The sequence below is a fragment of the Macaca nemestrina genome, chromosome 2 (genome assembly GCF_043159975.1).
Source record: "Macaca nemestrina isolate mMacNem1 chromosome 2, mMacNem.hap1, whole genome shotgun sequence".
NCBI lineage: Eukaryota > Metazoa > Chordata > Mammalia > Primates > Cercopithecidae > Macaca > Macaca nemestrina.
In genome coordinates this window covers 40,041,365-40,185,543 of record NC_092126.1, presented here as the reverse complement: position 1 = coordinate 40,185,543, position 144,179 = coordinate 40,041,365, and the positions used below count along the sequence as shown (strand labels likewise).

General features: G+C 37.9%; 1 long non-coding RNA gene and 1 pseudogene across 3 annotated transcripts; both read left to right on the top strand.

Annotated features, from left to right (window-relative positions):
• Positions 1 to 30,529: 30,529 nt before the first annotated feature.
• On the top strand, positions 30,530 to 117,451 carry LOC105469927 (uncharacterized). Of its 3 annotated transcripts, none has more exons than XR_011619342.1 (8): positions 30,530 to 30,577; positions 66,955 to 66,995; positions 108,129 to 108,325; positions 109,117 to 109,286; positions 110,123 to 110,343; positions 114,006 to 114,268; positions 115,410 to 115,489; positions 117,235 to 117,451. It is a non-coding gene; the product is annotated as an uncharacterized lncRNA (long non-coding RNA). The 3 variants fall into 3 exon arrangements; XR_011619341.1 differs by having other exon boundaries at positions 109,929 to 110,343; positions 114,002 to 114,268; XR_980141.2 differs by lacking the exons at positions 30,530 to 30,577; positions 66,955 to 66,995; positions 108,129 to 108,325; positions 109,117 to 109,286 and adding an exon at positions 109,329 to 109,578 and having other exon boundaries at positions 109,929 to 110,343.
• On the top strand, positions 105,858 to 107,097 carry LOC105470154 (mitochondrial carrier homolog 2 pseudogene; annotated as a pseudogene).
• Positions 117,452 to 144,179: the final 26,728 nt, after the last annotated feature.

The window sequence follows — 144,179 nt, the reverse complement described above, 5'->3', positions numbered from 1 at the left end:
AATTTATTCCAATTGCTACAAAACACAGAAAACTGTTCTTACGTTCAGTCTCTACTGACAGTGTACTTCTGATTACTGAAAAGAAGTTGGATTTTGAACACAATGAATTTGATAGCAAAGCCAAAAAAATTAGTTTTCCTTTTTATTATTAAAAAATTCAGCACTTTGGGAGGCTGAGACAGGTGGATCACGAGGTCAGGAGATCGAGACCATCCTGGCTAACACGGTGAAACCCTGTCTCTACTAAATATACAAAATAATAATAATAATAATAATAATAATAATAATAATTAGCCGGGCGTGGTGGTGGGTGCCTGTACTCCCAGCTACTCGGGAGGCTGAGGCAGGAAAATGGCGTGAACCCGGGAGGCGGAGCTTGCAGTGAGCGGAGATCACGCCACTGCACTACAGCCTGGGCGAGAAAGCAAGACTCCATCTCCAAAAAAAAAAAAAAAATCAGATAAAAACAAGAGAGTTGTGTTTGTTGTTTTCTGCTATTCTTTTATTCTTTCTTATGAACTGGGCAACATATTTTAAAAGTATTTCCGAATTACATAGCTTTTTTTTTTATATATACTTTCCTCAAATCAAGTACAATTAAATATATGGTGAAGAAACCATTAAGATGGAAATTTTACTAATTAGAAATATGTTCAGTTGCAAGTATGCAAAATCCAATTACAATGGCTAAAACAAAAGTAACTTTAATTTTCTCATTTAACAAAATCTGGATGTGGGTAGCTGTTGGCACTGGTTGTCTTGCTAAATAATTCTGTTGGTTACATATTCCAATCTTCCTATCTGTAGAGTTGACTTTTATCTTCATGCATGTTACTTCATGGTAGCAAGATAGTTGCTGAAAATCCAGAGAACTGGTTTGTCTTCAAGGCAGGAAGAAAAGGGGAGGCCAAAGAATAGCACCAGCTGCATCTGACGTCCCCTTCTCTGTTTTTAAAAATCAGGATATAAAAACTTTTCAGAAAATCTGCAGAAAGTGTCACTGTCATTGACCAGAACTGTGTCACTTGGCCACTTGCGCGTACAGTGGGGATTCAGAAAGTGAGTATCTCACATGGGACTGGAAACATGGCTACCTCAAACCAAGCTGAACTTTGTTAGCAAGGAATAGCAGGAAATAAGTATTGAGAAAGCAAATAACAGTGTCTAGCTCAAGCATTCTATTTAGTTTAAGTACGTTTTTAAACTTTTCTTCTACTTCTCTGACCAGTTCTTCTTGGTCTCTAAATTATCATTCTGTACCAGATTTTTAAAGGTTAGGATTTCTTAAATCTTGTCCTAGTCCCTCTTATTTTTTTAATTTCATATTCTACTTAGAATTTACTCCCAAAACCTTCACTCTATAAAACTTGATGACTCCCAAATTTATGTCCTCACCCAAGAACTCTCTTGTAAGCTCCAAAATTTAAAAATAGATATTATCAAAAATTAAACCTGGGAGGCGGAGGTTGCAGTGAGCCGAGATTGTGCCGCCACTGCACTCTAGCCTGGGTGACAGAGGGAGACTCTGTCTCAAAAAGAAAAAAAAAATTAATTGAAAAATTACGAGCAAACTTGTTTTATTAAACTTTGCAGATACTGTGCTTTTTACAAAGCGAAGGTTTGTGACAACCCTGCATCAAGCAAGGCACCATTTTTCTATCACATGTGCTTATTTCATGTCTCTTTACCACATTTTGGTAATTCTCAAAGTATTTCAAGATTTCATTATTACTATATTTTTTATGGTGATCTATGATCAGTGATCATTGATGTTATTATTATAATTATTTTGGGGCACCATGAGCCATGCTCTTAAAAGACAGTGAACTTAATTGATAAATGTGGTAGGTGTTCTTAGCTCCACTGACCAACTGTTTTCTTCTCTCTCTCTCTCTCTCTCTCTCTCTCTCTGTCCTTAAGCCTGCCTATTCCCTAGACACAACAATATTGAAATTAGGCCAGTTAATAACACTACCATGACCTCTAAGTGTTCAAGTAAGAGGAAGAGTCACACTTATTTCACTTTAAAGCAAAAGCTAGAAATGACTAAGCTTAGTGAAGAAGGCCTGTGGAAAGCTAAGACAGACCAAAAGTTAGGCCTCTTGTGTCAGTTAGTCAAGCTGTGAGTTCAAAGGAAAAGTTCTTGAAGGAAATTAAATGTCCTACTCCAGAGAACACATAATGATAAGAAAGCAAAACATCCTTACTGCTGATATGAAGAAAGTTTGAGTGGTCCGGATAGGAGATCAAACCAGCCAAACATTCCCTTAAGCCAAAACCTAATTCGAAACAAGGCCTTAACTCTCTTTACACTTATAAAGGAGGAGAGAGGTAGGGAAGCTGCAAATATAAAGTTGGAAGCTGGCAGAAGTTAGTTCATGAAGTTTAAGGAAGAAGCCATCACATAACACAAAAGTGCAAGGTGAAGCAGCAAGTGCCAATATAGAAGCTGCAGCAAGTTATCCAGAAAATCTTGCTAAGATATCTGATGATAGTGGCTATACTAAACAATAGATTTTCAATGTAGATGAAACAGCCTTATATTGGAAGAAAATAACATCAAGAATTTTCATAGCTAGAGAACAGTTAACACCTGGCTTCAAAGTTTCAAAAAACAGACTGACTTTCTTGTTAGGGTCTCACGCCACTGGTAATTTTAAGTTGAAGCTAATGCTCATTGACCATTACAAAAATCCTGGAACCCTTAATCATACTAAATCTACTATGCCTGAGCTTTATAAATGGAACAACAAAGCCTGGAGGACAGCACATCTGTTTACAGCATGGTTTACTGAATATTTTAAGCCACTGTTGAGACCTACTGCTCAGAAAAAAATTTCCTTTCAAAATATTACTGCTCATCCAAAACCTACCTGCTCACCTAAGAGCTCCAGTGCAGATGTACAAGGAGATTCCTGCTGTTTTCCTGCCTGCTAACATAACATCCATTCTGCAGCCCATGGATCAGGAGTAATTTCAACTTTCAAGTCTTATTATTTAAGAAATACATTTAGTAAGACAGTAACTGTCACAGATAGTTATTCCTCTGATAAATCTGGGCAAAGCAAATTGGAAAACTTCTGGAAAGGATTCACCATTCTAGGTTCCATTAAGAACCTTTGTGATTCATGGGAGGAGGTCAAAATGTTAACATTAATTGGAGTTTGGAAGAAGTTGATTCCAAGCCTCATAGATGACTTTAAGGGATTTAGAACTTTACGGGAGGAAGTAACTGCAGATGTGATGGAAATAGCAAGGGTAAAATTAGAAATATGGCCTGAAGATATGACTGAATTGCTGCAATCTCATGATCAAACTTGAGCATATGAGACATTGCTTCTAATGGGTGAGCAAAGAAAGTGGTTTCTTAAGATAGATAATACTCCTGTTGAAGATGCTGTGAAAGTTGTTGAACTGACAACAAAGGACTTAGAACATTACATAAACTTAGTTGATACAATAGCAGGAGAGTTTGAGAGGATTGACTCCAATTATAAAGCAGTTCTACTTTGGATAAAATGCTCTCAAAGAGCATTGCATGCTACAGATAATCTTTTGTGTGAAAGGAAAAGTCAAACTTCATTCTTGTCTTATTTTAAGAAATCACCATAGCCACCCTAACTGTCAGCAACCACCACCGCGAGCAGTCAGCAGCCATCAACATTGAGTCAAGGCCCTTCACGGTCAAAATGATTATAACTTGCCAAAGACTTGGATGATTGTTAGCATTTTTTAGGAATGAAGTATTGTAAATTAAGGTATATACATTTTTTGGACATAATGCTATTGCACACTTAGTAGACTACAATGTAGCATAAATGTGATTTTTATATGCACTGGGAAACCAAAAATTTGGTGCGACTTGTTTTATTATGATATTCACTTGATTGAAATGGCCTAGAGCTGAACCCACCCTCAAAATCTTTGAGGTATGCCTGTACTTAATTAATGTCTATATTTTCTAATGAAAGTTCTGGTACCATGTGTCTTTTAATCACTGTTCTATTCTAATGTGTAACCCTGTAACTTCTACATCATGAGTGCTCATAAAACATTTATAAATGAATGAGAACATTTTCTAAGCTACTAACCATGAAACACATCCTCAGCCACCAGTTGGTATAGATAGCATGATGAGCAACGCCAATAGATTTCTACAGAAGCCATTAGAATCCTGAGTACTGCAGTCATGCCATTTATAGAAGAGGAGAACATTCATGAGTCTTTGGCTGACCACTCCACACCACATGAAAAGGAGACTCTGAGAGAAGTAGTTCTCTCTATGCTTCATACTTCTCAAGGCCAACTATTCATTCAGTTATCATGATAAAACTCTAGAAAATAAATGTGTTCACAGTGTCTGAAACTAAAATAATAGAAACATGTTCCTTTAAATCTGGGACAGAGCTCATTTGCATTCATGATGCTGGACAAACATAAACCTTTCTCAATCAAAATAAGCAAACAAAACATCACTAGAGTTATGAAAAGACCTAGAATCTCAGAGGAAGAGGACCAAAGAAGAAGTACCTGATTAATTGACCACGATATAGAAGTAAATATAAGAAAATATTCATTTTAAATGCAATGAGATTAAAGAGTACATTATGTTTATAAAAAAGGTTTGAAGTCTTTCCCGTAATTGAAATTAAAAAGCTCAGATGAAAATTTTAAATTTTAAGAATAAAAATTTAACCTCTAAGTAGAGAGTCAGAAACAAATCCATAAAAAGGAAAACAAAATTTTGTTATCATTGAGCTTTTCATCTGAAATACTAAATACCAGGAAATGATAGAGCAATGTCTAAAATTTTTGAGAGGAACGCTTTAAGATCCAAGGGATTTCTGTATCTTTCAAATAAGAAGGCAAAGGGAAAAGATTTATAGACTTACAAGGAATCTCAAACCAGACATTTACATAGTGTCTGGAAAGAAGTGTTGAAATACACAGAAAAGAATTGCACCATAGAATAGGAAGTGATTCAAAATCAGGATCTTAAATATGGGTAAAACATTTGTAACATAAATTGAATAATGATTTAACTTTATTCCTTTCTCCTTCATCCAACTCCCAACTCCTATGGATTCATAATATAGTCATGTGTACCTTAATAATGGGGACATATTCTGAAAAATGTGTCATTAGGTGATTTCATCATTTTGGGAACATCAGGGAGTGTAAAAATCTAGATGGTATAGCCTACTGCACACATAGGCTATATGCTATAGCTTATTGTTCCTAGCCACAAACCTGTTCCACATGTTACTGTACTGAATACTGTAGGCAATTGTAACACAATAATAGGTATTTTTATATGTAAATGTAGAAAAGGTACAATAATAATACTGTATTATAATCTTATGGGACCACTGCTATTTATGCAGTTCACTGATGACCCAAACATAATTATGCAGCACATAACTGTATTTAAATAGGAATCCATAATGTTTTAACTTTATTGCCTTAGAATTTTTCAAGCATTTCTAATTGCTTTAAGTAAGTTTTGTTTACTCAAAAATTTACAATCTATTCAAAAATTAGCAATCATGAAACCATTACAAATAAAAACCTATGGAATATGGCCAAACTTGAATTTAAGGTGAGTTTGCAGGCCTAAATATAACTAGAAATGCTGTAGAACATGAAAAAGTTTGAAAGTAATGTCAATTTTTAATTCTAAAAATTAGATTAAAAGTGGAAAAATTGCTTCAAAAATAAAGAGAAAAAAATGAAGAAATTAGTACAAATTTTAAAAAATGCAATTATTAAGAATAGAAAAACAAGCAAAAAATTTATTTTCTTCAAAATATTAGTTTAACCAAACTCAATCAGTTATACAAATTCCGACAGGTATACAAACCTGTGATAAATGTGACAGAGAAAAAAGAGAGTACACACAAATACACAGTGTTAGGAAATATCACCATGTAAAAAGTGAGATTAAAACACTTGAAAACACGATGTACAACTCGATCTTAATAAACATTGTAGATAAAATGGACAATTTTCTGGGAACATAAAAAGTATTAAAATTGACTGAAAAAAGGTGGAAAATCTAAGTGAAAAAAACATGGAAGAAAGAATAATAATTATTATTATAGAAATTATCATAGAACTAGTCACAAAAAGCATGCTAGCTGGGAATGGTGGCTCACGCTTGTAATCCCAGCACTTTGGGAGGCTGAGGCGGGCCCATCACTTGAGGTCAGGAGTTCGAGACCAGCCTGGCCAACATAGTGAAACCCCGTCTTTACTAAAAATACAAAAAATACTCGGGCATGGTGGTGTGCACCTGTAATCCCAGCTACTTGGGAGGCTGAGGTAGGAGAATCACTTGAACCCGGAAGGCAGAGGTTGTAGTGAGCCGAAATCACACCACTGAACTCCAGCCTGGGCAACAGAGTGAGACTCTGTCTCAAAAAAAAAAAAAAAAAAAAAAAAAAGCGTGCTAGGCCCAAATGGCTTTAAAAGAAAATCTCAGCACACTTGCAGAAAACATATACTGCTTTCTTTGGTATTTAAACTTCCCCAAGAAAAGAAAAAAGATTGACATTTCCAATTAATTTTACAAGGTTAAAATGAACCCAGTGCCAAAGCCTAATGCTAAAAATTTTACATACACACACACACACACACACACACGAAAACTACAGAACAAGAATAGTTAACCACGTATAAATAAACCATTGGCAGATACATTTAGGAATGTATTAAAAGGGCAATATACCTTGTGTTAGTAAGGGTTCTTCAGTGAAACAGAATCAATAAGATGTGGATATTTATTTGTTATAAGATATTGTTATAAGGAATTGGCCCAAGAAATTATGGAGTCCCAAGATGTTCAGTGAACATGCTGGAGACTAAGGTGAGTCAATGGCATAGTTCTTGTCTGAGTCCAAACACCTGAGAACCAGGAGAGCTAATGGAGGAAGTTCCAGTCTGAAAGCTGGCCAGCCTCAGAACCAGGAAGAGCCAATGTTTCAGTTCGAGTCTAAATTCAGGAAAAGACCGATGTCTCCTTTCAAAGCAGTCATGAGGGAAGAGTTATCTCTTAGCTCATATTGCCATAAAAAAATAACATCGACTGGGTGGCTTAAACAACAGACATTTATTTTCTCACAGTTCTGGAAGCTAAAATTCCAAGATCAAAGTGCCTTCATGGTTGGTTTCTGGTGAGGGCTCTCTTCCTGCCTAATTGACAGCCAACTTCCTACTGTGTCTTTACATGGTGTAGAGAGAGCGAAAAGAACAAACTCTCTGGTGTGTTTTCTTATAAGGGGCACTAATTTCATCATGAAGGCCCACTCCAATGATCTCATTTAAATCTAATTATCTCCCAAAGGCCCCATCTCCAAATGTCATCACGTTGAGGATCAAAACTTCAACATATAAATTTTGGGGGGACACAACTTAGACTATAGCACACTTTAACTAGGTAGGATTTATACCAGGAATGCAAAAATGATTCAGTGGTTGGAATATTTTTATTAAATCCGTCAAAGTAAAAGGTTAAATTAGATCATCTCAGTTAATGAAAAGATATGTTAAACTTCAACACCTATTTCTTTTACAAGATCATAGACTTTCTAAAACCGAAAGCACTTGTCACCTTAGAAATGCAATATTTTAGGCAAAAAATCATGACAAAGATGCCCACTATTATTTCTATTACTCGAAATTTCTTGAATGTTTCAGCCAGAGTAATAAGAAAAGAAAAAGCAGTCAGAGAGCTAATAAAGACAAAATTATCAGTGTTTGCAGATCCTATAGTTATCTAATAGGAAAACACTACAGATTCAATTAAGAAACAACTGAAATACTGACTTTAGTAAGTGGTTAGTGTATGGATAAGTGGAAATGAAAATCAATAGCTTTTCTATACCAGTGGTAATCAGAAAATATGAGAAAAAATAATTCAATTTGTAATAGCAGCAAAAATATAAACCACCTAGGAATATATTTAGAAGGAAATATGCAAGACCTACATGAGAACACTTCAAAACTACTGAGGGCAGGAAAAGAGTTCATGTCTTCAGAAGAAAAAACTCAATACAGGGACTCTGAGTTATGTGCAGAAGCTGCTCTCCAAGATAACACACTTTGTAGCAAACAATCTTACTCAGCTTTTAAGATCCTTTTGCCCTTGGTGTTCTGAAATTTCACAAAGCAGGATCTAGGTGAGATTCTACTTTTCATTCATCTTGTTCTGCAGCAAGAGGGCTCTTGCAATTTAAAGACTGTTGTCACTTCAGATGTTAGAAATTTCATTTTTTGATAATTCCCTCCCCCTCTATTTTCTCTGTTTTTTATTTTGGAGACTCCTATTATTTGGATGCTGAGCCACGTGGATTAATATTCTGTTTTATCATTTTTAATAGCTATATATATATTTAATTTATTTATGTAAATATATAAATTAACCAGAAACAAATCTAGCAAAAGATGTGAGGTGTTAAAATTAAGAAAAACTGGATGAGGGGTGTATCTAGACCCTTTATATTATCTTCGCTACTTATCTATGAATCTAAAAATGATCCCAAGATAAAAAATTTTACTAAAATCAGATGTAAAATGAGTATAAGAAGGAAACAATACTTTATTGAAAGACATTAAAGGAGATGGAAACAGAGAGCATTATACTGTATCTGTGAATTAAAGAACCTAATAATGTAAAGATGTCAGTTTCTTTCTAATATTCTATAAATTCAGTGCAATTTTAATTCAAATCCCAACAAGATTTTTTAAAGGAATTTGACAGTCTCATCTTTAGGTTTATCCAGGTGACCAAGTCCCAAGTATAGCCAAGACACTCTGGAAGAAGAATAAAAGGGGACTTGCCTTTCAGTTATCAATAGTTATTATAAAAGTATTAGATCACTAAATTAGGACAGTATGGATTTGGTTCAAGGATAGAAAAACTGGTGAATGAAACTGTGCAGGGAGCCCAGAACCAGACACTTTATTATATGGAAACTTGATATTGACCCATTGTAGGGGTTGATTATTGTTGGTTCACACCCAAATTCATGTCCACCTGGAACCGCAGAATGGAAACCTAATTTGGAAATACAGTCTTTGCGGATGTAATTAGTTAAGGATCTAGAGATGAAGTCATCCTGGATTTAAGGTGGGCCTGAAATCCAATGATGGATGTTCTTATAAGAAAAGAGGGCAAAGAGACACAGAAGAAGACAATGTGAAGAGGGAGGCAGAAATCAGAGTGATGTGTCTACAAGCCAAAAAACACCACACATTGCCAGTGCTATGGTCTGAATGTGCTCATGGTACAGAGCCCTTATGAATGGAATTAGTGCCCTTATTGAAGAGATCCCAGAAAGCTGCCTTCCCTCTTCCATCATGTGAAAACACATCTTACGAAGATACCATTAATGAGGCAGGAAACAAGCCCTCCCCAGATACTGAGTTCAGCACCTTAATCTTAGACTTCACAGCCTTCAGAACTGTGAGAAATAAATGCTTGTTTTCATAAGGCACTCAGATAATGGTATTTTTCATACCAGCTTAAATGGACCAAGATAGTGAGTAATCACCAGAAGCTAGGAGAGAAGCAAGGGTCAATTTCTCCCTCAGAGCCTCCAGAAGAAACTGTTTTGCCGACCCTTTGATTTTGGACTTTTGGCCTCCAGTACTGCAGGAGAATTCATTTCTGTTGCCTTAAGCCACCAAGTTTGTGGTAATTTGTAAACAAAAAGATACCCAATTACAAATCAATGGAGAAAGGAGAACTATTTGATAAATAATGTTGAGAAATGTATTAAGAATACAGAAAAATGGAATTAGATCTCTAAATTGCTCTCATATATATTTTGAAAATCCATAATAGATTAAAAAGTTAAATATAAGCAGCAAAAACTATACATCAAAAATGCAAGAGGTGCTTTTGTACTTCAAGATATGGAAAATGTTAATTAAAAAATTGATAAAGTTGATTGTTTTATAGTTGAAAACCTCTGTTCATCAAAAGTTACCATCAATAAAGGAAAAGGTAAGCCCCAAACTTAGAAGAGGTATTAACATACATATTATTGATGAAGTACTATTTTCTAGAATACATGAAGATCAATTAAATTAGTGAAGCGAAAACCAATAGAAAAATGGTTAAATGTTATAAGCAGGTATTTTGCAGAATAGAAAACATAATAATGAATATGTTGGAAGATACTGAACCTTATTCAAAATTATGGAAATGCAAGTTAAAATAGTGAAGTAGGCCCGGGTGCAGTGGCCCATGCCTATAATCCCAGCACTTTGAAAGGCCGAGGCAAGCAGATCGAGGTCAGGAGTTCAAGATCAGCCTGATCAACATGGTGAAACCCTGTTTCTACTAAAAATACAAAATTAGCCGGGCATGGTGGCCCATGCCTGTAATCCCAGCTACTCAGGAGGCTGAGACAGGAGAATCCCTTGAACCCAGGAGGCAGAGATTGCAGTGAGCCAAGATCGTGCCATTGCACTCCAGCCTGGACAACAAGAGTGAGACTCCTTCTTAAAAAAAAAAAAAAAAAAAAAAAAAAGAAGTATTTTACTGTTATTGGAGAGGAAAAAATTAGGAAGTCTGACAATACCAGGAGCCTGTAATTCAATGGAAAGATTAGCATACTGCAAAGTTTTTACCATGTTGGAAAATAATTTGGTGATTTGATTTTATCATATAAAGTTGCATATTCTCATATGCCATCACCCAGCAATTTCACTCCTAAGTATAATAACATATATTCTATAAAACCTTTTGCACCCATGTACCAGGAAATATGTACAAGAAGGTGTATAGCATTGTAATTTTTAATAACACAAAAGTGAAACAACCCAGATGTAGATTGGCAGAAGAATGAAAAGGTAAAATATAGCATATTCTCATGATGTAATAGTATGCAGTAGAAAAAACATAAAGTAGCATGAACTACATCTACTACAATAAAACTGGTAAATCTTAGGAACATAAAGTTGAGTGGAAAGAAGTCACAGTGATTATGGCAAATATCCACACTGTGGTTACTCTGCACCAAGCTCATTCTGAGCAATACACGTGTGTTTCCTCACTCAGTCCTCACCACAACTTTCTGAAGGAGGCATTATTTCTATTTTGCTGATGAGGAAACTGAGGCTCCAAGGAGCAACTTGCACAAATTCACCTATCTTGGGAGTGATAGAGTCAGCATGTGAATTGGCAGAAGTACCTTAATCACTGTGATTTGCTGCCTCTCAATGTAGCCTTAAATATAATCTAACATTCTTTATCAATCTATCAGTATAATGCCATTTTTATTAGGCTCAAAAACAAGTAAAACTATTGCTTAAGAGTACATTCATACACACTAAAAATAAAATTTTAGAAACAAGGTCATCACTAACACAAATTTGACAGTTGAATTTGCTTCTGAAGGGAGGCATGATGTGGCAACAGGGAAGTGGAAGCAGATCAATGATGCTCTGGTTCCTGAATTGGGTGGTGGACTCATTGGTGTTTATTTGATTGTCATAGCTTACATCCATGTTACATGTATTCTCTTGTGTATGTCAGACATTATACAATACAAATCATAGTAATAGTCTCTTCCTTGACTTTCCCTTATGCTTTCAGTTTCTGTCTTTTTGTTCTACTGTGCAGGGGATTCTTTTTCTTCCAGCTGCTCCATAGCACTTTTAATTTTGTCCATCATACTTTTAATTCCCAATATTTCTTTCTTGTTTCTTATTGCTCTGTCAACACCGTAGCCTAAACTTACTTTGTAGCTGCAGCATTCTCTCAAATCTCTCCAAGTAAATTCACTGGGATTTTTAAAAGCCCTCCAGTTCCCTGAATCGTCTCTGCTTCTTCTGGGGCCAATTGTTGGACTTGTCACCTTGGTTGTCTTTCATGCTGTTGTTTTCCTCAGTGGTGGGTGGACTTCAGTTGTCAATACGTACTTATGAATGAAGAATTAGGTGATGCATGAGGTAACTGTTGTGAATAATCACTTTCAGGGAGCAGCTTGCTCAGGGTTAAATCCTGGGATCATGAAAAGAGTGTCACTGTTCAAGGACAGGACAGCTCTTCCCTGAGGCCTCTGGTCTAAACCCTCTTCCCCAGGCAGGCAATCCAATGCCAGACCAAAAGTACGGGTAGTCTCCCATTTCCATCTCAGTTATGACCTGTGGCCATTTCCTTCTCTTTCTTTTGAGCTTCGCTATATATTTTAAAGTTTTTTTGACAAAAATTTTTATCAAACATGTATGTGTTTGGGGTGATGATGAGGGTTCTCATATAAACTCAGCAGACTATCTTGGCTGGAAGTCTATATTGTGACTTCTGAAGTCCTTTTAGAAAGCATCTTTGCTTAAGAAATAGTCTATCTCCATGCACAAGGAACTTTGGCACACACATTGAGAGAGCATATCAGAAAAACTTATGATCCTTTCTAGATCCTTTGGCTATAAGTCCCAGAGTTATCCACTCAACCAGAAGCTATTTTTCTGTTTTCTTCCAAAAGCAGTCTCTCACTGTCTAGAATGTGACTTGTCTCCCTTATGCCAATAATGCTGAAACTCTAAGCATAGAGACTTTCTAACCCTTAGCATTGGCTCAGGGCGGGTCTGCACTTTGCTTTATGAGCAAATTGAGCATATATGCTGTTGTGCTGCCTATACTCCCCATGTCTGGTGTGTTGGGAGCAGCCTAGCCACTAGAAACTAACAGGGCTGTAGCCATTCTCTAATGCCCACTATTCCGGTCCATTCATAGGTCTGTGATCTGGTTTGGCTTCCTGACAGGTATTCCAGGCCTCTCTTACTTGAACTCTTCTCGTTGGGAACTTTGCTTACATTTTCCAGCTCTTTCTTGGGCTAAATTTTGTACTTTAAATTCTCAGAGAGGGCGGAGCAAGATGGCCGAATAGGAGCAGCTCCAGTCTCCAACTCCCAGCGCGAGCGACACAGAAGACCGGTGATTTCTGCATTTTCAACTGAGGTACTGGGTTCATCTCACTGGGGAGTGCCAGACGATCGATGCTGGTCAGCTGCTGCAGCCCGACCAGCAAGAGCTGAAGCAGGGCGAGGCATTGCCTCACCTGGGAATTGCAAGGGGGAAGGGAGTCCCTTTTCCTAACCAGGGGAACTGAGACACACAACACCTGGAAAATCGGGTAACTCCCACCCCAATACTGCACTTTAAGCAAACAGGCACACCAGGAGATCATATCCCACACCTGGCCTGGAGGGTCCCACACCCAGGGAGCCTCCCTCATTGCTAGCGCAGCAGTCTGTGATCTACCGGCAAGGCAGCAGCGAGGCTGGGGGAGGGGCGCCTGCCATTGCTGAGGCTTAAGTAGGTAAACAAAGCTGCTGGGAAGCTCGAACTGGGTGGAGCTCACAGCAGCTCAAGGAAACCTGCCTGTCTCTGTAGACTCCACCTCTGGGGACAGGGCACAGTAAACTAAACAAACTCAGCAGACACCTCTGCAGAGGCAAACGACTCTGTCTGACAGCTTTGAAGAGAGCAGTGGATCTCCCAACACGGAGGTTGAGATCTGAGAAGGGACAGACTCCCTGCTCAAGTGGGTCCCTGACCCCTGAGTAGCCTAACTGGGAGACATCCCCCACTAGGGGCAGTCTGACACCCCACACCTCACAGGGAGGAGTACACCCCTGAGAGGAAGCTTCCAAAGCAAGAATCAGACAGGTACACTTGCTGTTCAGAAATATTCTATCTTCTGCAGCCTCTGCGGCTGATACCCAGGCAAACAGGGTCTGGAGTGGACCTCAAGCAATCTCCAACAGACCTACAGCTGAGGGTCCTGACTGTTAGAAGGAAAACTATCAAACAGGAAGGACACCTACACCAAAACCCCATCAGTACATCACCATCATCAAAGACCAGAGGCAGATAAAACCACAAAGATGGGGAAAAAGCAGGGCAGAAAAGCTGGAAATTCAAAAAATAAGAGCGCATCTCCCCCGGCAAAGGAGCGCAGCTCATCGCCAGCAACGGATCAAAGCTGGACGGAGAATGACTTTGACGAGATGAGAGAAGAAGGCCTCAGTCCATCAAATTTCTCAGAGCTAAAGGAGGAATTACATACCCAGTGCAAAGAAACTAAAAATCTTGAAAAGAAAGTGGAAGAATTGATGGCTAGAGTAATTAATGCAGAGAAGGTCCTAAACGAAATGAAAGAGATGAAAACCATGACACGAGAAATACGTGACAAATGCACAAGCTTCAGTAACCGACTTGATCAACTGGAAGAAAGAGTATCAGCGATTGAAGATCAAATGAATGAAATGAAGCGAGAAGAGAAACCAAAAGAAAAAAGAAGAAAAAGAAATGAACAAAGCCTGCAAGAAGTATGGGATTATGTAAAAAGACCAAATCTACATCTGATTGGGGTGCCTGAAAGTGAGGGGGAAAATGGAACCAAGTTGGAAAACACTCTTCAGGATATCATCCAGGAGAACTTCCCCAACCTAGTAGGACAGGCCAACATTCAAATCCAGGAAATACAGAGAACACCACAAAGATACTCCTCGAGAAGAGCAATTCCAAGACACATAATTGCCAGATTCACCAAAGTTGAAATGAAGGAAAAAATCTTAAGGGCAGCCAGAGAGAAAGGTCGGGTTACCCACAAAGGGAAGCCCATCAGACTAACAGCAGATCTCTCGGCAGAAACTCTACAAGCCAGAAGAGAGTGGGGGCCAATATTCAACATTCTTAAAGAAAAGAATTTTCAACCCAGAATTTCATATCCAGCCAAACTAAGTTTCATAAGTGAAGGAGAAATAAAATCCTTTACAGATAAGCAAATGCTTAGAGATTTTGTCACCACTAGGCCTGCCTTACAAGAGACCCTGAAGGAAGCACTCAACATGGAAAGGAACAACCGGTACCAGCCATTGCAAAAACATGCCAAAATGTAAAGACCATTGAGGCTAGGAAGAAACTGCATCAACTAACGAGCAAAATAACCAGTTAATATCATAATGGCAGGATCAAGTTCACACATAACAATCTTAACCTTAAATGTAAATGGACTAAATGCTCCAATTAAAAGACACAGACTGGCAAACTGGATAAAGAGTCAAGACCCATCAGTCTGCTATATTCAGGAGACCCATCTCACACGTAGAGACATACATAGGCTCAAAATAAAGGGATGGAGGAAGATTTACCAAGCAAATGGAGAACAAAAAAAAGCAGGGTTTGCAATACTAGTCTCTGATAAAACAGACTTTAAACCATCAAAGATCAAAAGAGACAAAGAAGGCCATTACATAATGGTAAAGGGATCAATTCAACAGGAAGAGCTAACTATCCTAAATATATATGCACCCAATACAGGAGCACCCAGATTCATAAAGCAAGTCCTTAGAGACTTACAAAGAGACTTAGACTCCCATACAATAATAATGGGAGACTTCAACACTCCACTGTCAACATTAGACAGATCAACGAGACAGAAAGTTAACAAGGATATCCAGGAATTGAACTCATCTCTGCAGCAAGCAGACCTAATAGACATCTAAAGAACTCTCCACCCCAAATCAACAGAATATACATTCTTCTCAGCACCACATCATACTTACTCCAAAATCGACCACGTAATTGGAAGTAAAGCACTCCTCAGCAAATGTACAACAACAGAAATTATAACAAACTGTCTCTCAGACCACAGTGCAATCAAACTAGAAGTCAGGACTAAGAAACTCAATCAAAACCGCTCAACTACATGGAAACTGAACAACCTGCTCCTGAATGACTACTGGGTACAGAACGAAATGAAGGCAGAAATAAAGATGTTCTTTGAAACCAATGAGAACAAACATACAACATACCAGAATCTCTGGGACACATTTAAAGCAGTGTGTAGAGGGAAATTTATAGCACTAAATGCCCACAAGAGAAAGCAGGAAAGATCTAAAATTGACACTCTAACATCGCAATTAAAAGAACTAGAGAAGCAAGAGCAAACACATTCGAAAGCTAGCAGAAGGCAAGAAATAACTAAGATCAGAGCAGAACTGAAGGAGATAGAGACACAAAAAAACCCTCCAAAAAATCAATGAATCCAGGAGTTGGTTTTTTGAAAAGATCAACAAAATTGACAGACTACTAGCCAGACTAATAAAGAAGAAAAGAGAGAAGAATCAAATCGACGCAATTAAAAATGATAAAGGGGATATCACCACTGACCCCACAGAAATACAAACTACCATCAGAGAATACTATAAACACCTCTATGCAAATAAACTGGAAAATCTAGAAGAAATGGATAATTTCCTGGACACTTACACTCTTCCAAGACTAAACCAGGAAGAAGTTGAATCCCTGAATAGACCAATAGCAGGCTCTGAAATTGAGGCAACAATTAATAGCCTACCAACCAAAAAAAGTCCAGGACCAGATGGATTCACAGCTGAATTCTACCAGAGGTACAAGGAGGAGTTGGTACCATTCCTTCTGAAACTATTCCAATCAATAGAAAAAGAGGGAATCCTCCCTAACTCATTTTATGAGGCCAACATCATCCTGATACCAAAGCCTGGCAGAGACACAACAAAAAAGAATTTTAGACCAATATCCCTGATGAACATCGATGCAAAAATCCTCAATAAAATACTGGCAAACCAGATTCAGCAACACATCAAAAAGCTTATCCACCATGATCAAGTGGGCTTCATCCCTGGGATGCAAGGCTGGTTCAACATTCGCATCTCAATAAACATAATCCAGCATATAAACAGAACCAAAGACAAGAACCACATGATTATCTGAATAGATGCAGAAAAGGCTTTTGACAAAATTCAACAGCCCTTCATGCTAAAAACGCTCAATAAATTCGGTATTGATGGAACGTACCTCAAAATAATAAGAGCTATTTATGACAAACCCACAGCCAATATCATACTGAATGGGCAAAAACTGGAAAAATTCCCTTTGAAAACTGGCACAAGACAGGGATGCCCTCTCTCACCACTCCTATTCAACATAGTGTTGGAAGTTCTGGCTAGGGCAATCAGGCAAGAGAAAGAAATCAAGGGTATTCAGTTAGGAAAAGAAGAAGTCAAATTGTCCCTGTTTGCAGATGACATGATTGTATATTTAGAAAACCCCATTGTCTCAGCCCAAAATCTCCTTAAGCTGATAAGCAACTTCAGCAAAGTCTCAGGATACAAAATTAATGTGCAAAAATCACAAGCATTCTTATACACCAGTAACAGACAAACAGAGAGCCAAATCAGGAATGAACTTCCATTCACAATTGCTTCAAAGAGAATCAAATACCTAGGAATCCAACTTACAAGGGATGTAAAGGACCTCTTCAAGGAGAACTACAAACCACTGCTCAGTGAAATCAAAGAGGACACAAACAAATGGAAGAACATACCATGCTCATGGATAGAAAGAATCAATATCGTGAAAATGGCCATACTGCCCAAGGTAATTTATAGATTCAATGCCATCCCCATCAAGCTACCAATGAGTTTCTTCACAGAATTGGAAAAAACTGCTTTAAAGTTCATATGGAACCAAAAAAGAGCCCGCATCTCCAAGACAATCCTAAGTCAAAAGAACAAAGCTGGAGGCATCACGCTACCTGACTTCAAACTATACTACAAGGCTACAGTAACCAAAACAGCATGGTACTGGTACCAAAACAGAGATATAGACCAATGGAACAGAACAGAGTCCTCAGAAATAATACCACACATCTACAGCCATCTGATCTTTGACAAACCTGAGAGAAACAAGAAATGGGGAAAGGATTCCCTATTTAATAAATGGTGCTGGGAAAATTGGCTAGCCATAAGTAGAAAGCTGAAACTGGATCCTTTCCTTACTCCTTATACGAAAATTAATTCACGATGGATTAGAGACTTAAATGTTAGACCTAATACCATAAAAATCCTAGAAGAAAACCTAGGTAGTACCATTCAGGACATAGGCATGGGCAAAGATTTCATGTCTAAAACACCAAAAGCAACGGCAGCAAAAGCCAAAATTGACAAATGGGATCTCATTAAACTAAAGAGCTTCTGCACAGCAAAAGACACTACCATCAGAGTGAACAGGCAACCTACAGAATGGGAGAAAATTTTTGCAATCTACTCATCTGACAAAGGGCTAATATCCAGAACCTACAAAGAACTCAAACAAATTTACAAGAAAAAAACAAACAGCCCCATCAAAAAGTGGGCAAAGGATATGAACAGACATTTCTCAAAAGAAGACATTCATACAGCCAACAGACACATGAAAAAATGCTCATCATCACTGTTCATCAGAGAAATGCAAATCAAAACCACAATGAGATACCATCTCACACCAGTTAGAATGGCGATCATTAAAAAGTCAGGAAACAACAGGTGCTGGAGAGGATGTGGAGAAACAGGAACACTTTTACACTGTTGGTGGGATTGTAAACTAGTTCAACCATTATGGAAAACAGTATGGCGATTCCTCAAGGATCTAGAACTAGATGTACCATATGACCCAGCCATCCCATTACTGGGTATATACCCAAATGATTATAAATGATGCTGCTATAAAGACACATGCACACGTATATTTATTGCGGCACTATTCACAATAGCAAAGACTTGGAATCAACCCAAATGTCCATCAGTGACAGATTGGATTAAGAAAATGTGGCACATATACACCATGAAATACTATGCAGCCATCAAAAAGGATGAGTTTGTGTCCTTTGTAGGGACTTGGATGCAGCTGGAATCCATCATTTTTAGCAAACTATCACAAGAACAGAAAACCAAACACCGCATGTTCTCACTCATAGGTGGGAACTGAACAATGAGATCACTCAGACTCAGGAAGGGGAACATCACACACCGGGGCCTATCATGGGGAGGGGGGAGGGGGGTGGGATTGCATTGGGAGTTATACCTGATGTAAATGACGAGTTGATGGGTGCAGCACAGCAACATGGCACAAGTATACATATGTAACAAACCTGCACGTTATGCACATGTACCCTACAACTTAAAGTATAATAATAATGAATAAATTTAAAAAATAAATAAATAAATAAATAAATTCTCAGAGATTGCTATTGAAAACTCATAAACTTTTATCTTCACTTATTCAGAGAAGATGTCCAAATTATTATCTCTAGCTCATCCTATTGGATCTTTCCACTAGGTACTCAAAAGACCATCAAAATCAACATGAAGAATCATGTCTTCCCAAGCATTCTCTCTTCTGGCTGTCTTTTCATGATCATCAAACTTATGCAAGCCAGAAATGTGAGAAGCGTCATATACCATCCTTTTCTTTAACACCACATCTAAGCACTCAAGTCCTACTGAGCATAAATCCTAAATATTTCTCAAACCCAATTCTTTCTTTCCATTCTTACTGTCACAGCCCTTGCTGAGACATTATGATTGAATTTTGACGTTATCTCTTCTTGTTTAAAGTCTGAGAAGCTCCCTATGGGTTGCCTATGGGTCAATGCCTGAGGTCTCTGTGGTGGGGTGAATGATGACCCACCCCCTATCAAACGTATGTTCACCTGGAAATTATCAATGTGACCTTACTTGGAAAATGGGTCTTAATTAAGTTAAGGATCTTTGAGATCATTCTGAATTAGGATGGTTCCTAAATCTCAGGACAAGTGACCTTATGAGAGAATAGAAGGCGAGAAGACACGCAGAGGAAGCAGTGTGAAGACAGAAGCAGAGATTAGAGTTGTGCATCCACAAGCCAAGGAGTGGCAAGGATTGCCGGCAGCCACTAGATGCTAGGAGAGGCCTGAACTGGCTTCCCTCAGATCCCCCAGAAGGAATTAACTCTGTGAACATCCTGATTCCAGACTCTGGCCACCAGACTGTGAGAGAACACATTTGTTTTTTTAAGCCACCTTAGTGGTAGTTTGTTACAGCAATGGGTACTTTGTATTAGCAACTAATACACTCCTAACATGGTGAAAAAGGCCCTTGGGTTCAATTGCTGTACTCCCATGCCTCAGCACTGTTGTGTTATATTTGAATTTAACTGCATGATCCATGTTTATTCTCTGCATGAACTGCACTCTTGTTTCCATGATTTTACCCACTTCTTCCACTTTGCCTGAAACCTGTCTGCTTGAGCCCTGCCGAGACCCAGGCCCGGTTTTCTGTCTTGCATTACTTCAGAGTTTGGCTTGGGCCTTTTCTTCAGGAATATTGCTGTGACTCTCTCAGGTGAGTTGGGGGCCCTCTTTTCTCCCTGTGAGGGTTACTTACCTACATGGAGCAAAAGCATAAAGTACTAGAAGGAACTGTTGTTGGTACATCTGTCCTCTTCTCCTCACATTCATGTTTGGAGCTGATTCTCATTTGAAAGTGAATCATGAGGTTTCATGAGACAAATATGTATTACTTTTTAGCCTTTTGAAATCTACAGATTGTGTGAAAAGTCAAAAATGAATTCTGAAAAGAGGAAAACAATCAGCCTGCTATGGTTTGAATGAATATGCATCCCTCCAAAATGTGTGTGTTGGAACTTAACCCCCAAGGTGATAGTATTAAGAGGTGGGACCCTTTGGAGGTTGTTAGATTGTGAGGGCTCTTTCCTCATGGATGGGATTCATTTCCTTACAAAAGAGGCTTCAGAGACCTGCCTTTCACTCCTTTCACCCCCTCTGTCATATGAGGACACCTAGACAGTGCCATCTGTGAGAAGCAAGGCTTTCAGACGCTGAACCTGCTGCTTCTTCATCTTTGACTTCCCAGCCTCCAGAACTGTTGGAAATAAATTTCTATTATTTATAAATTACCCAATCTGTAGTATTTTGTTACAGCAGCACACATGGACTAAGATACAGTGTTTTGGAAATTACTCCTATGGCTGACAAGGGGGAGATCAAGTCTGCAGATAGCTACCACTGTGAAGAAACTTCCAAAAACTTTAGCTTTCAAAGTGAAAAATAACGTATTTCCAGGAGAAGCAGGCCAATGAAAGATCCGAAGATGTGCTTCCCTTTGCCAAGACGAGAAAGGAGAAAAGGAGGAGTGGGGAGTCAGAGCACTGATTGACATTAGATATTTAATTTCCTCAAATCTTACTCTAAATTATGTATCATCTACTTCTATCATTTATGGGATATTATACTAATTGAAAATTATGCTTATCTGTGCTATTAAGGATCTTTGATGCTCCTTAGGATTTCTATAAGAAATGCACAGTTGAGAAGAAAAGCGTGCTCTTCTTTTAACTCAGTTTGCTACCTGTTTTTGCCACTTCGTGCTGCTATGACAAAATACCACAGGCTGGGTGATTTATAAAGAACAGATTTATTTCTTTGCAATTCTGGAGACTGAGGAGCCCAAGATGAAGACATCGGTGGGTTCAGTGTCTGGTGAAGGCCTAGTCTCGCTGCTTCTGAGATAATACTTTGCTGCTGCCTCCTCTGGAAAGGATGAACACTGCATCGTCACATGGTGGAATGGCAGAAGAACAAAAGGACTGAGCACTGTGTAAAGCTTCTTTAGGCCCTTAGGGCCTTAATGCCATTCATAAGGGATTATCATGACCCAATCATCTCCTAAATGCCTTACCTCTTAAAACTGTTGCATCTGGGATCAGGTTTCAACATAAAGTTTGGAAGGGACACAAACATTCAAACCAAAGCACCACCCTTATGAGAAGAATGGCCTACTAATAAAGGTACTATGCTCACCTTATGTAAAGAGACATTAGAGAATGACAAACTGATTTTTAAATGTTTTCTTTCTAGACAATACTCACCTCAGTTGTGGCAGATATCATGATGCTCATACTTATAATAGCAAAATTGGAAAATATGGAAAGCGGAACCAAGAGGTGTTTTTTTCTTTTTTAAATGTTAGCCATGTGATGGTATACTTTTGGTATACTGATACTCAAAAACATAAGTACATATATGTCTTAATTATTCTGGAATTTCTATACTTTAATTGCTCCTTGTGCAAGATTATCTTAAAGTCATGCTCCTGAAACAGGTGTATGTACATGATGAATCTATGAGACCTAAAATTAAAGATGGCACATCTGGGGACATTAACTTTCCTCATTTATTCATACTACAAATATGTTTTGAAGTAAACAGGCTTTCCTAACACATGCTATGTGGAGTGTGAACAAAAAAGAGTGGAGTCAAGAAGAATGCTAAGGTTTGAGGAATAATAATATCATTTCCTGGTATCAGAAAGCTTGCTGGGAGGTAATGTTAAGATGTTAAGGGCTTGTTTTCTCCACTTTATGTGTAAGTTCCTATTAGGCATTTTAGCAGTGATGTCAAGTAGGATGGTGGATATACAAGTCTAAAGTTAAAGATGAAGTCTAGAGATACACATCTGGGAGTCATCAGCACAGAGCTAGTTGTTAAAGCCAGGAGATGGGCTGAACCTATCTATAGATGGTGTGAAAGTAGACAGTGATGAGGACCAGCTCTGCAGCTTCCCATAATGTAATGCAAAAGGGAAGGGATTCAGCCAAGGAAAAGAAGAAGAAGAAGACGGTGATAAAGGAGGGAAACCAAGAGAATGTGGTGTCTCAGAAACCAAGTGGCAAAAGTGTCAAATGCTGCTGAGAGGTTAAGTTGAGGCCTCCAACTTTATTTGGCCAGGTGGAGATTAGTGGTAATATTGACAAAGGAAATTTAAATGGAGTGCTAAAATAAAAGCCTGATTGGAATGGATTCAAGAGAAGCTCTGAAAAGAACTAATGGAGACAAGCAATATAGACAACTTTTTGAAGAATTTACTATAAAAAGAACTGAGAAATGAAGATGAGATGGAACAGAATGTGGGTTAAAGAGCATAATGCAATATGTTTGTATGCTGATAGAAATTTTGACCCTACTTTAAATTAAAAGAAAAAATTAGACTAACACCTGAAAAAATTCCAAAGAAATTCAAAGGGTTATTCTTGCCCTGGGTTCTTGTAATTTCTCAAGATAAAAATCAAGATAGATCACCCAACATAGCAGCAAAGGAAAGTTTATTTCAGGTTATGCACAAAAGATCCAGCACTGAGAAAAAGAAACGGGCTGCTCCCAGAGGGTAGAGCCTGGGTTAGTTTTATAAGATCTTTGTATAGGGAAGGGTTATGCTAGCACATGTATAGGAGGGTTTTTTCCTAGCACTTGCACAGTGGCTCAACATGTTTCTTCATACATTGGATGTAGCATTACCATTTTAAATCTCCACCTCGGGCATGATTTTTAACATTACAATGAGGAAGGGTAACTACAGGTTGGAGTTTAAGTCTCACTGCACATGCACCTGTGGAACTTAGGGAAAGTCCCTGGCTTCATGAAATAGGCTAAAGATTGGAAACTAAACAGACATAAAATTAAATGTAATATATTATCCTGAACTGAATCTTGTATCAATAATACTTCAAAAAATGATATTAGAAAAACTTGAATATGATCCATAGAAAATTGTTCTGCATCAGTGTTAACATTCCTGATTTTAATAATCATACAATGGTTAATGTGAATGTGTTGGTTCTTAGAATACTCATACTGAAATATTTAAGAGGTATGATGTCTGTGACTTTCTTCCAAATGATTTAGAAAAACATTTTAACAATAATGTATAAAAATAAAAATAATATATAGGGATTAATATAATTATGTAATTTAATTATACTTATATAATTATGTATATAATTATATTTCAATTTTTGTTATGTATGATATTATATAATATATAACACATGATTCATTAATAATAATAGAATAATTATATACAGAGAGAGAATAACGAAGCAAATGTGACCAAATACTGCTAATTGATGAATCTGGATAAAGAGTACCCAGGACTTGTAACTTTTCTGTTTGAATTATTTCCAAATTAAAAGTTAAACAAAGGAAATATAGGAGAATATTGTACTTATAAAACCATATATTAAATACATAAATCATGAAGAGGAAGATTCATAAATTTGATTGTATAAAAGTTTTTTAAAAGTGAAATAAAAGATTATAAACATATAATCTTTTGCATATAAAAGTGCAAAGAAAAGTCACACATTAAGGGACAGTTACAAAACTTGTAACTAGTTAGGATCAAAGATTATCAAACATCCCAACAAATCAGCAAGAGAAAACAAACACACTTAAGAATATAACAGGCAACTCAGAGAAGAGCAAAGCTTAATGGCTACTAAATATGCATCATTATTCAACCCACTAGTAATTAGAAAAATGCAATTTAAAGCGCTAACTGTATTGGTAAACAATGAAAGAATCTACTCATATTAAGTACTAGCAACCGAGCAGTGTGAACTCTAGAACAGAGCTGATGATTGTTTAATTTGTTCCTACTACTTTTTAAAAAAATTTTACTTTAAGTTCTAGGATACATATGCAGAACATGCAAGTTTGTTACACAGGTATACATGTGCCTTGGTTTTGCTATCAAAAATAGGTTTCTGCACCTATCAGCCCATCATCTAGGTTTTAAGCCCCGCATGCATTAGGTATGTGTCCTAATTCTCTCCCTCGTCTTGCTCCCAGCCCCTGACAGGCCCCGGTATGTGATGTTCCCTTCCCTGGTCCACGTGTTCTCATTGTTCAACTTCCACTTATGAGTGAGAACATGCGGGGTTTGGTTTTCTGTTCCTGTGTTAGTTTGCTGAAAATGATGACTTCCAGTTTTATCCATGTCCCTGATTTGTTACTATTACTGTTAAAGAGCAATTGAGCAGTGTCTTCTAAAGACTGAAGATGCACAAGCCCTGCAAATCCATTACCACATTCCTGTGTTACACCCTAGACAAATTTTCACACAGTGCATGAGCAAAATGTACAAAGTTTCTTGCAGTACTTTTTGCACTACCAAATAACAAAAGCAACAAATGCCCATAAAAGGAAAATGGATAAGTAATTGTGGTAAGATTACACAATGGAATACCATACTTTTATTTAAATGAACAAACAACAGTTACAAGTAACGATACAGATTTCTCTCAAATTCATAAATGAAAAAAGAAGCCCAATGCAGAATGATATCATTTATACAAATTTTAAAACATCAGATAAATTCTAGGTCTTGTTCACAGATATCGCTATGGGTTGAATTGTGTCCCCTCAAAAGATTTGTTGAAATCCTGACTTCCTGTCCTCAGAATGTGACCTTATTTGGAAATAGGATTGTTTCAGATATAATTAGTTAACTTAAGATGAGGTCATTAGGGTGGGTCCTAACCCAATGTGCCTGGTATTCTTATATCAATAAAAGACAGAAAAACACAGGGAGAATGCCATTTGATAATGGAGGCAGCAATTGGTGTGATGCTGCTACAAGCCAAGAAACACTGGAGGCTACCCGAAACTGGAAGGGATAAGAAAAGATCCTCCCCTAGATCCTTCAGAGGGAGCACGGTTCTGCCAATACCTTGACTTCAAACTTTCACACAGGTACACAAGCAAAATGCACGAAATTTATTGCAGTACTTTTTGTACTAATGAAATAGCAGAGCAACAAACATACCCTTAAAAGGAGAATGGATAAGCAGTTTGCTGACTTCTAGCCTCTAGAACTGCAGGAGAATAAATTTCTGTTGTTTTGAATCACCAAATTTGTTGTTCTTTGTTACGGCAGCCTTAGGAAACATACAGATATATTCATCTCTATGAATATAAATGAAAATGAATATGTTGTCACACATGCAAGCAATGATGACTACCAAATTCAGGATGGTGTTAAACTTCAGGGAGGCAGAGAGAAGGTTAAGAAGAGATTCACAGAAGGCTTTAATATTTTATTTCTTTTAAAATATTGCAAAATAAGAATTGACAGAACTTGGTAGTAGGTATAAGGAGGTTTGTTATATTTTTCCTGTATGTATAAAATAGTTTATAATAAAAGGAAAAATCCAAATCCTAAGATGTATCTGGGGTGTATGGGAGTGGGGCACAATCTCTCCTGGTGTCAGCTCGCTATGATTGATGCCCGCTTGGATGAGAATCACGGTCAGGAGGATGTGGGGGAAAGCAGTTATTGGGTATAGTGGTTTGGCACCAATTGGTGGAGGCTGGGCAGTGACAGGGATTAAATAATGTGGGTTACTCTCCATGACTGGCATTCCAAGACACATACAGACCAAGTGTGTGAAGGTAGATCTTTTTCAAAAGAATTATCAGAAATTAATTTTTATTCATTACCTCAGGAGAGAGGCTGCCTCATTGTTGAGAAGTTCTTGTTAATAACAAAAACTTCTAATTATATAGTTCTTTAAAGTTTAAAATGTAATTAGAAACCAGTTCAAATATACTGAACTGAAATGTCTTGCCTGAAACTTCATCTATTAGACCAGATTCTGTCTTCATAGGCAGCATAGAACAAATCCTTCCTTGCCATCACTCAGTCTCCCCTAGGTCTTCTGTTTCCAGACCAAATGCCCCTATTCACCCTCCGTTTACTGTGGCTCTCTTATTACCCTGCAGACTTTTAAAATAAAAGGACAGCTTCTAACTTGTGTATCCACCTTGAAACTAATAAGGGTGTGCTTGAACCCTCTCAGTGTGTAGCTCAGAAGCACAAAGGCTCTTTAGCTTACTTTCTGACTGGCTGTTAGCTCAGGTAAAGACCTAGGAGACTGAAGGAGCAGTGCTATTGTCAAGGGCTCTGGCTCTTAAGTCATACAGCCTTCTTGGCCTTAGGCAAACTAGCTCAACTTCCTCACCTAAGGAAATTGAGTTCATCTTAGCTTCCTGTGCTAAGCTAGTAGGGTTACTGTATGGGTTAAATGAGATATTGCTGAGCAAAGTGTCTGGCGTCTTGGAAAACTTCCGTAAATGTTAGCCAGTGTTATTTTATTGGCTCCTAGTTTTATAGAAGTGGGTGCTCCTGTGCTGTTGGCAAGGCCCCCGTTAGTCCAAGTGGACAGTTACAGGCAGATTAACAGAGTATCTTGGTTAACGTGTTCCTTCCTTTTAAATAATGAGAGATTGGAAATCTCTACCAATGAATTTATCAATTAATTTCATGATTCAGAATGTCTTTTCAGAATAAATATTTCTTATATTGAGGTCAATGCTGAAATAGCATGATTTAGATCTTGTTTCTGTTTTCTTTCTCTGAATGATCTCACCAGGTATTGGTTCCACACACACATAACCACGCAGGTATGAATGCTGGGGAAAAGGACCTGCGTCTTACTGGCCCCTAGTTTTATAGAAGTGAGTGCTCCTGTGGTGTTGGAAAGGCCCCCAACATTGGCAAGTTTTGGAGCCAATAAATGAAAGTTCTTTCCCCCAGTGTTCATACCTGCATAGTTATCTGTGTGTGGAAGCCAAGGTGGGGTTTCTATGGGGCTTTCTCTTAGATACTCATTTTTCTGTCACTAATTTTGAAAAATCTGAAAAAAAATCTAGTGTTTTGGGAAAAACTACTCCATTTTACTTTAGATTTATTTTAAATTTTTTTGTTAAATGAGACAATCCAATGCCAGAAGAGTGGCATTGAAATGAAATGTTTTCATATATTGCTGGTGGGGATATGAATTGGAAGAATCTTTCTGCAGAGCAATTTAATATCATGTACCAAATGGCTCAAAAATATTTTTACTATTGGTTTAGTAATTTTGTTTTCAGAAAGTCTTTCTAGGTAAAGATAATATAATACTGGGGAAGATAATCGAACAAATATACTTAATAGCATTATTTATAACTGGAAAATCTTAAAAAAAGAAATACGGCAATAGTTAAATTATGTCATGTCATCAGATGAACTATTATGCAGCTAGTAAAAATGTTTATGAATAATTTTTAAATATATGAAAACCTCTAACTACAGAATGTCAAACTAAAAATATATCAATCGTATTCACAAAATTGTTTCCATTGCCTAAAATAATACACATAGGAATAATGACACCGGATGGATAGTTTTAAACATTCTTTTCTAAATTTTTATGTATTTTTAAAATCTTCTTCAGTGTGTCTACATTTCTTTTGTAATTTTGACAAGTTAATATTAAAAAGAGTAAAAAATTGTTTATTAATCCAAGTTTAATTTTTATGTTTATCAATATATTACATTAAATAGTCAAATAGTGCTAAATGACTTATGACCAAAAATAGCAGTTATTTCCCACCTTTCTTCCACCTTCCTTTTCGATCCTCAGAAGAGACAACAACTTTAAAGCTTCTAGTTTCTTTTGCTAATACTTACTCCACATATCTATAAATATTCCTAGTTTTGTTACATTTACACATTGAGTTTACATTACAGTAGATGAAAATTTTAGCACTCTCAACTATCTCCATTATCCATCTTTTTCCTCCCTATATAAGTATGACATTTTTAGTTAAGTGCCTACTTAGTGTTTTTAAATAACTAGGAAAATACTCTCCTTGCTGTACAAGATAGGGTATTATAGTGTTATGGTGTATTATAATGTAGGGTGTATACTTCCATTTTCTCATATGATTTCCAGCTTTCTTAGATTTAAGTATTGTCTTACTTTTTTATTTGCTTACTTTTCTTTGATCCTTGGCTGTGTTTCCCAACACTCTCTAACTCTCGATAACCACCTCTCGATACAACTGTCCACATGGTAAAAACTTTCAGTTCATCTCTTTGCTCTGAGACATTCCATCTAAAATTCTTTGTTTTCTAGCTCACCTTTGACTGGTTCCTCTCTAGTCCTAATGCATACCCTGACAGTTTCTATGCTGTCATCATGGACATACGTGCTCCTAGATCTCATGTTTCCAGAATCCCACATCTGCCCATAGCTTTCCTTCTTTTCAGCAATGCATATCTATCAGAAAAAGAGTCTGTGAAACATAAAATTTTGATACTTAGTATGTATGTAAATATATTTATTCTATCTTCACTCTTGGTCAATACTTTGGCAGGGTATAGAATTCTATGTTGAAAATCACATTCATTCAAATACTATTGAAAAGCCTCATGACTTCTTGATTCTTTTCAGGTACTCTGCTTTTTCTTCTGGAAATTTTTTTTTTCTTTTCTTTTCTTTTTTTTTATTTCCAACTTGTATTTTAAATTCAGGGGTACATGTGCAGGATGTGCATGTTTGTTACATAAACATGTGCCATGGTGATTAGCTGTACAGATCATCCCATCGCCTAGGTATTAAGCCCAGCATCCATTAGCTATTCTTCGTGATGCTCTCCCTCCTCCCAACCCCCAACCCTCTGATATGTTCTTACATTTTATGAGAATGTGCTCTAACACAGGTTTCATTTTGTTCATGTGGCAGGTAGTGAGCAGGCTCTTTTAATCTAAAAATTCACGTCCTCTGTTTTTTGCATACCTTGTAGTATTAAATGCATACCTTGTAGTATTAAAAAAACAGTTTTCTCTCCACCATCTTGTCTGTCTCTTGTCCTAAAATTCTTCTTACTTGTATGTTGGACTTCTAGAAGTGGTTTTTAAATTTTCTTTTCTTTTCATATCCATTTTCACTCTTTCTTCTTTTTTGTTCTTTTTTTTTTTTTCTTTGTATTGGCTTTCTAATTTGGGCTAATCATATGTGTAATCTCTTAGATCTCTTTCCTTCTCTGATTATTTCTGTTGAAAATATGTTCTTATTTTATTGATGTAATATTTTCTCTTTAAGGATGTTTTTATTATGTGTCTTTGGGAATTTTCTTCTATTCTAAGAATTGTCTCTGTTTCCTTCTAATTCCTGTTTGTTTCATAGTTTTTAGCCCCGGCTTTCACAGTAGAATATTATTATTCACTTGTATTTAAGAGTGAGGTTCTAAAAAAGTCATCGAAAGTTTTGTGAATATGGGTAAGGCCTTGCCTCTTGGGTAGTTTACTTTTAGCTGCAGGTATGAGCTGGGCTGACAGCATTCTGGAACTGGGTGGGAAAGAACATTGGGGAGGGGTTTCCCTATTCAGCTGTTTTTCACTTAATGGGCCCTTCCACTGTAGTTTGGCATTTCACCCCCTACCTCCTCCATGCTAGCTGATCCAAGCCTGGAGTTCTCTTGTCCTAATTTTCCAGATAATATACTTCCAATTCCCTAAAGGTGGGAAAGTTGATCACTTGACTATGTAATTGATATGAGTCTGTTGGGTCTTTCTTTTTCTTTTCTTTTCTTTCTTTCTTTTCTTTTCTTTTCTTTTTTTTTTTTCTGAAACGGAGTCTCGCTCTGTCGCCCAGGCTGTAGTGCAGTGGCGCCATCTCCGCTCACTTCAAGCTTCGCCTTCCGGGTTCACGCCATTCTCCTGCCTCAGCCTCCCGAGTGGCTGGAACTACAGGAGCCGAGTTTGGCGGGTCTTTCTGTTTCTTATACAGACTAAACAATTTCTGTTTTCAGGTCTCCTCTACCTTGTCTTCCGAAGTATCTGACACTTACTGAGCCTTCTGGGCTTCCTCCTCACTTGTTACCTTTTTCATTCCTCTAAGTAATTTACTACTTACCCATCTGCTTTCCTTTCTCTCTCTCTCTCTCTCTCTCTCTGTCTGTCTTCCCCCCGCCCCCCCCCCCCGTTATACTTCAATTGTCAATGGAAACATTTGTTTCCTTGCTTATTTTTTCTCCTTGGTATTTGGATGTAATTTTCAGGCAGAGGGAGAAGTGAAAACACCTTAATTTCACTTTCGAAGGTAAGAAAATGTATCCTTAAAATGGACACCAAGATGTCTAAGTAGCCACAGTTAGCACCTTTTCCTAATGCCTCCTGCATTTTCGTGGAGAGCGATAAAAGAACAGATAATTAAGGGAAGAAGGGAGAGAATGGGGAAAGCTCTGTGCTGACATATTTCTCAGCATAGTAAGATTATGGAACCCGTGTTGAACAAAAACTCTTTCTTTCATTCATTTTTTTAAAATTGAGACAGGGTCTCACTGTCATCCCAGGCTCTCATGCTGTGGTGTGACCATGGCTCTCTGTAGCCTTAACCTCCTGGGCTCAAACAATTCTCTCATGTCAGCCTCCTGAGTAGGTAGGACTATAGGCATGCACCACAACACCTGGCAAATTTTATTTTTATTTTTATTTTTTCTTTATAGAGATGGGATCCTATTACGTTATCCAGACCGATCTCAAACTCCTGGCCTCAAGTGATCCTCGCACCTCTACCTTCCAAAGTGCTAGGATTACAGGCACGAACCACCGTGCCTGACCCTCACTCATCTTTGCTTCCCAATTCTTGTACCTAAAGCAAATAGGGCAAGTAAAGTGGTTTTGTAGATGAATTAAAATTTTTAAGGGAGGTTGTTTTAAGAGGAATACGATAGCAAATCTTTGCACAACGTAAGGAATGTCCTTTAACACATCGAATCTATAGATGAATTTTTTAAAAAGAAAGATTTTCCTTAAAATATGTTAGACATATGCAGGCATAGAAGAAACACACAGTAACCGTTGTCTTTTATAAAATAATTTCAAGCCAGAATTTCCCTTTGGTTCTAAAGCAAAGAATGTTTATTAATAGAATGTGCATTTGTGCCACACGGGAGAAGATCTTCCTCAGGCAGATACTTCCCAGTGACTGTCCTATGTGGAGACTGCAGTCAAGGGTGTCCCACATGTATTTCTCATATGAATATTGAATAGCAGTCTCATATCTGTGCTGGGGGGGTGGAGATTCTTTACTCTGAATAATCTTGAAATAGTTTGTAATATGAGACCAACAGAACATATTATAATGCCTAAGCACGTTTACATTTATCTGGAACTCAAAATACTAACGTTGAAACAGACCTCACTGTCCTAATTTAATTCTTGTATCTATGCATGTGATTCTCAGTTCATGTCTCATCTTTGCTGTTTTCTATCTTCAAAGGCCATCTAGACATTTTGAAAATTCTGAGTGAAGAGAAAGGATTAAGACCTTAAATACCTCTAAATAAAATAATTTTCACTAATGCCTATAAGAAAAAAACCCCACATCCCAGAAGCTAAAGTAAAGAAGTCAGAGGCAAGAAAGAATGGAAAAAGGAGAAGAAAACCTCCTTTCTTGAAATTTCTTTGCACATGTGTTGTTTTGTGCATGAGGGGAGAGAATAGGAGGGAGCAGCTATTTGGCTGACATCCATTCTAGGCCAATCATTTCTCTCTGTACTTTACTGTGTTGGCTTAAATGGTTAAATCCACACAGGAGTCCAGCAAAATAGGTATTGGTATCAATAGTTAAGCAAACTAGGAGTAGAGATTTTAAATAAACTGCCTAAAGTAACTATAGGCAAATTAGTAGCAAATATGCCTTCCAATAGTAAAAAACAAACAAACCAAGCAACAACGGCAATAACTCTAGTCAAGCTTACCTAAGACTAATTATCAGAGCTTGGAGGAGCAACTAGGATAATTTAAACTGTGTTATTCAACGAATACTTTAACTGCTTCCTGGAAATACTATATTTATATACTCTCCAGTATATAGGAAAATGAGGATGTTGATATCATTAAGGCTGACAGTGAATGTTTTCTTGATTAAACATCCCCGTTATCACTGAGCACAACTAGTTTTAAAATTCCAAAGCCACGTGGGGTTTGTTGTATTCATATGTGTACAGTTCTACAGCAGTAGGATCTCGCTGTCATGGAAGCAACTTGAGACCTGAATATACCCAGTTATTTGTGAATTCCTGTTATGGAAACATGAGAAAAAATTACTGGGCCCTAGTCAAGACATATGGATTCAATCCTAACTCCTACATTTAATAGTTACATGATTATTAGAACATTGTTTGACCTCTTTGGGTGTTGGCTTTATGATGTTCCAGGTCCTATATTATTACAGTGTATTCTTCCTGATGGAGTACTTTTTATCACAAACAGCCTGTGGATGGTAAACTTTGGGAGTCCTTGAAGTTTTGAAGGTCAAGAATTGACCAAAATTGAAGATGTATTTATTTTGCCTTCACACTTGAATGACAGTTTAGCTTAATACAGCATTCTATATTCAGAAGTATTTTCCTTCAGAACTTCAAAGTTATTAATTTATTGTCTCCCTCCATCCAGTATGACTGATGAAAAGTCTGATTTTAATTTTATTTAAAAAACATATAGAATACACTATGTGCCAGACATTGTCCTATGTGCTTCTAAGTATTAACTCATTTTTTCCTTTAGCTATGAGATTATGGAAGTTACTATTATTACCATCCAATTATATAAATGAGAAAAATGAAGATGCAAGAGGATAAATACCTTGTCTGAAGTCACATAGTTTGCAAATGATAGAGTCAGATTTCAAATCCATGCACTCCAGCTTGTAACTAGTATGTTCTGCTTCCTCTTTTATTCTTGTCCCTTTGTATATACTCTTTTATTTCCCATAAAAGATTTTAGAATCTTCTCTTTTTCCTTTGGTGTCCTGAAATGTTGCTGTGATGTAAATAAGTGTGTATGTGCATGTATGTGCATGTTGGATCTTTATTCTACTCGATACTTGCTAAGCCCGTTTAATCAAAAGGGCTAATTTTTTTTTCTCAGTGTTTGGAAATTTTATCTATGTGTTCATGAATTTACTCCCTTACATTTTCTTTATTTTCTTTTCTTGAACTCTTTTTAATCAGATGATAGAACTTTTGGCCTTGCGTCTTCATTTAGCTGTCATACTCATGTATTTATTCATTTTTGCTTCATTCTGGTAAGATTCCTTGACTTAAACTTCCAGCTTGTTAATCGTTCTTCTCCCAAGTGCATTTTGCTTTGTAGGCATCTATTGAATTTATGACTTCAACAATCTAGTTTTTAATATCTGTGATCTCTAAATGATTACTGCACATGTATATATGTATACATGCACATACTATATTTTTAATATGTTTTTGAGGTAGTTAATTGAAGTTGTTTACTGTTACGCTACTTCTAGTAATTATGCTTTCTTGTGTAACATTTTCTCCATTTGTTGAGGTTACTGGCTGTCATAATGTGGCATTTCACCAAATATTTAGTGAATCTTGTTTGAGAACACATCTTTGTATTAAATTACATGTTAGTAGAGTGTCTTTTGATAACCATACTGGAAAATGTAAGAAGATTCTTTGGTACACTAGAAATTGTGAAAGAGTTCCTGAAAAATGCAGAGCCTGCAAAATCACATCAAAAACAAACCATATTCCAAAAATACATGGAAGAAACAGCTGCAAAAGATGGGAATGGCAGGCACCAGGAGGGTTTATTGTGCAGAGGGAACAAGAGGCATTCCACGGCAAAAAGAAGGTGAACTTCCTCCCAGTGGGTTTGACCTTCTCTAGATGACATTTTATTTATTTATTTATTTATTTATTTATTTATTTATTTATTTATTTTTGAGACAGAGTCCCACTCTGTCCCAGGCTCGAGTGCAGTGGTGCATCTCAGCTCACTGCAGCCTCCGCCTCCTGGTTCAAGGGATTCTTGTGTCTCAACCTCCCGAGTTGCTGGGATTACAGGTGTGCATTGCCACACCTGACTAATTTTTGTATTTTTGGTATTGACGGGCTTTTACCATATTGTCCAGGCTGGTCTCTAACTCCTGGTCTCAGGTGATCTACCTGCCTCGGCTTCCCAAACTGCTGTGATTACAGACGTGAGCCACCGCGCCTGGGGTGACATTTTAATGATGACATCATGTCAGCCCTCTCTGGAATCTTGCTCTTGACCCCTGACTTAGTTCTTGATAATATTTATTGCTTCTCTCCAAAGTTGCTGTTTTAAATCTCTCTTGCTCTTCTTGCTGCTTGCCCCAGTCCCTAGCAGCTTATACCCTCGATAAAGTGTATTTCACTTTGCAATAACTTTTAGGGTAGTAGCTGTATAAAAAATGAAGCGAGTGACAGGGAAGAGAGAGAATTGGACTGAGAGCTACAGGACCTAGTTCTTAGTCTCAGGATTGAATTGAATTTTTGTTAGGCTCCGAGTTTCTGATTTTTAATTTTTGCATTGAATGTAATAAATATATTTGGAGGATGAGGGTTTATATAAATTTTATGTTCAGAAATTTTGAAAAATGTAATTGTATGTTGTCAAAATTCCCTACTTCATTTCAGCAATGTGAGACTTAAAATATATGTTTTGATCAAATGGAACATTACTATATTTAATCCAACACATATAATGAAATAAATGCAAGTGTGAAATTAGAAAAAAATGAGTTATGCTTTAAAATTAATTACAGATCATTTAGAAATGTGTCAGTAAACTGTCAAATTATCATTAAAGATTAATCACATATGAGCTAAAAGTGCTAAAAATAATTTAAGCATTACAAGTAAAGTTATGAAGATAATCAAATAATAGTCATTAAGGGGAACAGTCACTCCAACTCCAGATATTTAATTTACAAGTCAAGCAGATTCAGGTTTAGTCCTCTGAAGGGAATGATAAGGAAAATGAGGAGCCTGGGGTGAATGTAGTGGAAGGGAGACCACAGAGAGCTGACGCTCTTTACAAAAGAATCTGCCCCTGAATCCATGAAATTTATTTCTGGTTTGCTTTCCAATCTCAGACCCACAAAGGAAGGAGTCTTCCCTGGAATGTTATGACAGGAAATTGGTTGTGTCCTAAAGAACACTGGTTCCGGATTCCAAAGCCAGGATTCTAGTTCTTACTCCCCTACATGGTTGCAGAGGGAACCTGAGTGCATTCTCACGTTTTGGGACTTCTCATTCCCTTAACTGTAGAAGGAGGAGTCAGGGCCAAATGACTTTCCTTTCTGGGCTTGAGATTCTAGAATTGAAAAGCTCAGGATGACCAAATGGAAACATATCTAAACATTTGAGAGAATTTATGTGATCTAATTTTAAAATTTTAGTTTTAAGTGAAATTACAGATGAAAGGAAAAGTCGTTATCCTAGATTTCAGAAAAACAAAAATTGTTGAAACTCTTCTTCTATAGCTCTGTCAGTGTGCTGTGTCATATTTCAAATCCCTGATCATTTTTGGCAACCCCTAGGAGAGAGGATTAAGAACATCTCCCTAATCTGGCTGTGAGGGAGAAGGTAGAATTTAAACCTTCAATTATAATAAGAAACCCCATCCAAAGCTGAATATATCTACAGTGGTGTGGTATAAATGCTTTGGGTAATAATGACTACTCTTTCTTTACAGTGTATCCAAGCCTTTCTCGTGGCTTCACACTGATAATTCTTCTCCGTCTTCCCCAAATCATATCTTGAAATCTCACCTCACCTCACCTTCATTTAAAACTACCTCCTTTTCTGACAGATCCCAAATTTCCAACCAACACATTTTGCCAGGATCAAAGGCAGATACATTTCCATACCAGTCAAACCCTGCTCAGTGAGCTTCATAGTGTATCCAACTTGTTTAGTTGGAGTGGAATTCTATAATGAGCATGTGGCTGGAGATCTCACTTTTGTTGTGCGGAAGCTAGAGGAGACGGTGAGCTGACAGCTGTATAACTCTCATTGAAATGGCACGTTTTAAAGGGTGCTTTGAAGCTAATAGAAGCAATGAAGAAACATACATGTGTGCTGCCTCTCCGTATTCTACCTCAAAACATTAGATGCTGTTATTTACTTGGGTTGGCAAAGGGAGGAAGAGGGGAGATCTCTAGTGGAGATATTTAAATATTCTAAGTATTAAGAGCTGATGGGGATTAGAGTAGTTCTGAACCCTGTGTTGTATGAGGACTATAGTTCTGTTTTAGCTGCCTAGCCTTCTCTCTACCCTCCTTTCCTCCTTTCCACGTGAACTATAGGCACACAATTATTTTTTGTTTGTTTTTTTCCTAGTATGTTTGACTCCAAATGGCTAACAAACATATAAAAAGAGATTCTACTTCAATTTACCATTTCACTCACCTGGGATAGATTTTTAAAAAATGGTACTCAGTGTGCATGAGGTCCAAGAAAGCAGACATTTTTCATGCAGTGGGATTCCAAATTGTTATAACCTTTCTGACGAGCAATTTTGCAATTTATGTCAAAAGCCTTAAAAATACCCATTCTGACTCAAAAATTTTGCTTAAATAAAAGTGTGTATATGAAATTTAGCTTCAAGAATGTGTTTCACAGTACTGTTTATAAATCCAAATACTGAAAACAAGTTGAATGTTTGCCAATGGTTACGTAAATTTTATCCAACGATGTGATGATGAAGAAGCGTTCTTCTTGACATTGAACATATTCATGATATATGTTTAAGTTTTAAACACAACGTATGATGCCATTTATAAAATATTGAAAAGTTGTATATGAAAAGCTGATAATACATTGAAATGTTACTAGAGGTTATATCTAATGATGGGTTTATAAGTCAGATTTTTTAAAAACCTTTATTTTATAAACTTCTAAAATAATATGAATGACTTTGTTAGTAAAATAAACTGTTCTATAATGGAAAGGTTTAGCTGGACAGTAAATCAGAGAGGAATATAGTTAAGAAGATGTTACAAAATCACAACATGCTGATGGCCTGAGCTAGTCTGGGAATAGGGTGAGGGGGATGTGTGACAGGTATTTTTCAAAGGTAGTAACAATACTTAATGACAACAGGGCACAGTGCTGAGGAATGGAGACTTTATTCTGTGTGTGTGTGTGTGTGTGTGTGTGTGTGTGTACTGTTGTGCAAAACAACACTTTGGTGTATCAGTTTGAGCTGTGAGAGAACATTTAAGGAGCTGTCCTGTGGCTAGTGGAAGAAATGGGACTGGTTTTAGGTGCACTGTCAAGGGAGGAGGAGGATTTCTTTTATCAGTATAACTGAAACAATAAGAGTGAATTAATCCAAGAAAAAGACTGTGGTCATTAAAGACCTATGTATAGGGACAGTGAGTGGGAAGATGAAGCAGGACCGGTAAAAGAAACAGAAAACTATGTAGAGAAATAGAAGGAATTCAAACATAATGGAAAACTAAAAGAGGGAGTTGTAAGAAAAATGGTGTGGAAAACAAAATGTGTTATTTCAGAAAGATAAGGAAAATGATGCAGAGAAAAGGTCACTGAATTTGAGAAGGGACCCTTACTGGAGTCTTAGAGAAGCAATCCATTTCTGGAGACTGATGAGAATAAAAGTCACATGGTAGAAAATCATTCATTCAAAAACTATGGCAGTGAAAAAAAAGAGAATGAGAGTGGTCATTAGAGGGATGAGCAGAGAAAAAGTAAAGCACTGTTCTCCAGGATTGAGGACATCTGCGTGTCTTGGAAGAAAAGGACCCTGCAAAGAGAGGCTGGAAATAATAAATGAAGAGCAAAGTTCTTGAAGGGGAGGATGTATTTGGGCGGCAGAACAGAGATGTGAGAGTTCAAATGATAATAAAGAGACTATCTCTTTTTCTTAGAGATGGAAGAAAGATAAGAGAATGAATGTGGACAACCACAGGTGTTGAGGGATGAAAACAAAAAGTGACTTAGTGCAACTTGAATAGCCTCAAAGTAGGATTTAGGGTTCTGTATACTCCTGTTGTAGAGTTCCTGAAATGTGGGCCCAGGAAAACAAGAGTCTTAGAATGTTATCTTTGGGAAGTAGGAAAATGAACAAAGGTTTTGCCAAGCATCACATATTAGGAAACAGTGGCTGGTGTTTCTTGACTGCATCTTACTCTTATGCAAGTCTAGGTTGACTTTGTATTCAGAAGCATCACATGGAACGGGAGAAGGGAAGAGAGCTGTGAACAGCAGTTTGTGAGGGAGGAAGTCTGAGAAGCTGGAGTGGCTGAAGGCCATGTTAAAAATAGTCAACCCAAGAATCAAGGATAAGTTTTCCAGAAGGGGCTCATGAAGTTGAAGAAGTCAGATGAACTGATAGTGAGTCCGGTGAGTGGAGGTCAGGGAGAGGCATAGAAGGATGGAGAGGGAGAAAAGGGTTTCATGGGAGTGGGGAAGTAGGAAAGTTGAGAAGGCTGGAGGGTAGAGCAGTGGAAGGAGATGTTATAACCCAGGGCACATTCATATTGGTGGGATGCGTTTGTGGCCAGTTATGCAGTGGGGCTGATTTGAATAGGAGGTAGGTGTGAAACTGGGAGGTGAGGAATTTGAAAGGTCGTGAAAGTGAATGTGCAAGTGGACGTAAATGCTGGTGTCAGGGGTCTATCTCAGGGAATATCAGACACCACAGGGATAAAACTCTGTAGATTTGTAGGACCGGGTAAGTTTGGCTTAATGATAATGAGTATAGGCTTTCCATAATGTCCCAGCTGTATGGCCTTGTGGACATTATAAAACCCCTTTAAACTTCAGTTGCCTCTTCTGCAAAATAATACTGCAGACCTCCTATTGATGCTGTGAAGATTGAATGAGATAATGTTAACTATCTGGAATAAATGCCAGCTATGATGATGGTGATAATGGTGATAATGGTGATAATGGTGGTAATGATGATAATGATAGTGGTGGTGAAAGTCTTTTGATTTGTCCTACATATGGACACTGCTGAAGATCTTAGCACAGGATCCAAGTCATTTAGGAGTTCCTAGTGTATAGGGCTGGTTATCTTATTCTTAAGGCACTTATGAAAAAGTGGCCTTAGCACAGGACTTGGCATAGACTTAGTCCATGAGAAATTTTCAGTGCACCCATATTTTCTTTTCTTTTTAGTTTTTTTTGGAAAATAAAATTGTAATAATTAATGATACTAATAGCAATTTTGAGTGTTTTAGAAGTTTTTATGTTCACTTTTCTCTATTTTAGAAAAGCAGAGGCATGTAAGATATTGTAGATCTCTATTTTATTAAAACAGTTGAAGTAAAATAAATGTAAAGTAAAATAAATATAAAGTAAAATAAATTTGATACTGAAATTATTGATTCAATAATTTTGAAAATTTCTTAATAATTATAGATAGATAAGGTGTTGTACCAGTGAATTTATAAATTAGGCTTCTTTTTTTGTTTTACCTTTTAATTGATTAGCTTAAATGAGATCACCCATTTTTGTCAGATTTTGTAATAATTACCTGGAGCATCAATCCAGGTAAGAAATGGAAATTCTCTGCCATTCGCACGAGTATAAATTCAAGCACCTTGCTTGCAACCATCATTACTGGTTGACAGTAATAGATGGTGATAGTGAAAATCACACATCAAAATACAAGAGTATTTTCAGGAGTTAAAGAGTAAAGATGATGGATAAAGTTACTTACAGATTTTTTTCTCATTCACAGACACAATTCCAGTTCCCCTATACATGTAATTTATTATTAGCCACAGCATATATGTGCATGTGTCAAGGGAGCTTAAGTGTAGATGTGGCTTGGCATTAGGTTTGAGGTTGTAAGAAAAAAGAAAGAGTACTGGAGGCTACTAAGTGCTGGCATGACTGAATAGGAAGGAAAGATAAGAGCCAGATGAAAAGCAGTTCAACATTAAGATCAAGTTGATTTATTAGATGGGGAAACAATGAAGACTGGACTCTCTCCTTCCCTTTCTCACTCTCCAAAATAGTAGATAAATTATTTGCATAACTAAATAACTAAGATCAACTAAATAGAAATAAATAAAAGTGTAAACATTAATGGCTTATGCCTTTATGTTCACTTTGATCCACAAAGCTCCTTATCAGTTTCCTTAATTAATGCCTTCTTTTGATTGAAGACATCATCACAGAATAATATTGAAGAGTCTGGCCTCCTGATGTGAAATGAGGCACTTTAAAATATGTGGAAACATAAATATAATTTGTGAATTTATTACCTCACTCTGATGGAGCTTCCTTTATACTTTCAAGATCATTATTGATAAATGAGGACATGAATGTGTTCATGACTAAAACTCCATGATTTAAGCACAAGGGAAAGTTAGAAAGCCAATACTAGAACAAAAGTTTTGAAAAGTGATAACTTATTTATTCAATGAATTTAAAATACTTTTGGATTCAAATAAAGGAAAAGTTTAAGAGCCACCATTAAAACAAGAGGATAATTGCTAAACAAAAATATAACCATTTAAAATCCATAGGGTCCAAAGACAATGAAAGTTTGGTATCTCTCTCTGAATTTGTATGAAATTATTAGAACTGAAAGATGAATTATTAATGAAATAGAATCATATCTAACTTATTCCTAGATGTTTCTATTTTGTCTGCCCATTTGGGGTGTGTGCTGATTCTCTCTGGAACCTATACAAATGGAAATGTATGTGTGCTCCAATGTGCTTTTGGTGATTTGAAGTCTTTCATTTTTTGAATTCCCATTACCGCACCACCCAAACATCCGTACTTAGCTTTATCACATCTGCTGCCTGTGTTTGGCTAACCCCTAACCGCTAACCATTTTCAACTGAGTGCATCTGCTTGGTACTAAGCAGCTAGCTGAGAAGATTCTTTTCTCCCAATCAACACAACCACAGCATGAAATGAAGACACAGAACGAGAGGTAGAGAGAGGCAAAGAAGGGGAGGGGGCACTATTTCTATGTTAAAAAAAAAAATCCCCTTATGTGTTCTGGAAGAACTATTAATATTTCTTCCTAACTCTTCCTGCACTGCTAGGCTTCCCTTTCTCTCCCACCCTCACGCCTCCCCATGCAGGCAAAGTCTTGAATCAGCAGATTCTGAGCTCAGAGCAGTAAAGAGCTATTGAGGGACAGACTCTGATAGCATTACGGCCAAACATGGAACCATTTTCTGTGGCGAATCGCTGAGTTCTACCTGGTTATCTCTTGCCTTGCACATCACTTCCAAATGACATGCTCTCAGTCTGGGCAAAAATGAGAGTTTTTTAGAGAACTGGGATTTCAATAATATGTGACGAAAGGATGAGATTACTTTCTGAGGTAGAGGAAGGCAGGGAGGAATGAGGGAGGGAGAGAAAAGAGGTGGGGAGTGGGGAGGGAGGAAGAGAGAATTGTGTATCCCTTAGAGCACTTGACTACATGTATTTCTCCAGTTCTTGCAGTTGGTCTTTCTCTAACTTTGAGAAGCCAAAAAGAATAAGTAATTTTACTTTCATGTATTTGTCTATTTTCTTTCTGCTGCTTCTCTCACTGGTGACAACTGAATATTATAGATACTCCAAATACTCGAATTATTTATAGGGATTACTATAATTTGATTGATACAGTTAAGTAAAGTGGAGACTCATACTTTTCTGCATTCTCTAAAACATAGAGAGTGAAATAGGCAATGGAGACCTTCAGGCAAACACATCTGTGTTGGCCAGTTGGAGAATTTGGAAGCAAACAGTTTTTGAAGTAAAATTAGTAGCAAGCTCTCCTGTCTGCTTACAAGAAAAGAAAGGCAGTCCCACAGTTCACGACACTCTGCACTGTCCCGAATACCTGTCACCTCTTTCCAAGTGTTCCTAGACGAAGAAATGGGGACACATTTAAATGCTTCATATCAGTAATTAATCAACACTGTTATAATGTTAGCTTCTCTTTATTTTAATGAGGAAGCATGGAGAGATGATAAATAAAAAGAACATTTTTTGTTCACCCTTGTGAGATTTTGAAAAATCAAACATGAAAAAGGCAGTCTTTGACCATAAAATGTGTGTAGCTACACATTTTCCTACAAAAAAGATGCATTTTCATTTGAACTTGACAGTGACATTTATTTCTCCCAGTTAGGGTGTAGTCTCATGGCCTGAGATGGGCCTGCAGGGTCTAAACTGAAGCTCTTCTTAGTGTTCTACACAGCTGCAGTGAAAAAAACCAGTGACAAGTAGTGAAAGGCATTCTTAAGGCCTCTCCTGTTGCCTTTGGTGGACTCATATCCTCAGAGATATGTACAAAAATGACAAAAGAACACCAAAGAAGGATGAATTAGAAACAGAACAGAACCCTATCAAAAAGCATCACAGTGAATAAAGCTGAGAATGGGCCTTAGCACATAGCATGAACAAGATTCATCACTTAGGAATACTAGTGCAGTGTTCACATATGGCAGAGAGAAGGAAAATCTATTTTTCTAAATATATATATTCGTACTAATTGAAAAATAATTCAAAGGACAGTAAAATGTAAAAGTTTTGCTTCACCAAATTTTTCACTTCCACCCCCAGTCTAACATTCATTCTTGAAAACAGCCACACTTTAGATGTCGATGTATATCCTTCCAGCCCATTTTCTAACAATTTATACACACTCAGAGAGAATATTCTGTGTTTTTGCACACATGTGAATCATACTTGGCATGTTATTACATAGCTTGCTGTTTTTCACTTTACAATATATTTTGAAGGACTTTTTAGGTCAGTAAAGAATGAGACATATTTCATTCTTTTCAAGGGCTGCCCTTAGTATGGGTATACATGATTTACTTAAGAGTTCTCCCAAAGATGCCCACTTAGGTCATGATGATCTTTTGCTCATAAAAACAAATGTTGCAATATCTTTTTGCATAGATATTTTTGCCAACATGTCATTTTCACTTTTTTATTTTGACATAATTTCAAACATACAGAAAAGTGTTAAAATAGTACAAAGAGCTTCCACAGATCCATCAAACCTGAACACTTTGCACATTTTTCTTTCTCTCTTCATATGCATTATGCACAATTACTGGCACCTATTCAGCAGCTCAACCCTGACATCAAGGTCCACGCTCTTTGCGTATGTCTGTTCCTCCATCTTTAGCATCGCCATGCCTAAGGCTTCGTGGTTGCAAGACAACCACCACAGCTTCAGGCATCACATCCATGTTAAAGGCAGGAAGAAGGGGCAAAGCGGACAGTGTGGGTGACTCCATCTCTTTTATCAAAAAGTCAAAAGTCCCAAAGAAAACTTTCCTTATGTCTCCTGGGTCTTCTTGGTCAGGGCTTGACCACCCATCTATTCCTAGATGTAAGGGGGTGCTAGGAAAGCAAATATTGGCACCTAGCATTGGAGTGGGAGGTAGCAAGGAAGAAAGAATAAAAGAGGTTGGAATCAGCTGCTGGACTAACCAACACATTGAGTTTGTCACATATGACAAATTCAAAGAAATGAGTCTGTTCAGTGTGAAGAAGTATTTTAAGAAGGAAATTCTGTAGGTGTCTTCTAATATTTAAAGGGCTGCCATCTGGAAAAGTGAGTATTTTATATTGCCAAACTAGGCCAATAAGTGGAACTTTGTGAGGAGGTTAGTTTCAGCTGAAGGTAAGACAGAAGTGAGGATCTGGTTGCCTCGTGAGGTAGTAAGTTTCTCAATTTATTTATTCTAGAGGCTTTTCGATATTATTCATTACATTCTATAAGGTTGAGACTATTATGCCTTTCACATAGTTGAGAAAACCAAGATCATAGATGTTACCAAATTGCCCGAGGTCACACAGCTAAGTATCAGACTGGGACTTGAATCCATGCCGCCTGGCTCCAGAGTCCATGTTCTTACACACCTTAACATACTGTCTTGGGAAGAGATAGGCTCAAATCACTTTTCAGGTTCCTTCACAACATTCTTAAAATTAGGTCCCTCTTATTTAGGCATTAGGTACATGTTTGTCTAAATTATACGTATTATTTATCATCATTTAACAAAATTGCTCTTTTTCCAGCTCTTGAGAGGAACATTTACTTTCAGCTCTCTTTGCAGAGGTCAAAGTTAGTATACAACTCTATTATTATTTCAGGATCTCATATATGCTTACTGTCAAAACATCCTCAACTTCTTTGTCATAATTTGGAAGTACAAAGTGATCATTTATTTTCTTTACCGCTTCTTCAAATCTCCTTTTAAAACAAGCTTGTCTCTTGTATAGGGACCAGAACAAAACCATCTTAGAACAAGATATTTAGTAGTTTTCTCACTGGCTGGAGAAAAAGGCAAACCCAGAAAAAAAGAGTTTAGTGTATGCCACGCATACTCAGCATGATGATAAGAGTGCTGAGTCCTTCACAGTCTTGCTTCTTCAAACCAGACTCTACAATTTGTCCCAGGTATCTGCATCAAAGAGACCACCTGCAAATCACTTCACTTACAAAATTTCTCCTAAAGAGATGCAATCAGGGGGATTACAGACACTGGATTGATTTGCAGCTTCGACTTCATGTTAGTAAAAGGTTGCAAATCCTGCATTTCCTACAGTCTGCTGAAGTGAGATCTTTCAGTGGGCTCCCTCTCCTCTATTCACAGGAGAACAGGGCAACACAAAGGCCAGAGACAGTGACCAGGGTGAGGATCTGGGCGGCAGCCAAGAAGGCACTTACAAAGTAGACCAAGGGTAGCAGCAGGCCAAGGCTCCACAGGGATGTGCTATGTGACCTCTGAAGGGACGAGATGGCGATTCTCTAGTATCAGAGGGGATAGAGATGCTTGCACAGGGGAGCAGGAGCACGGCATACCCGAGACTGTGGGCTGGATGGTTGGAGTCAATCACAGCAGAGCAAAGCAGACCTCAAGAGCTGGAATGGACTTCTGAAAGAAGTGAAGTATTCAGGGCTGGAGAACCAACTTCAGTTTTGGACTCACTTAGCAAGAGCAGTTTCATGTGAGATTTCGAGTATGGAAAGATGAACTTCCCAGATGTGAACCTGGAATAGCCTTTCCTCTCAAAGTCTGCCAAAACTCTTTGCATTTATTTTCGTTTCCCTCAGTGGTACTTCTTGGTTAATGAATCATCTTCATTTATTATCCACTGTGTGATTTGCATTCTTCTAAATTTGTCCGAAACTCTCTTTTTAACAAGTTTCAGAGTGTCTCTTTATCCTAATATTTCGGAGAAGGGTGCTTGGCGGGGGTGTGGACTAGCCCTGGAAGCACATCCAGTAGTGGAGGTGAGCCAGACAGGCCTGCTTTTGTGTTTACTACCCCCCACTTTCCTGATCTGTAAATGAAATGAATAACATATTGTGACAGGATGCAATGCAGCACTGGATAGGAACATGACTTGTGCATGGCAAGGCACTATAAACTATGAATGATGCTGCTTTTATTGAAACAAACTGTGCCCAAACAGGGCTTGCCTGCTAGCCCCAGCAGCCCCTAGACTCCAGGAATGGTGTTTCTGAGAGGATGGCTGTGAAAGACAGATTCCACTCCTGCGGACTGCCTCAGTGTGTAGATGACTTAGAAAGAAAGGATCTGGGTAGAAAGTTAGGAAGAACATTATTATATTTGGAATATTTTTTCAAATTGAAATTCTCCTTTTATTAGGAAAATTTGATTTATTTATTCCTAGAGGTATTGCTCATCCATTGTTTTACTCTCTATTTGCATCCTCCAAAACACATGTAGATTTTTCTTGATAGTTATGCCTCTGTAATAACCAGAATTATTAGCGCATTTGCTGTTTTCTCCCTCTCTCGGATCACTTACCAACATGTTAAATTAAATCACTAGGCCTGGAACTGATCTCTGGCACACTGTGTTTTTATACTTCTTTTGCCTAAAATTATCATGCTGTCATCCCTTTCCCCAAATCTTAACTCAATTAAAAATATTTTCTTGGTTAACCATTTTTAATGTATTTTTATATATGGCACCAAAACTATTAATTTGTTCACCCATTCATAAGCTATATTCTCCTTCTTCCAGGTAGATTTTATTAAAAAAAATAAAAAGTGTACAATGAGCCTCTATTTAGTTATCATTCCCCTGCCTTGGCTCAGTATTTCTAAGACAGAGGTAATCTATGACAGGTACACAGTGTAACTAAAAATTGCTCTATTTCTTCTTTGAATATTTTACCCCCAAAGTCTCCAAATTATCTACATTTTTGGGTGCATTAGCTTATTAGCTTATTATGATCAGTGATTATATTTATAGTAGTCTTTATTCTTACCTGGGTTTCAAGGGATATTTTATTAGAGGTGAATCTCTCTGAAAATTAAGGCAAAGACTTTATCAATATTTTGCTACTTCTTTCTCCTTTTGTTCAGCTTTGGTAACATTATTTTAAAGAGATCTCGTTTTGTTAACTTTCTTCTTTTCTTTTCCCTGGCTCACTTTTCCCGGGACCTTTGGAATCCTCTACGTGATGCATGATATTTTTTGTTTTTTGTATAATTTTAAGTTATTCCTCACCTGTATATTTTGTGTGTTTACATGTCTTCTTCCATTGTTTTTTTTTCCTGCTTTTTGAAGACATCTCCCTTCCCCTGCCCCAGCAATTATGTCTCTGACTCTGTCAGCTAGCCACTGAGGATTATCATAACCCCTTGGAATTTTCCCTGGATTGCTGATAAGTTGCTTTGAAAATATTCTCTTGGTTTGTTTTTTGTTATTGAATTTTAAAATTCTAACTTTCATTTTTATCATAAGACACTTTATAATATAAGGTAGACATGTAGTGGATTTTAACTTGCCCACAAGGCTATGAAATTAAATTGCCTGTGGTCAGTGTTAATGTTTTTGCATCACCCTGTGGACCAGTTTCCATCCAGTGTCAGAGCCCCATCTAGAATATTCCCTGAGCATACAGGCTCCTTCTCTACTTTCTCTGAGAAGCTGTAATTTCTCTTATCTAAAAATCTCACTTCCAACCCTTGTCCCTGTGAGGCATTTTGCCAATCTATGATTGAGTAATTAAAGTCTCTTATTATTACTACCTGGCCTAATTTTGCAGTTTCCACAATCTCAATTAACATTTCTATCTCAGTTTCCTGGTTAGGTGGGCTGTAACATATTCCTATTATGACTTTTTAATTATGTGAGAATAGAATGTCTACCCACAGAGATTCTACAGAAGTCCCTTTTTCTGATAAGATTTTTATCCTACTGCTTTGTAGAACTATCCTTCACACAGCACTATTACAAAAATGTATTTATTTATCTGTCCTCTTTGCAAGATGTGTTTGAAGTGGCTTACAAAAATACCAGCAAAGATAAAAAAAAAAAAAAGTCAGTGAGAAAACAGGGACGAGGTAATAGAAGGGTAGAAAAATAAGATGTAGCTGAAATGAGTTCATGCACTATAAGTGCTGAGTACTGTTAGAGTGTGCTGTAAACCTGCCTCAGAGTTTCCTCATGGCCAGAATGAAGAAGGGAATAGGATCAATTCCATGGTTTAGAGTGTCTTTGAGGTAGAGTTAAACCAGTTGTTTAGGAAAGGCACAAAAATATCTTCTTCAGAGATTCAAAATTTCTCTCCTGGGTCCTGATACATCCTCAATACATTCTCACAGTAAATGCAACATGTTTCACCAATTAACTTCTTAGTGTGCTCCCCCATGTAGGATTACTATACAAATGGCAGCATAGAATTTGGTAAGAACGGTACTATGGATGCTGACTCAAGTGAACTTCTAATAATTATTAAGCAGTAATGGATTCAAGAGCATCCTCCCTGGCAAGTGATTAGCCTGCATATATTCTATGTGGCCAGGTGAATGCAGGGCCCAGTGCTTTAACAACCAACTGAACAAGGGTTGAGTGTCATGACTGTGGAGAAACATTGCTGGGACCTCAACTAAAAAATAAAACCAATTGTCCTCCACATGAAGTGCCCACGAGGGAAAACCAAGGCTTTACACAAAAAGCAATTTGGGGTCAGAGCCAATATTTAGGTAGGTAGGTGCTCCCAGCCACACCAGTTTGGCTTGTGAACCCTCCTAAATACATGTAGATGAATGCAGACCTCAGTAAAGTGCCCCTAACTATAAACAATGTATTTCCAGGTCAACTATCCAAGATAAGCTGATAGAAAAATGCTTGCTCTATCAGTTTATAAAATCATTTACCAAAATGTTAAATTAAGCCACTAGCCCTGGAACCAGTTACGGATACAGACTTTTGCAGAGGCATTTTAGGTAAGGCTAGTGAAAAGATGAAAACTACTTACTAAAATCAATGACCTTCATTTTGGGGTAATTGGTCTTGTTATCAATTGAACTTCCTAGTAGTAGTTAGAAAGGAAGAGCAACACGGGCCAGAACAGCAAAAGTCCGTTCTACACGGACTTTTCCATTCATGGAAATAAAATAACATTATCTGCACATAGGCTTTTGCAGATTTTTCTGCTGCCTATAGTGGAGTGTCTAATGGAGGATGGATAGTGGACTATAGTCTCAAGTCATTAAGGTAAAAGTTACAAATAAGGTGGTGGGGCCGGGGGCGGAGTAAAATGTAAACCTGCTTTATTCCAGTGGAAATTACCTGCTCCATCAGACAACTATCTGACCTCTCAGAGTCTCATGGGAATATTATGTGCAGATTCAGTGTAAGTGTGTATAATTTAGAGTTAATATAGGTGTATTGGTCAGTAAACTAATTCTTTCCACAGAGCCCAAGGAAAGATCAACAGAGCTAGGCATCTGACTCATGAAAATGTCACAAAGATGCTTTTAAGTCTGCAAATGGCCAATAATAGAGCAGGCATCCCAAAGCACCACCTGCTTCTTAGGGAGAATGTTGGCTGGCAATAAGCTTAGAAGATAATTGTGCACAGTATCTAGGAACCAAAGAGGTCTAGAGATTGAGGGCTATAAAGAACTGTGCTATTAAGATATGAGATATTCTAAATTTTGGTCAAATCACATAAGAGTACAGCTGAAGTGGTGGTACCAAGTAAATACACTCTCTGGAACTGGAGTCTGTCTTTATCATGGCCCTTGAACAGCTCTTGGAGGTAGCTTTATTCTTGGCAGATGCTAAATTAGCCAAAGGTTTCTAGTCCACTCTACTATACAAGGACTAATTCTAAGGCCAATGTATAAACTCTACTTAATGGGATGGTAGAAGGACAAAGGCCATGTTTAAACCGAATGTTGGTTAAGTAGTTCAGGTAAGCTCGGCAGGAGACAAGGTTAGAAAACATTTCTCAAAGTACAATCACAGAATAACTTCAAAACAATGTCTAATAATAAAGAGCAGATAATAGATTTGGAGAGATCATTTTGAAGTCATCAGTGTTGATACCTCATATATCACAAATCTTGAGCTTATGGCCCCTTCTGCATCATTTCCTTTTTAAAAAGGTAACTATTGAGATGTAATTCCCGTACTATAAAATTAACATTTAAAAAGTGTACAATTCAGTGTTTCGTAGAATATTCACAGAGTTATGCATTGGTCACCACTGATTGCAGCACGTTTTTATCCTTAAAAAAATCCTGTACCTATTAGTATTCACTCCCCATTTTCTCCTCCCTTGTTCCTCGACCACAACCAGTCTACTTTCTGTCTCTATGGGTTTCCCTATTCTGGCCATTTCAAATAAACAGAAGCATATAATTGTGGCCTTTTGTGTCTGGCTTCTTTCACACTTCTTATCATTTTCAAGGTTCATCCATCTTGTAGCATATATCAAAACCTTATTCCATTATATGGATATACCATATTTTGTTTATCAGTTCATCATCAGTTGATGGGCATTTTGTTTCTATTTTTTTATATTAAGAGCAATGCTGCTATGACCATTCATGAACAAGTTTTTGTGTGGTTATACATTATTATTCTCTTGGAGATATACTAAGGAGTGGAATTGCTGGGTCATATGATAACTTTGTTTAACTTTTTAAGGAACCTCCAAACTGTTTTTCAAAGTGGATACACCATTTGGCATTCCCATCAGCAATGCACAAGGGTTCAAATTTCTTCATATCTTTGCCAACGCTTGTTAGTATCCCTATTTTTTTATAGCCATCCTAGTGGGTATGAAGTGGTACCTTATTGTGATTTTGATCTCCATTTCTCTAATGACTAATGATGTTAAGCATTCTTTCCCCCATGGTTTATTGACAAATGACCTCTTCTTCGAAGAAATTCTCTTCACGTACTTTGCCCATTTTTTAAAATTTAAATTTTTTAAAATTGGGTCCTTTGCAATGTGGGCAGTTGTGATGTGAAACACTTGCAGCTGTTTGCTTTTGACAAGTGCCTGAGGGTAGGGCTGGTCACACAAAATGAATTCTGGCTCATGTAAAAGACAAGCCCTGAGAAAGGAAGTTTCAAACAAGTTCCCAGACAGCTTAAATAGTGAAAATTATCTGGGGATGGGAATTTTGGAGAGCTTGAAACCAATTTGTGCCTTGTTTCCCATTCTCCATTGGCTACTGGGCTTCTGGTTTTCACAACTACCGTGTTTGTGAGGTTGCTAGCTTTTAAAGCTACCACAGAGCTGGGGAGAAGGGCACGGGAGTAGGACAAGTCAAAAGGACGTGAGGCTCCTGTTCTTAGAGAAATGCAGTTGTTGTTCTTGAATTAAGTCTCCTTTGATTGTTACATGCCTTCAGTAATTTTCACAGTTCTGAAAAAGCTAATTTTGACAGTTTTGTCAGTATTCTTGCTTTTATGAAGGGATGGAGTCCTACTTCATCACTCCAGAGGGTGAGTTCTATATTATTGTAACTAGCTAAATACACTGTTGACTGGAATAGTTTTTTGAGTAATCCCTGATTACTTTCTTTTTCTTGGAGTAAATACAATTTTTTAAAGCCGCCTTCCTTTTCTCAGACTTAGCAAGAAGTCAGGGCAATATCAAGGGAGCTATTTAATGCCTTCAGGGCCACAGATATGTTTGGAGAAATATGTGCCTAAGTGATGACAATAAGTGCTAAGCTTTGAACATACCGGGAAGGTGGTCACTATGGCTAGAAGGGGAAGATCTAAGAAAAATAGGTTTATAAACTCTTCATGATTTTGTATACTTAAAAAATTTTTAATTTCTAATTTTTGTGGGTGTATAATAGGTATTTATATTTATGGGGTACATGATATATTTTTATATAGGAATGCAATGCATAATAATCACATCAGGGTGAAGGATAATCATGATTTTGTATACTTTCTGAAGTGGTTACAACATTATCAAATGATGTGAATTTTGAGACATGTTATTGAGTTTCTAAATATTTGGCATGAATATCAACTAAAGAATGAATGGCTTCTGGATTCCCCTCTCAAAAAACATGCACATTAAAAGAACTTTTAAAATATATGAGTACATCACAGAGTGAAGAGGCAACCCATGAAATGGGAGAGAATACTTGAAAATCATATATCTGATAAGGAGTTGATATCTATCTAATAAAGAGTTAATTATCCTTTTATCTATCAATGGTTAAACAAAATGTGGTATATACATAAAATGAAATTTTATTTGACCTTAAGAAAGACGGAAATTCTGACATATGCTACAACATGGATGAACCTTGAGGAGATTATGGCAAGTGAAGTAAACCAGTCTCAGAAAAAGCAAATATTGTATGACTCCAATTATGTGAAATACCTAGAGTAGTCAAATTCATACAAACAGAAAATAGAATACTGATGGCCAGGGAATAGAGAAATAGGGGATGAGGAGTTGTTGTTTAATGGATACAAAGTTTTAGTTTTGCAAGATGAAAAGAGTTCTGGATATTGGTTACACAACAATGTGAATATACTTAACATTACTGAACTATACAGTTAAAAATGGTTAAGACAGTAAATTTTAAGTTACATGTTTTTACCAGTAAATATATAAGTGATATCTTTCTCTGCATATATGTGCAATTAGAGAGGTATGCAAATATAATACCTGCGAAAATGCACTGAGGGAATATTTACTGTTCAGTCAGGGACAAATGGCTAGAGTGAGTAGGAAGGCTTACCCAGTGATGGCTTTCAAGGAGATGTGTGAGCTTGACCTGTGGTCTGAAGAGGGAACCTCTGCACATCAGTTTGAAAATGGCACAGGGTAGGGATTCAACAGAGGACCTTTTGCTTGCGGTTACATGGGCTCATGGGCATCGAGTGGCAGTGCTTTTTAGCAGCAGAGAGATGAGATCAGATAAAAACAGACAGGAGGCTGAGTGCAGTGGCTCACACCTATAATCCCAGCATTTTGGGAGGCCGAGGCAGGTGGATCACGAGGTCAAGAGATCGAGACCATACTGGCCAACATGGTGAAACCCCATCTCTACTAAAAATATAAAAATTAGCTGAGAGTGGTGGCATGCGCCTGTAGTCCCAGTAACTTGGGAGGCTGAGGCAAGAGAATCATTTGAACCCAGGAGGTGGAGGTAGCAGTGAGCCGAGATAGTGCCACTGCATTCCAGCCTGGCAACAGAGCGAGACTCCATCTCAAAACAAAACAAAACGAAACGAAACAAAACAAAACAAAAAACCCCAAAAACAACAACAATGAAAAACAGACAGGATACTGAGGAGGGTGCTGGGTTTAAATTTCCTAGTGAGTTCCCAACTGATTCCATGAGTCAGAGGATTAAAGGCCTAATTCTGGATAAGTGTGCAACACATTAAAAAGTGGTCATTTGTGTTGTCTGTTTATTCTTGTCACTTGGAAAAATATACAAGAGGGTGAGACAATGTGAAACCCCAACTAGCCAGAGGAATCAAGCCCTAAAGGGGTTCTTTCACAGGGGGACTTCTTTCAGAAAGATTCTAATTATGTGAGTTTATTGATCACACACATTCTGCCAGCCGCCTCTACTCATTTGCACGCTTCAAATGAAGAGAGTGGCCAGGGAGCTCTGTCCAGGCCAATGAGAAAACCACTGCCATGACACCCAGATAGGATCTCACACTTGTCATAGGGAGTCTTCTGCCATCTGTCCAAGGGAACAATCTGACAGAGCACACAGGATGAAATTTTGCTAGCTTCTGTCTTTAGATAAGGACGCTATCGCTGGCTGAACATATTTTATGTATAACCTACCAGCTGCAAAGACCACTCAAGCATCATGTTTAAATATATTTGATAGTATCTGGAATCCTGTTAACTCTTGCCAGGGTGTATGGATTTTAAAAAGCATATAATAATATTCAATAGATGCTCAGATTAAAAACAAAAACATATGAAAAATGACTGCAGTCCATTTCTGAAGGGAAAGGGTGCAGGGGAGGGAGGAACGTATGTTGAGCAGGACAATGGGGTGGCAGAGGTGGGTGGTCATGTGGAGAATTGAACAGAGACTATTAAGGAAACAGATTGTAATTCACCTCTTTTCTCTGTCTCCTGATTGCAAATGGGACCAGATATGGGGCTGACTCAGTATTACAAAGCTTTATCTTCCTCTGTGACCCCACTTGCCACTCATTGTTGGCTGGTTTCAAGATTACTTCTCATAGTTTAGACAATTTTAAGTTAGACCAGAACCAATGTTTAGAAAAGTTAGAACATAAATTCAGGCTTATCTATAACGTTACTGTCACTATCCTCAAGAATTTGTACAAATTAGTGGTAAATTTTGTGCTACACACATCTCAACCTAAAGCCTTTGAAAAGTTAGGGTCCTCTAAAGGCAAAGCATGGTTTTGCTTTGTTCTGAGATCACCCTGGGTATTTTGTCAATAACAGTAACAATAATGGGTCTTCACTGTTGATATGGTGTTCCTCCCTTTTAGTCATAAAGGTTTCTCCTCTTTAAGCTTAAATACTTCAGTGTGCATTTACTAGGGACAAGAAAATTATTTGACACCATAATACTGTTATTAAAATCAGGAAATCTAACACTAATACAACATTACTATGTAATCCATAATCCATATTCAAATTTAATCAGTTGTCTCAAAATGTTCTTTTATCTGAAAATATCCTATCAGAGACTTTTTTTCTGATTTAATTGTCATGTCTCTTCAGATTCCTTTAATATGGAACAGTTCCTTGGACTTCCTTTGTTTTCTTGACCTTGACGTGAAGAATCAGGAGGACTCTTTTGAAGAGTACAGTCATTTTTGTAGAGTATCTCTGAATGTGGTGTTTCCTCATGGTTAAATTTAGGTTGTGCATTTTTGGCAAGAATATCACAGAAGTGATGCTGTGTCTTTCTCAGTGCAACATATTAGGAGACATGTGATGTCAGTTGTCCCAATATTGGTGATGTTAGCCATGATCATAGAGTTCAGGTTAAGTCTCCCACTTAAAATTACCATTTTCCCTTTGTAAATGATATGTAGATTGTTGGAAGATACTTGAAAATTATGTAAGTGTCCTACCCTTATCAAACTTTTACCCACTACTTTTATCCTCCATTTAGGATTTCCTAACTCAGCATTTATTATTTAATCATTAGTTTGAATTCTGCTGCGAGAGTTTTCTCTTCTCCTCTTACATTGATTTTTGTATGTGTGCACTTATTGATATAAGGATAATTCATAGATTCTTATTCTATTCAGTAAGTTATAATCCATTCCTACCAATATTTATTTTAATACTCAAATTTTTCCAGATTTGCCCATTGGGAATGCCTTCAAAAAGACTCTTACATCCCTTGACATATTCCACTGATTTTTTGAGCATAATTCAATAAAATGTTTCAGGTTCATCTGGTATTTTTCATGCCCTACTGTTGGAATTACCTATTTCTCCAAGAGTATTCAGTTCATTATAGCAGAGAATGGTGTTTAAAAACCAATAACTATGTGCTAAGTGTGTTCATTCCTTCTGGAGCATTAGAGCTTCCAGACCCCCTCAGAGGTGAGGGCTAAGAAATATATGTGTATACATGTATGTATCTTTTGTGTATAAAATCTATACTTGTTAAAAACTTTACATTAATACCTTAATTCCAATCTAACACAACAGGGCACATTCTAGTCTTCCTTCTCTCTATATGTCATTATCCTCAATATATTTACTAACTTTCTGGCATGGTTTCGCTCTGTGTCCCCACCCAAATCTCATCTTAAATTGCACTCCCACAATTCCCGTGTGTTGTGGATGGGACCCGGTGGGAGATAATTTGAATCATGGGGGCAGTTTCCCCCATACTGTTCTTGTGGCAGTGAATAAGTCTCATGAGATCTGATGGTTTTATCAGGGGTTTCCGCTTTTGCATCTTCTTCATTTTCTTTTGCCACCACTGTGTAAGAAGTGCCTTTCGCCTCCTGCCATGATTCTGACGCCTCCCCAACCATGTAACTGTAAGTCCAATTAAACCTCTTTTTCTTCCCAGTCTGGAGTATGTCTTTATCAGCAGCATGAAAACAGACTAATACAGTAAATTGGTACCAGTAGAGCAGGGTGCTGCTGAAAACATACTGAAAATGTGGAAGTGACTTTGGAACTGGGTAACGGGCAGAGGTTGGAACAGTTTGGAGGCTCAGAAGAAGACAGGAAAATGTGGGAAAATTTGGAACTTCCTAGATAGTTGTTGAATGGCTTTGACCAAAAGCCTGATAGCAATATGGACAATAAGGTCCAGGCTGAGGTGGTCTTAGATGGAGATGAGAAACTTGTTGGGAACTGGAGCAATGGTGACCCTTGTTATGTTTTAGCAAAGAGACTGGCAGCATTTTCCTCCTGCCCTAGAGATTAGTGGAACCTTGAACTTGAGAGAGGTGATTTAGGGTATCTGGCAGAAGAAATTTCTAAGCAGCAAAGCATTCAAGTGGTGACTTGGGTGCCGTTAAAGGCATTTGGTTTTATAAGGAAAGCAAAGCATAAACATTTGGAAAATTTGCAGCTTGACAATGTGATAGAAAAGAAAAACCCATTTTCTGGGGAGAAATTAAAGCCAGTTGCAAATATTTGCATAAGTAACCAGGAGCTGAATGTTAATCTCCTAGACATGAGGAAAATGTCTCCAGTACATGTCAGAAGTCTTCATGGCCACCCCTCCCATCAGAGGCCCAGAGGGCTAGGAGAAAATGGTTTTGTGGGCTGGGCCCAGGATTTCTGTGTTGTGTTTACTCAAAGACTTGGTGCCTTGCATCCCGACTACTCCAGTCATGGCTGAAAGGGACCAACGTAGAACTCGGGCTGTGGCTTCATAAAGCGCAAGCCCCAAGCCTTGGCAGCTTCCATGTGGTGTTGAGCCTGTGAGTGCACAAAAGTCAAGAATTGGGGTTTGGGAAACTCCACCTAGATTTCAGAAGATGTATGGAAATGCCTGGATGCCCAGGCAGACGTTTGCTGCAGGGGTGGGACACTCATGGAGAACCTCTGCTAGGGCAGTGCCAAAGAGAAATGTGGGTTGGAGCCCCCACACAGAATCCCTACTGGGGTGCTGCCTAGTGGAACTGTGAGAAGAGAGCTACCATCCTCCAGATCCCAGAATGGTAGATCCCCTGACAGCTTGCACCATTTACCTGGAAAAGCCTCAGACACTCAGTGCCAGCCCATGAAAGCAGCTGGGAGGGAGGCTGTACCCTGCCAAGTCACAGGGGAAAGCTGCTTGAGACCATGAGAACCCACCTCTTGCACCAGTGTGACCTGGATGTGAGACCTGGAGTCAAAGGATATAATTTTGGAGCTTTAAAATTTGACTGCCCCATTGGATTTCAGACTTGCATGGGCCCTGTTTGTTTTGTCCAATTTCCTCCATTTGGAATGAGTGTATTTACCCAATAACTGTACCCTCATTGTATCTAGGAAGTAATTAACTTGCTTTTGATTTTACAGGCTCATAGGCAGAAGGGACTTGCCTTGTCTCAGATGAGACTTTGGATTGTGGACTTTTGGGTTAATGCTGAAATGAGTTAAGACTTTGGGGGACTATGGGGAAGGCATGATTGGTTTTGAAATGTGAGGTATGAGATTTGGAGGGGCTAGGAGTGGAATGATATGGATTGGTTCTGTGTCCCCACCCTAATCTCATCTTGAATTGTACTCCCATAATTCTCATGTGTTGTGGGAGGGACCTAGTGGGAGATAATTTGAATCATGGGGTGATTTCCCCTATACTGTTCTTGCAGTAGTAAATAAGTCTCATGAGATCTGATGGTTTTATTAGAGGTTTCCACTTTTGTGTCTTCTTCATTGTCTCTTGCCACCACCATGTAAGAAGTGCTTTTGCCTCCTGCCATGATTCTGAGGGCTCGCCAGCCATGTGGAACTGTAAATCCAATTAAACCTCTTTTTCTTCCCAGTCTCAGGTATGTCTTTATCAGCAGTGTGAAAACCAACTAATACATTTGCTTAAGCCTAGAATAGAGATAAGGTAGTTTCACAATTGGTACTGCATGCTTGTAAGAAGAGAAGATCTAAATAGAGTTCAATTATTTTTTCCAGTAGTTTGCAGGGGAGAGGGTGTGGAGGAGTAGGTGTGGTTGGGATAGACTTTACAGAGAGTTAAATAAACAAATCTTAAGTGCACAATTCAGTGCATTTTGACCCATATAACTCTCTCTTTGCCAAGATGTAGAATATTTTTATCACTTTACTTGATGTGCCAGGGAAGGTAATGTGCCCTGATTCCACAGGGCGAGGCATGGAAGATCTGCATTCAGGACCATTCCAGACTTGTTCTGTGTGTTTCTTCATTTAGCTGGTCCTAATTTATAACCTTTATGATAAAACTGTAATCATTAGCATAATTCTTTCCAGAGTTGTGAGACATTTCAGTGAATTATCAAACCTGAGGGAGGACATGGGAAACTCCTGGATTTGCAACCAGGTGGCAAGACGTGTGAGCAGCCTCGCAACCCTTGAAGTGTGGCTGGCATCTGAAGTAAGAGGAGTCTTGTTGTTGACCATACTCTCAACCCTGTGAAGTCTGACTTTAACTCCAGGTGGTTGCCATCAGAACTGTATTGCAATTTATCAGTTGGTGTCAGAATATTTACCATTTTCTGTTTTATTGATTTCTGCTTCCGTCTTTATTATTTAGTACCTTCTATTTACTTTCAGTTCACTCTGCTCTTCTTTTTAAGACAGAAGTTGATATCATTGATTTGGAACTTTTCTTTTTATCCTAATGCAAGCATTTAAAAGCATAATTTTCTTTTTAAGCATTATAAACATTTTGAAATAAATATTGTGTTTTCCTTAGCACCCATTTCTAAATACTGTCTAATTCTTCTAATAATTTCCTCTTTGACACATGGATTATTTAGAAGTTATTTATTTATCAAATATCTGAGACACTTCTAGATACTATTTTATTAACAATTTCAACTTTAATTACATTTTTGTTCAAAAACCTATTACTTCTCTGTTTCAATAGCTTTTAAACACACATATGTGGTCTATATATGATGCATTTTATATAGTGTACTTCTTCTAGCAAGATCAATCTTCTTTATTCTTTATGGAAACCTAGTGCCTTGCACAATACCTGGATGTGTTAGGTATTCTATGAATGTTTTATTTTTCTCTCTGAGAGAAGGAAACGTGGACACTTGAAAACATTAAAATGTTTGCAAGGATGAAGGGTTATTAAAAAGGTTAGAAGGAGAAAAAACTGCAGAGGAGAGACCATTGTCTCTTCACAATTTTTCCACAGGTCAGTGTTCCTGCTCTGGACTGTGCCTTTCCAGTAGTTGATTGTGTAATGCCATCACACTGTACACTGAATGAACAGTATGAAGAGGGTGAAGAAATGAATCTTTCTGTGAGACTTACGGTCTAGTTAGGAACCTAAACATTCACATATAAACATGAATGTACCATTTATTTTGTCCAACTCCCTTTCCTCTGTCTCTTTCTTCTTTTTCTTGTAGATTGCTTTTAATTTTGGTATACTACTGCATTAAATATCATCTACCTGATAACCTAAGACCATTTATCTCAGACATTGAAAGAATGATGGAAAAGTTATTTAATCTTTCATAAGAAAGTTTTGCATACATAAAGAGTCATCTTACCTAATACAGGAAATTTGTTCACTAAATTTAATAAATTGGTTCACACAGTCTCAATAACTTAGAAATTTTTAGCACATCACCCAAATCATTTTTAAAAAGAGGCATTTCAGTGTTTTGTTGACTAAATGCCATGAGCTATATGATTTAAAACTCATATATCAAATTCAATAACATGGAAGTGAAGTATTAATCAATTTGTGTAAATTTGCCTAGATGGCAAGCACATATCATGCCTTGGAAACTCAGTGAGCAGTGAGGAGTAGCCCTAAGTCCCAGCATGAGAGAAAACCTAAGAAGTTCTGCTGTTGCCCCAACCCAATTTTTATGAAGGGCTATTTAAATTAAGCCATCTGCACAAATGAATTGCTCTCTTCTAGTCACTTCTATTGTCCTAAAGAGGATTAGGAGAGAAGCAGGGCAGTGCTGCTTTGTACTTAATCCCTTTAAAGTCAGAGACTTCATTCAGCCTACAGCCAGGGGCCCAAGTCAGCTCAGAGTTGAGGCTGAGATGGAAGGAGGATATTGCATTATGTTTGTTAACCTAATCTTATGTGCCAGTTTACTTAGGCACACACCTTCTCTTCCCAGCTAGATTGTCAGTTCTGGGACCTCAGGAAACAAGCTTGAGCCCTGCACAGAGATTCAATGTCTAGTAAATGCTTGTTAGATAACTTAGAGTTATCCAAAGTAATGTTTATGTTCAGTGGGTATAACTGAAGCTGCATTCTCTCTATCTTCCTACAGTCATGAAGAAAGTTTTTAAACCTCAAACTAGCTGACTTTTAACACTCATACATAAACACTTTTACACAACTGATTGAATTGAAAATAATAATGAATTCACTCAAGCAATTAGTAATTTGCTGATTGGCTCTCTGGAGCCTGACTTAATCAGATTATCACATTTTTTAAAAAGTTAGTTGAGTACTTGAACTAAGATACTGATTTTCCTTTTTATTTCTTTGGTAAAATAGTATGCATTCAATGTATACTGAATATATAATGTATATTGAATGCATACTATTTTACCAAAGAAATAAAAGGAGAAAATAAGGAGACAAGGAGTCAAAGGGATTTTTTTGGATCCCTGGAATCAAAGGTGACTTTTTATTTTTTGAGACAGAGTCTTGCTGTGTCACCTAGGCTGGAGTACAATGGCATGATCTCGGCTCACTGCATCCTCCACCTCCCAGGTTCAAGCAATTCTTGTGCCTCATCCTCCCGAGTAGCTGGAATTACAGGCATGCACCACCATGCCTGGCTAATTTTTGTATTTTTTAGTAAAGATGGAGTTTTACCATGTTGGCCAGGCTGTCAAAGGTGACTTTTAATTTCCAATTCTTAAACATTAAACGGCATCATTTTCTGATAATAGAATCTGTGTAATTGTTATTACAAATATGTATGTTTGATTTGAAAATAGCATGTCTTATGCTGTTTCCATGAGGGACTTGGAGACAGTGAAAGAGAGAGAGAAAAATGCATATAAATCACTGTGTAGGGCATCTAGCCTGTACCCATTCATCCAACAAAAACTGTATTGAGAGCCTACAGTGTTCCAGGCATGTTATAGTTCACTTCAACAAACAAAGCAAAATCTCTGACATAAGGGACTTTAGAAATAAAGTGGGAGGGGAAGAGACATTAGAAAGAATAAACAAGTAACTATGCAGCATGCTATGTGGTGATAAGTACCAAGGAGGAATCAAGGCAGGCAGTAGGGATGGGAAGTCTTCCTCTCGTCTCCATCTCATTCTCCCTCTCCTCTCTCTCTGGGGGAGGGGGGAGGGTTTGCTATATAGATGGTCAGGATGGGCTTCATTAATAATGCGACATCTGAGTAGATACCTGAAGAAAGTGAAGGAGAGAACCATGTGGATATCTGGAATTTTCTGGGAAAAGTATGTGGAGTAAAGGAAACAGGAAGTATAAAACCATAAGCTGGCAGCAGACCTTGCTCAGGGAATAACAAGGGGGTCAGTGTGGCTGTAGTAAGATGAACTGGGGTGGAGGGAGACATAAAGGGTGAGTCAGAGAAGTAGTGGGATGAGAGTAGACTACAGGCATTTTGGCTCTCACTCTGAAGAAGTCACAGTGGAGAGCCATTGGAGAGTTAGGAGAAAGAATAACTGCTCAGACTTACATATTAAAAGGGTAGAGAATCAGCAATAAATAAGAGTTTTTGTGGTTGGAAGTACTGTGTCATTTGTGATATAAAGGCCTAAGACCCAAGGCTGTCACCTCCAGCTTCATTTTCTACCATTTCTGTACTTCTTTCATCATGTTCTGGACACTCCAGTATTCTGTTCTCCAGGTGAAAGTGTTTCTTTTCTGGGTTTCTGCTGCAACTCTTCCCTCTACCAAGACCTCTGTTAACCTTCATCTCCACCTGGCCACCTCTTGACACTCAGATCTCAGACTAAACACCGTGTCCTTGAGGAATTTCATGACCATGATCTCTCAAGTAGCCCACTCACTCTCCATCAGCACACTCAATCTTATTACCCTGATTATCTCTTTATCTCACCAAACAGCTTTTTCTAATTAGAATTTATTTTTTAGAGAAATTTCAGGTTCACAGCAAAATTGAGTGGAAAGTTAAGAGGGTTCCCTGCTATTCACTGAATGTTTGTGTCCACCCAAAATTTATATGTTGAAACTTTAATGTCCAAGATGATAGAACTTGAGAATGGGCCTTTGAGATTTAATTAGGTCATAACTTCATTATGGGATTAACACCCTAATAAAAAGAGACCAAAGAGAGCTTGTTTATTTTCTCTCTCCACTCCCTTCCTCCCTCCCCCTCTCCCTTTCTCTCCACCATGTGAGGGCAAACCAAGGTGTCCATCTGAAAACCAGAAAGAGGGCCATCATCAGGAACTGAATCGTCCAGCACTTTGATCTTAGACTTTCCAGCCTTCAGAACTGTGAGAAAAATATTCTTATTGTTTAAGTCATTCAGTCTATGGTATTTTTGTTATGGTAGCCTGAACTGACTAAGACATTATATTTACACACATCTACACACACACACACACACACACACACACACACACACAGCCTCCCCTGCCACCAACATCCCTCACTAGAGTGGTACACTTGCTACAATCAATGAGCCAACATTGATACATCATTAGCACCCAAAGTCCAAAGTTCATATTAGGGTTCAGTCTTAGTTTGTATATTCTATGAGTTTTGACAAATGTATAATGTCGTGTATCCACAATTTTAGAATCAGAGGAAATAGTTTCAATGCCCTAAAAAGCCTCTGTGCTCTAATTGTTCATCTCTTCCTCCCCCCAGACTCCTTCTTGTCAACCACAGACTTTTTACTGCCTTCATATTTTGCCTTTTCCAGAATGTCATATAGTTGGAATTTTACAGTATGTAGACTTTCCAGACTGACTTCTTTCACCTAATAATATGCATTTAAAGTTTCTCCATGTCTTTTTTATGGCTTGATAGTGAGTTTTGTTTTAGCACTCAATACCATTTCATTGTTTGGATGTACCACAGTTTATCCATCCATCCACTTATTAAAGGACATCTTGGTTGCTTCCAAGTTTTGGGAATTATAAATAAAACAGCTATAAACAGCTGTGTGCAGGTTTTTAATGTGGACATAGTTTTTAATTCATTTGGGTCAATACCAAAGAGTCTAATTACTGGATTGTACAGTTACAGTATATTTAGTTTTGTAAGAAACTGCTGAACTGTCTTCTAGAATGGTTGTACCACTTCACATTCCCACCAGCGAGGAATGAGAGTTCCTGTTGCTCCACAGTTTCACCAACATTTGATGTTGTCAGTGTTCTAGATTTTGGCCATTCAATAGGTATATAGTGATATCTCACTTTAATTTGCAATTACCTTATGATGCATGATGTCAAATACCTTTTCATATGCTTACCTATATTTGTCAAAGTATGTCTTATTTGGTAAGAAGCCTGTTCAGATTTTTTGCCAATTTTTTAGTTGGATTGTTAATTCTCTTGTTGTTAAGTATTGAATTCTTTGTGTAAGAACACTTTTTATTAAAAATCGTTTATCAGATATGTATTTTAGAAATATTTTATTCCAGTCTGTGGCTTCTTATTTTCTTGACAATGTTTTTCATCATCTAACATTTTTGTGTCTACTTGTTTATGTACATATTGTTTGTTTTTCTCAAATAGAAAATAAACTCCATGATGATGGAGACTATTTTTGTGCCTGGCAAATAGTAGGTAGCAAATAAATAGTGAGTGATTGAATTGTTTGAATTTGAGTAAGCTTTTTTTGTATTTTTATGGCTTAGCTACAAGGAGAGCCTATTATATGGAGATAACAACAATGAAGACAAACCTATGTACATATATATAGAAAATAAGTTATGTAAACCATATTCCTGCAACTTGGTGCTTTACTTGGTTAGCAATTCAGTTTTTGAGTACAGTTGTTATGCATGCAATTATACATAACTTGCTATTTTTCAAAGCACTTTAATTCATTAAAATATAATTTGCCATCTATGAAAATATACCAATTAAAACAGTGAAAAAGCAAGGCATGAAGTTGAAGAAGATATTTGCAATGTGTAATTGACAAAGCACTCCTCCTATGCAGAATATAAACCAAAATTCTACAAATGAATTATAAAAGGCCAACAACCCAGTGGAGAAATGGGCAAAAACTCCAAACAGGCACTTCACTTCATACACACACACACACACACACACACACACACACACACACACACACACAAGATGATCAACTTCATTAACTCTTAAAGAAGTACAAATTAAAACTACAATGTGATAGCTTGTACTTACATACCAGAATGGCTAAAATATAAGAGATTGATTATACAAAATGATGGTAAAGATGTGGTACAGCAATTTTTTGAAAACTGTTTAGTTAAATAGCTACTAAAAATGTTTACATACCCTATACCCCAGTAACTTCCATTCCTAGGTATAAACCCCACAGAAAAGTACATATATATTCATTTAGACATGTATAAGAACATCTAAAGTAGCACTATCCATTATAGCCAAATGCTAGAAACAATCTGAATTCGTATCAACATGATGAATAAAGTATTGTATAGTCACCCAATGGAACACTGTACAAGGATGACACCATAATACACAACAACATGGGTGAATCTCAGAAACCTAATGTCAAGCAAAAGAGAACAGATAATCAACAAAAGCAAAACCGAACAAAAAATGCAACACAGTGTAAGATTTTATTCATATGTAATTCAAAAATAGTCAAATCTAATTTGTAGTGTTAGAAGTAAAGATGGTGGTTGCCCTTGAGGAAGGCTGGTTAGTGACTGGAAGGGAGTATTCAGGGGCCTTTCTTGGTGCTGTGAATATTCTTTTCTGTGATCTGGGTGCTGGTGACTCAGGTGTATTTGCTTTGTAAAAACTTATCAAATGTATACTTAGGCTTTTTGCATTTTTCTTTATGTATATTAAATGTTGGTAAAAATTTTATTTATAATATGTTAATTAACCTTCCACTAATTACATATTTCTTAGATAATTCAGAAGGTACCTTAGAATGTGTTTTTTCCTTGCGATGTTTTTGTTGAAGTGATCAAGTTTATGGGGTTTTCTGCAGTTTGTATTGTGTTGATTGCATTTCTGTGGTATTGATGAATGTGCTCCCCTGAGCCTTGTTTTGCTATAAATTGGTAGTTAAATTTAGTGATTGATCAAATTTAGATTTAATTTATTTTGGTAATAGTACTTCATAACTTATGCTGGGTATTCCAACAGGAGATACACATTATCTGTTTTGTTATTTTTTTCTCTTTGGGGGACTTTAGCAACCACTGATGATTATTCTCTAGATCCCTTAATTCATAGCCATACCATTCCAAAGGGTAATGTTCTGTTTTTATTTATTTATTAGCTAGAGTAGTCCAGCTAAACAGAAACTTCTCCTCAACAACTACTAGAGTTCCCTGAGGTACAGTTCATAAAAGAAAGACAAGAGAGGTGCTTGACTCTCTCCCTTTATTGATAAATTTTTAAAATATGAAGTGACTCCCTGGGATGCCTCAAATGATGACCAGTGCTTTTTTTTTTTACTATTACTATGAACCCATCATCATGATGAACACATATATGAGGTGTTCTAAATCCATTGCAGTTGTCTTTATTGGTGCACACGTTTTTCTATGTTGGGCTACTGGGAGCTTATTTAAGTTGGACTCCAAGTCCTTTGCAAACAACTTTAGTAGTATTTGATAACTTCCTTCCTTTCTGGTATGTCAAGTTTTTCCAAGTTCATTGTTTACATTTTCTGCCCCAGATTTGAATCAGCCATTACTTCAAGGAGTCCTGAAGTATTTAGAGACCACAATCTGGAGGCTACAAGTGCTTATTGCACCAGGCTTTATCATTATTTGCAGTCTTTTTTTCTGTGGACAGAAATAAAAAAGTCTTAAAAGATAAAATTCATCATGAACTCATACTGATTCTTCTAATACAGAGTCAGACTATAGAGTTTTAACTTAATTTCACTAATCTTACATTGACTGGTACCTTCTGTCTTCTACATCAAAACACCAATATTGGTAACACCAATATTATTACTTACCACACTAAACAGAGAGTAGCCTGAGGGTATATTGCTAGCAGTACTTTCCAGGATATAATTAGTTTAAAAAGCTTAAAATATTTTGCAAGTTATTTTTAAACAATTACCATTAGCCCAAAAGGAATGACCATATACATTACTGTGTTTTAAAATCAGTTGTAATGATTTATTCTGGTGGTGATTTTTCTTATTTGAGCAATTAATATAGTAAATTATATTTTTAGATACCCTAATATTGCATTTCTAAAATAGCTCCAAATGAAGAATCCTATGTAGATTTTTTGCATCAATATTCATACATAAAGTTGGTCTGTGGGATACTTTGGGGCTATTTTTGTTGGTTTTACAATCATAACTTTGTAAAATGAATTTGAGAATTGGAAGTTCTCTTTTTTCCTATACTCAGGAACAGTAGAAATAACATCAGGCAAAGATGCAATGGCAATTCAATGGGGAAAAGATAGTCTTTTCAACAAATGGTGCTAAAAAAGTTGGATATCAATAGGCAAAAAAGGAAAGTTGATCACACTATTTATAAAATTAACATATAATGGATAATAGAATTAAATGTAAAGCCTAAAGCTATAAAACTTCTAACAAATAACAGAAAGTCTTAGCGAACATTTGTTAGGCAAAAATGTCTTTAAAAACTCATAAAAGCATAATCCATAAAAGAGTAAAAATGACAAATTGTACTTCATCAAAATTTTAAAACTTTTGCTCTTCAAAAAACGCTATTAGGAAAATGAAAAGACAGACCATGGACCAGGAAGACACATTTGTAAAACAGATATGTCATAAGCAACTTGTATTCATAATATATATTAAAAACTTTCAAACTAATAATAAGTAAACAAACAACCCAATTTAAAAATGGGGCAAAGACACAAACAGTTATTTCACCAAAGAAGAACTATTAATGGAAAATAAAGACACAAAAATATACTCGACAACAGTTATTAGGGAAATGCAAAATAAAACCACAACAAGATACCACTTGTCAACAAATAATAGACTAATGCTACTATTTGTCAACAAATAGTAGACGAATACTCTAATGCTATGTCATAATGCCTAAGATATTCACCTCACTTTTTCTTGTCACATAGGAATTCTGTCATCTTACATGATCACATGAAGAAAAAGAAGGGTGAGTACAGTATAATACAATATTTTAAGGTGGAAAAGGAGAGATATATAGAGACCATATTAACATAACTTTTATTATAGTATATTGTTCTATTTTTATTATTAGTTATTGTTATTAATCTCTTACTGTGCCTAATTTATAAATTACTTTTTGTCATAGATGTGTATTTATAGGAAAACACATAGTGTATATAGGGTTTGGTACTGTCCATAGTTTTAGGCATCCGCTGGTGGTCTTGGAATGCATCTCCATGGATACAGGGGGACTACTGTACACAAATGTTTATAGCAGCTTTATGCATAGTTTCCAGAACTCCTTTCTGCTCCTTCCCCATAAGTAAAGGGATTTATTCTTTCATCCATCCCGGCCTCCCAGCTACAATGGCTTTTTACCTTAAGGCAGGTAAGAGGGGTTCCTGCAGCAGCAGCCATCTCCCTCTCCCTGGGGAAGCTCCTGCCCATCTTCTGTCTGCTCCTCAAATTTTTTCTGTAAGACCTAGTTGTGTTCTGTGGAGAACACTTTGTGAATGAATATGAACTCCATTTGCATTCATAGCTCTTAGGGATTCTGTACTCTCATACTTGCTCACACTTGGCCTTTATTAACTCATTAAAAAATTTGGCTGCATTATTTTTGTCTTCTTTTACGGTTCCTGGTGTCTCTTCCTCCCATGTTCTGCTACAGCTGAGCTGGTGTTACGCTTTGTCTCTCCTGGGACAGCCTCATTTTTATTTGGATTTCTGACTACTTTTTGCCCTAAAATCTCAGCTCTCGGCTGGGTTGAAATATAACTGTGATTCTGTGGCTTTTTCTGGCCTTTTTGAGTTGACAGTGTAGGAGTGACACTGGTCCTAACTTTCTACATTGTAGGCAGTAGTGAAACTCTGGCTGCAGTTGTTTCTAATCAGTCAAAAAGCTAAAGCTGTTGTCTCCCAGAAAGTATTTATGGATTTTTTGTTGTTTTGTTTCATACGATACAGTTAAAGTTTCTTGATTAGAGTTACCTGAGTCAGTCTCAATACTATCACGTGTCACTTATTTTGAAAATCTTTGAACTAAAATAAGAATTTTTTTACATTGAAAGCTTTTTCTTGCTGTCATATTATTTTACTTTTTGAGGAAAATGAGTCTAGAAGAAAACTTTCAAAATGAATGTTTCTTTGTTTGATTTGACATTTAAACATGGTATAATCCTTCAGTAGAAGAGTCTTGCTCAGCACAAAATATTTTAAAGTAAATGAATCATTGTATATTAATGTTAATTTCAAGAGTAAATGATTCCAATTTTAGATTTTTTTTTAAAATACTAAAATAATGACCTCTCCTCTTTGGCCACTCCTGGCTCAGACGCTCTTTTCCTTCCATCCTGATTGCTTTAGGGACCTCAAGTTTGCCTCTTCTGGTGAGACTGCCTCAGGTCCCATCCTCATGCCTCATTCAGCTCTGCTGAGTGAAGCTTTCACAACCACAGCCTTGATAGTCCTTCTCTAGCTTTTCTCTTTCTTCCTAAGTTCAACAATCACATTCAGTTTCATCCTTGAGCCCTTGCATGTTTATTTTGTGCTATTTCTTTATGGTCTTATCTCTTTAAGACTTTTAATTCTTGCCATAATAACATGTTAGTCACCATTTTGTCCTACTCCGTGGCAAAGTATTATTGAGTTACTTTTCTTTGCTATTGCTTTATTTGTTTCTTTACAACTGCCCTCACCATTTGTATGTTTCTACTTAATTCCTATTTAAATTCTCTTTACATCATTACTCATCTTAAATATGAATACTATTTTAAATCAACTATTAGTTGGAAATTTGTGTAAGAAAGGGTTCTGGGCTACTTTCCAGGCCTGTAAGAATTCTCTTCCAAAGTAATGTAATGTTGGGTCTGAGAGTTCCTTTGCCCTTTCTTGCACCCCAGCCAATTGAGACTGGTACTGTCAGGCTGCTCAATGAGTTTCTCTCTCTTACCTCTTGCAACAGTGGAGGATGCGAGTTCTGAGGCCGAGATGCTGTGGCAGAGTTAAATCGTTCTGCGTGAGAAGGGGCTCAGAATAAATGAAATGGAAGTAGAGAAATCCAGGAGGAAGGAGACAGAGACAGCTGAGGCCATACACTGACATGTGTGTGAGGGAGAAAATGAGAAGAGAGGCTAGGACCCCTTCCCCAGATCTCCTGCAGTAAAGAGACGTACAATAGGAATTTTTTTTCCCAAGGAAATGCCCTGTGTTTTGTAACCAAGTCCTGGGAATTTTTATCAAAATTATGGAAAGCACAGTATGCTTGTAGAGGTTACATGTCTTGTGGAAGATAGTAGTGAAGGGCATAGGTTTTGTGTCAAGTTATGGGCAGTTGAGGCAGAACAAAATCAGCTTTCTCAAACCTTGGTCCTGACTTTGACCAAGTATGCTTATACATGATGTTTACTCCAACCACCACCCTGTGTCTCCCGGTCATGATCTGTCCTCCACTCCCAACCCAAGACATCTTTAATTCAGAAATATTTTCCACAACGTCTATGGCCAAAAGTCAAAAGATTAAAAATGATTCATTTCAAGTGGAAATACGTAATCAACAATTATTTCTATGCTAATTTTATAGCACTAAAGTCACACTGTTACTTTATAAATGGTGTATAAGTTTTATATGTATAAAACTCGATATGCTCATAAAATTATCGTAACCTTTATTCAACCAGTTATTCCAAATGTGTTTATTAGTTAGTTAAAGTTTTTGTTTGAAATAAAATTGCAAGTCAAAGAAATATAACATCTCTCTCTCTTTTTTTCCAGTGTGTATACAACACTGTAGCAAACATAGGAAGCTATTACAGTTTTCAAAACTATATCTTTCGTAATTTACAGCAGACCAAATCAAAATTAACCTCTTTTTGCACTTCTTGGTAGGTTTCTGCAGATCTTCAGAACATGCTGCTGAAATTCTAGGACTACACAGTAGAGACTCTCGGCACAATAATCTGTGCCAAGAGACTTCTCCAAAGCAGAATTCACTTTATATCTCTATACCAGGGAATGTCCATGCCAGTTGTTCATCAGGGGGATTTAGAAAAGTATTCAGGGGATACTTTTTGGAAAACAGGTTATTCTAAGAGTGACTTAGAATGTGTCCTGTGTCGTACCATAAAGCAAGTAGTGTCCTGGCCCCATGAAATCAGAAGTTGGTCCTCTGAATCCACAGGGAAGGGAGCATGTGGGGACCACAGGAAACTCAGAGTGATGGGGCCCCTAACTCTGCAAATAAAGTGCCTATGACACTCTGCCAAAGCCTAGAAGTTGGAAGCCAGCATTTGTTTCACTCTTGTATAGCAGGGTCTATGAAAATTTGCAACCATTATACACTATAAAATAGGATCATTATGTCATATATGAGACCAGCATAATAGCAGAGAAAAGGTTTGTAATAGAAATGACTGGGTCATCTTGAAAGGAAGACAAAACTCTTTTCACATAGAATTCTGTTAAAATAAAAATATGATTCTGCCCAGCCCCTGAGGAAGGGATGATGTCGTTACAATGTTTAAATATAGTAGTTTGGGGGTGTAGGAGGCAGAGAGAGTAACTGAATGTAGTCATTCTGTCAATTAATTAATTGTTGCATTTTAAAGTACATGAAAATGAAACTGATTTTTAACTAAATTTACATATGTGAATTGGAAGGATGAGCTGGATTGGGGTAGAAAGATACTGGGGAATGGGAGGGCTGGTATCCCCAGCAAGGAAAGCAAAATGGGCAAAAAGGCAAGGGTGGGCATGGCTGCGGTGAATACAGGGAGTTACACAAATTACTTTTGTTTGCAGACAAAGCAGGATATTACGTGGGAGCAAGAGAGTAGAAACTCTTTAGTGTGGTGCTTGGAATTAAGCTCAGAAGGATGAACTGAAAGAGGCAGAGAGACAGGAATGGATGAAGCCAGGGATCATCTATACTGAGAAGTCAAACTGAGGCCTGAGGTGGTTTGAGCGTGCACCAGGGTGCTGGCGATGGGAATGGAGAGTAAGGGGTACATCTGAGAGGCATTTCAGAAAAGGAAGAATGGGATTTTGTGATAAATTGGTTATATGGGTTGAAGAAAAAGACTAAAGTGAAGGATGTCTTCAAATTTTCTCAACTTGGAGACCAGAAGAGTTCTGGTGCCCTTGAGTGAAATGGTAAAGTTGAAAAAAATTCAGCATGAAAGAAAATGAAGAAAAGGAGTAAGGCTGTGTTTTGGTCCCATTGAATTTGGTGTGGCTATTGAGTATCCAAGTGGAAAGTATTAAGAGACCTAAAAATGGGAATGTTCCATGAAGGTGGGAGGTCAGGATAGAAGCTGTAGCTCTAAAAGTCATCAACATCAAATCCATACAGATAAAAGTGGATGAAATCTCAGCATCAGAATAAAGACATAAGTTCTGACTCTAAGAATTGGGAATTGGTGCTACATGAGTTTTTTATGTAGTTATTTTTGGCAGCCAGTTCTACATTTCATTCAGTTGATGATAACTGTAAGATTAGGAAAACGTATTTCCTGTCTTTCTATAGGTTTTCCATTATTTCTGTAGTCAAATTTATCCATTACCATCAAGAGACTATATTTGTTTTAGTGATGAACTTTCCTCTAGCAAGCACTAAAATAGAGTCCTGTCTGGCTGTAGATTTTTTAAAATGACACAAACACAACCCATTTTTCCCCTTAATTTTCGGTTCTGAGCTTTCTGACGATGAACTGCACTGTGGTAGAAGAGAGAGGAGGAAGGCGGTGGGTCGAGACAGATCTTTTTATAAAGATCAGCAATTCTCCATGCTTTTATCCCAGGCAAAGATTACATTTAACACCCAGGGGTCTCTGCTGCCTTAGATCCTTTTCAGAATGAGTGGCTGTGGCTCTGCAGATAGTTTGGGGTGTCCTTTCATATTTTGACAGTATTAAATATATCCCAGTGAGCCATAAATCTGTGATTTATCTAAGAATAAATCATATCTCTAATAAGGGACCACTTCTTTTAAATTAGACAAACGCATTATATTAAACAGAGTTTCCAAAAAGTACACAATGTGTCAGACAACCATTTTTAATGAATATAACTTAAAATTCCTCTGTCTTTAAAACAAAGCTATTTCTTTTCAATAAGGAAAAACTGAGAGATTTGCTGAGTTTTGCTGGCTATTGTGTATATTTACTCTTTCAGCAATGGAGAAAGCTAAGGTTCTGCTCATATTTTTCTGTATCCATGTTGCATATTAGGGAAGGAAATGGAAAAGAAAAATAAAGGAGAGAGCCCTTAGGGGCTAAGTTTGATGGAAGTATGCAGGATAGGTCCAAGTGTGGACTAAATTCGTTCATGTCTATGTTAGTATTTCATACAACAACATGTTTAGTGTCATCTCAGGGATTGAGTTGGCCTCATTTGTTGTGGTATCGCTGGTGCTTACCATAGTATCTGAAACACCTGGTGGTGCTCAGCAACTATCTACTGAATAGACATATATTTTGTGCTGAAATGACATGATTATGTCTTAAGCATTCAGATTCTGTCTTTGGTTATTCTAATTTACTAAAGATGTGATCTCTTTACTACTACCGGGCTGGAAGCGAATCTGTGAAAGAGAAAAGATTTTAGATACAAAGATATATCTATTTTTTCATCCAGAGCATAGAATGTTTTACAAACAATTATTTCTCTAAGGTAAGGCATTGCTATGTTCTGTTTAGATTTGTTTTCATTAATGGATTAATAGATTTCAGTGATGGGCAATGAAAAGGAGGGTGTAGGCATATGCAGAAAGGAACACAATTCCTTTAGAGGGTGTAATCTGTTTTAGAGACCTGACTGTCCATAAAAATGAATAAATGAATCAACTGCATAGAGATGTAAAATGTGAACAGCTGAGGATAGATATAAACATGATGGAGATGTCTGTTTCTGGCAATATAATGAACCAAAATATTTTGAGAATCCCTCCAGTGCAAAACACCAGAAAATGCTGGATAAAATGTTTAAATATATGTAATCCATAGCTAAGCTGGTAAAAATAGAAGGAAAATACTTAAAGCTGAAAATAGTAAAGTAATATTCCTGAAAGGTGAGAAATGATCCAATGGCCACCTTGGGATATCTGCCTATTCCAGACAAATTAGAGCTTCAATTTTCAGGGGCTGATCCTGGGAACAGTGACAAAACTTAATATTACAAGTTGGAAAGTCAGATCAGAAATCCGTGTCTAAATCCTTGTTTCCCAAGGAATGGCACGCAGAGAAAAGACAAATTGGAGAAGGGGAGATAAGGAAGTTGCCCTACAAAGGGGGGGAAAAAAAGGAAATTTTTCTTGACTCTAAATGAAAAGAATATCTTCCTTGAAAATGTATAACCATAAATTGGCCATCTCATAGGTGTGGGACCAAAATTTACACTATTCATGTGAGCCAAAAAAAGAAAAACAAAAACAAACTAAGAATTTGGTTGAAATTACTCTCTGGTTGGAAATGCTCTGAGACGCTGTGTAGAAGAGCACACCTTAAACCCAAGCCTCAAATAATTCCCCAGTATAAAATTGAATAAATGCAAACTCACAATTAAAAAAAAAAGACCTTCAGAAGGAAATAAGGCGTCATGAGTGAGAAACTTTTTACTCAATAACAAACAGCAAGATAAGACCATAAAGACTTCAGATTTTCTAATCACACACATGAAAATATAAACTAAACTTGCATAAATATTTAAAGAACTAAAAGAGAAAATTTAACGTAAGGCCATGAAAGAAGAAAACTGGAAGAAATAAGGAGGGAGGTTTCAAAAGAAAAAACATACAGAACTTTCCAAAATAGAAATATAATCATTGAGATTAAAAAATAACAAATGCATTAAAAGGTCAGTTAGACAGAGTTGAATAAAGAATTGATGAAATGGAAAAGAAATGTGAAAAACTGCCCAGAATGTAGTGCAGAGAGACAAAGAGATGAAGTAACAAACATCAAATCAGAGTCCCAGAGGGGAAGAACTGAGTTAGTGGGAAAAAGCAACATTTAAGGAGATAATATATGAGAATTTACTGCTTTGATGAGAGATAAAAGTTATCTCTCACCAAATAAAAACAAATCTGTTTGTACACATTGCAGTGAAGCTACAGAATACCTAAGAAGAGGACAGAATCTTTAATGCAGCCAGTGAGGAAAGATCAGTTACTTATAAAGGAATGACGGTTAGACAGGTTTTGGACTAGGGTTAGACACAAAGGTTCACAGAGGATAAAATTTAAGGAGATACTCTCCAGTTCACCAGCAATAAGGACCTGAAACTCTTGTGAGAAAGGAGTGGCTTTCTCCTTTAAGAACAGAAAATTACTCCTCAATTTAAAAATGATGCTTATAGCAACTGATATTGCCAAAGAGCTATACAATTTTGTCCCTTGTACCTTCTGCCAAGTCATCCTAAAAAAAAAAGTGTCTAAAATCCTCTAGAGAAATACTTCTATGGTTGTGGGAGTGAGAAGATGAGACAATGTGTAGCAATCACTGTGGAGGAAACTACAAGGTTTGTAGATACAAATTTGATACAAAATTTGTTAGATTTCCCAGAATCAGAAAAACTTCACCAAGCCACACAAATAAAAGCTCAAAGTAAAATAGACAGTCATGTTTTACTCCAACCCAATATATAAAATGATGGTTCTTGACACATGTGCTGCCATGTTCAAATTCTCTGTCCAGAGACAGAGTTCAAATTCAAATTCTCTGTCCAGATACCACTAATTAACTATAGCACTCTACTGAGACAGCTCAGACATGATCTCAAAAGCTCTTTAGTACAGGGTTCCTGACAGCAGTCAGCAATGGTTTCCAGTTCACCAATGTATCTCTAGCACCTAGGACAGTTAGTCCTTGAAGCCTTCTTTGTGCTCAGTTATTATTGTAGACAGATTAATGAATTGAATTTGACAAATAAGATTAAATGTGTTTGCCACAATCAGGGTAGTGATTAGTAATAATGAATAATGATACGAGAAGGCTAACCTTTTTTTCCAGTCACTTCCTCAGAATAGATGTGTTCTGAGACATTAAGGCCTTCCAGGTCTGGGAATATGACATCCCATTGGGAAAAACTGGGCATCAAGCTGTCCCATAAATAAGCTTGGAATGGCCTCGTGTGTTTCTGGAGTTTAGTTTATGAAACTGAAAAGTAGTTTTTGGAGGTGATGTCTGTTGATAACTTTGGCTAGCCCCTTTTCCTAATTCGAATTTGACCACCAATTTTCTCCATGGAGCATCAAACCATAAGAACCAGTAGATAGATGGAGACTAGTGTGAACCAGGTTCATGTCTACCAGACCAATTGAAGAGCAAAAGAGTAGGACTTTTTCTTGTCTAGGCTTGATAAGTGCCTGGGAACTAGTGATGAGAAAGTCATGAGTTGAGAACTGAGAATCAGAGAAGAGCATTGATGCACTTAGAAATCTGTGTATCCTTTCAAGGAAGAGCAGCATCAGCTTATGTGCACATTCCTGGAAGGACCTGCCCATCTCCATGTCCAAGATGGCTGAGGGCACACCGAGGCTGGAAAATTCTAGCTTTTCCAGCTGAGCTGATCAGAAAGAAGAAAGGTTCCATCTTGCTCCTTCAGCCAGAGACTGTATATTAGGCTCTTCTTACATTGCTATAAAGAAATACCTGAGACCGGGTAATGATCAAGAAAAGAGGTTTAATTGACTCACAGTTCTGCAGGCTGTGTAGGAAGCATGCTGCCAGCATCTACTTGGCTTCTGAGGAGGCCTCAGGGAGCTTTTACTCATGGTGGAAGGTGAAGGGGGAGCAGGCAAGTCACATGGCCAGAGCAGGAGCAAGAAAGAGAGGCAGGGGAGGGGCGACACACTTTAAACTGCCAGTTCTTGTGAGAACTCATGCATTCACTATCGCGATGATAGCACCAAGCCATGAGCAATCCACCTTCATGACTGAAAACCTCCCACTAAGCCTCATCTCCAACATTGCAGATTATAATTCAAGATGAGATTTACAGGGAATATTGTCCAAACTATATCAGACTGGCAACTTTCTGAATGATATACCACCAGTCCATCGGTCTTGAGATTGCCATAACTTAAGATCACCAGCTGGATCTGAGTTCTAAAGGTGGACAAAACTGATGATACATTTAAGTAAAGTCAGTAGACAGGAGGATAAAGGATAAACCAAAAGCCCAAAATGGGAAGTTCTGATGGAATGGAACTGCTGGATGGGACAATTGCACATGCACAAAAAAATACAGTAATTATAGAGCTTTAATCATAGCAGTGAAATAATTTCGAGAAGAAAGACAAGAATTAAAACTAGTAAGAGGAACTGAGTAAGAGGATGATCACTATTGAGACTCAAATTACTAGTCTAGAAGATAAAGTAGGAGGAATACTTCCCGCAGCAAAAACACAGAGAAGAAAAAATAAAGACCTAGGGTTCAAAACCAGAAGCTCTAACATAAAATAAGAGTTTCCAGAAGAACCAAAGAACAGATGGTGAAGCAATAATTAAACAAATAATAAGAAAAAATATCCCTGAGCTGAAGGCAGACATAAGTCACAGACCGAATTCATAAATTCAAGTTTCAGGCAGGATTAACAAATAAGAATACACTTACACACATTCTGGAAAAAGTCCTGAACTTAAAAGATAATGAGGAAATCTTACAAACTTTCAAACAGAGCAATATTTTTAAATTGAAAAAGAATCAGAGTGGATCAGACTGGAAAACCGAGATAGTTACGTAATATCTGCAGATCATGAGAAAAAAATGACTGCAACCCAGGGATTCCAGTCCTAGCCAAGATATCATTTACCTATCAGGGTAAAAGAAAAATACCTGCTGAAATCCAAGAAGTCAGAGTATACACTGTCTGCATATATATCTGAATAAAATGTTTGAGAAAGAATTTCAGCCAAACAAATGAGCAGAGCAGAGACCTACTAAAAGAGAAGATGAAGAAAGACAATGAGAGCAGCCAGCAATGACCTGTGCCATGTGTGTAGCTTAATTTAAATAGGTAATTTCAGAGTGAATGCTAATGTTTGTAACTACCAAATTAGGATTTTCAAAATAAAGGAGACATACTTCAAGAGAAAATATAACCAAAATCTGGAATTTCAGCAAAACTTAGGAAATGGGGCTGAGGTATGGGAGTAAAAGCACTCTAATTTGACCTCATCTGGAAGGGGGAAGTAAAAAAAGTAAAACTTATTCTAAGTGTCTCATTATATTGGGATGGAGGAGGACAGTGATCGAAGTGAGCACATTGGTGGTAGAAAGAGTTGGTATCTATAGCAAAATTTGTATTTTATATTTGTTATAAAAGTGCAATTAAAGTGTAATAGAACATGCAAATTAATATATGAAAAAATAGTAATAGCATCACATTAGAACTAATAATGAAAAGTAAAAAGAGAAAGTGACAAATGAAATAAAGCATATATAAAATTGCTTGAAATAAAATTAAGTATATTGGCTTTTACTCCAAATGTAAATCAACTGTTAGGTTGGTGCAAAAGTAATTGCGGTTTTTGCCATTAAAGGTAAGTAAAAGCAATGGCAAAAACCATGACTATTTTTGCACCAACCTAATACATTTTCCTTGTAGGAGACACTACTAGATTGGGCTTAAAACACTGAGCACTACATATCCTTTGTTTTAATTTTTAAAATAATTTGTTTTACATTACTTGACATTTAAAGTGATAAAGAACATTTGGGGTAAAGGGGATGTGCTTTTAAGTGGAGGGGGGGTGAAAAAATGCAAGGCAAATTAAAACAAATATTAATACCAGGAAGGGTTGAATATAAGAATAATTATGTTGAATAGGATAAAAAGGATGTTATATGATGATAAAGGTAGAGTTTTCAAAAATCACAAAAACTCATAAAGCTGTATACACTAAACAATGTATCAGCCAGAGAGATATAGATATAATTCTTTATAACTAAAGAAAAACTATAACTAAAATGTCATTTTTAACATTTTAGTTTGAAAAAGGTTAGACTTACTGAGGGGTTTCATAGTACAAAGAGTTCCTATCTACCCTTCATCCAGCCTTCCCCATGTGACCATGGTACAACTATCAAAAATAATAAATTAACATTGGCAGAATACTATTAACTAAACTACAGACATTAGTTTTCACTGGTTTTTCCACTAATGTTCTTTGTATATGTGTAGTGTGTCTGTTCAGCATCTGATCCAGGATACCACATTGCCAGTTAGTTGTCGGATTTCACTATTCTCCAGTCAGTGATAATTTCTCAGTCATTCCTTGTCTTTCTTGACCTTGACATGCTTGAAGAGTACTGACCAGGTATTTCATAAACTATCTCTCAAATTCAGTTTGTTTGATGTTTTCTTGTGATCAGATTAAAGTTGTGGATTTTGGAGAATCTGCTCTCCTCAGTATATCATATCAGTGGGCATATGATATTGGTATGTTTTTTTACTGGTGATGTTAACCTTGATCACTTGGTTAAGGTGGTGTCTGACAGATTTTTTCCACTCCAACCTTAACATTTTTTTCCCTTTAAAATTAGTAACTATTTGGGAGGAAGATAACTTTGAGGCTATTCAGATAATCCCATTTCTCATTAAACTTTCACCTAATTTTAGCATTCACTGGAGGATATTGAGTGCATTGATTATTACTGCAGTGTTTTTTAAATGGTGGTTTTCTATTTTCTTCATTCCTTCTACATTAATTGAAATTCTTGCAAAGAACTTTTCTTGATCCTCTATTTATTGATTCAATCATTTATTTGTATCAGTATGGATTCATGGATATTTATTTTATTTTCTGACCCATTATCCAATACTATCATTCATTCACATTGTTCCATATTTGCTCATTGCTCACCAGATTGGCTTCTATGTCCTTTTGACATGACTATATTTTTAGTTTTTGTTTAAGTTTTAGCACTTAATTTTTGATGTGACAAGATGCTTGTATGTTCTCGTCCACACCCTTGGACTTGACCATTTCTTATATTAGAGAATGGTATGTAAAACCAAGATCTTGATACTAGATACACTTGTTGCTTCTAAGGTGTCTCTACTTCTAGACAGAGCTGGAAAACATATAAATATATATCAACACATACATTTATATCTAGGTAGATAGATATTCACCTGTTGAAGGACCCATGGGTAGTTTCCAGTTTTTGGTGATTATGAATACAGCTATTACTGTATAAGCATTTATATGCAGGTTCTGGTTTGAAAATACATATAATTTTGCTAGAGTTATATATTCATACATACACACATAAACATAAATACATTTTTTTTACTTATTATTATTATTATACTTTAAGTTCTCGGGTACACGTGCATAACGTGCAGGTTTGTTACATATGTATACTTGTGCCATGTTGCTGTGCTGCACCCATCAACTCGTCAGCACCCATCAACTCATCATTTACATCAGGTATAACTCCCAATGCAATCCCTCCCCACTCCCCCCTCCCCATGATAGGCCCCGGTGTGTGATGTTCCCCTTCCCGAGTCCAAGTGATCTCATTGTTCAGTTCCCACCTATGAGTGAGAACATGCGGTGTTTGGTTTTCTGTTCTTGTGATAGTTTGCTAGGAATGATGGTTTCCAGCTGCATCCATGTCCCTACAAAGGACACAAACTCATCCTTTTTTATGGCTGCATAGTATTCCATGGTGTATATGTGCCACATTTTCTTAATCCAGTCTGTCACTGATGGACATTTGGGTTGATTCCAAGTCTTTGCTATTGTGAATAGTGCCACAATAAACATACATGTGCATGTGTCTTTATAGCAGCATGATTTATAATCCCTTGGGTATATACCCAGTAATGGGATGGCTGGGTCATATGGTACATCTAGTTCTAGATCTTTGAGGAATCGCCACACTGTTTTCCATAATGGTTGAACTAGTTTACAATCCCACCAACAATGTAAAAGTGTTCCTATTTCTCCACATCCTCTCCAGCACCTGTTGTTTCCTGACTTTTTAATGATCGCCATTCTAACTGGTGTGAGATGGTATCTCATTGTGGTTTTGATTTGCATTTCTCTGATGGCCAGTGATGATGAGCATTTTTTCATGTGTCTGTTGGCTGTATGAATGTCTTCTTTTGAGAAATGTCTGTTCATATCCTTTGCCCACTTTTTGATGGGGTTGTTTGTTTTTTTCTTGTAAATTTGTTTGAGTTCTTTGTAGGTTCTGGATATTAGCCCTTTGTCAGATGAGTAGATTGCAAAAATTTCCTCCCATTCTGTAGGTTGCCTGTTCACTCTGATGGTAGTTTCTTTTGCTGTGCAGAAGCTCTTTAGTTTAATGAGATCCCATTTGTCAATTTTGGCTTTTGCTGCCGTTGCTTTTGGTGTTTTAGACATGAAGTCTTTGCCCATGCCTATGTCCTGAATGGTACTACCTAGGTTTTCTTCTAGGATTTTTATGGTATTAGGTCTAACATTTAAGTCTCTAATCCATCTCGAATTAATTTTCGTATAAGGACTAAGGAAAGGATCCAGTTTCAGCTTTCTTCTTATGACTAGCCAATTTTCCCAGCACCATTTATTAAGTAGGAAATCCTTTCCCCATTTCTTGTTTCTCTCAGGTTTGTCAAAGATCAGATGGCTGTAGATGTGTGGTGTTATTTCTGAGGACTCTGTTCTGTTCCATTGGTCTATATCTCTGTTTTGGTACCAGTACCATGCTGTTTTGGTTACTGTAGCCTTGTAGGATAGTTTGAAGTCAGGTAGCGTGATGCCTCCAGCTTTGTTCTTTTGACTTAGGATTGTCTTGGAGATGTGGGCTCTTTTTTGGTTCCATATGAACTTTAAAGCAGTTTTTTCCAAATCTGTGAAGAAACTCATTGGTAGCTTGATGGGGATGGCATTGAATATATAAATAACCTTGGGCAGTATGGCCATTTTCACGATATTGATTCTTCCTATCCATGAGCATGGTATGTTCTTCCATTTGTTTGTGTCCTCTTTGATTTCACTGAGCAGTGGTTTGTAGTTCTCCTTGAAGAGGTCCTTTACATCCCTTGTAAGTTGGATTCCTAGATATTTTATTCTCTTTGAAGCAATTGTGAATGGAAGTTCATTCATGATTTGGCTCTCTGTTTGTCTGTTACTGGTTTATAAGAATGCTTGTGATTGCAAAAATACATTTTTTTTAAAAAACTCAAGTTTGTATTAAAAATTTCAACTCTAATCTAGCACCAAAAGTTCATTCTAGCATTTGTAATTTGCTTATAGTTTTCCTCTAACAGTGAGAAAACTGCTTTTTGTAATCTAAAATATATTTACGTATTTGTTATATATGTAAAATAGTTTCAGACTTGCTAACCCATACCTTCCTGGGAGACAAGTTGACCAACTAGAGCACAATGTTGCTATACAGTTCTTTTTTATTTTAGCCTTAACAGTATCCAGTGAAAACACCCTTTTGCAAACTTACTTACCTCAGTACCTTTTTTGTCTCATCCCCTTCAGCATGGCTAAGTCACTTACTGTAATATGGTTAGATTCACTTGTCATAGTTTGCATTTCATCTTGGGTTTCGCTGACATCTTGATTTATTTTTAAAATTTGCATGCAGTAGAATTCACGCTTTGAATGAACTCTTTTGCCTATTTAGTATTTAACAAATGCATAAGCCATATATCCACAAGTACAGTTTTTAATAAATGCATAAACCATATATCCACAAACACAGTTACACAAAACAGCTCCATTGATCCAAAAATACCCTTGTGCTGCTGTCCCTTTGTAATAGCTTTCATGATTCCCAGTTTCAATTGTTTAAATTCCTTACAGATTCTGGATATTAGACGTTTGTTGGATGTATAGTTTGCAAATATTTTCTCCCATTCTGTATGTTATCTGTTTACTTTGTTGATAGTTTCTTTTGCTGAGCAGAAGCTCTTTAGTATAATTAAAGGTCCCACTTGTCAATGTTTGTTTTTGTTGCAATTGCTTTTGAGGACTTACTCATAAGTTATTTCCCAAGGCTGATGCCCAGAATGGTATTTCCTTGGTTTTCTTATAAGATTCTTACAGTTTGAGGTTTTACATTTAAATCTTTAACTCATCTTGAGATCATTTTTGTATGTGGTGAAAGGTAAGGGTTCAGCTTCATTCTTCATCATATGGCTAGTCAGTTATCCCATCACCATTTATTAAATAGGGAGTTCTTTTCCTATAGCTTATTTTTGTCAATTTTATTAAAAATCTGATGGCTGTAGGTATGCAGCTTTATTTCTTGGTTCTCTATTCTGTTCCATTGGTCTATGTGTTTGTTTTTGTACCATGACCATGTTGTTTTGGTTACTGTAGCCTTGTATTGTAGTTTGAAGTTGGGCAGTGTGATGTCTTTGGCTTTGTTCTTCTTTCGTAGAAGTGTCTTTGCTATTTGAGATATTTTTTGGTTCCATGTGAATTTTAGAATAGTTTTTTTCTAGTTCTGTGAAAAGTGACATTGCTAGACTTGATAGGAATATCATTGAATCTTTCTATTGCTTTGGAGAGCATGGCCATTTTAGCAATATTAATTGTTCCAAACCATGAGCTTGGAATGTTTTTCCATTTGTTTGTGTTATCTGTAATTTCTTTTAGCAGTGTTTTGTAGTTCTTGTAGAGATATTTCAACTCTTCGGTTAGATGTATTCCTAAATTTTTTTTGTTTATGGCTATTGTAAATGGAAGTGTGTTCTGATTTTGACATTCAGCTTGAATGTTATTGGTGTATAAAAATCCTATGGATTTTTGTATATTATTTTGTTTCCTGAAATTTTACTAAGTCATTTATCAGTTCAGGAGACTTTTGGCATAGCCTATAGGGTTTTGTAGGTATAGAATCACATCATCAGTGAAGAGAGATAGTTTGACTTCTTTTCCTATTTGAATGCCTTATATTTCTTTCTCTTGCCTCATTGCTCTGGCTAGAACTTTCAGTACTATGTTGAATAGGAGTGGTGAGAATGGCATCCTTGTTCTGTGTTAGTTTTCAAGGGGAATGCTTCCAGCTTTTGCCCATTTAGTATGATGTTGGCTGTGGGTTTGTCATAAATGACTCATTATTTTGAGGTATATTCCTTCAATATCTAGTTTCTTGAGGGCTTTTTTTTTTTTTTATCATGAAGCGGTGTTGGATTTTATTAAAAGTTGTTTTTCCTGTGTTTATTCAGATGATCAAATGGTTTTTGTTTTTAATTCTGTTTATTATACATGTATTGATTTGTGTTTGTTGAGCTGGTCTTGCATCCCAGGAATGAAGCCTACTTGATCATGGTGAACTAACTTTTTGATGTGCTGCTGTATTTGGTTTGCTGGTATTTTGTTGAGCATTTTTGCATCATCAGGGTTATTGACCTGCAGTTTTCTTTTTTCACTGTGTCTTTGCCAGGTTTTAGTATCACGGTGATGCTGGCTTCATAGAATGAGTTAAGGAGGAGTCACTCCTCAATTTTTTGGAAGAGTTTCCGTAAGACTGGTACCAGCTCTTCTTTGTACATCTGGTAGAATTTGGATGTGAATCCTACCTTGTTCAGGGCTTTTCTGATTGGTAGGTTTTTATTGCTGATTCAATTTTGGAACTTGATATTAGTGTGTTCAGGGTTTCAATTTCTTCCTGATTCAATAGTAGAGGTTGTGTGTTCCCAGGAATTTATCATTTTCCCTAGATTTTCTAGTTTGTATGCATAGAGGTGTTCATAATAGTATCTGAGGATCTTTTGTATTTTGTGGGATAGGTTGTAATGTCAACTTTGTTGTTTCTGGTTGTGCTTATTTGAATCTTCTCTCTTTGTCAATCTAGTTAGCAGTTTAGCAATCTTTATTCTTTCAAAAAGAAAACTTTTGGTTTCACTGATTTTTTTGTATGGATTTTTGGGTTTCAATTTTGTTCACTTCTGCTCTCATTTTAATTATTTCTTGTCTTTTGCTAGCTTTGAGGCGAGTTTATCCTTGTTTTCCTAGTTTCTCTAAGAGTGATGTTACATTGTTAATTTGAGATCTTTCTCATGTTTTACTGTTAGCAGTGCTTTTGCTGCATCCTAGAGATTTTGGTATGTTGTGTCTTTGGTATGTTTGGTATGTTTTCATTTCTTTCAAAGAATTTTTTGATTTCTGCCTTAGTGTTTTTGTTCACCCAAAAATCATTCAGGAGGAAGTTGTTTAATTGCCATGTAATTGTGTGGTTTTAAAAGATCTTCTTGGTATTGATCTCTATTTTAATTGCACTGAGATCCAAGAGTATGGTTGGTATGATTTCGATTTTTAAAAACTATTATTGAAATTCTTTATGGCCAAGTCTGTGGTCATTCTTGGAGTATGTTGTTCTGTGTGTAGATGGAAAGAATGTGTATTCAGTGGTTGATGGGTGGAGCATTCTGTGGATTTCTACTAGGTCTAATTGGTCGAATGTCAAATTTTTAAGTCCAAAGTTTCTTTGTGAGTTTTCTGCCTTGATGAAGTAATGTTGTCAGTTGGGTGTTGAAGTCCCCCACTATTATTTTGTGGCTGTCTACGACTTCTTGTAGGTCTAGAAGTACTTCTTTTATGAATCTGGCTATTCCAGTGTTGGGTGTGTAAGTATTTAGGCTAAGTTTTCTTGTTGAATTATATAATGCCCTTTATCATTATATAATGCCCTTCTTTGTTCCTTTTGACTTTTGTTGGTTCAAAGTCTGTTTTATCGGAAATAAGAATAGTGACCCCTGCTCCTTTTTGTGTTCTGTTTTCATGATAGATCTTTCTTCAATCCTTTATTTTGAGCCTGTGGGTATCATTATATGTGAGATGGGTCTCCCGAAGACAGCAAACAGATAGGTCTTGTTTTTTTAATCCAACTTCCCACTCTGTGCCTTTTAAGTGGTGTATTTAGACCATTTACATTCAAGGTTAATATTGATATGTGAGATTAGATCCTATCATGAAGTTGTTAGCTGGTTGCTTTGTAGTTTCCATTGTGTGCTTGCTTTATAGGGTCTGTGGTCTGCATACTTAAGCATGTTTTTGTGGTAGCAGATATTCTTTCATTTTCATGTTTAGAAATTACTGAAGGATCTCTTGTAAGGGAGGTCTAGAGATTACTGTTACATTTTTTAGATGCTTTACCAATCCAAAATCATGCAGACTTTTGTCTCTGATGTCTCCTAGAAATTGCAGTTTTATCATTGGCATTTAGATCTAGATCACTTTTGAGTTAATTTTTATATAAGGTTGATAAGATTCAGGTCAAAGTTCATTGTTTTGCATGTGGATATCCAATTGTTTGGCACTCTTTGCTAAAGTATTTTTTTTTGCTCCATTAAACTGTGTTTGTACCATTGTAAAAAATCAGTTGACCATATTTGCATAGGTCTATTTTGGAACTCTCTCTTCAGTTTCACTGATCTTTCACTAATATCACACTGATTTGATTATGATAGCTCTACAATAATTCTTGAAGTTAGATAGTGTGAGTTCTCCAACTTGTTCTTTTTAAAAATTGTTTTGGCTGTTCGATTCCACTGTTTTTGTATATACATTTTAGAATCATTTTGGGGATATCTATATAAAAGCTTAGTGGAGTTTTGGCTGGGACCCAATTAGGGGAAATATATTTTTTAATAGTATTAAGTCTTTCAATCCATGAACGTGATGTATCTCTTCATTTGTTTGGGTATTCTTTGATTTCTTTCACAAATATTTTCTGGTTTTCAGCATAGAGTTCCTGCACGTAATTTGTTACATAATTCTACATAAGCATATTTTTATTTTTTGGTATAATTAAATGTAGTCATTTTTATTTTAAATTCTAATTATTTACTGTTAGTATATAGAAATACAATTGAGTTTTTAAAATTCACTTGTGTTTTGGAAAACTCACAGTTTTAAAATGTGTGGGTTTTTTTTTTTTTTTTAAGATTCTTTAGAATTTTCTGCATAAGAAATCTTGGGAACTGTCGTTACAGAGAGTTTTATTTCTTTCTTTCCAAATCATGTGCTTTATTTTTTTCCTTTTCAGTCTTACTGGCTCAGACTGTCAGTATGGTATTGAATAGAAGTGGTGAGAGATGACATCCTTGCTTTGTTTCTGATCTTAGGGGAGGGGAGGACGTTCAATTTTTCATCATTAAATATTATGTTTGTGTAGGATTCATATAAGTGTCCTTGATCATGTTATGTAAATTTTCTTTTTATCCAAGTCTAATTAGAGTCTTTACCATGAATGGATGTTGAATATTGTTCAATTTTTTCAACTATTTAATCAGGTGATTTTTCCTGCTTCAGTTTGTTAATGTGGCAAATAAGTCTTGCATTCCAGAGATAAATCCCACTTGGTTGTGATATGGTATCCTTTTTATGCAATGTAATATTTGATTTGTTAATATTTTGTTGATGATATTTGCATCTACATTCATGAGGGACCAAGGTCTTCAGTTTTCTTTTCATGTAATGTCTTTGTCTGGTTTTAAAATTATGGTAATGCTGTCTTCATTAAATGAGTTAGAAACTGATCCCTTCTCTTCTATTTTCTGAATGATATTGTGTAGAAATAATATTTCATCCCCAAGTATTTGGTGGAATTTATTAGTTGTCACTATCTGGGCCTAAAGATTTTTTGTTTACTGTTGTTGAAAGGATTTTCAATGACAACTTTAATTCTTTTAATAAACATAGGGCACTTTTAGTTATCTATTCCTTTAATTGAGTTTTAATAACTTGTGCTTTTCAAGAATTTGATAATTTTTATCTTTGTTCTCAAATGTATAGGCTTAGAGTTTTTCATAATATTCTCTTAGTGTTGTGGGCTTTGTTGTTGTTTTGCATTTTTTAATGTCTGTGGACTTTGCAGTGGTGGCCCTCTTTTATATCAATAATTTTGTCTTTTCCTCTTTTTTCTTCCTCAGACTCGCTAGAAATTTATCAGTTTCATTGACAATTTTTAAAAAATAGTTTTTGGTTTCATTGATTTTTTTCTCTTTTTAAACAATTCATTTATTTCTGCTCTTTGTTATTTCTTTTTTCTGTTTTCTTTGAGTTGGCATTTGCTCCTCTCTAATTTCTTAAGGTGGAAGCTTAGATTAGTGATTTGAGACTTTTCTTCTTTTCTAATACAGTCATGTGCTGCATAACAACATTTTGGTCAATATGCATCAATAGTCCCATAAGATTATAATGGAACTGAAAAATTCCTATTGTCTAGTGATGTAGCCATTTTAAGGGCATAGCACTACATATTATTCGTGTGTTTGTTGTGATGCTGATGTAAACAAACCCACTCTGCTGCCAGTAGTGTGAAAGTATAGCAATACAATTATGTATGGTACATAATACTTCATAATGAGTGGCCATGTTACTGATTTTTGTGTTCACTGTACTATACTCTTTTTCATTATGTTAGGGTGTATTCCTATTAAAAAAAAAAAAACTTAACTGTAAAATAGGCTCAGGCATGATCTTCAGAAGATACCCCAGAAGAAGGCATTGTTTTCATAGAAGATGGTAGCTCTCTTTGCCTGTTACTGTCCCTTTAGACCTTCCAGTAGGACAAGATGTGAAAGTGAAAGACTGTGATATTGATTCTGAGGCTGCGTAGGTCTAGGCTGACATGTCTTAGTTTTTCAAAACTAAGTGTTTGTGTGTTTGTCTCTTAGTTTTTAACAAAAAAAATTAAAAAGTAAAAAAAAATAGAAAAAAGCTTATAGAATAAGGATAAAGAAAAAATACTTTTGTATAGTGGTACAATGTGTTTGTGTTTTAAGCTAAGCGTTATTACAGAGTCAAAAGTTAAAAAGATTAAAAAGCTTATAAAGCAAAACAAGATATGGTAACTTAAGCTTACTTTATTATTGAAAAATATTTTAAAATAAATTTGGTGTAGCCTAAGTGTACACTGTTTATAAAGTCTACAGTTGTGTACAATAATGTCCTAGGCCATTACATTTACCACCACTCACTCACTTACTTACCCAGAGCAACTTCCAGTCCTTAAGCTCTATTCATGGTATGTGCCCTGTACAGGTATACCATTTAAAAAAATTTTTATACTGTATTTTCATTGTACCTTTTCTATGTTTACATACATTTAGATATATAAATGCCATTGTGTTACAATTGCCTACAGTATTCAATGTAGTAACATGCTGTACAAGTTTGTAGCCCAGGAGCAATGGGCTATGCTATGTAGCCTAGGTAAGTAGTAGACTATACTATCTAGATTTATGTACACTCTGTGATGTTTACACTACAATAAAATTGCCTAATGATGCATTTCTTAGAATGCGTCTCTGTTGTTAAGTGATGCATGACTGTATAAGCTTTTGATGGTATACATTTCCCCTAAGCAATACTTTAGCTACATTCCACAAATTTTGATAAATTGTCATTTCATTTTCATTCAGTTCAAAATGAATTATTTCATACCAAAATATAAGCTACCAATCCTGACTCAAGACATAGAAAATTTAAACCAATTATAAAAGAAGAGATTATATAAAATTGATCTGAAATCTGCCAGATAGTTTCAAAGCTGAGTTTTATTTAGTATGTTTTAGTAATAAGATAATTCCAATATTATTAAAACTATTCCAAACCATTTAGAGAAAGAAAGTGTTTGTAATTTATTTTATGACATAAATATGACCTTAGCAAAAAACCTTTATTAAATGATGGAAAAAATAACCATACTAGAGACCAATCTCATTTGTCAAGACAAATTTAAAATGATATATGAAATATTATCCATTAGAATCCAGCAGTACATCAAAAGAAGATTATTTTATGATCAAGTAGGGTTTATTCTAGGAATTCATAGGTTGCCCTGTGTCTGATACTTATAAGTGTAATTGATTAATGAACACATTAAAGGAGAAAAATGTTATGATAATTTTAATAAATTTCAAAAATCACAATAAAATTCAGCAGCTATTCTTAATAAAAGCTACAGTTAAAGCAAGGAATATAAGAAAACTCCTTAAATATAATAAAAATTATGTATAAAAACTAACGCCAAATTATTTACCAAAAACTAACATCACTCTTGGTGGTATAACACTAAAGCCATTTCCATTAAAATCAACACTGTTTTGGAAGTTCAAGTAAATTCAAAAGTAAAATAAAAATAATAAATATCTCAAAAATAGAATTTGCTTCTATTGATAACATTATTATATATATATATCAGAAACAAAGAGTTTAGTAAAATAACTACTAGTTAGTAATAGAATTAATAGAGTAGCTTAATAAAAGATAAATAATGCAAAGTTAATAGAGTTATCTACTAGTTACAACAAATTATAAGAAATGATTCTATACACATAATGATACAAATTATAAAGTTTTTGAGATAAATCTGACATATATGGTGTAGAATGTATGCTCAGAGAAGTATCAAACCTTAATGAAAGACAAAATCTCATCAAACTGAAATGTACCATGTTCTTGGATAAGAAGACTTAATATCACCCAAAATATCAATTCAATCAATTATCATTTGTTTTTGTTTTGAAGAGTTGGCGTGGGGGATCATGTTAACATTGCTATAGAAGAAAAAGTGCCTAAGAATGGCCAAGATTATTATGAAATTAGATAATGTTCAGGAAGTTTGCCTCACATTGTTAAAAAATTAAAATAAAAAGATCATTGAAAGATAAGTAAGAGTGCAGAAATAGATATTGATATATAAGTGAATTTATTTATTTACTTATTTATTTTTATTATACTTTAAGTTCTAGGGTACATGTGCACAATGTGCAGGTCTGTTACATAGGTATACATGTGCCATGATGGTTTGCTGCATCCATCAATCCATCATTTACATTAGGTATTTCTCCTAATGCTACCCCTCTCCCAGTCCCCCACCCCACGACAGGCTCTGGTGTGTGATGTTCTCCGCCCTGTGTTCAAGTGGTCTCATTGTTCAATTTCCACCTATGAGTGAGAACATGTGGTGTTTGGTTTTCTGTCCTTGTGACAGTTTGCTGAGAATGATGGTTTCCAGCTTCATCTGTGTCCCTGCAAAGGACATGAACTCATCCTTTTTAAGGCTGTGTAGTATTCCATGGCGTATATGTGCCCCCATGTTTTCTTAATCCAGTCTATCATTGATGGGCATTTGGGTTGGTTCCAAGTCTTTGCTATTGTGAATAGTGCCACAATAAACATACGTGTGCATGTGTCTTTATAGTAGAATGATTTATAATCCTTTGGGTATATACCCAGTAACGGGATTGCTGGGTCAAAAGGTATTTCTAGTTCTTGATCCTTGAGGAATCACCGCACTGTCTTTCACAATGGTTGAACTAATTTACACTCCCACCAACAGTGTAAAAGCATTCCTGTTTCTCCACATGCTCTCCAGCATCTGTTGTTTCCTGACTTTTTAATGTTTGCCATTCTAAATGACGTGAGATGGTATCTCATTGTGGTTTTGATTTGCATTGATCTGATGACCAGTGATGATGAGCATTTTTTCATGTGTCTGTTGGCTGCATAGATGTCTTCTTTGGAGAAGTGTCTGTTCATATCTTTTGTCCACTTTTTGATGGGGTTTTTTCTTGTAAATTTGTTTAAATTCTTTGTAGATTCTGGATACTAGCCCTTTGTCAGATAGGTAGATTGCAAAGATTTTCTCCCCATTCTGTAGGTTGCCTGTTCACTCTGATGGTAGTTTCTTTTGCCATGCAGAAGCTCTTTAGTTTAATTAGATCCCATTTGTCAATTCTGGCTTTTGTTGCCATTGCTTTTGGTGTTTTAGTCATGAAGTCCTTGCCCATGCCTATGTCCTGAATGATATTGCCTAGGTTTTCTAGGGTTTTTTATGGTTTTAGGTCTAACATTTAATTATTTAATCCATCTTGAATTAATTTTTGTATGAGGCATAAGGAAGAGATCCAATTTCAGCTTTCTACATATGTCCAGCCAATTTTCCCAGCAACATTTATTAAATAGGGAATCCTTTCCTCATTTCTTCTTTTTGTCAGGTTTGTCAAAGTTTAGATGGTTGTAGACGTGTGAGGCTTCTATTCTGTTCCATTGGTCTATGTATCTGTTTTGGTACCAGTACCATGCTGTTTTGGTTACTGTCACCTTGTAGTATAGTTTGAAGTGAGGTAACGTGATGCCTCCAGCTTTGTTCTTTTTGCTTAGGATTGTCTTGGAAATGAGGCCTCTTTTTTGGTTCCATATGAACTTTAAAGTGGTTTTCTTCCAATGTGGAAAGAAAGTCATTGGTAACCTGATGGGGGTGGCATTGAATCCATAAATTACCTTGGGGAATATGGCCATTTTCGTGATATTGATTCTTCCTATCCATGAACATGGAATGTTCTTCCATTTGTTTGTGTCCTCTTTTATTTCATTGAGCAGTGGTTTGTAGTTCTCCTTGAAGAGGTCCTTCACATCCCTTGTAAGTTGGATTCCTAGGTATTTTATTCTCTTTGTAGCAATTGTGAATAGGAGTTCACTCATGATTTGGCTCTCTGTCTGTTATGGGTGTATAGGAATGTCTGTGATTTTTGCACATCGATTTTGTAGCCTGAGACTTTGCCGAAGTTGTTCATCAGCTTAAGGAGATTTTGGGCTGAGACAATGGGGTTTTCTAAATACACAATCATGTCATCTGCAAACAGGGACAATTTGACTTCCTCTTTTCCTAATTGAATACCCTTTATTTCTTTCTCTTGCCTGATTGCCCTGGCCAGAACTTCCAACACTATGTTGAATAGGAGTGGTGAGAGAGGGTGTCCTTGTCTCGTGCCAGTTTCCAAAGGGAATGTTTCCAGTTTTTGCCCATTCAGTATGATATTGGCTGTGTGTTTGTCAAAAGTAGCTCTTATTATTTTGAGATACATTCCTTCAATCCCTACTTTATTGAGAGCTTTTAGCATGAAGAGCTGTTGAATTTTCGAAGGCCTTATCTGCATCTACTGGGATAATCATGTGGTTTTTTTGTTGGTTCTGTTTATTGATTTGCTTATGTTGAACCAACCTTGCATCCCAGGGATGAAGCCAATTTGATCATGGTGGATAAGCTTTTTGATGTGCTGCTGGGTTCGGTTTGCCAGTGTTTTATTTATTTTTTTATTTTATTTTTTTTTTATTATACTTTAAGTTCTAGGGTACATGTGCACAACGTACAGGTTTGTTACATATGTATACATGTGCCATGTTGGTGTGCTGCATCCATTAACTCATCATTTACATTAGGTATATCTCCTAATGTTATCCCTACCCTCTAACCCCTTCCCACAATAGGACCCGGTGTGTGATGTTACCCTTCGTGTGTCCAAGTGATCTCATTGTTCAATTCCCACCTAAGAGTGAGAACATGTGGTATTTGGTTTTCTGTTCTTGTGATAGTTTGCTGAGAATGGTGGTTTCCAGCTGCATCCATGTCCCTACAAAGGACACAAACTCATCCTTTTTTATGGCTGCATAGTATTCCACAGTGTATATGTGCCACATTTTCTTAATCCAGTCTGTCACTGATGGACTTTTGGATTGATTCCAAGTCATTGCTATTGTGAATAGTGCTGCAATAAACATACATGTGCATGTGGGTTTATAGCAGCATGACTTATAATCCTTTGGGTATATCCCCAATAATGGGATAGCTGGGTCAAATGGTACATCTAGTTCTAGATCCTTGAGGAATCGCCACACTGTTTTCCATAATGGTTGAACTAGTTTACAGTTCCATCAACAGTGTAAAAGTGTTCCTATTTCTCCACATTCTCTCCAGCACCTTTTGTTTCCTGATTTTTTAATGATTGCCATTCTAACTGGTGTGAGATGGTATCTCATTGTGGTTTTGATTTGCATTTCTCTGATGGCCAGTGATGATGAGCATTTTTTCATGTGTCTGTTGGCTGTATGAATGTCTTCTTTAGAAAAATGTCTGTTCATATCCTTTGCCCACTTTTTGATGGGGTTGTTTGTTTTTTTTCTTGTAAATTTGACTGAGTTCTTTATAGGTTCTGGATATTAGCCCTTTGTCAGATGAGTAGATTGCAAAAATTTTCTCCCATTCTGTAGATTGCCTGTTCACTTTGATGGTAGCTTCTTTTGCTGTGCAGAAACTCTTTAGTTTAATGAGATCCCATTTGTCAATTTTGGCTTTTGTTGCCGTTGCTTTTGGTGTTTTAGACATGAAGTCCTTGCCCATGCCTATGTCCTGAATGGTATTGCCTAGGTTTTCTTCTAGGGTTTTTATGGTTTTAGGTCTAACATTTAAGTCTCTAATCCATCTTGAATTATTTTCGTATAAGGAGTAAGGAAAGGATCCAGTTTCAGCTTTCTACTTATGGCTAGCTAATTTTCCCAGCACCATTTATTAAATAGGAAATCCTTTCCCCATTTCTTGTTTATCTCAGGTTTGTCAAAGATCAGATGGCTGTAGATGTGTGGTATTATTTCTGAAGACTCTGTTCTGTTCCATTGGTCTATATCTCTGTTTTGGTACCAGTACCATGCTGTTTTGGTTACTGTAGCCTTGTAGTATAGTTTGAAGTCAGGTAGCGTGATGCCTCCAGCTTTGTTCTTTTGGCTTAGGATTTTCTTGGCAATACGGGGTCTTTTTTGGTTCCATATGAACTTTAAAGCAGTTTTTCCAATTCTGTGAAGAAAGTCATTGGTAGCTTAATAGGGATGGCATTGAATCTATAAATTACCTTGGGCAGTATGGCCATTTTCACAATATTGATTCTTCCTATCCATGAGCATGGTATGTTCTTCCATTTGTTTGTGTCCTCATTTGTTTCACTGAGCAGTGGTTTGTAGTTCTCCTTGGAGACGTCCTTCACATCCCTTGTAAGTTGGATTCCTAGGTATTTGATTCTCTTTGAAGCTATTGTGAATGGAAGTTCATTCATGATTTGGCTCTCTGTTTGCCTGTTACTGTTGTATAAGAATGCTTGTGATTTTTGCACATTGATTTTGTATCCTGAGACTTTGCTGAAGTTGCTTATCAGCTTAAGAAGTTTTTGGGCTGAGATGATATGGGATTTTCTAAATATACAATAATGTATGTCATCTGCAAACAGGGACAATTCGACTTCTTTTCCTAACTAAATACCCTTTATTTCTTTCTCTTGCCTGATTGCCCTAGCCATAAATTCCAACACTATGTTGAATAGGAGTGGTGAGAGAGGGCATCCCTGTCTTGTGCCAGTTTTCAAAGGGAATGCTTCCAGTTTTTGCCCATTCAGTATGATATTGGCTGTGGGTTTGTCATAAATAGCTCTTATTATTTTGAGATACATTCCATCAATACTGAATTTTTTGAGAGTTTTTAGCATGAAGGGCCGTTGAATTTTGTCAAAGGTCTTTTCTGCATCTATTGAGATAATCATATGGTTTTTGGTTTTGGGTCTGTTTATATGCTGGATTACATTTATTGATTTGCGTATGTTGAACCAGCCTTGCATCCCAGGGATGAAGCCCACTTGATCATGGTGGATAAGCTTTTTGATGTGCTGCTGGATTTGGTTTGCCAGTATTTTATTGAGGATTTTTGCATCGATGTTCATCAGGGATATTGGTCTAAAATTATCTTTTTTGTTGATCTCAACCTCCGTGCTGGGAGATCCACTGCTCTCTTCAAAGCTATCTGACAGGGGCATTTACCTCTGCTGAGGTTTCTGCTGCTTTTTGTTTAGCTATGCCCTGTCCCCAGAGGAGGAGTCTACAGAGGCAGGCTGGCCTCCTTGAGCTGTGGTGGTCTCCACCCAATTTTAGCTTCTTGGAGGCTTTGTTCACCTACTTAAGCCTCAGCAATGGCAGGCACCCCTCCCCCAGCCTTGCTGCTGCCTTGAAGTTAGATCTCAGACTGCTGTGCTAGCAATGAGGGAGGCTCTGTGGGCATGGGACCCTCTGGGTCAGGTGTGGGATATAATCTCCTGGTGTGCCGTTTGCTACGACCCCTGGTAAAGCTGAGTATTAGGGTGGGAGTTACCCGATTTTCCAGGTGCTGTGTGTCTCAATTTCCTTTGGCTAGGAAAAGGAATTCCCTTCCCCCTTGTACTTCCCAGGTGAGGCGATGCCTTACCTTGCTTCAACTCTCGCTGGTCGGGCTGCACCCGTGGACCAGCACCAACTGTTCGACACGCCCCAGTGAGATGATCCCGGTACCTCAGTTGAAAATGCAGAAATCACCCATCTTCTGTGTTGCTCATGCTGGGAGCTGGAAGCTGGAGCTGCACCCATCTTGGGTGCGCCCCCTGCCAGTACTTTATTGAGGATTTTCACATTGATGTTCATCAGGGATATTGGTCTAAAATTCTCTTTTTTTGTTGTGGCTTTCTAGGCTTTGGTATCAGGATGATGCTGGCCTCATAAAATGAGTTAGGGAGGATTCCCTCTTTTTCTATCAATTGGAATAATTTCAGAAGGAATGGTATCAGCTCCTCTTTGTACCTCTGGTAGATTTGGCTGTGAATCTATCTGGTCCTGGACTTCTCTTCATGGGTAGGCTATTAATTATGGCCTCAATTTCAGAGCCTGTTATTGGTCTATTCAGGGATTCAACTTCTTCCTGGTTTAGTCTTGGGAGGGTGTATGTGTCCAGGAATTCATCCATTTCTTCTAGATTTTCTAGTTTACTTGCATAGAGGTGTTGGATCAGTGGTGATATCCCCTTTATCATTTTTTATTGGATCTATTTGATTCTTCTCTCTTTTCTTCTTTACTAGTCTTGCTAGCTGTCTATCAATTTTGTTGATCTTTTCAAAAAACCAGCTCCTGGATTCACTGATTTTTTTGAAAGTTTTTTTGTGTCTCTGTCTCCTTCAGTTCTGCTCTGATCTTAGTTATTTCTTGTCTTCTGCTAGTTTTTGAGTTAGTTTGCTCTTGCTTCTCTAGTTCTTTTAATTGAGATGTTAGGGTGTCAATTTTGATCTTTCCTGCTTTCTCTTGTGGGCATTTAGTTTTATGAATTTCCCTCTACACATTGCTTTAAATGTGTCCCAGAGATTCTGGTACATTGTCTCTTTGTTCTCATTAGTTTCAAAGAACATCTTTATTTCTGCCTTCATTTCATTATGTACCTGGTAGTCATTCAGGAGCAGGTTGTTCAGTTTCCAAGTAGTTGTGCAGTTTTGAGTGAGTTTCTTAATCCTGTGTTCTAATTTGATTGCACTGTGGTCTGAGAGACAATTTGTTTTGATTTGTATTCTTTTACATTTGCTGAGGAGTGCTTTACTTCCAGTTATTTGGTCAGTTTTAGAATAAGTCCAATGTGCTGCTGAGAAGAATGTATGTTCTGTTGATTCGGGGTGGAGAGTTCTGTAGATTTCTATTAGGTCTGCTTGGTGTAGAGCTGAGTTCAAGTCCTGAATATCCTTGTTAACCTTCTGCCTCATTGTTCTGTCTAATACTGACAGTGGGTTGTTAAACTCTCCCACTATTATTGTGTGGGAGCCTAAGACTCCTTGTAGGTCTCTAAGGACTAGCTTTATGAATCTGGGTGCTCCTGTATTGGGTGCATATATACCTAGGATACTTAGCTCTTCTTGTTGCATTGATCCCTTTACCATTATGTAATGGCCTTCTTTGTCTCTTTTAGTCTTTGTTGAAGTCTGTTTTATCAGAGACTAGTATTGCAACCCCTGCTTTATTTATTTATTTTGCTTTCCATTTGATGGGTAGTTCTTCCTCCATCCCTTTATTTTGAGCCTATGTATGTCTCTGCACGTAAGATGGGTCTCCTGAATACAGCACACTGATGGGTCTTGACTCTTTATCCAATTTGCCAGTCTGTGTCTTCTAATTGGGGCATTTAGCCCATTTACATTTAAGGTTAATATTGTTATGTGTGAATTTGATCCTGTCAATATGATGTTAGCTATTTACTTTGCCCATTAATTGATGCAATTTCTTCATAGCATCAATGGGCTTTACAATTTGACATGTTTTTTCTGTGGCTGGTACTGGTTCTTCCTTCCCACATTTAGTGCTTCCTTCAGGAGCTCTTGTAAGGCAGCCCTGGTGGTGACAAAATCTCTCAGCATCTGCTTGTCTGTAAAGGATTTTATTTCTCCTTCATTTATGAAGCTTAGTTTGGTTGGATATGAAATTCTGGGTTGAAAATTCTTTTCTTTAAGAATGTTGAATATTGGCCCCCACTCTCTTCTTGCTTGTACAGTTTCTGCCAAGAGATCCGTTGTTAGTCTGATGGGCTTCCCTTTGTGGGTAACCCGACCTTTCTCTCTGCCTGCCCTTAACATTTTTTCCTTCATTTTAACCTTGGTGAATCTGACAACTATGCATCTTGGGGTTGCTCTTCTCTTTATGGAGTTCTTTGTATTTCCTGAATTTCAATGTTGGCCTGCCTTGCTAGGTTGGGGAAGTTCTTCTGGATAATAATCTGAAGAGTGTTTTCCAACTTTGTTCCATTCTTCCTGTCACTTTCCAGTACACCAATCAAACAGGTTTGGTCTTTTCACATAATCCCGTATTTCTTGGAGGCTTTGTGTGTTTGTTTTTACTCTTTTTTTCTCTAAACTTCTCTTCTCACTTTATTTCATTATTTTTATCTTCAAACACTGATACCCTTTCTTCCATTTGATTGAACAGGCTATTGAAGCTTGTGCATGCATCATGTAGCTCTCTTGCCATGGTTTTCAGCTCCATCAGATCATTTAAGGTCTTCTCTATGCTGTTTATTCTTGTTAGCCATTCATCTAACCTTTTTTCAAGGTTTTTAGCTTCCTTTCAATGTGTTTGAACATGCTCTTTTGGCTCAGAGAAGTTTGTTATTACTGACCTTCTGAAGCCTACTTCTGTCAGCTCATCAAAGTTATTCTCCGTCCAGCTTTGTTCCATTGCTGGTGAGGAGTTGCAATCCTTTGGAGGAGAAGGGGTGCTTTGGTTTTTAGAATTTTCAGCTTTTCTGCTATGGTTTCTCCCCATCTTTGTGATTTTATCTACCTTTGGTCTTTGATGTTGGTGACCTACAGATAGGGTTTTGGTGTAGATGTCCTTTTTGTTGACTTTGATGCTATTCCTTTTTGTTGTTGTTGTTAGTTTTCCTTCTAACAGTCAGGTCCCTCAGCTGCAGGTCTGTTGGAGTTTGCTGGAGGTCCACTCCAGACACTGTTTTCCTGGGTGTCACCAATGGATGCTGCAGAACAGCAAATATTGCAGAACAGCAAATATTGCTGCCTGATCCTTCCTCTAGAAGCTTCGTCCCAGAGGGACACCCGCCTATATGAGGTGTCTGTCAGCCCCTACTGGGAGGTGTCTTCCAGTTGGGCTACATGGAGGTCAGGGACCCACTTGAGGATGCAGTCGGTCTGTTCTTAGAGTTCAAATGCTGATTTGGGAGAACCACTGCTCTCCTCACATCTGTCAGACAGGAATGTTTACATCTGCAGAAGTTTCTGCTTCCTTTTGTTCAGCTATGCCCTACCCACAGACGTGGAGTCTATAGAGGCGGTAGGCCTTGCTGAGCTGCAGTGGGCTCTGACCAGTTCGAGCTTCCCCAGCTGCTTTGTTTACCTAATCAAGCCTCAGCAATGGTGGATGCCCCTCCCCCAGCCAGGCTGCAGCCCTGCAGGTCTATCTCAGACTGCTGTGCTAGTAGTGAGCAAGGCTCCATGGGTGTGGGATTCACCAAGCCAGGCACGGAAGAGAATTTCCTAGTCTGCTGGTTACTAAGACTGTGGGAAAAGTGCAGTATTTGGGTGAGAGTGTCCCAGTTTTTCAGGTACAGTCTGTCACGGCTTCCCTTGGCTAGGAAGGGAAATCCCCCAACCCCTTGTGCTACCCGGGTAAGGCAACGTCCCACCCTGCTTCAGCTCACCAACTGTGGGCTGCACCGACTATCCAACAAGTCCCAATGAGATGAACCAGGTACCTCAGTTGGAAATGCAGAAATCACCTATCTTCTGCTTTTATCACACTGGGATCTGCAGACCGGAGCTGTTCCTTTTCAGCCAATTTGGAATGGGGGGTTGAGTGAATTTAATGTATGAAAACAATGGCATTCCAACTTAATGGAAAGGAATGGTTTCTTTAATAAATGGTACTGGAACAATTGGCAATCCATATGTGCCATTTTGGATTATAATCCACACAATCCAAAAATAATAAGTTAGACTTCTATATTAAAATTTCAGCTGCATGAAAGATAAGTGGGAAAAAAGATTTTAAAATATTAGAAAACATGTGCAACTTAAGGCTGAGGATACCATTTTCACTAACATAGCAAACTCAGAAATTTTAAAATAGTAGAGAAACATAGTTGACTATATAAAGAATTTTCAGGGAGAGCAACTTAAGATGGCTGAGTAGACACAGTCAGGAGAAACGTTTGCCACTGAAGGATCAGGACATCAGGCAGACTGGGTGCACTTCTAGCAGGTCTTCAGAGGGAAGGCATTGAGAGTGAATGGATGGAAGACACAGATGCTAGGCTGAAGGGAGAGGAAGCTGGGAACACCACTGGGACTCGTTCCTAGCCCCCAACAACTCTTGGGGAATGAGTGAGTTGAATAGGCAAGGAGCAACCCACTCTTGTCACAGGTCTCTGTAATCATGGCACCAGGATATGCCATGATCCCCATGAACACTTGAGCTGGCAGAGAGAGCTGCTTATAGAAGTGGTAGGGGCAGAACTCCAGCCTATGTGGAACTCAGAGGATTTGGTGTGGGAGCATCTGTAGTGGAGCACAGCCAGGAATGACCATCCCCAAGGCTCACCTTGCTCCCCTAGGAGACTTTAGCCCAAGGGGAAATGTCATACCTGAACAATACAGGGCAGTCTTGCCATTGAGATGGTGCTGGTCTGACCTGAGCACCCCTTGGTCTACTGGTCTCCTTGGGGCCACAACAAGGCTGCACCTGCTTGCAGTGCAGCCTTGAATGCCCATGTGGAGTGCCTTTTGGGGAGCTCCCAGCATAGTTCCTGCACTGGTAGATTGTGACTTACTGGCAGAGAGCTTCAGCAGAGCAGCACCAGTCTGCTCGCACCCTCCCCCAAATGCAGCCTCCCCCATGCCACTTTGCCTGTACACAGTCACCCACAGCCAATGCCCAAATTGTTTTGCCAGCACGAGTGTGCAGCAGCAGACCTTGTCTCCACTTCTCTACCAGTGTATGGGAGCATGTAGACTCTGTCAGGTCACTGATGCCAACATGAGTGCACCTTGCCACCCCCTCCCCACCCTGCACTGTGCTGGCATTGCCATCAGAGTGCTTGCAGGCACACAGACAGAGAGCCCTACACCTGCTGGCACCCCACCCCTGCACCAACTCTGCTGCCAGTGTGAACTATGCATGGTCACCAGTGGACTCACCCTGCACCCTGTGCTGCCACAGCTGCCCTCATGAACATGCACATAGAAGGCACACATAGTCCTGTGCCCAGCAGTGCCCTGCTCCTGTGCTAACACTGCCACTGGTGTGAGTGCACGTGTGGATGCTGGAGGGACATCCTGGTCCTTCCCCTGTTCTGTGTTGCCATTGCTGCCACTGCAGATGCTGCCATTGCAAACACCCACATGGAAGACAGCACCCCTGCAACCACCAACCCCCTGCTGCAGCCAAAAAGCACGTACCCAACCACACTGCCACTGCTGCTGGCATGTGCAAATGAGGACAGATCCCACCGCCACTACTCTATGAAGCACTTTGGCCAGCACCACCTATTGGAACATTGTGGCCAGTGGACCAGGAATGCATTGGTTCCTTCAGTGCAGCAGGTTCCTAAACATGAGGGGCCAAAAAGTCAAGGGCCCAATACCAGGCTCACAGAGTTAAAACAAGTTAAAACAAGCAGTCCATGCGTCCTGAACTAACCCTTGGCCCCCGAAAATCTTCCAGCTTATGCCACAATCAACCCCCAAGGACATCAAATAGAATTTAAAAAATCCAAAGGACAGCAACTTCAAAGACTGAAGGAACATCAGCCTACAAAGATGATGAAGAACCCATGTGAGAACTCTGACAATTCAAAAAGCAAGAGTGTCTTTTTTTTTTTTTTTTTTCAGTCTTGCTGTGTCACTCAGGCTGGAGTGCAGTGGCACAACCATGGCTTACTGCAACCTCTGCTTTCCAGTTTCAAGTAATTCTCATGCCTCGGCCACCTGAGTAGCTGGGACCACATGCACATGCCACTAAACCTGAATAATTTTTGTATTTTTAGTAGAGACAGTGTTTCAAATGGGTTTTTGCCATGTTGGCCAGGCTGGTCTTGAACCACTGGCCTCAAGTGATCTGCCCATCTTGGTGTTCCAAAGTGTGGGATTACAGGAGTGAGCCACTGTGCCCAGTGAAGCGTGTCTTCTTAACTCCAAACAACCACACTAGTTCCCAGCAATGGTTCTTAACCAGGCCAAGATGGCTGAAATAACAGTAATAGAATTCAGAATATAGAAGGGACAAAGACCATTGATATGCAGGAGAAGGTCAAAACCCAATTTAAAAAATCTAAGAATTACAATAAAATAATACAGAAGCTGATAGATAAAATGGCCTTTATAAGAAAGAACCAAAGTGATCTGACAAAGCTGAAAAAACACACTATAAGAATTTCATAATGCATTTGCAAGTATTCATAACAGAACAGACCAAGCTGAGGAAAGATCTCAGAGCATGAATGCTGGCTCTCTGAAATAGTCAGAGAAAAATAAAAAACGGTAAAAAAGAATGAACAAAAAAATCTCCAAGAAATAAGAAATTATGTAAAGAGATACAATCTGTGATTCACTGGTGTCCCTGAAAGAAAGGGAGAAAACCAAGCAACTTGGAAAATATTTTTGAGGTTATCATAAATGAAAATTTCCCCAACCTTGCTAGAGAGGCCAGTGTTCAAATTCAGGAAATGCAGAGAATCCCTGTGAAATACTACACAAGAAGATCACATCTAAGACACATAGTCATCAGACTTTCCAAGATTGCAATGAAAGAAAAAATGGTAAATGCAACTAGAAAGAAGGGGCAAGTCATCTACAAAGGGAACTCATCAGGCTAACAGCAGACCTGTCAGCAGAATCCCTATAAAGCAGAAGAGATTGGGGGCCTATATTCAGCATCCTTAATTAAAATCATTTTCAACCAAGAATTTCATATCCAGACAAACTAAGCTTTGTAAGTGAAGGACAGATAAGATCATTTTCAGACAAGCAATTGCTAAGGAAATTTGTTAACACCAGACCTGCCTTACAAGAGGTTCTGAAGGGAGTGCTAAATATAGAAAGACCATTATCAGCCACTACAAAAACACACTTAAGTACATACGCCAGTGACACTATGAACAACCACACAATCAACATTGCATAATAACCAGCTAACAACATGAAGACAGGATCAAATTCACACATATCAATACTAGCCTTGAGTGTAAATGGGATAAACGCCCCCAATTAAAAGCCACAGAGAGGCAAGTTGAATAGAGAAGCAAAACTCAAGGTTTTGCTGTCTTCTAGAAACCCATCTCACATGTAATGATACCCATAAGCTCAAAGTAAAGGGATGGAGAAAAATCTACCAAGCAAACAGAAAAAAGCAGATATTGCTGTTCTAATTTCAGACAAAATAGACTTTAACAAAGATAAAAAAAAAAACACAAAGAAGGACATTATATAATGTTAAAGGGGTCAATTCAATAAAGGGGTCAATTCAACAAGAAGACCTAACTGCCCTAAATATGTATGCACCGAACACAGGAGCGCCCAGATTCATAAAGCAAGTTCTTAGAGATCTAAAAAGAGATTTAGGTAACCACACAATAATAGTGGGAGACTTTAATACCTGACTGACAGTTTTAGATAGATCATTGAGGCAGAAAACTTACAAAGATATTTGGTACCTTTACTCTGCACTTGACTAAATGGACCTTAGAGACATCTACAGAACTCTCCACCCAAAAAACAACAAAATATACATTCTTCTTTCCTGCACATGCCACATACTCTAAAGTCAACCACACAATTGTGGCTAAAACAATATTCAGTATATTAAAAAAAGAAATCACAGCAACCACACTCTTGAACCACAATACAATAAAAACAGAAATAAATGCTAAGAAAATCTCTCAAAATGAAATCACTAAATGTAAATTAAACAACCTGGGTCCTAAATGACGTTTGGGTAAATAATGAAATCAAGACAGAAATCAAGAAATTATTTGAACCTAATGAAAAAAAAAAAAAAGATATAACATACCAGAATCTCTGGAACATAGCCAAGGCAGTTAAAAGAGAAGTTTATAGCACTATACACCCACATCAAAAAGTTAGAAAGATCTCAAATTAACGACTTAACATCACAACTAGAGGGACTAGAGAAACAAGAGCAAATCAACTCCAAACCTAGCAGAAGACAAGAAATAACCAAAATCAGAGCTGAGCTGAAGGAAATTGAGTCATGAAAAATCGTACAAAAGATCAATGAATCCAGGAGCTGCTTCTTTGAAAGAATTATCAAGATAGATGGACCACTAGCTAGACTAATAAAGAAAAAAAGAGAGAAGATACAAATAAGCACAATCAAGGATGACAAAGAGGACGTTACTACTGACCCCACAGAAATACAAACAAAACAAAACAAAACAAAACAAAAAACCGTCAGAGATTATTATAGTTTCAGTAAAAGTGATTTCAGTAGGACAAATAAGATCCTTTCAGACAAGTAAATACTAAGAGAATCAGGATTTTCTTGTCTGCAAAGAATCTTATTTGTCCTTCACTTATAAAGCTTAGTTTGGGTGGAAATGAAATTCTCAGTTGAATTTTTTTTTATGAACTCCTCTATTTCCACAAGCTGGAAAACCTAGAAAAAAAAATGGATAAATTCCTGGAAACATACAACCTCCCAAAAAAAGAACCAGAAAGAGATTGGATCCTTGAATGGACCAATAATGAGTTCTCAAATTGAATCAGTAATAAAAAGCCTGCCACCAGAAAAAGCCCAGGACCAGATGGATTCATAGCTGAATTCTACAAGAGGTATAAAAAATAGCTGGTACCATTCCTACTGAAACTGTTCTAAAAAATTGAGGAAGAAGGACTCCTCCCTAACTCATTCTATGAGGTCAGCCTCATCTTGATACCAAAACCTGTCAGACACACACACACACACACACACACACACACACACACACACACAGAAAACTTCAGCCAACATTCTTGATGAACACAGATGCAAAAATACTCAGCAAAATACTGGCAAACTGAATCCAGCAGCACATCAAAAAGCTAATCCACCATGATCCAGAAGGCTTTATCCCTGGGATGCAAAATTGGTTCAACATACACAAAATAATTAATGTGATTCACTACTTAAAAAGAACTAAAAACAAAAACATATGATCATCTCAATGGATACAGAAAATGCTTTCAATAAAATCCAACATCCTTTCATGTTAAGAACCCTCAGCAAACTAGGCATGGAAGGAACATACTTCAAAACCATAAGAGCCATCGATGACAAACCCACAACCAACATCATACTGAACAGGCAAAAGCTGGAAGTACTCTCCTTGAAAATCAGAATAAGACAAGGATGCCCACTCTCACTACTCTCATTCAACCTTCTACTGGAAGTTCTAGCCAGAGCAACCAGACAAGAGAAAAAAATAAGAGGCATCCAAAAAGAGAAAGAGGAAGTCAAGTTATCCCTGTTTGCAGACTACATGATGCTATCTCTAGAGAACCCCTAGTCTGTACCCAGAAGCTCCTTGATCTAATAAACAATTTCAGCTGTTTCAGGACACAAAAGCAATGTAGAAAAATCAGTAACATTCCTATTCACTAACAATACCCAAGCTGAGAGCCAAATCAAGAATGCAGTCTCATTTACAATAGCCACAAAAAGAATAAAATACCTAGGAAAATAGCTAACCACGGGGGCAAAAGACCTCTACAATGAGAATTACAAAACACTTCTCAAAGAAATCAGAGATGACAAACAAATGGAAAAATATTCCATGCTTATGTATAGGAAGAATCAATATTGTCAAAATGGCCATAAGGCCCAAAGAAATGTGCAGATTCAATCCTATTCCTATCAAGCTACCAATGACATTATTTACAGAACTAGAAAAAACTATTTTAGAATTGATATGTAACCAAAAAAGAGTCAAATAGCCAAGGCAATCCTAAGCAAAAAGAGCAAAGCTGGAGGCATCACATTACCTGACTTCAAACTATGCTATAGGGCTACAGTAACCAAAACAGCATGGTACAGCTACCAAAACAGACACACATACCAATGGAACAGAATAGAGATCCCAGAAATAATGCCACATACCTACACCCATCTAATCTTTGACAAAATTGGCAAAAACAGCAATGGGCGAAAGACTTTCTATATAATAAATGATGCTGGGGATCACTGGCTAGCCATATCCAGAAGATTGAAACTGGACCTCTTCCTTACACCATGGACAAAAATCAACTCAAGATGGATTAAACACTTAAATCTAAAATGAAAATCTGTAAAAACCCCAGAAGATAACATAGGAAATACCATTCTGGATATAGGCCCCTGGTAAAGATTTCATGACAAAGATGCCAAAACCAAATGCAGCAAAAGCAAAATTTGACAAATGGGACCTAATTAAACTAAGGAGTTTCTGCACAACAAAAGAACTCTCAACAAAGTAAACAGAAAACCTACAGAATGGGAAAAAACATTTGCAAACTATGCATTCAACAAAGGTCTAATATCTGGAGTCTACTAATATAAGGAGCTTGAACAAATTTTGCAAGCAAAAAACAACCCCGTCAAAACTGGGCAAAGGACATGAACAGACACTTGCAAGAGAAGCCATACATACAGCCAACAAGCATATGAAAAAATACCCCACATCACTGATCGTTAGAGAAATGCAAATCAAAAGCACCATAAGATACCACCTCACACCAGTCAGAATGGTTATTAATAAAAAGTCAAAAAATAAAGATGCTGGTGAGGTTGTGGAGAAAAGAGAATGCTATGTACTTCTGGTGGGGGTGTAAATTATTTTAGTCACTGTGGCAAGCAGTTTGGTGATTTCTCAAAGAACTTAAAATAGAACTACCATTCAACCCAGAAATCCCATTACTGGGTATACACCCAAAGGAATATAAGTTGTTCTGTAATAAAGACACATGCCCACATATGTTCTTTGCAGCACTATTCACAATAACAAATACATGGAATCAACTTAAATGGCCATCAACCGTAGACTGAATAAAGAAAATGTGATACATATACACCATGGAATACTTCACAGCCATAAAAAGAACAAGATCATGTCCATTGCAGCAACATGGATGGAGTTGGAGGTCATTATCCTAAGCAAATTAACACTGGAATAGCAAACCAAATACCACATATTCTCCCTTATAAATGAGAGCTAAACATTGAGTATACATTGACACAAAGAGGGAAACAACAAACATTAGGGCCTACTTGAGGGTAGTGGGTGGGAGGAGAGTGAGGATCAAAAAACTACCTATTGGGTACTATGCTTTTCACCTGGGTGACCAAACCCAATGATATGCAATTTACCTATATAACAAACCTTCACATTTACTCCTGAACCTAAAAGTTGAAAAAAAAAGAAGTTTCATCTTCCTTTGACATAGTTAACAAGGAGACCACTTAAGATATGATCACTCATTCTGCTTGTACCCTCATCACACATTTCTTCTATATGATTACTCTGAGATCTGTGGTACAAGTCATTGGCAGAGAATCCAAGTACTGTGGATTTTGTGTCTCCTTGGTAACCATCTATTGGGTAGAGAGCATCCTAGGATTTTCCATGGGTCTTGTTCCTCGCCTCCTGGGTGACATCACTTCTTTGTGGCTGTGTAACCCAATGGCCTACCTCATCAATACCTGGACAGGGTTTCTGTCATGAATGAAATGAAGAGTTATTCTCAAGCTGTCACATGATTATTTTGCTAGTATGTTGACCTACCCCTTTGCACTTGTCTCCAATCTTATGGCTTTCAACACCTGTGGTCTTGCTGGTGGATGCCCTCCTTACTCTCCAAGATATTCTTCTTAGATTATTGGTGCATGCTACATGAAAAGGGAAATATGAACCTAGGAAATAGCTTGTTTTTCTGGAAGATCTCTTTTGGGAAGACTTATTCTTGTAACCTGACAATGTTAATTTGAAGATGTGAGGCAGGAACACCAACTTTTCTATAGTACCAGAAGTACAGAATTAAGGGAGAGAATGTGGATTTATTTATATTGTGGCACAATTTTTAAATAGTCATTTAATCTTGGGAAAAATTTTTTAAAATCCTTAATTTATTAAAACAGAAAAAAAACACACATGCAGTTATTTCCCTTTCTTATGTGGGAGTATTGCAGAGGTAAGGAATTTGTAGGAAGGGAAGAGGTAATCAAAGAGTATGAGATTGCATAACAATGTCATAATAAAAAATAATAGCATGTAGCATACCAAATTTAGTTAAAATGCATTAAGATATGTATTAAAAGATGGCCACAAATTTTTTGTTAATGATAGATTCCTCAGAAGTTTGTATTTCATGTGACTTTTTTCACTTATGTCCTTATACTTTTGTATATTGCTCATTTTTTAAATTATAAAGATGTATTATTTATTTATTTAGAAATAGAAGTTTCACTGTAATAAAAAAAATGAAACAAAATACATTCATCAACTCAAAGGAATTTATTTAAAAACTCTGACATCCAGTGAGGTGAAGACTTAGGGTTGCTGAATGTAGAAAAGACCTGACGTAAAAGGTGGGAGGACGGCCGGGAACTCTTCCTGAGCCACAGAGAAGACACAGCTAGAAGTGACTTAGAATCAGTGAAAAAAAATTTTTTTCAGCCATTCGTCTTGGGGTTAGGATCAAGACAAACGCTGTGAGCAGGGAAATAATTCTCTAAGTCCTAAATTAGATGTAAACCATTGCTTGGTTTATCTTCAACAGAAAATAACAACAAAACCCAAACTGTATAATAGATTCCCAATTCTGGAGCTGAAGACTTAGGAAATATTTTAAATAGCAAAATGTTTCAATGTACTTCTCTAGTTTTTAGATAAAAAGTCATTCAAAAGAAGAAATCAGCAAATGAAGTATTTTGTCCTCATACAAGGGGGAAAAAAGTTTAAACTAGTTATCATTTGGATACAGGATGAAAGAACTGATTTCAGACTCTTTTTCCAATAGGACTAGCAGCACCAGTAAGAAAAACACGATCAGTTCCCCAGAGATAGTGTCAAAGAAAAGTTGTACTCTTATATTCTGTTAGAATTGTTGCATTGAGATGATTTTCAAAGAAATTCCCAAGAAAGAAAAACCACAGCATTCTGTTCTCAAGGTGATAAAGACCTGCTTCGCAGCCTGAACCCTGGCTTTGGAATCAGGTACTTGGAAAGCAGTTTTATTTAAAACCTATTTCGCTTATCAGGTTAGGGTATGCAAGCTTTTTATTCTTTCTTACTCTTAGTTTTTTCATCTATAAAATGGGAGTGCTGATAATAACACAGTGCAGAAAAGAATATGTACTTGACTTACTTTATATGTATGTAGCATAATTCAAATGTAAGTGTAATCATGAAAATATTGATTAGAATGGGCAAAGTGCACAAATGTCACAACCAAAGTAACTTAAATAAATGTATTTTTTTTCCTCAAAAACCATGATTATAAGCTACTTAAGATCACTGGGGAGACCTAATAAAATAAATAGCAGCCAAGAAGATTTTAAATGTGGAGTCTTAAATCATGAAATACAGAGGAATGTCAGAAATAAGCTAGTTCAATTTGTTTATTTTACTAACACAACTAAGGCTGTGAAGGTAGTAAAGATAGTGGATCAAGGTTGAATGGCTTCTTGGTGATCATTTTGGGACTAAAATTCTCTTGACTCTCCACCTAGTGTTTTCCTCCTCACAAGCAAGATAAAATTCACTGTAATAGAGACCCCCAACCCAACTGCCAGATGCAACTTATAAAGTCTTTCTTGACTACTCCCCACTGCCTTCCTATCCATGGAAGTGACCTTCACTAGTCTGATAGTTTTTTAGGGGCAAACACCATGGTGTATTCGTCTCTCTGGCCGAATACAGAGAGATGAAAACACCATGTTTCTCTCTCTCTCTCACTTTCTCCTTTTCTCCCTTCCTTCCTTCTTTTATTTCTTTTTCACTTTCAGACTTCCACTGGTGCTCAGGGTACATGGAGCAGCATCAGGGGAGTAAGGAAAAGTCTGGAGCTCTCTGATCATTTCAGAGCCCTCTCCTGGGGCTCATGGGTTAGGGCAAACCACAAGCCCATGGCTGCTACACAGAAATGTGGACCAGCCCTTCTCTTGATATGGAGAAGGTAACTATGATTTCTCTTTCACTTTCTTGTAGGTCTTGGAAATGCAGGCCCAGATCTTGGCCAGGCAGGAAACCACTCTGTTTGATGGAGTGAGTGGCAACCTGGGCCTTGTCTCTAAACTCTTTCTGCTTATGTAGGATGTGCCCCAAGGTTCTGACAATGTCAGAAGCTGCCTGGGCTGTGGCTGGGCTTTCAAAAACCTTCCAAAATCAGGCCTGAAAACCCTCAGGAATGTGAGATACATCATGAGCCATCATGTGGAGCTGGAGGAGAGGTGCATGTGGCAGCGCAGGTGGAATATCCATCCTTATGTTCCCAGTGTTTGGCTGTAGCTGGCACATGGCTGGAGTTCAGCAAATGCCTTTTGGGTGAATGACTGAATGATGGATATTTGGATGGATGAGGCGAGTGGATAGATAAAGCTGTGCACTGCAAAGAGATTCTGTAAAGCTTTGTCTCACTTCAGGCCTGGTATGGTTATCCTTATTTGCAAAAATCCAAACTAGGACTTTATGTAGCCTTTTGAGCATGTAGAATTTCCATTCTAGTAACAAAGTATTTTCAACTGAAATAAAATTAGATAATAGGAGTATACTAAAGACCATTTTCTAAATGTGGCCTATTTGACTGTTTCCATTGCAGAAGCAACTGCCGTCTAAACAGTCCTGGCTGAACTGAGGAATCCGGAAGTCTTAGCAGGCAAAATTAGTGCCTACCCTAGTTTTCTGCCTATTCATTCAGGAATATTTCTGTTACTTACAGAAAATATAAACATCTGTCCAATTCTGTCCTCATATGCTAACATACTTCTATTCATTAATTTAAAAAATGTTTAGCCAAGCCCAGAAGATTCACTTGACTATTACTAAGCAATAGAGGAAAATGAGGATAGTGCCTGACAGCACATGAAGCTGACCCAAGCTGGCCCTGTGTCCCAGAGGGGTCAGAAGACAACTCATATAGCAGTTAATAAAGAACAAGAAAGCTCTTTTGATATCTCCTTATTTGGAATCCCAAAGCATATGACTCTAACACTGCTCTCTACTAAAGGACAAATGTAAGTTCCTAAGATTCTAATATCTAGCGGAAATTGTAAATGAAATGTTGACTTTTTCTTAACCTCCAAGCCCAGTGTTACCTCCTGGAAGTAAGAACACAATGTAGTAAAGAAGATTTCCCCAGTAGAGATGAATCAGGTTTGCTTCAGCCTATTAGAATAAGGAACTGTCTAACATTTGTGGCATTCAACAAAGGGGGCTGCATTAGTCAGACTTTTCTAGAATATGTTGTGACAGCAAGTACCCGAAAATCCTGTCAGCCCTACAATAGGTTTTCTCTAGTCCAAGTTACTGGCCATGTGAGAGTCAGCTGTATCTTTATTCCAGGAACAAGGGTAAAGGGAAAGCCCCTATCTGCAACATGCACGTCTAACAGCGGTGGAACAGAAAGACGGGAGAATGAAAACATTTTCTCTGTAGTGGTCCATGTCTCTTCCTTTCATACGTCTTTGGCCAATGCAGGACCAAGTGCAGGGCCAGGTTAAACCAGGCCTTACAGGTTGACCTGTATCCCTCAAAAAACATATATCAAAATCCTAATGCCCAGTACTTCAGAATATGACCCTATTTAAAAGTAGGACCATTGCAAATATAATTAATTAAGATAAGGTCATAGTGGAATAGGGTGGGCCCTTAATCCATTGTGTCTGATGTCCTTATAAGAAGAGAAGAGACACAGACACAGAGGGAAGGCCATATAAAGACAGAGGCAGAGATTAGAGTCATGTTTCCACAAGCCAAGGAACGCCTGGGCCTACGAGAAACTGGGAGAGGCAAGGGAGGACCCTCCCTTAGAGGCTTCAAATGAACCATGGCCCTTGATTTCAGACTTCTACTCTCTAAAACTGTGACTATGAGAGAATACATTTCTGTTGTTTTAAGTTACCCAGTTTGTGGTTCTTTATTATGGCAACCCTAGGAAACAAATACACCAGGCATCATAAGGGGACAGGGGCCAGGAAAGGGCAAAAGGGAGGGACCCAGTAAGAAGGGCCAGCAAATATTTAGATACAAATGCAACCTACCATGGGAGTCGAGTGCAGTCTTTAGCAGAGACCACCCATGACCACCCATGGTTGTCTGCCAAGACAGGGGTCCTGCATCAGACAGGAATGGTGGTTCTTAACCATTGCTGGGCATTAGAATCCCCTGGGAAGCTTTGAAAATGCCCATATTTTAGATTTACCTTAAAAAATCTCCCACCTTCTGAGGTACTTGTTCATTAGATTTGGAGCAGATTCTGGGAAGGTTAAGTTTTGAAAATAAGCTCCCTGGGTTCCAAGAATCTGATGTGTATCTCTGATTAAGAGCCACAGAGTAGAAGGCCAACTTCTCCTCCAAAGTTCCTCACAATGCCCGGCTTCTAATGGTGGCTCTGGCTCAGCAGGGGGTCAAGTGACTTCTTGGTGAGCTTGTTCTTTTGGTTTGCTTTAAATGCATTGAAGATCTCATTGAAACGGCAAAGGCATAGATTTCTTTTTCAAACATTTAAAGTCCCAAGCTCTAGTCAGGGTTTCTAGAATCACAGAACATTTGCTTTGATCCCAGGAGCTGGAAGGTGAGTGAAAGGACAGTTCCACAATTTTTTTTTTTTTTGACTCTTCCAGGTAGAGCATGAAGGAAGGATGATCTATACAGCTCTTGTTTTGCTATAGGAAAACTACTTTTGATGATAATTGTTGCTCTCAAAATATGTTTGTTATAGATTGCATGTTTATCCCCACAAAGTTTGTATGTTGAAACTCTAAATCTCAGTGGGAAGGTATTAGGAGGTGGGCCCTTGGGAGAGAAGTAGCTTTAGATGAGGCCATGAGGGTGGAGCCCCCTTAATGGGATTTAGTGACTTTATTTGGACACAGATAACTTCCTTTTTTAAGGGGGAAATTTGCATATGAAGGGGAGTCACTAGAAGCATCCGAATGCCACTGAAGATATAATTCGGAACTATGATTTGAATAAACAGTTGGAAATAACTTGCCAAGTTAGCCTTTCTCCTGTGAAGTGAATGAGAACAAGTCCTTTCCCAGCAAGGAAATCCTACATCACTTGCCTTAAACAGATTCTCTGTACTCCCACACTTTGAGAAAGAGCTCTCACTACCTTTCTGGGCTAGGCTGTGCATCTGAGATTATCAGCCAGATCTGGTGTCATAGTCACTGAGGCCACCATCAGAACATTCAGCCAATTGGCAATGAAAGACAGCAGTGCGATTTCCTAACCTCATCCACTGTTCTGTAATTCCTCACTTCTAATTCCTTGATTATCTCCCGGAACTTTTCACTGTGTTCCACTTACTACATTCTCCCTTTCTCCCCTTCGCCCTGGGAGTCACAGCGGGAGATTTACCAACTCTCCATAAAGCCAGAAGAGGAATGTTAACATTCAGTTCATGTTGCACTATTCTCTAAACCTTTCATCTTTCACTCTATGATAAAAGATTTTCCTTTGAGGCTTTTGCCCTATTTAGTATTGTTAACCTTTCTCAACCCAATCATGTATTACTAACCATTCAGTCATTTCCCTTCACTCTCCTAAGACTGGCATTAGACTCTTAGTTATCCTCTCCTCTTTCACTCTTGTTGATATCTGGGGTTGGAATCTTCATCTGTCCAACAACCTAGCTTCACAATTCTTCATCTCAACTTCTGCTGTCCATCAATTGATAACTGTCACCCCAATCATACAAATATTAAAAGAGAGGCAAGAAAGTAGCATCTAAAAGAAATAAGGATAAAACTTATATTTTTAATGGAAAAAATTAAGCAATAGAAGCAACTTTTCTCTTTCTTTGGAGGGAAAGGGATGGGTGCAGATAAAGACAGACTTATGAGTTTAGAAGGTGGAAAATAAAGAAGTATTGACAAATAATTTTTAACTTCTTTGCAAAATAAAAGACAAGATCATCTTCTGAGAGTGGGAGAAAAAATAGGGGAATTGAAGGTTTGTGGGGAGTAGCAGTGGTTTAAAATACTGTAGTCAAAGAGCAGGAGCGAAGAAATTATCAGAGAACTATTGTACAACTGCCAGCAGGGTGGGGGCCTGTTTTGATGGGGTGGTACCAATCTTCTCTATTAAGTGACTTCCTCTAGCAGGTGCAGAGAAAATAAATACTTGGCTTCATGGAGGTCAGGTTTTTCTTGGAGAGTTATGAAGTGTTTTCTTTCTTTCTTTTTTAAAAATTATGTATCCCCCATGACTAGCACATAGTAGATAGGCAACAAATATAATCATCATTGGTATCATGCAGGATCAGTGACAAGACCCCCCATAGATATCAAAATTCATGGATGCTCAAGACCCTTATATAAAATGGTATAGTATTGGCATGTCATTTACACACATCCTCCCATATACTTCAAATCATCTCTAGATTGCTTATGATACCTAATATAATGTAAATGCTATGTAAATAGTTGATATACTTTAAAACATCTCTGGATTACTTATAATACCTAATATAATGTAAATGCTATGTAAATAGTTGTTATACTGTATTGTTTAGAGAATAATGACAAGAAAAAAGTCTTTACATGTCCAGTACAGATGGAAGTGTTCACTTTTCTTTGAATATTTTTGATCAGTGATTGAAACCATAGATACAGAACCCACAGGTATGGAGTGCTGACTATATTTGAATATTTTTTTCCGCTGTACAAGACAGTCTCTTTGAAACAGTGTTGTTGCATGAAGGACCATGATATCTAAGCTGACTAAGGAGGAAAATAAAGAAAGATGATTGATATATTGGAAAAAATATATGATTCAATATAGAGGACCCTGTGAGTTTGAAAAGGAAGAGAGAGAGAGAGAGAGAGAGAGAACCAGAGACAGACAGCCCCAGAGATGGACAGAGACTTAAAGAAGTTGTCTCACGTAATTGTGAGTCTGAAATCTGCAGGGCAGGCTTACAGGCTGGAAATTCAGGTAAGAGTTGATGTAGTAGCCTTGAGTTAAATGACTGGAAACTTAAGCAGAATTTCTATGTTACAGTCTGGAGGCTTAATTCCTTCTTCTTTGGGGGACCTCAGTCTTTGCCGTTAAAGCCTTCAACTGATTGGATGAGGCCCACCCACATTATGGTGGGTAATCTACTTTACTCAAAGTCTACTGATTTAAATTTTAATCACATCTGAAAAATACTTTCACAGCAATATCTACGCTGGTGTTTGACCAAACAACTGGGCACCAAAACTTAGTCAAGTTGACACATAAATTTAGTTATCACAGGTAGCAGTGAAAGGAGACAAGATTGTGGTTAGAAAGTTGATGATTAAACTGGTGAATCTGGAGGCAGAGCAGTATGACAGAGTCCATGGAACAATGAATGTGGATAACTAGGGTGGCAAGAAGATCACTGGTGATGTGTGAAGGTAGAGCATAATGAGTCCAGCATAATGACTGGATTCATCCACTTGGACAATGAAATCTAGGATGTTGTCAGGTGAGACAGAGAGAAAGAATGTAAGCCATGAGATGGAGTTTTCACTGAATGATAGGTAATGATCAGAGGGAAGAAAGATGACCAAGAAAGTGAGACAGGGTATTGTAGTCAAATGGCATGAACCCCGGTAGAGAGGTCTCCAACCCTCTGCTCTACCATTGGGTGACCTTAAATAAATCACTAATCTCTGTGTGTCTATGCTTCTTCAAATTCTGACTCTAGTTTAATATCCAAAGGCTGTTGTGGGAGTCAAGTATAGTGGTAAATGGTAGTAAATGGTAGGTAAAAGTAGTTTGGAAAAGGCAGCCAAACCAGTCAGAAAGAAGTTGGGGTTTCTTGATACTTATAGTATTAAGCACTAGAGTGTGTCTCCAATCAAATTTAAGGAATTTCTGGTTGTGATTTAAAGGAGTTGTGGTGGCCAACCTCCAACAGGACCCCCAAATGATCCTCATTCTCCTGGTACTCTCGCCCTTGCATAGGGCCTTCCTGCATTTAACAGGGCTGACTTGTGTAACAAATAGAATGTAACAGAAGTGATGGTGTGTGACTTACAAGACCAGGTCATAAAAAGCATTGTGGTTTCCTTCTTGCTCTTGGATCACTTACTCTGGTGGCAACCAGTCACCATGACATGAGGACACTCAAGCAGTTCTATGGAGGGACCTAGGCACAAAGAACTGAGGCTTCCTGATAACAGCCATGTAAGTGAACCATTTTGGAAGTAAATCTTCTAGTTCTGGTTAAGTTTTCCAATGGCTGCAGGCCCATTCAATATCTTTACTGCAAGAGGAGAAACCCTGAGCCAGGGACACTCACATAAGCTATTCCCGAATTCCTGACCAATAGAAATTGTAAGTGAAAAATGATTATTGTTTTAACCTACTATGCTTTGAGGTAATTTGTTATGTGACAATAAATAAATTATGTAAGAGATATTTGTTTCCACTGAATCTTAAACCTCTTTATTCATGCTTCCTACCTGTGTGTAGACATGTAATTAGATGTTTTTAAATGTATACTGACAGAAGTAGGGAGGCATCTTTTTGTTGTGAGGCATTGGGTGAATATCTTTTACTCCTTAGACTTTGGCTTACTCAGGTGTAAAATGAAGGGTTGCCCTGATACTCTGAAGGTCCTCTCTAGTTACAAACTCTGTGGGCAACCTCTTGAATGAGATGGTTGCTCACAAAACGCACATAATCTCACTATGATGCTAAATTAAAGTTCAACAGACCAATTTCATTGACTGAATTTTCATAAAATGATTTTTTCAGAGAGAAGGCAGACTAAAGCAAGTCAAAAAAGAACTGGAGAGAATGTAGGGAATTCACTAATTCTAAATTTAATCTTCATAAAGAAGTGTCTCATGACATATCCCAAAATTGTGTTGCGTATAGTTCTGCCATAGCGATATACTTGAAAATATTTTTATGTTTCTGTTCCTTCTAGACTTGTTTCACTTTATAAATAATATTACATTTTACTAAATTAAATTTTTAGAGTTGCTTCTGTAACTATATCTCTCCAATAACTAAATGATTTGAAAATTGGAAAGAGTGTATAACAGAATAGGTTATCTAGTATTTTAGATACTTAGAATATTCACACAGCTATGATTAAATCCATCAAGTTCCCCCATTCGCTCATTTTAAAAAGGAGATTCAGCCATATTAAGTCAATTAAATTGGTTTGATGTTTATTTTATCCTCTGACCTAGATTCCTGTACTCTCCCATTGGCTTTAACTTTCTGTGGGACACTCTTGTACTGGAACTGATTTTTAGAGTATCTTTAGTGTGGCTAGTTGGTATTCCCAAGAAAGTAACAGACTCACAATATTCTGTTTTACATTTTCCTAGTTATGATGAGGTTGTTCTTTTCCCAATCCCTCTTTATTTCTCCTCTTGACATAAAACATTTACACACGTCACTAATCTCTTCTACACAATTTATTACAAACTAAGGGGGAATGGGGCCTCTGTCTCATTTATTTTTAGGATGGTGTAAGCATTTGCTCTTGTTAAATATTGCTATTAACTGACTATATTGGACACTTCTTAAACACCTCCAGGCCTTTAGCTACGTGCTCTGCCTCAGCAGCTATTTCTGCCTACCAACCCCACTCAGAACCCACATTTCTCACTGTCTGAGGCCAACAAGTTGCTTGCCTGTGAATGCTGGCCCCTCTCACTTGGCAGCTGCTGTATGACCAGGCTAACCATGTCTGGTCTCTGTCTTCTCTCATCACTTATAGACTTTAATGAAATGTCACACTACAGACATGGACAAGGAAGCCAGATTTTATAACCAGGAAGTCAAGTGTGGGGGTACAGTAGGGGTATGTGTGTGGTGGGGGTTATCTATCTAAAGGATGAAACTTGGCCCGTTGAAAACAGGTATTGTCAGGGATCCACTGATAAATTTCTTCTCCTTTCTCCCTTTCATAGATTGGGCAGGGCACAACTTCTGGAGCTGCCCTGCATGGCTGTGCAGAGGTCCCTGAAAGGTCACCTGCTGTGTGTCTTCCAGCGTCCCTGTAAGAGAGTAGACAGAGAAGTCATGCATCACCTTGCACTGTCCCCTTTCCTTCCCTGACTCGCTCCTCTTCATGCTTTCTCCAGCCTGGGATTTTATTTCTCAAATAAAGACAAACCTTAATCTTAATCCTCACCTCAGCCTTTGTTTTCCAGGAAATCTGGACTAAAACACTGACCAGTTTTAAAAAATGGTAACATGTTTATACTCTTTTCCTATCTTTCTGCTCAAAATTTACATGGTACTTTGGGGATCTGCCTGCCTATGCGACTCCATATGCAACTTTTTTTTTTTTTTTTTTTTGAGATGGAGTCTTGCTCTGTTGCCCAGGCTGGAGTGCAGTGGTGAGATCTCGGCTCACTGAAAGCTCCACCTCCCGGGTTCACTCCATTCTCCTGCCTCAGCCTCCCGAGTAGCTGGGACTACAGGCGCCCACCACCATGCCCTGCTAATGTTTTGTATTTTTAGTAGAGACGGGGTTTCACTGTGTTAGCCAGGATGCTCTCAGTCTCCTGACCTCGTGATCCGCCCACCTCGGCCTCCCAAAGTGCTGGGATTACAGGCATCAGCCACCCGCACCCCGCCTATATGCAACTTTTAAAAATGCTTACAAACATGCATACATAGGAGATATAATTTCTCTTCTATAATTAAGGATAAGTGAGCTACACTGACCTGCTTGCTGGTTCTTGCACATTCCAGGTACATTCCTGCCTTTGTATTTGCTATGCCTTCTGCTTACACTGTTCTCCACCCAGACATCCACATTCCTGCACCTACCTCAGGTCTGTGCTCAGTCTTTCCCTGATCATTCTATTTAAAGTCATAGGCCCCTCCTTTCTTCTATCAATTACCTATCTCATCTCCTGCTTTAATTTTTTACAGCTTTATTGCCCTCTAACACATATTATACTTATTTATTTTGTTTATCTGTCTCTCCCAACTAGAATATAGGCAACACAATGAGGGCGGTAATTTTCTGTATATTTTCTTCACTGCTGTGATGAAGTTCCCTCCAGTGTCTACAACAGTGTCACACATGAAAGTGCTCAATAAGTGTTTTTGGAATGAATGAATGGATCAATCAATCAATCAATAATATGTATTAGAAAACAACTTTCTTTATTTTATTTTATTTTATTTATTTTTTTTTTTTTTGAGATGGAGGGCAGTGGTGCGATCTCGGCTCACTTTGTCACCAGGCTGGAGGGCAGTGGTGTGACCTCGGCTCACTACAACCTCCGCCTCCCAGGTTCAAGCAATTCTCCTGCCTCAGCCTCCCGACTAGCTGGGACTATAGCTGCACACCACCACGCCTGGCTAATTTTTTTTTTTTTTTTTTTTTTTTTTTTTTTTTTTAGTAGAGACAGGGTTTCATCATGTTGGCCAAGATGGCCTCAATCTCTTGACCTCATGATCCGCTCGCCTTGGCCTCCCAAAGTGCTGGGATTACAGGCGTGAGCCACCATCCCCGGCCTAGAGAGCAACTTTCTAATGTGTCAGCATTGACTTATTTAGTTCAATTTTGAAGAAAAGTAGAATAATATGTGTCATTAGAAGACCTAAATTGGGTTTGCATGGTGATTGAGTGCATAAATACAGTGAAAATGATAAGGTTCCTAGGGGGAAACCAGATCTTTATCATCAAGTAGGCCCTGAGAATCTACTATGTACTTACCACAACCGAGATACAAGAGATACAAGCAAATATAAAGATACGATAGTCCTCGTCACAAGACTTATCATTTTGCTTAAGAAAATTGCCATTATATGAACTAATTAGAGAAATTTGAAGTTCTCAATCCTCTGTGATTTGACTATAACTGTATTAGCGGTTCAGGGGCAAGAAAGGAAGGAGATGTTAGACCCCTTACTCTAGCTCTCCCACTCCTGCAACTTTTGACAATTGACTCAACCTCTTCCTAGTCCCAGTCCCCACCTATGAAGTTGGGATAATCTTCTAGGGATTATAGAAAGAATTAAATGATACAATGCAAGCAAATTGCCTAGCACCCTGGAATTGCTCAATAAATATTAATGGTTATAATATTTTACTATAATTTTAAGAAGCTACATATTTCATAGAGAAGGTGAGGCTTGAAGAATTAATAGGATTTGGGGCGAGAGAGTAGACATAGGCTAAATGAGGGAAAACCAAGGTAGAAACACAAAGAAAGGGAGGCATATGATCTACTGAGGGAAGCGTGCCCACAGGTGATGGGATGGGAAAGAAAGCAGGGAGGGAGAGATATGTGGCCATAGGTAAGGGGGAACTTGGGCTTTACATACAGCTTTCATCACTGGGTTTTGAAGATTTTGGGAATGGAGGGAAGAAGAGAGAGAGAAGACAGGTAGAATAAAGGAAAGGAAGAAGAAAAGACAGGAAAAAAAATTGAGAAGTAAAAGGAAGCCTGACCATTGGCCATATATAGCCTTCTCATGTATGATATTCTCTTAGAATTTATTTAAAGCATTAAGATGAGAGGACAGTTCAGAGCACTGGATTAATTCCCTTTTCTCTCTCCCCCTCTCTTTCTCTTGCCCTTTTATTAAGAAAATAAAAGAGACTTTGAAATATTAAGAGATAGTGGGATTAGAACCTTCTCCTGCCAGCCCCAGTCTTTCCTCCCCTATTAATTTCCACTTGATTAGAATTCTTTTTGAAGTATTTAAATATGGACAATGGGAAATAGAAGGGTGAGTTATTGAATATCAGTTAGACAGTATTAATATAATCATGGCTCCCATTTTTTTATATAGACACTTCATCTATATGTATAGTTTCCATTAGGAATAAAGTAGACACCTCCTCTCTCCTACCTCAAGTAATTATGATTTTTAAAAACCATAATGAAACTCTTAAAAGTTAATAGCCGATTTGTAAATCCTCAGCTTAAAATTTTAATTTAAAAAATAAGTTTTAGAACTCTGGAAAATTGAGAGGTTTTTTTCCTTACTTGTCTTTAAAAAAAAAAAAAAAAAAAAAGAAGACGTGAGAGACTTTTTTTACACTAAACTCTTGAATTGGTGAGGGCTTTTAGCACGTACACACTTTCGAAAGGAGCCATGGCTGTTTTGATGGAAGTGTGGAACTCTGAGAAACCCTCTTCACTTAGGGGCTGTGTGGAGAGGGAATGATATTGGTATTCAAAAGTTCTTCAAGAACACACAGCAAATGTTTCCATGGGAAAAGCAGCTGCTTATTCTCCCTTGAATAACCCAGGTCTCATGACTGTCTAGTCCTGACATTGCCTTTCATGCTGAAGGCTTGATCTAAAGACCTTTGAGAGACAAAATAGGGGATCTCAGAGCCTATTTGATGCATGGAGTTGGGGCTTGCTGAGAGGATCACTATGAAATTCCTGGGGTTTTCTAGCTCTGAGGACTATGGATTTTTAAAAATAAGTTATTTGATAAATAGCAATGTGTAAATCTTTTTTGAAAACCTAGAAATGTCATAGAATTTAGAAATCCTATCTTTTCACGTTAGCATTCAGTACTTGAGGCCACAAATGTTTAATTGACTTACAAGCAATATCTTTTTTTTTAAACAAATACTTTCATACAAGCACAAATCGTGCTAATAAATTCTGTTAGTCATGTATATTTCCTCGGCACATACAAAAACTAAGTCCCACCACCAACATGGGAAAGGTTATAGACACAGGACTTATGTTGAACGAGTTCAGTCTCCTCAGGGATGAGGAATGTGAGAAACAGTGAGAAAGTACAAACCAAGAGGTGCAATGGGGAACCAGGGCATAAAAATAGAGATACAGAATGAGAAATTCAGCCCAAACTAATTAGGAAAATACTGGTCTGAATCAGTGAAAAGTTTGACTCACATTCATCCCTTAGCCTTTTAGAGGAGTAAATTCGAAGTCCCTCTTAAATCTCCCACCTTATAAATATTGCTGCATTGTAGAATTAGTCCTATAACTACACAGGTAACATGAATGAAAAACTCCAATGCCACAATGAAAGGCACTTTCAGCTCACATAAGTGGCCAGAATAATTGCCTCATTCCTGTGTCCCAATCTGCAGCTTCTGGTTCATATATGAGCCTCAGCAAAAAGATTTTACTGAAGCATTTTATGCATCATTGGGTCACTGTTAAATTACTAAACTCCTGAATGGTAAGCCTGTGCCTGCAAATGTCACAGGTGTGATCCACAAATTATGGTTAAGAGAAGTCCATTTAGTTGTGTTGAGGTATTTAAGATTGGACCCTCTCATGCCTGACACGGCATCCAATGGAGTGCTGCTTCTGAGCCTGCGGTGATGAATGGATATACATCACCATTCCTTGAAGGCCAGGGCAGTGCTCAGCATCCCTCACACCCCCTGGGACATCAATCCAAAACACACTCTTTGCACTGTAATAGAAGAGCCAAAAATTTTTAAACATATTTTATGTATTTGATGTCCATGCTTTCAGAACAACAACAACAGAATAGTGAAATATAGTTAGACAATAGACAATAGTACTAGAGAATGCTTTAAATTGGAATCACCTGAACATTTTAGCCTTGCACTCACCGTCGGGATCGCACTTGGTCGAATCTATGCCAAGCTCATTTTACAAAGTGAGCAAAATGACCCTTCTGGACCCTCCCTCGACACACTGAACCAGTAGTCTGTGAAGGTACCAGGCAGGGCCAACTTCATGGTGTGTGACCCATGCTGTAGTAGTGGGGTCCTGGCCTTACCTAAAGTCATGGAGACAACCCTAGAGGGAGTACTAGAGGTAGACGGCTTCTTTCTGGAAGCCCATGGTCAGGTACAGATCTCTTAATCCTTCAAGACCCAGCTAAATCTCACCTTGTCCTCAATGATGGCCCTGACTGCCTAAGCCCTCACCATTTCCCTGGTACTGAGGATGCCACCAGCACCTGGCACCTATACCACATAGCCCTATTATACTCTTCTGTGTTATTAATCCATTATTGCTAATTTTGGCCCAAACTTAAGTTCTTAGAGTTCAGCACAGCCACTAGTTCTTGTACATCTGCTATATCTGAGCTGATATTCTTGTTAGTGTGATTCACACATAGAAATGGCTTCAAACAATGGGTAAAAGAAGCACATGACTGATGCTGCACTCTCACCCCAAAGCCCAGCCTCCAAAACATTCCACTGCACCTAATCCTCTGGTTCCACCTTTACCCAGTGGGAAATGTAGGTTTCTAGTCACACTGAGAAATTCAAGCTAATAAAATTTCTCCTACATCCCTGCTCCTGCAGTCTTCAGGTTGCTTTAAGATAACGTGTCTTTGGACAGAATTCATGTATTTTGTCTTTTAAATTGTGCTTGTACACAATTCGCACAAAGTGGCTTGCATTTCTGAATTTGGCTAAACCTGGGAAATTCCCTTTCATCAAATTCTAGCAAAGAGAGAGAAAGAGAGAGAGAGAGAGAGAGAGATTCCAAAGACAACAGACAACAGGCAGGAAAATGGAAAGAAAAAAGAAAACACCATTTTAAAATGGCTATGGGTTTTTTGCTTTTGTAAAAGATTTTTAACGCCAAAGAAAAAGGTAGGGTGGAAAATTATATGAAGCAACCATGCAACCAGAGAAAGGGAGGAGACAAAATACAACGATTGTTCCGTCTCTGGTTTTCTCAATACAAAACAGGAGGAAAAAAATGAATGAGAAAGGAAGAATTATTCTCAAAATCTTTCAAGGTATAAAATCAGTTGGTGAGGAGTATTATTAGCTTGGAGCTAGGGGGAAAAATCATTTCTGAAGTGCATGTTTAGAGGGCGGTTTTTTAATGCAATAAAAATGTAAAACAATTTGAGGGTGGGGTATGGGGAGGCCTTTCTGCAACAGCAGCTGCTTTGTCTTTGGGCTCTGGGCAAAGATGCCTCATCCCATCCTTTCAGCAACCCATTATCAGGCCTCTCCCCTTCGCATTATTCTCCAGCAACCTTATCAGGCACAAGCATCGCCTCAGATGCTGCGACTGGAGTCTTGTAATTGTCCCTGGTTAGAGCTCAATAGCACCTTGAACCATCAGAGCAATCTCAGCTTTTAAGAAAAGGTCTCCACAAGGAGAAGCCGGTAAGAGAATTTGCCTGTGGCTATGTGAATTCTTTAATAGCAAACTCTCCTCTGCCAGCCCTAGCTGCAGAGCCTGTGGAGAGATGAGAAGTCTCTTTATTTATCACCGGACTCTTCTGAATGCCTGTTAGGCAATGATCACGTTATTTATTACCAGGTATGTGGTGCTGTTGGGGGTGGGGTGGAAAATGATTTTCTTAATGGGTCTTCTACAGATGCAGGGACTTGAGAGATCAAGGTGGGGAAGGGGAGGAAGAAAATTTGAAGATGCCGGAATATTGGAAGGGGTTTGCTGGTGCTGCTTAAAGGTAATACAGAACAGCCTCACAGAAAAATATAATTTATAAACACACATTCTACATGATTAATTATGTTAATTCAGGATTAAAGGAGAGGATGAGTGTGTTTTTCCAGTGTGTGTTTATCTGTAATCAGGTCACCTAGTGCTTGTAATAAGTTTGCAGAAATCATTTAACTTTAGCAGCTCTATGATATTTCCCACCCTCATCCCTCAACCCCACAAAAACAGAACTTTTCCTGCTAAAGAACTAGCAGGGATAGATTCAGAGCCAGAGAACCAAATTTTCAAAAGCAAGAAGACCCATATCTAGAGATGTGATCAGGAAGTATCAGACCCTCCAAGAGTTTCACTCTGTAGACCAGGAGTGCTTAATTTAAATAAATCACCCATTTATGTTCCTTTCTGATACATAAATTCTACCAAGAGACTGACTATGCAATACAGACTTTGGAGTTAGAGAGAAGGATTTCTGTCAGAATTCCTCCACCATTCAAAAGAGATATTCTAAATCAGGAAGAACCTTAGCGAGAATGAGAAAATTCATCAGGTTTGAAGGGAGCGCACACGAGTGGCCCCTAGAACAGAGATTTCTTTGGCCAAACCAAGAAATGGGCAGGCAGATGGTGAATTGCACATGGAGCTTCTGGGGCAAGTGTCTGCTTCTGCTTGTTCCAAACTTATTGCTAGGTCCTCCAGACAGTCTGGAATGCCCACCAGTTGACAGGACAACTGAATCAGGAAGCTCGTCACTAAAAATCATGCTATTCATTGACGATAAGGACTAAATGCAACAGATCTCCTAAAGTGAAAGAGACTCTTCCTCCCTCCATCCAACCTCCCACCTGAAATAAGTGGTTCAGCTGGAAGATATGTGTATTAATCAGGACTAGGTTCAGTTGCAAAGTACAGGTGCCCAACTACGGTCACTTCAGTAAAACGAAATTATTCCCTCACATGAATTCTGGAGGTTGGCATCTAGGGCTGTTGTTGCTGATGCTCTACAATCCTTAGAGCATGGTTTCTAACCTCACGGTTGCCTCATGGTTATGAAGTAGTTAGTGTAGCTCTGGCAATCATATCAAAGTTCCAGAAAAGAAGCAGGAAGAAAGAAGAAGGAAGAGGAGGAAAAGAAAAAGGAGAGTCCATGGCCATGCTACCCTGAGAACACGCCCAATCTCGTATGATCTTGGGAGCTAAGCAGGGTTGGGCCTGGTTAGTCCTTGGATGGAAGAAAGGAGAAGAGGGAGGGGTAAAGAGGAACCTATAAAGGGGCACATGTGCAGGGAGTCATCTCCCCCTTTAAGGCACATTCCTAGAAGCACACTACTCAACAGCTTCCAGTGTTCAGGAAATCCTTCTCCCATCATCTTCAGCTTATACCTCATTTACCAGAACATCACATAGCCTCTCCATCCATTCCTATCCATTAAGAAAACTTGGCAATGTGCGTTGTGTTGTTTTAAATGTCAGCATATCATCAGCCCCAACACAATCAGGGTTCATTATTAAGGAAAGGGAGAGTTAATATTAAGTAACAACTAGTCATTGGCCCTAAGAGAGAGATCCAGGCCTTGAGGAACATGCCTATGACCATGAGTACTGGAAAGTAAAGGCTCCTGACTAGACCAGGAGGATGCATCTTCCCCAGGAGACTCAACATCTTCAGCTACCGCAGGCCCGAGGTCCCTGGAGGAAGGTTGCCCCAGGAGCAGGACCAGAGCTTCATGACAAAAACAAAAACCTCAAACCCCAATGAGTCCTTGTTGGCACCAACTCTGGCCCACTGGGGTGTCTATCTTTGGGGCCAGTGTCTGTAGCAAGTCTAACTTAGCTAAACTTGTCCAGACTCACTCTACCCTGTTATTCTGGCACTGACCATGCATGTGTGCAGTACTTTGAAAGAGTTCTTTCCATCCATTATTTCACTCAATCCTCAGCACAATCCTAAAACACAGGTCAGTCTCATTAGCTCCATCCTCCTCATAGAGGAGGAAACTGAACCTCTGGGGGGCTTCTGAGTTATGCATCTAAAGTTGAGAATCAGAAGTCAACAACCAAACTGTGGGGAGGTAGGGAAGGAGTACACTCAGCCACACTCACACCCTCTCCTTAACCCTGATTCTGCCTCCTTGGGCTTCAGTGAAATTTGGGGACTATGTGAATCTGTTATTGCCTTGCTATAAAGAAATACCTGAGGCTGGGTAATTTATAAAGAAAAGAGGTTTTAGGCCGGGCGCGGTGGCTCAAGCCTGTAATCCCAGCACTTTGGGAGGCCGAGATGGGCGGATCACGAGGTCAGGAGATCGAGACCATCCTGGCTAACACGGTGAAACCCCGTCTCTACTAAAAAATACAAAAAACTAGCCGGGCGCGGTGGCGGGCGCCTGTAGTCCCAGCTACTCCGGAGGCTGAGGCAGGAGAATGGCGTGAATCCGGGAGGCGGAGCTTGCAGTGAGCTGAGATCCGGCCACTGCACTCCAGCCTGGGCGGCAGAGCGAGACTCCGTCTCAAAAAAAAAAAAAAAAGAAAAGAAAAGAAAAGAGGTTTATTTTGGCTCATGGTTCTGCAGGCTATAGAGGAATCTTGGTGCTGGCGTCTGTTCTGGTGCAGGCCTTAGGGAGCTTACAATCATGGCAGAAGGTGACAGGGACCCAGTGTATCACATGGTAAGGGCAGGCACAAAAGGGGAAGGGAAGGTACCATGCTCTTTTAAATAATCAGATCTCGTGTGAACTAATTGAGCAAAAGCTCCCTCATCACCTTGAAGGTGTCACAAAGTCATTCATGAGGGATCCACTCCCATGATCCAAACACCTCCCGCCAGGACCTATATCCAATATTGGGGGTTTCATTTTAATATGAGATTTGGAAAGGACAAAACATCCAAACCATATCAGGGACACACAAAAAGCCTAGCGCGGCTAAGGCTTCAAAGTGTAGCCTTAACTTTGTAAGCTCATTTTAGCTAACAGATCACTAGGTGTGCAGATTCCAAAGGCAAAGATGACAGTCTTGTGTTCATCAATGCCCGAAATTTTCAGATTTCCCTGGTTACTGCTAAGATCTATCTAATGTGACCCAGTGCTGTCTTTCTACACTGAAGGCACCCAATAAGGATTCAGCAATGTAGACCCCACAATTATTCCTGCCCCTCTGACTCAGTAGTGTGATCCAATTCATAGTTGAAGATGCAAAAAACCAGCAATTGGGAAGACGTCTATCACCTCCCTCAATTGGCTTTCTGATGAATGTGACCCCCAAACAACTCGAGAGTTGTGACACGAAGGTAGACATGCATGAACAAAAAGAGAGCTCCTTGTATCCTGATATGCCACTTCTTTAGCAAATGTTCAACAGGTTCAAATGTCCAAACAGGCAAGGTTTCAGACAATGGGCTGAGAAGAGAGCCCTGTGATCCCAGTGAACAAGGAGAGTCTCTGCAGTTGCCTCCCAATAATGAGAGCCCTCGGAATGCATGCTCTTGGAGGTTAAGAGGGTGGAAATCCTGAGAGCAGGCTGGTTTCATTTATAGCATCAGCTCAGTCTGGGACCCAGCTTTAGCTATAGGAAAAGTATTGCAACCTCAGAGCAGTCCCAAGATGTGGTATCCCACAGCGCATTCAAGGAGCCTGAAACAGAATGGTGATTCTGTCCTGTTTAAGTTCATGCTGGCACGGTTTAGTCAGAGAACATGGGGTCATGGGTGTGTCCAAAACAACACAGTGCCTGTAACAGTTTTTTTTTCTACCATGCTACAAAAATACCCTCTGCCTGCCCTCTCTTCTTTTGGGATAGCTTGGCTCCTTCCCATTGATGACTGGTGTGGATTATGTGCTTGGTTTTAATTTCACCCCAAACACAGTCTATCATTTTGCCATTGCCTCCATTACCACAGCTAGGGCCAGATATTCTTAGCCCAGCCCAGTACAGGCCTCCAGGGCTCCAGTCCCCAACATCAAGGACTTAGGTGAGAGTTTAAGCAGATTAGAGTTTCAAAATAGGCAACCAAAATCAGAATGCAAAGTTAGGAAAAGTCAAATTGTGGGCTGAGTGCAGTGGCTCATGCCTGTAATCCCAGCACTTTGAGAGGCCATGGCTGGTGGATCACTTGAGGTCAGAAGTTCAAGACCAGCCTGGCCAACAGGGTGAAACCTCGTCTGTACTAAAAAAAAAAAAAAATATATATATATATATATATATATATATATATATATATTAGCCAGGTGTCATGGCACATGCCTATAATCCCAGCTACTCAGGAGGCTGATGCAAGAGAATCACTTGAACCTGGGAGGCGGAAGTTGTGGTGAGCCAAGGTCATGCCACTGCACTCCAGCCTGGGCGACAGAGCGAGACTTCATCCCCACCCACTTCCCCCCGCCCAAAAAAAAAAAAAAAAAGAAAGAAAAAGAAAAAGAAAAGTCTAATTGTGAAATAAAGAAAATCTCAAAACAAAGGCAGATCAGGTAAACTAGAAATGAAAGTTTGGAGTCCCAGAATGACTGCAGGTGAGCAGTAAATGTCCTACTGTCAGGTGAGTGGGGAAAGGCTGATGGTTCAGTGGCAAGGGAGTCACTGGTGGCCTGTTGAAGGCTGTCTGGAAGCAGTTGCTGACTATCAGACTGGCTGCTCTTCTCTGCCTGGTTCCTACTTTTGATGACCCTGGGACATGCCATGATGGCACCTGTAGTCCCTGTCTTGTCTCTGTCACCTGAGCCCTTAGCGTCATTAAGTGTCTTTCAGCCTTTAACTTGCTCTTGGTGCTATTCCTCCCTTCTTCCACTTTTGTACCTTTTCCTTGGACCCAGGGCCACTCATACTCATGAGCTGCCCAACCTGGGGGCAGAGGACTGGGTAGTGAAGACCACTGCATGCCTCCTGACTCCTCAACTCCAGAATCTATTCCATTTTGACAAGGTAGATTTTGACGTGCCCCCTCTTGATTTAGCCCCTCTCTGGCTTGGATCTGCACACTTTCCATCCCTCTGGACTCCTGTAGGTTCACAGGCCAAGCCACATCTCTAAGGAGTCAAGCAGAGATTTGAGCATAATGCCATTCTTGGGAGCCCTATACCCCAAGTCGCACACCATAGTCCACAATAATTTTGTATTTCTGAACACTTGAGGGCAGTCACAGAGCTCAGGTAAAATAAGCAATTTTCACAAATAACATTGACACATATTTGAAAGAGACAAAATTAACATTTATTGGGTTCTGGAAAGTTCCAGACTGTGTGCTAGACACAGTTTATCATGTAATCCTGATTTTATCATGCTAGTTACAGTTTATCATGTAATCCTGATAACCACCCCTTTGACTTTGAAGAATGCTCTTTCCATTTACGATGAGGGGAATGAGTCCCAGAGTGGTAAAATAATTTGCACCATGTCACAAAATTAGGAACTATCATAGCCAGAATGCAAACCAAGTTCTGCCTGACTTAAAAACCTACACCCATTCCATGATTCTCTGTATTCTGCGATGACTATCATTCCAAGTTGATGCTATGTCAATGCCGCCTACTCATGTTTGCCTGCCTACCTGCTTGTCTCCAGCATTAAACTGTAAACCACTGGAGGGCAGGGGTCTGTCTCATTTGCCCCCGGGCAATTTATATCTATGATGCAGATGAATGTGTGGCACCCAGTGGAGCTCAGTGAATATTGGTTGAAAATATACTGATGTATAACCTTGCACTGGAGTCCACATCTGTGTCCAGGGGATGATGTACCTTATCTGTACACTCCAGAAAACCCAAAATCAGATCAAGAGCAGGTCCAAAAGAAGCTTAACAATTGAAATTTAATCCTAAAGATCTGTGAAAACTACAGTAGAAAACTTCTTTGGAAAGAATTGATACTTTTTGAGCAAATGGCTTGCTTTTAAAAGGTGACCCTTGGATGTTGATGGTGGTTACCAAAATACTTCTTTCCTTTAGTTAAATTTGTGAAAGATAAAAATCTCACTAATGTTCTAATGCTGCTTTTCTGATTTTCCAGATTAAAACAGAATAAACATGGCAGCATTTGTTTTAAGAAGTCCTGCTTACCCCAAGCACAGGAATATAGATATTTTGAATCTTCCTTTTCAAAGAAGAACAATTTCTATGTCTCACTCTAGAACATGAGATTTTGCTTTCATCTTGGCTTTTTGAACAAATAAACTTCTCATATTAATGCCACCCTCTACTGAAAGTTTTGGACGTAATTGTTTCTGTTTCTTAAAGACAAGATGCTTGACATTGAGAAAAATGTAACTACTAACATTCACGCCCAGGGTCAAATCTCTGTTCTTCTCAATCTGTCCCCACCATGCTTACAACAGGGCTGTGCTCATGGTGTGCGTTTCCTAACTGTAGTTAGCTGATTAATTCAGGCAATTCTGTACTCTCAGGAGCACAGAATTTGTGTGGTCTGCAAAGCCTAAAATATTTACTATTGGGCTTTTGGGCACCTGACCTGTAAATTTGTATATCATAGTCTCTGAACTCTGTGCAAAGCCCGTACCCATTGTCCAGCAACATAGAATTCATGTGGATGGAGGCAGATCTGGTTTTTCTTCCATTCTAACCCCAATGTCTAGAACAGCACCTGATATACAATAGAATTCTCTTGAATATTTGTAAGTCAGGTTCATAAGCATGAGAAATTGGGTTTATAGGCATAGAAGAATTTTTCTTAAATGAAATTATTTCTGTCTTTTCTGTTTTCAGGCTCTGAGCCATTGTTTCTGCCATCATCAGTTATTTATCTAACCACAATCATTCTAGAGACCACAGTGTCAGCAAGCAATTGTCTAAGAGCCACATCTGGCCCATCACCTGCTTTGTATGGCCTGCAAGCTAAGAAAGAACTTATACTTTTAAGTGTTTGTTGAGGATGGGGGGTGGGGGCGGGAATCTAAATTAGAATCGTTCACAACCCCAAAAGTACATGTTCTTACATGTTCACTCATTTCAGTATTATCTGTGGGTGCTTTCGTACTACAATGGTGCAGCTGAGTACCTGGGACAGAGACTGTGGTCGACAAAGCCTAAAACATTTACTACTGGGTTTTTTACAAAAAAAAAAAAAAAAAAAAAAAAAAAATTATGGATCCCTGTTCTAGATCAACGGTTTCGTGGGGGAACTTGTTAGAATGAAAATTGTCTTTCCCCACCTATTGAATAAGAAACTATGAGGTTGGGGCCAGCAATTTGAGTTCTTACAAGCTTCTGGGTGATTCTGGTGCATGCTAGAGTTTGAGGACCACTGGCCTAGAATACTTTAGGAACCACTTTCTGAGTTAAAGCCAGAAGCTGATCTTTGTTGAGCATTTTTAAAGCACCTATTATGTGCCTATTCCCATATTCAGAGGCTGTGATTTGGTTCAACTGGTTCAGCTACCAAGAGACCAGAAAAAGACCAAGCCAGGGAAATCCCTCTCAGGTGGCTGTTGCCTCTTTTGCAAAGTAGCCGCCTGTCACAAAAGCAGCAGCATAAAGCGATCCCGTGTGCGATAAGCAAGCATCCCAGGGGCGGTTTCAAGCAAAAATGAGTTCGTAAATATTTGATTTTTTTTTTCCCAGTCACTGACCGCCTTTCTATTTGGTTTGGGGCTAAAATAAGACAGCTTGTAAGGAACTGGAGAGGGTGTTTACCCAGTGAATTAGTTCGGCTTTCATTGTGCAGAGGATTAGCTCCAAGCAGTGGATGAGGCTCCGTTTCAGGTTAGAGGGGCTCGCTGTTCGCTAGCTCCAGGCCAGGACTAATTATAATAGGACTGGGACCATTAAAGGGCTTAACTACCAGTGCCCCCTTCCAGGACTGGATTAGCTGTTCGCCTGCAGCTCTCGGCCTATAACCATCCCCAGGTCTGTGTGCTCTCTGTCGGGATGTGAGCCGGAAAATGCCGCCTACTCAGAGCTGAGAACTGCCTGGCACGCAGGGCTAGAGGGTCCCAGCGCGAGGCCCCTGGGACGGGCAATGTGGCTCCTGCCTGGCGCCAGGAAAGCCCAGGTTCCCAGAGCACTGCGGGACTGAATGAGCTGGGGTGGCAGGGGCGCGGGGTTGGCTCTCCCGTTGGGACTTTTGGGAGATCTGGACGAATTAATTTGGATATTCAAGTGCACTACCCCAGCCCTTCTCCTGCATCGCAGACTTTCTTTCAGAGCCAGAGGTGGAGTCTGCACAATCGTCGGAAAAACAGTATTTTTCCTTTATGGAATGGCTAAGTTACCTCACTTCCCTAAATCTCAGTTCTTCATCCATGAAATAAAAATAAAGTAGTGCCTAGTCAAAGGGCTGTGTGACTTCAAGCCTGGGAAGTGCTAGTTCATTTAAGGGCTCAATGTGCAAAGACCTCTGATGCTGACGAGCACCGTGCGTGGAAGACAGAAACCGGCTTTCTCCTAAGCCTGTAGGGAGGAAGGTGCCTTAAAGATTTTCTAGTCAATTCCTTCCTAAAACTTCCAACATAAGGACCACTTTTACTGTTAGTAACATTTGTGCCATTCATTGAAGGAGCAAATAAATATATATATAGATTTGAAGACCCCTCACAATCACTGTATGGGCCCCCCAGGCTCCAAAGCTCATAGGTTTACAAGGAAGGGTTCATGTGTCCAACTTGCCACTTAAAGTCTTGGCAGAGAGGTTAGCTGCTGTTTGCAAACCTCCAAAGATGGGGTGCCTCTGCCTTCCCATATGGCCCAATCCATTTAAGTATTGTTCTAATGAGAGAGAATTCTTTTTTTTTAAAAAGTACATATATGATAGTCATCAAAATAGTAATTATTTCTGGTTGGTGGAATTATAAGTGACTTTTCATATTTTCCATATTCCTACAAAATTATGCTGTTAGACTATGAGAAAAACATTTCTGCACATAATTAAAACTTTTATAAAATATTAAACTGAAAACGGTGTCTCTGTAACTTCTACAAATTTGTTTCTAGTTTTAGCCCTAAGTCTAGACAGACAAGTCTAATATTTCCCATGACAACCCTTCAAGTATGTGAAGTCAGCAGCAAGGTGGGAGCATCACAGAGAATGTTGGCGAAAAAAATTGAATCAGAAATGACTGCATTTGTCATGTGTACATTGCTGCTTCATTTTTCAATGGGGACATCTAGACTGCTTGCAAGGACAGTTTAATAAGTCACAGTGAAATGTATCCATACCGCTTGACCATCATCATTCCCAAATGGTTGATATTTTAAAAATCTGTTTGAGTAATTATTTAGAAACATACCAAGAATCTTTTTAGTTGCAAATTAATTTTTTTGATTTTAAAATGTTTGAACATCATTTGGATGTAGAAGGAATTTTACAATGTCGCAGAACAGAACCAAGGTGAGATGTTTAATTTGTGGTTTTAAAGAAGACTTTTCAGACTACATTTGGCACTGGGTTGGTCACAAAGTAGGGGCCCTCTCTGGCTTTTCATTGAGAGATTAACTCTTTATCATAGAGCTTTCTAGGACACAACTGTTTGGATCTGGTAAATGGGTCCAGGAACTAAGAGTAATTCAACTCAAATCATTAAACATTAGTTGAGTGCCTAGTACATGGCAGCCACTCTGATCGGAGTAATAAGGCAAGGAATTTTCAGAAATCATAGTGAGCAAGAGAAAACTCATCACGGGAGATCTGGAGCAATTATAAATCAATAATCTCTACAACTTCACCAATCTACTCACTTCTCACGGTCGGGCTTTGTGGAAGATTAGGTTGATTGAGTTCAATGCAACTAAAAAGGGCAAAGCAGCTATTGGTGTATTTGGAAAGATGCCAAGCTCTGGGATTTGTTTTAATCCTGTGAATATTGTTAAACAAACAAACGAACAAATAAATAACAATAGAAACTGAAAGAACGAAATGTTCTCAGGCTAATATCTCAAAATCCAAACTATAAAAATCAGGCTGTGATATGGCAATCTAAATTGGAGTAGGAGTTCGTGTTAAACATTGAATATAAACATATTTGGATCACTTCAACAAATACTTGTTAAATAAATTCCATATACAAATAATGGTGCTGGGTTCCATGAGGTACCAAAGAAGAGTAAGAGGTGGTCTTGATACCTAAGGAACTCACAATTTAGGTAGGGGGGGCACATAAATAACTTTAATAAAAAGTAGTCTATGATAAGGACTGAACTACAAGCAATGTGCTATAGAAGTTTGAAGGAAAAGAAGATAAAGGAATCTGAAAGGGTTTATTAGAGGTGAAATGATTTGAACTGGGCTTCGAAAACTTGTTAGTACAATCTTATAAACCTAAACTAATATGCTTACACCTCACAGTCTTTGTATCTTAATTTACCCTTTTCTGAGAGCTATACACAGAGTAAAATAACTAGATTAAAAATGTATGACATTTTAGCAAAAGCTAGTTCAATTAGGTTAGGTTATGGTAGGCAGAGTAAGTCAGAGATTTAACAAGAGAAATGGAAATTCTGCCAAACGCTTTGAATACCTGAGAGGTGTGTGAACACTCTACTAATGACTCACCAAGGGCACCCTTATTGGTCCCCAGAGCAATCTCAGAAGGCCTGGGAACTTGGCATCAGTGACATATTCTAATCTGAAAAAGGCAGGAACTCTAGATGATCTCAAATGTATCTCCAGAGCAGGGCACCCACCTTATAATTCTCCAGCCCACTTGAGGTTATTGAGAGGTAGTGCACGGTGTTCTTGACTATGATTTAAATATAGTTCCCTCACTTACCAATTGTGAGAAGTTGAACATGTTACTGAGCCTGTTTCTTCTTTAAAATGTTTATCTTGCAAGCTGTCTGTTATAAGGATTAAGGGAGAAGATGTTTATATAAAGCATCCAACACTAGTTGTATGTACTACACTTAACACATTGTAGCTTGGACTATTTAATATTATATCTTGTCAACATTCATTCAACCACTGATACTTATTGAGTCCCTCCAAAGTGCAAAGTCCTTTACTAGGTAAGAAACCAACATACTGAAAACTAGCAAGTTCAATCTCTCTCCACCCACCCACTCATTTGGACCCCTCTTCAGCTGGGTGAAAGGTCATAAAACTTAGATTAGTTAGAGATCTATGGGTGCTACATTTTCATTACATATCCAAGCAGTAGTTGGTTTAAATTTTGATCCTGTTTTAAATAGGATTGTGTGAGAATTAAATCAGGTAACATATGTAAAAGCCTTAGCGTAGTGACTGAAAAAAGTAAGTACCAAATAAATGTCAACTATGATCATCATAGGTATACAAGGTCACATTTGTTGTTTATGTACGTATGTGTGTGTTTCCTTGAACAGCCCATTTTTTTCTGGTTTATTTTGCTTTTATTAAAAAGTAGAAACATGCACACGGATGTTTATAGCAGCTTTATTTATAATTGCCAAATACAACGTTTAGAAATTCCACAGAATATTGAACATGCATTAGGCATAGATAAAGAAAAAAATGGAACTAGAAGGTAGATCTGAGGAATTATCCAGAATTCAGTACTAACAGATAAAAAGAACTAAAAAAAGAAAGATATCAAGATACAGGCAGAAAATTTCCCAGAATTTATAAAATACATAAATCCCCAAATTGAAGAAATATTATGATTCCCAATTAGGATAAATACAAAAAATTTTCTACCTAAATATATGGTAGTGAAATTATGGAACACCATATATAAAGAGAAAACTTTAAAAGCAACCAAAAAGAAAAGACAAAATATCCAAAGATATATAACTATCAGACCATCACAAACATTCCATAACAATGAGAGCTTGAAGAGAGAAAAATAATAATTTCAAAGTAATAATATATAACTGGTAAGTTATTACTCAATAGTGAGAGAAAATTGAAGAAAAATTTTAGAAAAACAAAGATGAAGAGAATCTGCTACTCTCAGACTCCCTCTGAAATAAATAATAAAGGATATATTTCAGAAAGAAGAAACTGAAACCCAGAATAAATGTGTACAATGAAACAAGCAATGGTGTTTGAAGAAAATGGTAAATATCTGGGCAAATCTAAGCAAGCATTGACTAAGTAAAACAATAATAATTATACAAACTAGCAGGGATTTTACCCTCCCCTCCCCCCAAAAAAGAGAGAGAGATGGGACTAAAATGCTTCACAATAATAATTAAGATGGGGAAAATTGAAATTAATGCATTATTTAAACCAGATTTGTACTGCTTAAAACTAGAGGTATTGTTTAGATTTTGTCTGTGTTAATTCACATGCACATTACAAGTATAGGGATAAAGGCAAAACTTTCAAAATGATAGGAAAAAAAAGAATTTAAATAGCTCAGTATAGGAAAGCAGAAAAAAGAGACAAAGGATATCAAGTAAATATGAAGGACAAAATAGGTTGTAAAAAAATTTAGGTATTTCAAGTAATAACAATGCACTTACACAAATCAGATACACCAGTTAAAAATGATAGTCTCAGATTGGATAATATTTTTTTAAGTCCACACATTTACAGTTTCAAAAGACACCCTAAAAGATACTGATAGAGATGTTGACACTATCTGGATGGAAATAGATATTTCAAGTCAAATGCTAGCCACATGAAAGCTAATGTAATTTTATTAATGTCAGCAAAATAGACTTTAAAGCAAAAAAAAAAAAAAACCAGAAAAATAAAGATCAATAGAACATAATAAAAGGAACAATTCACTAGGAAGATAAAACAGTCCTACACCTTCATCTAATTTAGCTGTAAAGGTATAAAGCAAATTAACATAATTAAAAGGAGAGATTAAAAATTGCTACCTTTATACCTCTCTCAGTAATTAACAGATCAACTAGACCAAAAAAGTAGTAAAGACAGTGAGAACTTAAGAATGCAAGTAAAAGCTTGATTTAATTGATAGAGTTTTATATCCAACAATTCAAAAATATATAATCCTTTCATGTACACAAGGAACAATCATGAAAATTGACTATACAAAGACCACAAAGTTAATCTCAATATATTTCAAATGCTGTAATCAATATTATATTAAAAAATGTTCTGACCAAAATGTAATGAAAATAAGAGATCAATATGGAAAATATAATCAAATCTGAAATATTTTGAAATTTATATAAGAAGCTTAAAAATAATAGAAAATGAATATATTTTAATAATTTTTAAAATGTTGTAACTAATCAGTATAATGAAAACTTAAAACAAAAATAACCTACCTTGAATCTTATGGAATGAAGCTAAAGCAATTCTTAGAGGAAGATTTATAGCCTTAAAATGAACATTTTTAAATAAAGTAGTTAAAATTAGTTAAGAATTTGGTAAACTGAGGCATTACACTGACTCAAAAAGTGCTAAATTTGACCCACAAGTAAACAAGAAAAAGAAAACAGAAAACAGCAATATAAGGTTACAAACTAAAAAGCAGATGAAGAAGTAGTAATGAATTAGCAAAGCCAAAAAAATTTGAATTACAAGTTAGCCATAATTGGAGGAGACAGAGAAGAACCCCATTTATCCCACAGAGACACAGAAAACTCAAGAATGGAAAGAACAAGTATTTCTGGAAATGAGGCTGAAAGTGAGGTTAGAACAGAATTGCCTGGGAATGTGATTAAGAAACAGTTTGAGATTGAGAGAAGTTTTCACTATTGGAAAGGTAGACAAAATTGGATTAGCTGGTTTTGAACCATTTCTTTTATTGAGAAATGCTGGAATACCTATCTCTTTTTCTATCTTTCTATCATCTATTCATCTGTCACCTGTCTAATCAGTATGAAGTCATCAAAGAATTATGAAGGCAGTAAAACAGTGAATATTTGTGGAGTAAATATCCCAAAATGAAGGGAAGTCCGAGGAGGTACTGGACTTTTGGCACTGCTTTTTCTCTTGTGATATCTGGTAATTTGAAAATGATAGCTGAAAAGCTGAAAACATAAGTAAGATAAGTGGCTGAGAAGCTGAGCAGAGTTTTTAGTAGTTTCATGGGGTCACAAGAGACAAAAGTTATAGTTCACCAAAGATGAGAGATTGTAGTAATCACTCTGGATTTTCTGTTGGAACTCAAAGGGTTACTTCTTAGGAGTAAGAATGAAACAAAAATATATGAGTCTTTATAGGAGTTGAACACAAAGGAAAAATGCCACAAATTTTTGAAAAAAAATTTTAAATAAGTTGTAAATGATTTACTCTCTCAAACTATAAATCAAATATGAGGTTAGGTTAAAAATATTTTTAGGCATTCAAGGTCTCAAAACATGTACCTACCTGCCCTTTTTCTCAGAAAATTAATGGAAGATGTACTCCACCAAAATGAGGAACACAAGATTAGGAAACAGATGATTCATACAGGATTGAGAGAGAATAGAATCCACTGGGTAATGGTAAAGAGAGCGCCTGAAAGGACAATTGAGCAGTAAGGACCATCAGTTCAGATTGGAAGAGGTTGGAAGTCTCTAGGGAATGTTTACTCAAGAAGGTGAAATTAGTATCTTAGTATCTGAATGTATCAAGAGTAGATTTAGACAACTGGTTAAGAGTAGAGATTAGTGATAAGTACAGAGACAACTAAGTAAATAGAAAAACAAAACAACCATAACATTCAGATAAAAAGGTTTTGCAGGAAAAATTTTATCTTGGTTTACTACAAAATAAAATGCTTGTTTCTTCTATCAAAAGAATTTATGTAATTGTAACAAGGGCAAACACTGAATAATGATTTAACTAATTTTTTTCTTTTTTTTTTTTTTTTTTTGAGATGGAGTCTTGCTCTGTCACCCAGGCTGAAGTGTAGTGGCACCATCTTGGCTCACTGCAACCTCTGTCTCCCAGGTTCAAGCAATTCTCCTGCATCAGCCTCCCAAGTAGCTGAGATTACAGGCACCCACCACCATGCCCAGCTAATTTTTGTATTTTTAGTAGAGGTATGGTTTCACCATGTTGGCCAGGCTGGTCTCAAACTCCTGACTTCATGTGATTGGCCCGCCTCAGCCTCCCAGAGTGCTGGGATTACAGGGGTGAGCCACCATATCTGGCATTATTTAACTAAAGTAAAATCAAACTGTATATGGAGGTTTGGGTGTGGAGAGCAGGAAAGTGTGTGTATATAAAAAAAAAAATTTTTCACAGAAGAAAATCATAGGTACTATAGGTACTGTCTAAAATTGAAAAATTAAAAGTAGAAATATAACATTCAGAGAAATGAAGACTAAAAGCAAAATAAACAACTAAAACACCTGATGGGACAAAAACAAAGAAAAAAGAATTAAAAGAAATGAACAGTATCCAAGAAATATGGGATTATGTAAAACAGTCATATCTAAGAATCATTGGTGTTCCTGAAGGAGAAGAGAAAGCAAAAACTTTGGAAAGTTTATTTGAGGGAATAATTGAAGAAAACTTCCCTGCTCTTGCTAAAGATTTAGATATCCAAATCCAAGAAGCTCAAAGAACTCATGGGAGACTCATTACAAAAAGGATATCACCAAGGCATATAGTCATTAGGCTTTCTAAAGTCAATGTGAAGGAAAGAATTCTAAGAGCAGTGAGACAAAAGCAACAAGTAACCTATAAAGGAAAATCTATGAGACTATCAGCAGACTACTCAGCAGAAACTTTATAAGGCAGAAGGGGTTGGGATCTATCTTTAGCCTCCTTGAACAGAATAACTGTCCACCAAGAATTTTGTATCCAGCAAAACTAAGTTTCATAAATGAAGGAGAAATAATTTACTTTTTAGACAAGCAAATGCTAAGGGAATTTGTCACTACCAGATCAATTCTACTGCAAATGCTACAAGGAGTTCTAAACCTTAAAGTAAAGGCTCAATGTACATCAGAATAGAACCTCTTGAAAGCATAAAACTCATAGGGTTTACAAAACAATAACAAAATGATTAAATCAAAGTATTTAGGTAGTAATAAACATGATGATTGAAACAATATATCACATCTCAATATTAATGTTGAATGTAAATGGTTTAAATGTTCCACTTAAAAGATACAAATTGGAAGAATGGATTTTAAAAAAATCACAAACCGAATATCTGCTGTCTTCAAGAGCTTCACCTAACACATAAGAATTCTTGTAATCTCAAGGTAAAGGGGTGGAAAAAGATATTCCACACAAATAGAAACCAAAAGCATGTAGGAGTAGCTATTCTTATATCAGAGAAAACAGACTTTAAAGCAACAACACTAAAAAAAAAAAAAGAAAAAAGACAAATAAGGTCATGTAAAAATGACAAAAGAATCAATCCAACAAGAAGATATTACAATCCTAAATATATATGGAGCTAACTCTGGAGTCCCAGATTCATAAAAACAAGTATTACTACACCTAATAAAAGAAACAGACAACAACACAGTTATAGTGAGGAACTTCAACACTATACCGACAGCACTAGATGGATCATCAAGGCAGAAAGTCAACAAAGAAACAATAGACTTAAACTACACTCTAGAACAAATGGACCTAATAGATATTCACAAAACATTCTACTCAAGAACTACAGAATATACATTCTTCTCATCAGCACATGGGACATTCTCCAAGATACAACATATGATAGGCCACAAAACAAGCCTCATTACATTTTTAAAAATCAAGTATCTTATCAGAAATCAACTCCAAAATAAATCCTCAACACTATACAAATACATGGAAATTAACCAATCTGTTCCTGAATGACTTGGTGGTTAACAATGAAATCAAGATGGAAATTTTAAAATTATTTAAAATAAATGTTAATGACGCAAATTATCAAAACCTCTGGGATACAACAAAAGCAGTGCTAAGAGGAAAGTTTATAGCACTAAATGCCTGCATTAAAAAGGTTGAAAAATCACAAATTGACATCTTAATGTCACACCTCAAGAAACTATAGAAACAAGAACAAACCAAACCCAAAGCTAGCAGAAGAAAAGAAATAACAAAGATCAAAGCAGAACTAAATGAAATTGAAACGAAAAATACAAATGATAAGTGAAACAAAAAGTTAGGTTTTTTAAAAGATAAAATTGTTAGACCATTAGCTAGATTAAGAAAGAAAATATTCAAATAATCTCAATTAGAAATGAAAATGGAGACATTACAACTGACATCACAGAAATGCAAAAGATCATTCAACACTACAATGAACACTTCTATGCACATGAACTAGAAAATCTAGAAGAAGTGAATAAATTCTTGGAAACCTACAACCCTGCTAGATTGAATCAGGAAGAAATAGAAACCCTGAACAGACCAATAACAAGCAACGAGATCAAACCAATATAAAAAATTGCCAACCAAAAAACGGCCTGTGGCAGATGGATTCACTGCCGAATTCTACCATTCAAAGAGGAATTGGGGCCGGGCGCCGTGCCTCACGCCTGTAATCCCAGCACTTCGGGAGGCCAAGGTGGGCAGATCATCTGAGGTCAGGAGTCCGAGACCAACCTGCCCAACATGGTGAAACCCTGTCTCTACTAAAAATACAAAAATTAGCCAGGCATAGTGGCAGGTGCCTGTAATCCCAACTACTTGAGAGGCTGAGGCAGGAGAATAACTTGAACCTGGGAAGCAGAGGTTGCAGTAAGACAAGCCTGCACCACTGCATTCCAGCCTGGGCAACAAGAGGGAAACTCCCTCAAAAAAAAAAAAAGAAGAAGAAGAAGAAGAACTGGTACCAATCCTACTGAAACTATTGCAAAAGACTGAATAAGAAGGAATGCTCCTTAACTAATTCTATGAAGCTAGTGTCACCCTAATACCAAAACCAGGAAAGGACATAACAAAAAAAGAAAACTACAGACCAATATCCCTGATAAACATAGATATGAAAGTCTTCAACAGAATACTAGCACAGCAAATTCAACAGCACATCAAAAAGACAATATGCCATGATCAAGTGGGTCTCATCCCAGGGATGCAGGGATGGTTTAACATATACAAGTCAATAAATGTGATACATCACATAAACAGAATTAAAAACAAAAACCATATGATCATCCTAATAGAGGCAGAAAAAGCAGTTGATAAATCCACAATCCCTTTATGATAAAAACCCTCAATAAACTAGGCATAGAAAGAACATACTTCAAAATAATAAAAATTATGTATGACAAATCTAAAACCAACAACAGACTGGATGGAAAAAAGTTGAAAGCATTCCCCATGAGACCTGGAACAATGCAAGGATGAACACTTTCACCACTTCTATTCAACAGATTACTTGAGGTCCTAGCCAGAGCAATCAAGTAAGAGAAAGAAATAAAGGGCATCCATATTGGAAAAGAGAAAGTCAAACTGTTCTTGTTTGCCAATGATATGACTGCATACCTAGGAAACCCTAAAGACTCCTCCAAAAGATTCCTAAATTTGATAAATAAATTTGGTAGTGGGGGCGGAGCAAGATGGCCGAATAGGAGCAGCTCCAGTCTCCAACTCCCAGCGCGAGCGACACAGAAGACCGGTGATTTCTGCATTTTCAACTGGGGTACTGGGTTCATCTCACTGGGGAGTGCCGGACCATCGGTGCTGGTCAGCGTCTGCAGCCCCACCAGCAAGAGCTGAAGCAGGGCAAGGCATTGCCTCACCTGGGAAGCGCAAGAGGGAAGGGAGTCCCTTTTCCTAGCCAGGGGAACTGAGACACACAACACCTGGAAAATCGGGTAACTCCCACCCCAATACTGCGCTTTAAGCAAACAGGCACACCAGGAGATCATATCCCACACCTGGCCGGGAGGGTCCCACACTCACGGAGCCTCCCTCATTGCTAGCACAGCAGTCTGTGATCTACCGGCAAGGCAGCAGCGAGGCTGGGGGAGGGGCGCCCGCCATTGCTGAGGCTTAAGTAGGTAAACAAAGCTGCTGGGAAGCTCGAACTGGGTGGAGCTCACAGCAGCTCAAGGAAACCTGCCTGTCTCTGTAGACTCCACCTCTGGGGACAGGACACAGTAAACTAAACAAACGCAGCAGACACCTCTGCAGACGCAAACGACTCTGTCTGACAGCTTTGAAGAGAGCAGTGGATCTCCCAACACGGAGGTTGAGATCTGAGAAGGGACAGACTCCCTGCTCAAGTGGGTCCCTGACCCCTGAGTAGCCTAACTGGGAGACATCCCCCACTAGGGGCAGTCTGACACCCCACACCTCACAGGGAGGAGTACACCCCTGAGAGGAAGCTTCCAAAGCAAGAATCAGACAGGTACACTCGCTGTTCAGAAATATTCTATCTTCTGCAGCCTCTGCGGCTGATACCCAGGCAAACAGGGTCTGGAGTGGACCTCAAGCAATCTCCAACAGACTTACAGCTGAGGGTCCTGACTGTTAGAAGGAAAACTATCAAACAGGAAGGACACCTACACCAAAAATCCATCAGTACGTCACCATCATCAAAGACCAGAGGCAGATAAAACCACAAAGATGGGGAAAAAGCAGGGCAGAAAAGCTGGAAATTCAAAAAATAAGAGCGCATCTCCCCCGGCAAAGGAGCGCAGCTCATCGCCAGCAACGGATCAAAGCTGGACGGAGAATGACTTTGACGAGATGAGAGAAGAAGGCTTCAGTCCATCAAATTTCTCAGAGCTGAAGGAGGAATTATGTACCCAGCGCAAAGAAACTAAAAATCTTGAAAAAAAAGTGGAAGAATTGATGGCTAGAGTAATTAATGCAGAGAAGCTCATAAACGAAATGAAAGAGATGAAAACCATGACACGAGAAATACGTGACAAATGCACAAGCTTCAGTAACCGACTCGATCAACTGGAAGAAAGAGTATCAGCGATTGAGGATCAAATGAATGAAATGAAGCGAGAAGAGAAACCAAAAGAAAAAAGAAGAAAAAGAAATGAACAAAGCCTGCAAGAAGTATGGGATTATGTAAAAAGACCAAATCTACGTCTGATTGGGGTGCCTGAAAGTGAGGGGGAAAATGGAACCAAGTTGGAAAACACTCTTCAGGATATCATCCAGGAGAACTTCCCCAACCTAGTAGGGCAGGCCAACATTCAAATCCAGGAAATACAGAGAACGCCACAAAGATACTCCTTGAGAAGAGCAACTCCAAGACACATAATTGCCAGATTCACCAAAGTTGAAATGAAGGAAAAAATCTTAAGGGCAGCCAGAGAGAAAGGTCGGGTTACCCACAAAGGGAAGCCCATCAGACTAACAGCAGATCTCTCGGCAGAAACTCTCCAAGCCAGAAGAGAGTGGGGGCCAATATTCAACATTCTTAAAGAAAAGAATTTTCAACCCAGAATTTCATATCCAGCCAAACTAAGTTTCATAAGTGAAGGAGAAATAAAATCCTTTACAGATAAGCAAATGCTTAGAGATTTTGTCACCACTAGGCCTGCCTTACAAGAGACCCTGAAGGAAGCACTCAACATGGAAAGGAACAACCGGTACCAGCCATTGCAAAAACATGCCAAAATGTAAAGACCATTGAGGCTAGGAAGAAACTGCATCAACTAACGAGCAAAATAACCAGTTAATATCATAATGGCAGGATCAAGTTCACACATAACAATCTTAACCTTAAATGTAAATGGACTAAATGCTCC